The sequence below is a fragment of the Arvicanthis niloticus genome, chromosome 7 (assembly GCF_011762505.2).
Source record: "Arvicanthis niloticus isolate mArvNil1 chromosome 7, mArvNil1.pat.X, whole genome shotgun sequence".
Taxonomy (NCBI): Eukaryota; Metazoa; Chordata; class Mammalia; order Rodentia; family Muridae; genus Arvicanthis; species Arvicanthis niloticus.
Genome location: NC_047664.1, coordinates 5624356 through 5768534, shown reverse-complemented (window position 1 = coordinate 5768534; position 144179 = coordinate 5624356). Strand labels below are relative to the sequence as shown.

The following is a 144179-nucleotide window of genomic DNA, read 5'->3' as shown; positions in this document are numbered from 1 at the left end:
GCCTGGAAGTCAGTATTCTGCTAGCAGCCTTCAGATGAAGATGTAGAACTCTCAGCTCCTCCTCCACCATGCCTGCCTGGATGCTGCCATGCTCCTGCCTTGATAATAATGGACTGAACCTCTGAACCTGTAAGCCAGCCCCAAATATATGTTGTCCTTTAAGACTTGCCTTGGTCATGGTATCTGTTCACAGCAGTAAAACCCTAAGACAGCCAGGAAGTACAGTCTATGAAATACTGAAAGGTTCCTAAAGGAGACTGTGAGCCTACAGCACCCACAGAAGTGATGTTGGGCCATTGGTTTCATTACATGAAAGGGTTTTACGGGGTTTGCTATGGACTTTGGTTTTGTTTGGGCAGAACAAATATCAGCTTAGAAGTTGGCCTCTTGGGGAAATGGCTCTTGATACTTCCAGTTTCTGTCTGAGCTGGATTTGCATGCTCTTTCATTTCAGGCACCGTCATATTTTAACACTGAAAATCAGCAGAATCCACTGAAGATAAAACAGGAAATCTGGAGTAACTGTGCCAGAGAAAATGAATGTAGATTCAGCCATTCAAGACCCTTAGTAGCACATACGTAAGACTTAGCTCTGTTGTGTCTATATATATGATCCTAAAGGTGACTGTGTGCACACCAAGCATTGTTTGACATGGGTAGTTTTCGCTGCCACTGAAATTTGGCTTGACCTCAGAAGTATTGAGCTGAGTTTTTGGTACAGTCATTATGAAGAAACTCAATGGTTTGTGACCAAGCCAGCTCAGTCAGTCAACAGGGTCTCAAGCAAGGGAGTGAGGATTGAAGATGAAAAACAAACAAAATTATAACATTACTCCAGCCAGTGGTGGGGCTGAAGCAGCTTTATTTCTCTTCAGCCTGCTTTTATATCATTCTAGGTATATCCAACAAACATGGTCAGTTCTTAGATCAAAGACAAAGTGATTAAGTGAATTAGTAAACAAGGAGATCACACAAGAAAGTAATCAAGCAGAGTAGTAAGCAAAATGATCGTACAAGGTAATAATTAAGTAGTGAGCAAAGCCCGTGGTCACTGTTTCTAATATTCTTATCTGAGCCTGCTTCCTTGTCTAAGCCCAGTGACAAATGCCAAATTCCTAGATGTGGTAACAAAAGTTCTCAACAGGTTTGAAATATAATTGAAGTCATGTGCTATTACTAATGACCTGAGAACTTGCCCATTCTTGTTTTTAAGACATTACTGATTTATCTTGAAGATAACCCACTTTATTCAAAACTTCAGTCCAAGGGATGTCAGCATAGCTGTTAAACACCATCAAGTAAGGGAGAAAGATATAATGGGGTTAGGCCATACTTAGATCACTGAGTCATGCTATTAAAAAAAGTGTCACATAGTTTGGTATCTCTAGCAAGCTACTTCACAGTTCCTCAGAAATTTGCAAGAAATGACTAGAAGTAGTTTCCATAGCTACTTGACAGGATGTCTTTCTCTGAAGACATGTATGCATGTGCATGTGAACTACCAAGCCTATTTAGTATTGCTGTATGTATATGTACTTAGGGCTGACCACTTCTGATTGGATAATCGAACAGGGGGCTCCTACTTGGAGAAAATTGAATATCTCTCTCTCTCTCTCTATCTCTCTCTCTCTCTCTCTCTCTCTCTCTCTCTCTCTCTCTCAGCAGCATTGATTAACTATAGTTCTTCATCTAGGCGGAGGCCTTGTGAAATTCCCCTAACATGGCAGCCTCCCCCCTGAGGATTTCCTCCCATACTGCTATGTACACTGCCAGGAATAAAAGCAGTCTGTAGTCCTACCCAGATCTTTCTAATGCCTTTCCGACAGCCGGAAGGCAGGCAGGAGCTCTTCAAGTCAACCACAGAGCATCACTTTTACGGTAGCAGCAGCCACAGCAGAAAAAAAACAAAAGCCCAGGCCAAGCAAAATCTTGCACTACGGAAGGAAGCAGCAGGCAGCAGGCTGCAAAGACCACAGCAGCGCCCAGAACTGCTGGAAAGTGTTGACAAGTATCTGCAGAGGGCTTAGGCTTTAACAGTCTTGCCTGCTTGGTCTTACTTTCTTTATATGTTCACATTCAAACAATCTGAACCCAACTGGTCCTGAAAGCTGGCTTCTGACTGACACATCAGACACCGTGGCATATGTATATACATGCATGCCCATAAATGAATGAATACATAGATTTTTTTCAGGGAAGAAAGACTGACCAGGCATAGACTAACCCTGAGAAAAAGCTCCCGTGAGCCTAAGGCTTCTGGCTCTAGCTAGAGCTCACTGGAGCCAACATTCAGGACTTGTCCTATAATTGCAGGCCAGGGGATAGGCTCCTGCCTCAGCCTCTGCCGCTACTCCTGTTGTCTGCAGACAAAAACTCATTTAAAGATCCAGCTCTCCTGTGTCAGAGGCCAGGGATGCCATCACACTTCTCAGTGGTACTGGATCTCTGCTAACAGCCACGCTCCCAAGAGTTTAAATCCACTCCATATGAATTGTTGAATCTCTGAGACAATCAGTTTTATCCCATTTAAAGTTATTAAACCTGAGTTGGTAATCAAACACTTTTGTTAGACTGTCTATGAGTCTTGAAGTGGGGGCATTATCATCCTGTGTAGCATAATTCAGTTTAATCTATACATACATCCCATGGTCATGGTAATGACTGGCCAGGTAGGATATCCTCAACTGTAATATGTAGCATTTACACCTTGAGGTGACAAAAGATGTTTAATTAGACTTAATGTCCACTGAATAGCAACAAAATAAAGTAAAATTTGCTTTGCTATCTGCCTACCTCATTCTTAGAGGGGGCTGCTCTATGTGCACCACCCCAGCAGGTCAGGAAAGGTGTGTGTGTGTGTGTGTGTGTGTGTGTGTGTGTGTGTCTGAGATGTAGAGAGTATATTTTAAAGAACTGGTGGCATCTCAGTGGATACACTCGGGCTCACAATGTGTCCACCTCCTGAGTTTTTAATGACTGACATGTTTGAAGTTAGGATAGGTCTTTCACCATTGCCTTCTCTGTGCCTTTGGAAAAATACCCATCACTAGCACACTTCTTTCTTGTAGACTTGGGCACAATAGAAACTTCTTGGTTCTTTAATGGTCTTGATTTCTGAAAATTATCTAAAACAGACCCTGGAAAGTCTACCTTCCTTCCATCTAAACATGTGGAAGGAGCCCCCTGTTCTGCTTTCTTAGTTCACAGCTCGTCTCCTGTCCCTCTTGAAGTGTCTCAGTCATTGCAGGTATTCATTTTCCTTCCTCATGTTATCCTCAGTAAAGACACCATTCTTCCATTCCTCACTGGTGATTGACGTTAGACCTGTCCCATTTTTCTTCCCATAACTATTATTGTCATCCACAGTGACTTCAAGATCCACATATTGACCAACTCAGCACACTAACATCCATTTTTTGCAACATATACTAGAATATTTATTGACTTTCTGAAACTGCCAGAAGTTAAGAAGCACCAAAACTTTCTCCATTGAGCCATCCTTTGACCTTCAGGTGTGATATTAGAGGTGAAACAAAGACTCCTCATAGCTTCCTCATTTTCTGCAAGGATGAGCCCCTCACCCTTCCTTTCACCCTGCCCAGCATTAACTCTGTTGATAAATCCTTCAGGGTTACTGCTACCTTATTGAGACAGTCTTCTCTGCCTAGGACATGCTTGCTTGCTACATCAAGAGCTCAGACCCTAGTCCTACCATATATGAATATGAAGATGTTCTCTTATCAAATAATTGCTTCAGTTGTATTTATTAATGTCTGATGTCAGAAATGGGAGAACTGGATGTGTGACACAGTTTTGAAGAAATACCTAAGCAGAATCCTATGAAGAAAGTTAAAGGCCTTAGCATCAGAAAGATATGATACAAATCTAATCTAAATCCTGTTTCCATTCCCATTGTCAATTAAAATTAAAAAATACTAAAAAGTAATATTTCTGGTTTCTCCCTTGATTATTCATTTATTTTTTAAAATTATTTTTTATTGGATGTTTTATTTACATTTCAGATGTTATCCCCTTCCCCCATTTCCCCACCCACCCAGAAACCCCCTATCCCATCCCCGCTCCTCCTGCTTCTATGAAGATGTGCCCCCACTCATCCACCCATCCCTACCTCCCCGCCCTCAGATTCCCCCATTTTTAGGCACCAGACTAAAATCCCAAATATTAACAAGGCCTGATGTTTAATTTTATACATTAAATTGTCAGGATCACATCTGACATTATACTGGTCAAACTTTTTTTTCTTTTTCTAAATGTTCCTGTGTCTGCAACACTCATTCTTTATCAAGGCTTCTAGTTCTGAAAAGACATGTTTCTAGCCACCTCAGTGAATAGTGTGTACCCATCCACCTATTAAAGAATGTGCTGGTCCCGCAGGCACAAAGTCGAGCAGCCTCTGAAGTGGGAGTGAGGATGATTATAGGAAAGACAGAAAGAAGACTCAGACACAAGAGTTAGAATTGGGAGGGCTGCGGGTCAATACCACATCAGCCTCAAGTTTATTTTTCTTAGCCTTCTTACATCCCACCGCACTGTGGGAAACAAAGTCACAAGGTAGCAAAAACAATGGCTGATATACACACAGGATATCTGTTCTCATCCAGAGACTTCCTTGTTCCTTCCACCAAGATTAATAGAACGTTCAACCCCTTGCCTTGAGCCTCAAGTGTATCTCCTCTTATTGTTCTATGAGTCAGCAGGCCAGGAAATCTGCCAGCAGACCCTGACCTGCCTTCACTGTGCCTGGCAGGCATGCAGACTTTCACAGAAGCAAACAAAATGGCTCCCACTGAAACAACACCAAGATCTCTCCTTTACACAGTTCATTCTTTTGAACATGACATCTTACAAGGTATGAACTGAGAGGAAGTAAGCTTCCCCTAGATTCCACAAATCATAAGAATGTCTACACTTTAATTTTGAAATAATAAATGTAAGTATTTTAAAAATAAGATCATATTGTTCTAAAATAATGTTTTATGGATATGATGGGGCTGTGGCAGTAGGTATGGTTGTTGGCACAAGATATACATATTATCAAACCAGTCAACATCCAGCACAGAGAGGCAATGAGCTCATGAGACCCCACCCCTCACTAAGAAACTACTAGCAGTTGATATCTGGTCACTGGGAGAGGGAGAGTATGTTTTCCATGGGGTGTGGGTCATGATAAATTGTCCATGGTCTGGTAGATGGTGTCTAATACCCAGGGACGTGAGGCCAGCATTAATTTATTCAGAGTAAGAAGAAAGAAGAAGAGGTGGAGGAGGCAAGGAAGACATGAAGGTGGGAGGGGAATTTGAGGACGTCTTAGAGGATCTGGGGGTGAATATACTCTAAATATATTATATTCATAAATGCACTAATAAGAGTCCTTGAGTCTCTTCACTCATATGGCCCATTATCAATGTTAACAGTATATTCCTTTAAAAACTTCTTTGTAAGGATGCGTATGTGTAAGTTGGGGATATATGATGGAAGTACCAGTGTCCCTTGGGGATCCAAAAAGGAAGTCAAATCCCTTGGAGTTGTATTTACAGGTCGTTGTTACCTGCCCCATGTGGATGCTGTGAACCAAGCTTCCCTGGATGAGCACTGTGCATTCTTGACCACTGAGCCATCTCCCAGCTGTCCACCTCCAATTTGCCCCATGGATTCTCTTATACTCTACACTGTCATTTCTCTTTTATTACAGTTTCCCTATGACTTTGCAAATAAATAAATATGATGTAAAAACGGCATGCATAAATTGTATTGACTGTCCGTGGAAATATTTTGATACATTGCTATATATAAAATGCATTATTTAAATTACTTTCAAAAGAGCAAAGCATTAAGCAGCAGATGTTATGCTTCCTGGTACTCAAGTCATGGTCTTGGGTGCCTTCTTGTGGCTTTTGCCATTTCTACAAGCAGAAAATTCATCAGGCAGTGGTGAGTTTCAATGTATTGTCACTATCTTAAAATGTAAATATGCTTTCCCAGTACCCTTCATGAAACATGAAAGACTGAGTACATCATGGAATATATGCATCCCTTCAACTTTTGATTCTAACTTGTTCTCCCTAGATGAAGTCAATAGATCAGGCTTTTTCATTAATCTTCCAGAGGGTACTTCATTTGTGTTCTTGTATGTGTACATGGGATAGTAGCATTTCTAATAATCACATGGTTGTATGGTGCTATTACTTTATTTTTTAAGATATATTTTAACTCGATTTAAATCATTATACAGATAGCTTGACTGACATTTGTTTCTTGACTATATAGTACTCCAGGATCAAGTCATATTAAAATTTGTTGTCAATCTAACTCAGTGATGTTTAAGTAGTTTCCAGGCTTATCACTGTTACGACATCAATGACATTTCCTCTTGCTGTGACAAAATACCCTCATAAAAGCACCTTCATAAAGGGTTTGTTGTGGCCCACGTATCACAATGATACATTCTGTCAAGGCTAGAGAATGCATTGTGAGAGAAGTGGAGGCTGGCTGGTTGCATGGCACCCACAGTCAGGAAGCCACAAGTTTGCTTTCTACTATGTCTTCAGGAACGGTGCTGTCCACACTTAGAATATGTTTCCTACCATATTAACCTGAGATAATTCCCCACAAGCTAACCTGGGCTACATGATCCTCATAGGAGTGTAAAAAACCTTGTGTCCTAGCTGATTCTATATCCGGTCAAATTGGCTAACAGTAATCACATGTAATGACTAATGGCATAGCTTCCATAGGTATGGTTTCAAAAATGTGTTCTCTAAAGACAAGTGTTGTCTGTGCAAACATGTATGAGTATGTTCTACCTCCGGTGGACAGGACACAGATGTCCTATAATCAGCACTTTTTATGTTTAAACTGCTCTGCAGAGTCAAAATGGAAAACACCCAGCTTCAGAATAAAACAAAGTGTATATCACAGTCTGTCATTCCCTCATAAGAAGAGCCGATCCTATTTAAAAAATGAAGCAATGCCTCTTACTGCCTCTGCAACCAGTACAACAGGGCCAAAAGTCACTGTAGCAAATCCTGTTACAAGAAGGTCCACAATGGAACCAATGTTTTGTTGCATATCCTCGATGTTATGTTGCAGTCTCTGTATCTCTCCCCTCATTTCCTTGGCTTTCTTCTCAAATCCTTCCTCAAGGAAAGCCTTTTGATCCTGAAACAGTGAACATGACAGAGAAGTAAATATTGTCAAGTCCCAACCTTGTATGACTTATAGTTTTAAAACTTTAGCAAGCAGTCCTTAGCATATTCCTGAAAACTTTCCCTTGCTGTGAAGCAGATGCATCAAAGTTAGAACTACACATTATGAGGAAGCAGAGCTGAAACTTTACTAACCTTGATCCACCATGTTTGTTTTGGCTGGTATGCTGGCACACTCATGCCCACAAAGATATCACTGGCCTGACTGCACAGAGCTCAACCCATGGAGACACTGTGACAATCATACCATGCAGACAGTGGCAACTCATTGGATGATTAAGAGGCCAATTACCATTTCACTTGCAGATGGACAATGGGAATCACCTCAATGTCATGTGCTTCTTCAAGCAGGCTGTCTACCCTGGGACAGCTAAAGAACCTGCAGAAGCTGCCAGTTCACTGTGCCTTTCAGACTGGACATTTTCTTAAGTTTAATGTCAGCATAGATCATCCTGGGGAGGTTGGGGTGGGGCGGGCAGAATTGTGGGAGGACAGTCAGGTGTCGGATGATCTGGACAACCCAGACCAGTTGCTGCCATTATTATTACACTGCCTTGCTGGGGAGTTTGTTTAGTAAACCCTCATAAGATCATTTTTAAATATCCCAAGTCTGTAAGCCAAAGCACTGTAGTTATTAAAACCCTGAAGGAGCCAACAGAAGACATGATGTCTCTAGAGTCTACATAAAGAGCAAAATTCAAAGACTACATGAAAAATAACACATGAGGGAGGGAAGACTCCTTAGCTATTATGAAGACTCCTTAGCTATTATGAAGACTCCCTAATCTATTATGATGGTGTTTCTCCCATGACCTGGCTGCCAACTTTCTCCTGTTGCCTGGGATACAACGACCACCAGGGGGATGAGGAGTCCCACCTTCAGTTGCTTCTCCAGCATCATGTAATGGTTTTTGATGAGCTGCTCTCTCTCCTGCATCAGCTTTGTTCTCAGTTGCTCTAGGTTTTCCTTGTGACTTTTCTCTTGAGCCTCCAACAGCTGCTGCTGCTCCTTCTGCTTCTGTCTTAGCAGCTCCTGTTCCTTCTCAGCTTCCTCCTTCTGAGCGCGCTCCTCTGCCCCAGGAAGATTCAGGGAGAGAAGCAAGTGATGGGTCAAGTAAAATGTCAACAGTGCAGAACTCAGAGAGCAATTCAAATCTGAAAGGGAGCATAGGAAACCAGACTCCACCCTGGTCCACACCATGGAGAGCGTGTTTCTGAGGGTGATGGAGGAGACCCTGCCCATGTGACTGAAACACAGCCAGGACTGCCTGTGGCTTCCAGAGTGGCATCCACAGAAATATAGAAAGCTGGGGATCTTGGCATGGGTTTACTGTGGCTTCTATCAGGAAGCCATGGTAGGAATCTGACCTCTCCTGAGAGCCAAGAGACTATTCCTGTACCTGCAATGGCCTTTTCCCCAGCAGTGAGGGCTGTATCTGCCTGCAAGATGGAACTCTCGATGACGGCCTGTGACTGCAGAAATCTCTGGAAGACTTCACTTGCCTGCAGGACCAAGAGGGAGCAAAGAACCCTGATAAATCCTGAGAGAGTACCCATGAGACTCAACAGAGTCTTCATTGTGCCTCATTGTTAAATGCCATAGTGAAGCCTGCAGATGTCCCAGGCTCTTCAGTGGTGCTGGAAACTTCCTGCTCTGTGGCTCTCTCCAGTAACCTCTGCTAGAGATGCATGCCTCCACTCAGATGCAGCCTGTCATGTACAGCTGTGCATGCTGCAATGTATGATGCCTTCAGATATTATATTCCAGTGTAAAATACTGCATGATTGCATGGGAGTCACTTCCTTCTTGCTGGATGTATTCACATTCACTTTAGCTGTCCGGGCCTTGTGGTACATATGTATGACTGTCCACAGTCGTGAGGGCATTGCTCAGAGTATTTAAATGACTAAAGAAAGGTCTAAAGAAAGTACTTACAATGGTACCACTGGCAATAACAGAGTAATATTTTAGCTGTGTTATTACACTTACTACTCCATAGGTAGACCATCCTGACAGACTTATAAAGTTATCACTCAAATGCTTTATGTGAATAATTCTAAGAATTTGTACTGAATAGCAGCCATTTTGCACCAAGCATAGTTCTGGTAAAGGAGCTTGAAGGTAAAGCACTCGCCTTGCATTGCAAATCCCTGGTCTTGGTCACCAACACTAACATAAAGCTAAAGGTACCAGGCTATCTTCCTATTTCCTTATTCCTCTTAAGCAATGTTGTATGTTCATGTTTTATGATGTACCATTCCCTCTGAGATAAGCTCCCGAGCTCACTGCTTCTCAAGTTTCACCCTATCCCCATGCTCCCTGCTCCTCACCTTCACCCCTTTCCTTGGAACCTGCCAGTAGTCATGCTCAATCTTCTTCCTCATGTCCATGTAGAGCCTGTGTCCCCCAGGAACAGAAAATGTTGAGATATTTTCCATAAAATCCTTTGAAAGTCGATCCAGTTCTTCCCAGCAGTATTTATTCGATGCCTCTTCATTCTTCAACAGGAAAAGCCCTTTCTTCTCACCTATTAATTCCTACAAGGGAAGTGTACAGAGATCTGACACAATTGAAGCAATAGAGGGGATAAAGTTCCAAGAAACATTATAGAAGAGCCAACCTATTTCCCGTGAGAAAGCATTCCAGTGTAATAAGACCTCAAGGGAATGTGAAGTGCTAAAACCTGAATTCAAATGTTCAAAACGCTGTGGGAGACCACACTAACTGTTCTTAAGGTTCCTGGTCCTCAGGACCTTCTGTAAAGTGGTGGGGCTGCATCCTACAATCCCTGGTTCCTTGTGGGTGTCACATCCTGGAATTCTATCTTTAAGGACACAATGGTATAGTAATAGAACAGTAGGCTGTAGTGAGATTCCAGTGAGAAATAGTTGTTGGGAGCTGACTTTTAGCAGAAAGCGGCTAGATCAACTTTGCAGCCATCTGGAACCATATATACCCTGATGAAAGACTTGGTTTTCAAAAGCCTATAACAGCTGAAGCACACTCTGATAAGTATATTGTTTATCCCACATAGCTTGTTTTGCTGTTTAGTGACCTCAGCTGTATGGTGCACGTGGTAAAGTGTTTTCACCTGTGTTCTCCTGCTTGTGTTTATAAATACCCCAGATTTCCTTTCAATAAGAGAGACAGGAATAAAGGAGACAGGACGAAGGAGAGACTGGACGAGAATTAAGACCTGAATCACACCCTGTCCTGTCTCCATTCTTTGCGTCTCCTGCCCCTGCAGCCCCACTCTCTCTCTTGACCAGAGCACATAGCCACAAAGTGTTGAGGCAGAGTGCGGGCCTCAACAAATAGTGTCTTAGGAACAGAAGAATATAGCAAGTTAAAGGATGCACTATAGATGTCCTGGGCAGGATCACAATCCACAAACCTTAACTGGGTAAAGGATTTAGGACACTATATACTCATTATTCCATCTGTTAGACATTACTAGACTAAAAGAGCCTAAAATTTTGGGAAGGGGACATACACTCTTTCATAACTATATCCATCATGATACTCTGAAGCACATATCTTTGAATAATAAATGCACCTATGGCCAATGAAGTCTCATCAACACTACAGTTTTGAAGGGGTATAGCCATGACAGTTAGTGACATCCACAGATTACCACCAGCTTCTTCAGGAATTGCTGATTTTCATCCTTGAAGGAGTGTTCCATGAAGACAGCAATGGCTTCCTTCTCACAGGCTGTGTGTACATCCAGCAGCTCCTGGAGCGTGTCTGTGGGAAATCTCAGTCGCTGGGCCATCTGCTCACTGTAGTGGTCGGCTGCCTGCTGCACAGCTGCTGAGTTCTCACGCTGGGCCAGAGTTGTCACTGCATCATCCAGACAAGGTACAGCTCCACTGTTGATGGCATCCACGTAGGTTATCACCAGAGTCCCCAGTTCTTTGTGAACCAGGAGTTTTAAGGGGTAAATAAGAGGTTATAAGTGAATGGGATGCAAGATTTTAAGACTGTATTTCTAAATCTCTCACAACTACACATGAGCATTCATAAACACTACACACACACACATAAACACACATGTATGCACATGTGCACACACACAACCTTTCAGTAAGCTATCAGTTTCTTTTTCCCATTGGCACTTTATTTCTTTGGTTTTCTAGTTCAGAATGTTAAAAAAAAATCAATATCCATCTTCACCAAATAAATTCAACTGTCTATGAAAATACAATTTTGCATTTAAAACTTTGAAGGAAAAAATGCATGAACTAACAAGGAAAGGTATAGCACATTATTTCTATGGCTAATTCTAAAAAGTATAGGTTTGTTTAAATACTAGTATTTATATTGAAATTTCCAAATTACATTTCACATTGTCATTCTAAAATATAACATACAAGACATCCCCTATGAAAATAGAAGGTATCAGCTTTAGTGGTTTAAACACTAATTCTATAATAGATTAAGCACCTTTTCACTGGTGATTTTATTATCAGTTGAGAATTTTATACAGGTATGTTACAGCCATAGATACTAATAATGTGCTGTGCATTTTTAAAGAAGAATTTCTAATCTACAGTTATGAAATATATACATTTTAGAGTAGGGATACATGCATACTACCATTGTATATATAATTTAAAAAACATACATGCTAATAAGTTCAACATATACTATTCTATACAGAAGTGTGATTTAAAAACAAAAAACAAAAAAACTCACGATTCCCAGTGACCTTAATTCCTTCTCTGAGGGTCTTGATCTTGGCATAAGTGAAGATGTAAGAAACAAAAGCCTTTGTTCCTTCCCGGAACTTAGGATCCAGTTGGTCTTCTGAGACAGTATCAAGTTTTTTTAAGAGTTCTATGTCATACGTTGGGCGGTCAAAGACAAAACACTTCCGGTTAGGAAAGAAACATTTAATGCATTCCCTGGGCAAATTGGATGCTTTGATTCTGGGATGGTTGCCTAGTGTCAGAGGAAACACAAAATAACAGAAGTCTTAGCTCTGAGGACAGAGGAAGGAGGCCCTGGTCTATGTGAAATGTTCTGAACTTACAGGGCTCTTTTCCATAGCATGCAACACTTCTTTGCATGTCAAAAGTATACCAAGTCTGTACTTGGTAGAAGTCTGATGAAATATTTCAGGAGTTATTTGACTTCAGTGGAGAAGCATATGGCTGAAATCCACAGACTTGAACATGGTGTCAAGCATACTATAGTTGTGTATCCTGTTGACTGAATAACAAGAGGCTAAAGGTGATGTCTGGCCCAGTCACTCTTTGTAGAGCAGCAACATTGGCAAATCTAAGATCAATGCCATGATTACTGAAGGAGAACTACTTTGAGGCTAAACAGAACTCATTTTTGTAAAAGTCAAATATACACTCATAGAAAGTAAAAGTGAGGAGGGAAGAAGGGGCTATGAACACATGTAGAATACATAAATCTAGAGAGCTAATGAGTAGCATTAAGACAGAACTTCATGAAGCTGTCCGTGTATATGTTGTGTGTGTGTGTGTGTGTGTGTTGTATATGTATGCATGTCTGCTTGTGTGTGGGTGCATGTGGAAAGAGTACTCTTCAGTCACTCTCCACCTTATTGATGAAGAGCCTCTCAGGTGAAGCGAAACTCTCCAATACAGCCAGTCTGGCTACCCAGCATGCTCCAGGGCTTTCCTGTGTCCTCAGCCTGTGCACTATCATACACACCCGGCACTGAAGTAATTCTGGAGATCTCACCTCCAGTTCTCACACTTGGGTGACAGTGCTTTAAGCACCAAGTCACCTCCTGGCCCATTTGGGATTTTTCCTGAATCAACTTTAGCTGTTTACAAAAGCTAGCAATGTGAGGTGATAGATGTACCATATGCTCCACTGAGCAACCATTGCCTTCGTACCTACATGTGTTCTATAGGATCCAGTTACAAAGCTCAAGTTCAACAAGGAAATGTTTTCTGAAAATTGTATACAGTGCTGTTAACCTTTTTCATCAAAAATTATTAGAGGATCTTCATGACTTTGAGGCTACCCTGGTCTACATAAGTTATCCCAAGCTAGCACAGTCTATACTGTGAGACCTTGTCTTCCGAAAAAGAAAAGAAAAGAAAGAGATAGGGAAGGAAGGAGGGAGGGAGGGAGGGAGAGAGAGAGAGAGGGAAAGAGGGAAGGAGGGAGAGAGAGAGGGAGGGAAGGAGGGAAGGAGGGAGGGAGAGAGGGAGGGAGGGAAGAAGGGAAAGCTAGTAGGTTGTGGCACACATCTTTAATCTGGATATATAGGAGGCAGAGGCAGGAGATATGCTATGAGCTCCAGGCCAGCCCATCTGGTCTATACAGCAATTACCGACCAGCTAGGGCTACACAGTTGAAGAGCATATGTAAGTTGTAAGACTGTGGCTACTCCAGAAATGCTCTGAGATGAATGACTGCACTGGCTTCACGGGCTGCTCTCTACCAACTACATGTCTAGTGCTTAGAGAGAACAGACAGAAACTGAGAAGAGTCCGCATTTCAGACTTGGTGTGACTCACAAGGCTCCATCAACTTCACACTCAGGCTGACAATGCCCATGCAAATGGTTTCTGGAGCATGAATATAACTGATCCTGACACTGTAGCATGAATAAAAATGGGTAGCTCTGACAGTCAAATAGACTTGGAAAAAACTATAATGACTATGGAGAAGGAAGGTATAACCTGAGAAGACACATCTGTCACAGCTGCTTTTGCAGACAACATAATCAAGCCAGCATTTAAAAACCTATGTTCCTCCATAAAAAGAATGACATATAACTCCGTGAAATATTTTTTAAGATGGGCTACATACAATAAATTCATGAATAAGGATTAGGTGGCCAATGGTTTCTTAAAGGAAGGCAGACACAAAAACAGGCAATACAAACATCTGGACTTCAGAAAGTTTAGATGCATTGACTCTAGATGCTAAAGTACAAACTGAAGAGAATGTCACCTTGAATAACTTTGCTGTGCTCTAGGCTTTACTCTTCCCAAATGAAATTAAACACCACTTCCCAGACATTATCAGCCAATGACCTATCAGCACTTCTGCAGACCTCCGTCTCATTGGGAATACAGAAGGACTCCACAGAGGATGGGAGTCACTCAGCAGATGACACCCCTCCCCAACCTTCCCACCCCAGCCTCCCTGTACCTGGGATCAGCTTCAGGGCATTCTCCAAGTACTCATCACTTGTGATTTCTTCCCCATTTAACTTCAGCTCCAGCGTGAAATCCCGAACAGTCCAGACAAAGTCTGGAAAGAAACTCACAAACTCTGTGGAATTCTTTATTTCAGTGGGATTTGGGGAAGACTTTGCCCTGATCAGCTCAGTGAGTTTTGTGACATAACTGGTACTTGGCTAAGGAATAGGGACTTTATGATTCTCTTATTAAAATAAATCATACTAAACACTCTTCCCTGTCCCAACAAAAGCCACATAGTGACAAGGCAGGGCAGGGACTCCATATTCATTCCAGAGCACTCAATGAAACATGGTGGCTCAGTTCCCGTTCCCAGAAGGATACTCCAGCTGCTCCAGAGCCTGGTGGTTGATGGAGTTCATGCTGTTGTAGATGAAGGTGCTGCTCAGAAGCACAGCGAGGGCGAAGATCCACGAGTCACTCTTAGAATCACCCTGGAAGATACGTGAAGGCAGAGGGCTGAGGAGAGCACTCCTCAGAAGGGATTTGGGCTGGTCCTACGGCCTTGTTACTCCAGGAACTCTGGGGGGCCAAAGCATTAGAAGCACAAGCCCTTTACCTGGTTAAAGAAAGAATTTAAGGTCAGTCTGAGAAACTTAGTGGAATCTCTATCACCCTGCACAGAACAAAACCTTCAACTGGAGCAAAGAACTCAATGTAAGGTCAGGCACCCTGAATTTCATAGGCAAGGGGAGGGGAGAATAAACTTGAACTCATTTGCACAGATAGACTTTCTTAACAGGACACAGACCACACGGACTCTAAGAACAACAATTAATAAATAGTGCTTCATAAATAGGAAAAAGTCTTTAACAATTATATGTCTGATAGATGGTTAGTATCCAGAATATATACAGAACTTTAAAAACCTAAATATCAAGAAAACAAATGAAAATAAATGGCCCAATTTAAAATTTGGGATAGAACTAAACATAGGAAAGTTCTCAAATGATGAGACACAAGTGGCCAAGGAACACATAAAAGGTGTGCCACTGTTGTGTCCACCTGTGGCACAGACAGCAGAGATGAGCTGCATGCTGTTCCCTGAGCTCCACTGTCAGGACAAAGGCTCTGCCTGCATCCCTGAGGAGTCCTGTCAGCATCAGGAATATCCAGCTAACACCAGGAACAACCAGATGGCTAAAGGACAGCATAAGAACACAACCACAAAGAGCCAGAGCAATATGGTACCACCAGAGCCCAGCTGTCCTACCAGAGCAAGCCCTGGATAGCCTAACACAGCCAAAGCACAAGAAGATGGCTGTAAACCCAATCTTGTAAAGATGGTAGAGAGCCTTTAAAGAGGAAATGAATAAACCCCTTAAAGAAATGCAGGGAAATATGATCAAACAGGAAATCAACAAAACTGTTCAAAACCTGGAAATAGAAATACAAGTAATAAAGGAAACACAGGGCTGGAGAGATGGCGCAGCCGTTAAAGACTCACAACCAAAAATATAAGGAAACACAAACTGAGGGAATTCTGTAGACAAAAAAACCTAGGGAGAACAAGAACAACAGATGTAAACATCACCAACAGAATACAAGAGATGGAAGACGAAATCTCAGGTATAGAAGATACAATAGAAAAAAATGATATATCAAAGGGCCAGAAGGTTTTAATGCAAAATTCTACCAAACTTCAAAGATGAGTTAATATCAACACTCTTCAAATTATTCCACAAAAGGAAAACAGAAGGAACATTGCCAAACTCATTCTATGAAGTCACCATCATCCTGATACCTTAACCACACAAAGACTCAACAAAGTAAGAATTTCAGACCAATTTCCCTTAGTAACATTGATGCAAAAATAATCAATAAAATACTCACAAACCTAATCCAAGAACATATCAAAAACATTATCCACCATGATGAAGTAGACTTCATCCCAGAGATGCAGGGATGGTTCAACACACAAAAAAAATCCATCAATGTAATACATCATATAAATAAACTGAAAGAAAAAAACATATCACATCATTAGATGCTGGAAAAAGCCTTTGACAAAATCCAACATCACTTCATGATAAAAGTCTTGGAGATATCAAGGGTACAAGGCTGTACTGGCTTGTTTTAGGTCAACTTGACACAACCTGGAATTATCACAGAGAAAGGAGCTTCGGTTGAGAAAAAGCCTCCATGAGATCCAGCTGTAAGGCATTTTCTCAATTAGTGATCAAGAGGGGAGAGCCTCTTGTGGGTGGTACAATCTCTGGTCTGGTAGTCTTGGGTTCTATAAGAAAGCAAGCTAAGCAAGCCAGGGGAAGCAAGCCAGTAAGTAACATCCCTCCATGGCCTCTGTATCAGCTCCTGCTTCCAGACCTGCTTAAGTTCCAGTCCTGACTTCCTTTGGTGATGAACAGCAACATGGAAGTGTAAGCTGAATAAACCCTTTTCTCCACAACTTGCTTCTTGGTCATGATGTTTGTGCAGGAATAGAAACCATGACTTAGACAAAGGCCTATACCTAAACACAATAAAGACAGTATACAGCAAGCCAATGGCCAACATCAAATTAAATGGAGACAAACTTAAAACAATTCTAGTAAATGAGGAACAAGACAAGGCTGTCCACTCTCTCCATATCTATTCAGTATAGTGCCTAAAGTTCTACCTAAAGCAATAAGAAAACTAAAGGAGATCAAGGGATACAAATTGAAAAGGAAGATGTCAAAACACCATTATCTGTAGATGATAATGGTAGTATATATAAGTGGCCCTAAAAATTCTACTAGGGAACTTATACAGGTGATAAACACGTTCAGTGAAGTGCATGGGAACAAGCTTAACTTAAACAAATCAGTAGCCCTTCTATATACAAATGACAGACTGAGGAAAGAAACAGGAAAACACTACCTTTCACAATAGCCTTACATAATATAGAATATCTTGGTGTAACTCTAACCAAGCAAGTGAAAGACCTGTATGACAAAAATGTCAAGTCTTTGAAGAAAGAAACTGAAGAAGGTATCAGAAGATAGAAAGATCTCCCGTGCTCATGGATTGGTAGGATTAACATAGTGAAAATGGCCATCTTGCCAAAAGGAATCTACAAACTCAATGCAGTTGCCATCAAAATTACAACACAGCTCTTTCCAAAACTTTAAAGAGAAATTCTCAAATTCATATGGAAAAAAAAAAACAAGATAGTGGAAACAGTTCTGTACAATCAAAGAACTTGTGGAGGTATCACCATTCCTGATTTCAAGCTGTACTACAGAGCAATAGTAATAAAAACCATATGGTATTTCCATAAAAACAGACTGATCGGTGGAATAGAATTGAAGATCCAGAAATAAATCTACACACCTATAGACACTTGGTTTTTAACAAGGAAACCAAAACCATAAAACGGGAAAAAAAAAAGAAAGCGTCTACAACAAATGGTGCATTTGGAAGAATGAAAATAGTGCACAAAACTCAAGTCCAAGTGAATCAAAGACCTCAACATAAAACTGGAAACACTAAATCTCATAGAAGAGAAAGTGGGCAATATCCTTGAACAAGTTGGTTCAGAAGACAACTTCCTAAACAGAACACCAACAGCTCAGGCACTAAGACCAATAATCAATAAATGTGACCTCATGAAACTCAAAACCTTCTGTAAGACAAAGGACACCATCAATAGGACAAAATGAGCCTACAGAATGAGCAAGGATCTTCACAAGCCCTACATCTGACAGAGGGATAATATTTAAAATATATAAAGAACTCAAGAAATTAAACATGAACAAACCAAATAACATAACTTAAAAATGGGGTACAGACCTAAACAGATAACTCTCAACAGAGGGATCTCTAATGGCCAATAAGCATTTAAAGAAATGTTCAATGCCCTTAGTCAAGAAATGCAAATCAAAATGACTCTGAAATTCCATCTTACACCTGTCAGAATGGCTAAGATCAAAAACTCAAGAGACAGCACATGCTGGTGAGGACATGGAGCAAGGGAAACACTCCTTCATTGCTGGTGGGAGTATAAACATGCACAACCTCTTCAGAAATCAATATGGTTACTCAGAAAACTGGGAATAGTTCTACACCAAGACTCAGCTATCCCACTCCTAAGCATATAACCAAAAGATGCTCCACCATACCACAAGAACCTTCACTCAGTGATGTTCAAAGCAGATTCACTGGTAATAGCCAGATACTGGAAAACACCTAGATGTCCCTCAAACAAAGAATGATAAAAAAAAAAAAATGTGTTTGTTTTTTTTTTTAATACAATGGAATACTATTCAGCTTTAAGAACAAGGGCATCATGAAATTTGCAGTCAAATGGATGGAGCTAGAAAATGTTGAGGTCCATGAAATCATCTCACAAACCACACAAACACTGGTCTCAGTCAGACAGGGATAGTTTATTGAGCATATGCCCCAGGACTGATCGACCAGGGCCTTGGTCCAGATTCAGGAACTGAACCATGACCCCAAGTTAAGATCCTACAAGGCTTTTTAAGCCCAAGACCTATGAACATCTGTGACAAGTTATTCCACCAATCAGGGTTTAGAAACAGGGGGATTTCCTTAGACACATGTCTTTATTGTATACTTATCCTGCTCCCATTGGATTGGGATTCGGCTGTGCCAGGGGACTTGCCTTGTCTAATATTACTTTCCTAACTTGTCTACCAGGATGGGACTAGTCTTGTCTAACATTCATGTCTTAACTCGCCAACCAGGATGCCAGTTACCCACATACATGTCTCTTGTTCTCAGAGAGGTCTTGGGAACCTAAACTTTACTAAGCCATTACTCAAAATGGAAGTCTTATTCCAAATAGTTTCTTATATTGGTACAGGTGTCTCTCCTAGGCTGGTATCTAACCCAGGGGCAGCTTATATCATAAAAGCTTATACACCAGTGCAGGAAATGAAGCTGGGCCCAAGTTTATTGTGGGCAACTATACAAGGCAATTCCACTGACTTCTATCGTGATTGGTTTCCAAGGGTACAAAGCACAACAGAATATGTAATCAACTTGGCATTAGAAACTTTCCTGGTAACAGCAGAAACATATAAGAAAGTTTCCTTATAATGGCAGGCTAGCCAGGTTAAAGTTACCTAGACCTTAACATTTAACCTAGGCCTTAACATTACATTTGGGCCTTAATATTTGACCTAGGACTTAACAGAAAATATCATCCTGAGTGAAGTAACCCAGACCCAGAAAGACATGCATGATATGTACTCACTTATAAGTAGATATTAGGCATAAAGTACAGGATAACCATGCTATAATCCACAGACCCAAAGTAATAAGGAGGGCCCCAGGAAGGATGCTCAAAGCTCACTCAGAAGGAGGCATAAATTAGAAATAGATGGAGAGAGGGAACTGGGTGGGAGAGGGGATGGGAACAACAGGATTGGGGGCTCAGGTGTAGGAATCAGGTGTGGGGTGGGGTGTGGGGATCAGATGTGAGGGAATCTGGTGTGGGGAATCAGGTATGGGAGATGAGAGGGGTGGGAAAAAGAGAAGGTAAAACTTAGGGGATGGCATCTCCTGGACAAGCTATAGACTTGGGATAGGGGAGACTCTTCTGAAGATACGGGGGGGGGGGGGGGGGGACCCTGTTTGAGACTCCTAGCAGGGAGGGATATGGAGCCTGAAATGATTACCTCCTGTAGCTAGGCAGGACTTCCAGTGGAGGAAAAGGACACCAACATACTGCCAAGACCTTCCACCCAAACTATGCCCTGCCTACAATATGCACAGGGGTAAAGATGGAGCAGAGATTGAGGGACTAGCCAACCAATGACTAGACAGACTTGAGACTCACCCTGTGGGAGAAAGGTAATCCCTGGTACTATGTTGTACTATGCTTGCAGACAGGAGCCTAGCCTAATTGTCATCTGAGAGGCTTCACCAAGCAGCTAATAAAAACAGATGCAGAGACCTACAGCCAAACATTAAGCAGAGCTTAGGGAGTTTTGCTGAAGAGTCCGGAGATAGGATTGAGGGAGCTAGAGGGGTCAAGAATATCACAAGAAGACCTACAGAGTCAACTAACCTAGGCCTATGGGGGCTCACAGAGACTGAGCCACCAACCAAAGAGCATGCAGGGACTAGACCTAGGCCCTCTACAAATATGTAGCAGATGTGCAGCTTGGTCTTCATGTGGGTTTCCTAACAACTGGAGCAGGTGCTGTTTCTAACTGTTGTCTTCCTTTGGATACTAGTCCCCTAGCTTGGCTGCCTGGCCACACCTCAGTGGGAAAGGATGTGCTTAGTCCTGATAAGATCTGATATGACAGGATGTGGTGGTGCCTGGGGAAGAGGGGGCTCCCTTTCTCTGGTGAGAAGAGGAGGGCAGAATGAGGAGAGGGTAGAAGGGAGGAACTGGGAGGAGAGGAGTGGGGAGGGGCTGCAATGGGGTGTAAAGTGAATAAATAAATGGGAGAGAACAAAGGAGAACCACCAGGGAACTGTGAGTTAGGAGTGCTTTGGAACTTCATCCTATGACAGTTAGAATGTCAACATCCAACAAAGGGAACAATAGGACATGCTTTTAAGTACTGAGATGCATGGAAGCTCCCAGAGACTGACAGCAAGCACAGGACCTGCAAAGATTCAAACTAGACACTGAGCAGGGAAGTAGGCATGAAGTCTAATGGAACTTTAATGTTAAAAATATGATTGTTGCTCAACAAATGGTTTCAAAGTACTTATAAATATGCCAGTGGCGTTCTTTATAACAAAAAATAAAATACTAAAATTCACATGAAATCTCAAAGCACCTCTTTCACTGTGAGGAAAGCCTGCTAATTAAAATCAAAGTCTACCATGATCAGTGGAGCTGGGTGCAAAATGGAGGACTCCTTTTACCAGCAAGGCTTCTCCTTCTCTGACATTGTCTGTGGGTCCCTACTCTCCATACCTTCTACCTGGGGGAGGTTGAGTAGTCCTTGGCAGACCTACAAACTTCTTCCCACAGCAAGAATTAAAACCTACCCAACAAGTACCTGGGATTCCTGAAATGCCTCTCCATGCAAATGGGGTACTCACAGAACTTTAAAACCCTAGCCAATAATTTTCATTTGCCTTGAAACTGCCTTCCCACACTCCAAGGTCCATAGATACCCCCGGTTCACCAGGAATAAAGTGTACGATTTCTAGCCCATCCCCCACCCCTAATAAAGGTATGTGTACAAGCTAAAATTGCCTAAGAGGTGTTTCATCAAAGATCTCAGAGAAGGCCTTCACCTATAAGAACTGTAACACTAAGATCCTTGGAGAAGATCTTCTCTTCCCACCCCCTCAGTGCCAGCCAGACAGGGATCCTGCAGGACTCCACCCCTTCTGGACTCCCCTTGATTTTTTTTTTCCCAGCCCAGTGTGCAGGCCTGGACACCCTGAGGAGGAGGAAGAGGAGGAGGAGGAGGAGGAGGAGGAGGAGGAGGAGGAGGAGGAGGAGGAGGAATTAAAGGACATGGAACCACAGCTGGCCCCCTAAAACACACACCACATTTAACAAAATTAAGCTTTAGCAAGAACAGCAACATATATCCTGATTTAAAATGAATCATCAGGCTACAGTAATCAGAACAGTACAGTTTATATGAAAACCTTTCTCAAAAAGTGCTGTTAATAGAAAATACAAGAGGAGCAAAAGGAGATGGCAGTGGACACTGTAATGGTGAATTTCATTCATTTGCCCAATTAACAAGTATCAGTGAGTATTCTTAAAGTATGATAATAACAATAACAAGGATATACACCAATGGGACAGAACAAGAGGCCCCAGTGTAAATCCATGAGTTAACTGTCAACTGATCTTTGCCAGGGGTGTCAAGAATACACAAAGCAAGAAGACAGTGTCTTTAACAAAGAGTGCTGGGGAAAGAGGGCCTCCACATGCAGAAGGCAAAATTAGATCCTATGCACACTATACCTAAGTCAGCAAAAACAGAGAGTTAAAAGGCACGATATGAAACTAAGTACAGCAACCCCACAGTGTGTAGATGCAAAGGCAGTGAGAACAGCATCCAACAGAACATCTGCAGCCTTCAACAGTCAAAGCATGGATTCGTCATGAAGTAGATGTGGCGAAAGAAAACATAGCACACATGTGCAATGGACTCTGACACAGACATAGGAAGGAAGGAAGGAAGGAAGGAAGGGAGGGAGGGAGGGAGGGAGGGAGGGAGGGAGGGAAGGAGGGAGAAGGAAGGGCAAGCAGACAGAAAAGACAGAAAGAAGAAAGAAAGGAAGGAAGAAAGGGAGAAAGAAAGATAGATGTAAGGAAGGAAAGACAGAAGGAAGGAAGGAAGGAAGGAAGGAAGGAAGGAAGGAAAAAAGGAAGGAAGGAAAAAAGGAAGGAAGGAAGGAAGGAAGGAAGGAAGGAAGGAAGGAAGGAAAGACAGACAAGAATGAAGGACGGACAGACAAGAATGAAGGAAAGACATACAGACAGGAAGAAAGGAAGGAATCCTGTGATGGAAATGTATGAATGAGTATAGCATGCATCTAGGAAAATAGAATAACCGGGCACAGAAAGACAAATGCCACAAGATCCAACTCACACTAAATCTTTAAAAGTAGAATTGAAATAACACAATGCTAATTACCAGTGTCCCGAGGAGGGCAGCACTTCAGAAGATACTGGACAAAATATAAAAATTTTCAGTTACATAATAAAGTTAACAGAAAGCATGAAACACTGAGAAGAAAAAATTTGGTTTCTAGTCATTAATATGGATAGTGGCACTGTCAGCTATGACACAAAAGGTACGAGAAACAAAATCGAAATTAGACAAGTAGGGCAGAATCTGACTAAAAAGCTTCTTGCTGGAAAACAAAATAACCAATCAAAAAATACAAAACAGAGTGAGAGAGGAGTGTTTGCAAATCACATGTCTTCCAGAGGCTATTCAAAACATACAAAGCTAGCATGCAACCCTACAGCAAAACAATCCAATACCCCAGTAAATGTGAGAAAGAACCTGAACATATGTTTCCAAAATGAAAGCACACACGTGATTTATCAGTTTACAAACAGACGGTGAACAGCATTGACCATCAGGGAACCCAAGTCAAACGGAGATGAAATGTCATCACCATCTTAGGGCGGCTGCCACTAAAAAGACAATAGGTAACAACTTTTGATGAAGGTAGTTTAAAAACAGACCCTGTGTGCTATTGGACAGAACACGAACTGGTATAAACACTCTGGGTTGCTTTAGAATGTTTCCTAAAATAATAAAAGTAAAAGTCTGTATGATCCAGAGATCCTATTTCTATGCATAACTAATGGTTAATCTTCATTGTTGACTTGATGGAATTTTACATCAAATCTCTGGGCTTTTCTATGAGGGGATATCTAGATGACATAACATGGGGAAACCCATCCTAAAGATGAATAGTACTATCCCATTGGCTGGGTCTCAAGCTGAAGGGAAAGGAGGAAGACAACTAAACACAGTGCTTCATTCCTCTACTTCACAGTTGTAGAGATGTGACCAACTGCCTCATGATCCTGCTGCTTGTCTCGATGTGCTGTTGTAGAATCTCTTATAAGCATCACCTGTCAGTATTAAAAGCCTGTGGCCGATGAGCTGAGGCAGGAAATAGGAGACAGGGCATCTGGCAGTGAGGGAGAGAGAATTCTGGGGAGTAGTCAAGGGATTCGTCTGGAAAACTGAGAAGGAGAGGTACCTAAACCAGCCACTTAGCTGAACTCAAGTTAGAATAAGGGGAGCTTTGTCCCGGAATGCTAAGGAGAGGAATGGAGACAAGAAGAGGTAAGACCAGCCCTGTAGCTGAATGCAAGTTAGAATAAAAGGGATAATAAATTAACAGCAAGTTGGAGAACTAGCCAAAGCTTGTGACCTAAGCATTTATTAATAAACAATTAGTCTCATACTTGTTATTTCTGGGAATTAAGTGACCAGGAGGAAAAAAAAAAAAAAACTTGGATTATTTTATTTAGGCTGTATCTCTGGAACAACGCAAGCCCTTTCCCCTGTAGATTGTTTTGTTTTTGTTGTTGTTGTTGTTGTTGTTGTTGTTGTTGTTGTTTGTGGTGTCGGTGGTTCTTTTTCAGCTCTCAAGGACTAAACCATAAACCAAAGAGTACACATGGAGGGGCCTGTGGCTGAAGCCGCATATGTAGCAGAGGATGGCCTTATCTGACATCAGTGGGAGGGGAGGCCCTTGGTCCTTGGCCCTTGGTCCTGCTCAATGCCTCAGTGTAGAGGAATGCCACGGCAGTGAGGTGGGAGTGGGTGGGTGGGAAGCACCTCATAGAAGCAGGGGGGAAGGGAATGGGATAGGGGGGCTGCGGAGGGGAAACCAGGAAGGGGGATAACATTTGAAATGTAAATAAATAAAATAACCAATAAAAAATTTTAAACAAATAAATAAGTAAAAAAAAATTTCCAGCATGCCCTCCCTATGGACTGTTAAGTTTTACGTTAAAAAGAATGTAAATCTGAGGGTTGTTCAGATGTCTCAGTGGTAAGAATACTTGCTGCTCTTCCCAAGGACTGGAGTTTGGTTCCCAGCATCCATGTCAGGCAGCTTCTAATTTTGTGTAACTCTAGCTCTGACCTCTGACCCCCAAGGATGCCTCTACTCACATGCATAAACTACAGGTAGAAACACATACTACACATAATAAAAATAACGAAAATACATCTTTTAAAAATATAAACATAACTCCTTAACATAACTCCCAACCCCCAAATGTACCCTTGATATCTCAGAAGACAGGTCAGAAGCCATTCTTCAGCCACTGAGATGGGCAGATGCCACCCACCTTCTCAGCAAAGCATCTTTACACCTAACTGCTCCTGGTAGAAGTGGCACTGTGCTGCCTGGGTCACCTTTCAAACCAGAAGACCTTGTTCCCCTAGCCATGAATACTGGTGGGTAACAGCATTCACATGCCAGCACTTTGAATGACAAAAGCTTCCAGGGCAGACTTCCAGGAATAGACAAGCACCAGGGATGGAGATCCAGCATCCTTAACCCAACACAGGCTAGCTCAGAAGTTCCAGCTCCAGCTCTCCTTCTGGAGATTGACCAATCAGGGGCTAGCCCATGATAGCCCTTGCCTCTCTTCATACTGATTCTTTCCAGTTACTGGACTATATCAGAGCACACACAGGAGGGATTCTCAGTAAAACGAAGAAGGTTCTTGGAAGGAAGAACCTTTATTTTGTTAATTAAAATCTAACTACTATGCCTGTAACCCAGGAATTTTTAATTCTATCAAACTGAATCAAATCATTCTCCCAAATGGCAAGAAATAAAAGCATGTTTTGCCTATTAGGATACGCCTAACCTTATCTGAGATTGAAATCTAAATAGAGCACCGTTTATCTCACCTACTGCGGTTCAGTCAGAATTCACGGATAGATCATAGATAACAAGGAGTCAGAAGGGCCAGCTCGAGCCTCATCCTACCTTTTCCACATCCCCCAGGCCCTCGGTGTCCAGGAAGACCAGGGTGTGCTTCGGTTTGGTGGGGTGTGGCACGCACCACATCCAGATGCCCTTGGTTTCAGACTGAATAGTGGAGCCCAGAGGGAAGCCTGGAGGGAGGAGAAGAAGATGAAAGTCAGGATGTGAATGTCCTGCACAGGTAGCCTTGTGTACTAAAACGTCAGCGCCCAGCCACCAGTATTACTGTGATTCTGACGGTATTAGGAGTTGAAGCCTAGTGGAGGATGCAGGTAACAAGAGAAGCGGTTTTGAAGGTTATAACTCCCTTTCATCGGATTCTGCCTCCCTCTTCCACGCAGCTGGTCCTAAGATCAATGAACCAAGAACTGTGGAGTGAAATCTAAATCAAGATAATTTCTTCCTCACTGAGGGTTCTTCTCGGGTGTTTTGGTCACAGCTTCGAAGAAGCACAAAGAGGGGGGATGTGCCCACGAAGAGCGGAAGTCAGCAGCGGAATGGACGGAGTGTTGTACCTCAGCACTTGAAATGGTGCCCCTTCTTGCCTCAAGAATGTCTTCCTTTATAAGTCATACATGTCAAGCTATTGGGAACACGTAATACGAGAACGAAGCCACACAAGCGCTCCAGATGGAAACAAAGAGGCATCCACAAGGCACAAAACATGGATTTCTCTGGCACCGCCCTGAGAGTATTTGGAGCAGCCATGGCTGTACACGCCTCCACACCTTGTAGGCAGGAGACACACACAGGACGATTGCCGGTAATTTGAGAACCACTAGGACCTTATAGCTAGAGCCAGGCCAACCAACAAGACTTCTCAAACAAAACAAAAAAGAAAACAAACAACAACAAACTAAAACAAACAAACAACAACAACGAAACCCACAAAGATAATTTTTACAAATGGTGGGGAAATGGCAAGACAGAAACATGAAAAAAATAGAAAAAGGAAATAGTTACGATAGTTTTTGCATTCAGAATGATTAAAGACAGAAGTGTGCAGCTAAAAAAGAATTTAAAGTCCTTTTTAAAGTTTTTCCAAGACTTATTTATTTCTAAATAAACAATTCTGAAGATTTACATATTTCATTTTATGAGTATGAGAATTCTGCCTGCATGTATTTAAGTGTACCGTGTGCATGCCTGGTGCCCATTGAAGCCAAAAAAAAGAGCATCAAATCCTCTCGGGCTGGAGTTACTAAACAATTTAAGTCACTATGTGGGTGCACGGACCCAAACCTTGCCCCGCATGAACAACCAGAAGTCTCAGCCACTGGACCATCTCTCCAGCTCTACCTTTGAGATTTTTAAAATCTTAAGTATTCAAAGACTTTTATATCCTGATGGAAATATTTTATTGGGAAAGGAAAACCTGCCGTACGAGACAGAAGACTGAGGCGCAGGATCCCATTGTTTAGGGCATGAGAAAAGACCCCATCTTGAGGACTCACAGGGGAGATTTTCTTTAACAGAATAGAAGGAAAGAGCGCAGGAAAGATTATTGTGGAGCAGTAATTAAGGGATACAAATTAGCATGAGAGGGCAGTTTTGCTGTCCTTTGTTATACTTGGGAATAAGAATTAAGGAAATGCGACAGAGAGACAGTCAAGCCTTTGGCTGGTACCCAGCGTGCCACTCACCATGATTCTGTCCCGCCAGACAGTTCATCAAATAGGACTTCCCTGTACGGTACACTCCAACAATAGCCACGACTACCACTGGCTGAGAAATCTTGTCCAGAATCTCTATGGCTTTCCGGTTCACCGACAGTTGTCCATTGTGGTTTTCCACCAGACATATGGGAGCTGTTTGTAGTTGGGTCATAGTAACCTGCCAACCTAGACAAATCTAGATAGGAGAAAGAGTGTGGTCATTCTCTGCCTCAATAGCCATCCAACCGCTCAGAGGCCAGGGCCGGTGGTGACCTTTGTAGGTTTCCTGTTGGCAGCTTGTAGCCTCATGTGGCAGCGTGTAACCTTACATCTGCAAGTAAGAGGCCCTCCTTCTCTTTCTTCATTATTCTTCAAAGTTCTAAAGAAGCTTTGGTAACACATGGGCTGCTCTCGTCTATAAAGTTTTAATTCAATGGAATAAAATCCAAACAACAGTGGCCTCCATCAAGGTCACTACATGCTATATGCTAAGCCTTGTAATGAACACCTTTAGCATATGACCTTGAAAAATCAGGAAGTACTTACAAGTTATGGATTATTGCACCCATGCTGCAAATGAGAAAAGCAAGTTTCCAAAACCATAACAACCCAGCAAAATAGCAGACTAGTGGTCTCTATAAGCCCTTGGTCTCTCTTTAGATTTTAAAATGGTTGAAAATATGAAGAAACTTTGAAAGACACTCATGAATTACGCAAACACTGAGGTGCACAGCTGAATAAAGGGTAGGAATTACACATGTATTTGTTTGACTTTTTACTGTCTACCTGCACCCCATCTGACACAGGTTCTGTCTGAGGGAAACAAAGCAGAGCTTAATTGCAACAGGCTAACCTGTGGTTAACCTGGTCTCAGTTTTACATAACTTGGATTTCAAGTAGGGATTATTTTTTGAACCTGAAAACAAAATCTTAACATGAGCAAATACATAGAAAAAATCCACTTTGTAAAATTAAGAACTTTTGTGCACCAAAGGATTCTATAAAGAGTATGAAAAGGCAACCCAGGAATGAGTGAAGACTACCTGTAAATCACAAATGTGATAAAAACTTACTATCTTAAGCAAAGTAGCTTTACAGTTCATCACAGACAACTCAGTTTTAAACTGAGAAAAGACTGGGTTATATATTTGTGCAAAAGAGGGTTTACAAACTTCCGTAAGTACACAAGATAATATTCGATATTGCTAATCACCTTGTAAAAGAAAACTCTAAAAAAAAATTTTTTTTAATTATTTGAAAAAGATGCAATGTATAAATTGGGAAGTACCAGAGTGAAAGGTGAAGTGTGGAAACATGGAAGCAAAATGCAGAAACTTTTCTTTACACGATTTCCGTCTTAGCCAGGCTTGGGGACCTGGTGTAAACAAGTCTATAGTAACATGATCACTGTGATTTGGCTTCTCATAGCTCACTGAGGCTGAGGCTTGCTTTAAGCTAACATACATATTTATTTGAAATTGTCTGCTTAGTTTTGCTTATGTTTGCAGTTTAAGCACGAATGCGGCTATTTTAATGAGGTTGGTTTTGTTGCTCAGTAATTCTTCAGACCCAGTGTACATTCTAATGTGGCTTTGACAAACATTGAGGAAGTGCCAATCAAACCACAAGGCATCACTTCATACCCAGGACAGCTACTGTAGAAAGCAAAAAACAAATCAATGTAACCCAGGATTTAAACAACTCAGGTGTCTGTACTTTGCAGCTAAGAGCACAGAATATTACCTCGTGGAAACAGTCCTGGCTTCTGATAAAATGAATAGTTATGTTTGATCTAACAGCTCTTCTTTGATTGCATACAACACACAAAATTGCAAACAAGGATTGAGTGAACCTTTGAGCTGTAATGATCATGGCAGCTGTACTCACAATAACCACAATATAGAAACAGCCCAGTCTCCCACCAACAGATCATCAACAGATATATACATTAACACAGTCTAATAGAGTCAGACAGAGAAAGAAATAAAATTCTACTGCACACTACTTCATAGACCTTCATAGACTTAAGCCAGCCACAGACCCCTGCAGACCAGACAACACATAAGCTGCCTCCCCTGCCCTTCCCTCAGTCCCAGATGAGCACAAGGACATTATGGCAAGGAAGGAGAATGTGCAGAATCCCGAGATGTTAGATACATGTGACATCACTAGATTCCAGAAACCAGGCTCTCTGCAGCTTAGTCCCATGAATGAGTTAAGATGAGCAACCCAAACAAAATGCACATAGCCCTAGGTGATCTTTGTATCACAACACAACCTAAAGATCAAAAGAGAACTTGGCTACCTACTTACCCTTAAAAAATGTCAGTGAGGTAGAGACTAAGCTTGTTTCCAAATAGATATCTGCCAAGCTTTTGTGCTGAATGTTCTTTATAAGGTTCCTCCACAGAAAGACATTCCTCTGATACAACTGCCTGTGAACCAGGGCAAGGAGCTGTTGCTGTGGTCCCAGCTGAGTGGGGACCAGGGCGCTTCCCACAGTGCATCTAACAGAGCAGGACAGCCAGGAGTGTCAGGATGCCACTTTGTTTGTCTTTCATCAGAGGGAGGAAGAAACCCCTCCTTCCTAGACCTAAAGCCAGCCACAGACCCCTGCAGACCAGAGAGCACATAGCCTGCCTCCCTTCCCCTTCCCTCAGTTGCCACTTTGAATTGGAAATCAAGTCGAGGTCCAGACTAAGTTGCTTCTTGAAGAAAGGAAAAGTAAATATACCTGGTCCCCACTGCACAGGTCCAAGTGCAATTCTCCACTGCTGCTGCCTGCTCAGGCTCACCTCTGCACTCCTCCTTCCCGCTCTCTTTGCTCCTCTTTTATGTGAGCTGACCACAGACACACACACACACACACACACACATACACTGAAAAAAAAAAAAAAGTGCTGCGGCAAAAACAGAACAGAAAGTAAAGTAAACCAAAGCCTTGTTAACTTGGCCAAGGCTGGAGGTGGGGTCAGAGGATGCTGGCTGTCAGAAAAGCCAGTGAGATACTCTGTTGCAGCCAAGGGACAGCAGGCCTCCACAGTGGAAAGCATTTACATCCCCTTTCCTTGACTCCTGTCTCCAACTTCCTCCAGCCTTCTTGGCGCATAAGAAGCACAGTAAACCCAGGTACCCATCAGTGGAAATTACATAATCCAGGACACAATCTGGGACTGTTGCAAGTGTGCTTCTCTCAGGGGAAATTCCCAGTGCTTCCTAAGCAAAGAGCTTTTTTTTTTCAGTGTGTGCGTGTGTGTGTGTGTGTGTGTGTGTGTGTGTGTGTGTGGTCAGCTCACATAAAAGAGGAGCAAAGAGAGTGGGAAGGAGAAGTGCAAAGGTGAGCCTGAGCAGGCAGCACGCACCCTTTTCCTAAAACAGGAACCAGCAACCAGCAATGTTGGCATTTCTTCTAGGCTCTGCTCCACAGTTACTCGTCAACAGCCAGGTGTTGCAGACTCACTATAAAAGGGGCTGCTTGCCCCCCTCCCCACTCTCTCTTGCTCAGATCTTCCTCTCTTCCTTTCTTACCCTTTCTTCTCCATCCCTCCTTCCTCCTCCTCCTCCTCCTCCTCCTCCTTCTTCTTCTTCTTCTTCTTCTCTCTCTCTCTCTCTCTCTCTCTCTCTCTCTCTCTCTCTCTCTCTCTCTCTCCTCTTCTCTGTCCCTCCTTCCTCCTCCTCCTCCTCATCCCCCCCACTCACTCTCTCCCCTTCTCTGTCTCTACTACCCTCTCAACTCCCTCTCTCCATGTTGATGTGTTTATAAAAAGATAAAGAGATAAAGAGACTATGTTCTGTGGGTGTGTGGAGAGGTATGGGGGAAGGGGATGTCTCAGCGTGCCTATGCATCTCTTCCCCCTGAGGGACCAGTCACACACTAGAATAGTATAGAATAGAGTTTATTTAGGGCTTGGGGAGGGAAGCCAGGAGGGTAGTAGAGGCAGAAAGAGAGAGAGAGAGAGAGAGAGAGAGAGAGAGAGAGACAGAGACAGAGAGAGAGACAGAGAGAGAGACAGAGAGACAGAGACAGAGAGACAGAGACAGAGAGAGAGACAGAGACAGAGAGAGAGACAGAGACAGAGAGACAGAGACAGAGACAGAGAAGAGAAGTAGAGGCTGGCCATGAGCACATGGAGAGAGTGGGGGAAAGAAGAAGGGGTGGGGACAAGGAGAAGCAAGAGGCAAGAGAAAGCAAGAGATCAAGAGAGAGAGGACTGGGTATAATGGGCCAGGCCTACCTGGCTGTTGCCAGGTAACTGTGGAGGTAGAATTTAGACAGAATGCTAACACATGTCCTAAATAAACTCTATTCTATACTATTCAATCGTGTGGCTGGTCCCTCAGGAGGACGGGATGCCTCAACATGGGCCCACAGAGGTGCCCCTTCCACCTCACCTTATCACGCCTCCACCAAACATATTCCTGGCTTCTTTTTCTTTTTTTATAAAACGGTCAATCTAAAAACTGTTTTTAAAAGAAGTAATAAGAATAATAAGTAAGAGTTGTGTTCAGGGGCGGTGGGAGAGCTAAGAAAACTCACTTCAGATATGGAAGCTTAAAAATGAGAGCTTTATTTTCTGCGCACTTAGGGAGGCAGCCAGTCTGGGATCTGAACTTTGTCCTCCATGGGAGACTGATGTGTTTTGACATGAAGGATTAAACAAGGGAGTATCCATTGGAAGCTGGGCCATATCCAGGCACCTGTCTTCAAGGTCCTTAATTCATTCTCCTAGACATTAATTGCAGAGCTCAGATTGATAAGGGAACAAAGGATCGGATCAGCTGCATGGAGGTATTAGGGCATAGCAGGCAATTGGTTATATATTTTTATAACTTATGTACATTGGCTTAGATAACAGAAATTTCTATATTCTTTACAAGTTAACAGACAATTAAGAAAATGTTTGGAGAAGTGGGAGAAGGGTTCCCTTCTAGGCCTGGGGACATGGACTTGTTAGACACTGCCAGTAAGATGAAGAAGCTGTCCCCAAAATGGCTGGACTCAGACAACTGTTTACAACAGAAGCTGTTTAGCTAAAGGGAAATCCCCAGCTAACCCTAGGACCTGGGACAATCACACACACACACACACACACACACACACCTCAAAAAACAGAAACAGAGACACACAGACAGAAACAGACAGGCACACACAGTGATAGAAACAGGGACAAACAGATTCACAAGACAGCTTCAGGCAAGCACAAATTCAGACTCATACAACAGACAACCAAAGGACAGATGGGATAGTCAGGAAACACCTTGAATCATTTCTAATTCATTCCACATGTAGTTAGCTTTACAAACAACAGAGTAATCCGATATAAATTGTCTTCCTGCACAAAAGTTTCATTTCCTGTTGTGGTTAGGATAAAGTCCTTATCGTATCTGCAAGATCTGCAAGGCTAGCTCCTGAAAGCCTGTCTTCTCATCTCCCTTTACCTCAGCTTCAACACTTGATCTCTCCCAATAAACAGCAAAAACATCACACTCACCTCCAAATGAAAGTACCACATAGGGGCTGGTGGGATGGTTCAGTGGGTAAAGTCACTTGCCACCAAGCCTGACGACCTGAGTTCTATGCTTGGGACCCACATGGTAGAAGGAAAGAGCCAGTTCCCAAATGTTTCCTCTATCCTCCAGATGTGTGGAGGATGAAAATAACCATAAAAAAAATTAATGCTACATACTGTGGGGAGTGAAGTGTGTGTGTGTGAAGTCGTGAGTGGATACATATTGTTGGCATGAACCACCCATGTCTTGGACTAAAGTCTCAGACCCATGAGAAAAGCTTTCCTCTAGTTTGACTGCTGTTGATCATGTGTTTAGAAAATGCCCACCATGACTTTGTCCCTTACCCTCCCCTGGATGCTTACCACCTGGAGAATCCTCCCTGCAGAGAGTGTTCCTACATAGATGACCTAAACCTCCCTCTATGCTCAACCACTTATAATAACCCCAACCCCATGATCAGCTGTATATAATAACCCAACTCCTTGCTTATCTGTATGTAATAATCCTGTCTCCTTGTTTATATGTATCTAATAACCCTGCCTCCTTGTGCAGCTGTATACAGTAAGCCTGCCTCTTCTGTATAGCTGCTTATATTACAAATGCTAATTATATTCCCCAAAAAACTATTTGCATGAGAGTGTCTGCACATAGCTCCTGGGAACCTGTCCCCAGTTGGTTCTGATTGGTGAATAAAGATGCCAATAACCAATAGCTGGGGTGGACAGACAGAGGCTGGATTTTAGCATCCACGTTACTGTTGCTATAGTACACAGACATCACCATCTGTGTGATTGGCCAACCAGCATGCTGATCTCTCAGCTCTAACAACTGTACTCTTCCAGAAACACTTCAAACAGCCAAACAGAAATCCCAAATGTTTACAAAGCCTGGTAATTAATTTTACATGTTAAATTTCCAACCGAAGTCAATGTATTTAGTGACACACTACTCCTGTGATGGCTGTCTGGTTCCCCATCAAGAGGTCCAGTTATAAAAAGGCATATTTCTCCTCTCTCCTCTCCCCTGTCCCCTCTTTCCCCCTCCCCTCTCTTCCCTCCTCCCCTCCTCCCCCTCTCCCCTCTCCCTTCTCTCCCCTCTCCCCTCTCTCCTCCCTCTTCCCTCCCCTTTCTCCCTCTCCCCTGTCTTCCCTCTCCCTTTATCCCCTCTCTCCCTTCTTCCTTCTCTCCCCTTCTCCCCTCTTCCCTCTTCTCTCTCTCCTCCTTTCTCCCCTTCCTCCTCCTCCTCCCTCTCTCTCTCTCTCTCTCTCTCTCTCTCTCTCTCTCTCTCTCTCCTTCCTTCTCCTCTCTCTTTCTCTCCCACCACAGAGAAATCACCACTTTAATTACAACAATGTCAGGAGCCTTCACACAGTTCATATTCCTGATGTGTGATGATTGTGCTTTTGACGCCTTCATGGGCATTTGGAGACAGAAAGTAGAGGTTCCCCTTGCTGAGATTTCAAAACTCACCATAAAGTTGAGCCCTCAGTTTTGAAACACATATAGGGATTTGTTTTTAAAGGCTATTAGGATGGAAAAAAACACCACATAGAGTATAAATTGTGTGCTTTCTGGTACTCAAATCTTGGGATTAGTATGGCAGGCTTCTGCCATTTTTAGAAACAGTGATATATGTTGACATGACATCAGGAATATTGCCATCACTATCATTATCAATATCAAGCTGTGATGGCTTTTATTTCAAGCATTGTTTGTAAAATAGATTTAAATGACTGAATCAGAGAAATACATTCATCACTGTAAGCCCATTGCATCTTGATCTCTCCAGGCGAAGCCACAGTCTGGATTCTCATGAGCCTCTCAGAAGCCATTTCATTCATGCACTGATGAGTTTCTTTGTGATTGTTGCATGTTGTTTTGACATACTTCATCTGCTAAAGTCTCCTTGAGCCCACTTAATATGAGAGCACAAGAAACTCTACTGAGACTGTGTTTTCTGACTACATAGTATTCAAGTGTTGGCATATATTAAAGTTTTAGATTATCCATATTAATCAATGACATTCAAGTCATTATAAATTTGTCACCATGACAAGTAATAACTCAGTGGAGCTTTTCCATATGATGTTGCAAACGTCATCTGCCGAGACATACGTGCATTTGTTCAAGCTCCTTGGCAAGGATGATGTTCTTCTGTAGGCTAGAGCTACAGAAGGGCCTGGCAAGGCAGGAAGGCTCCCACCCACCCAGGGCTCTCCTACTACAAGCATCATATCCAGAGACCTCAGTGTGCCTGGCTGCCACTTTGCACCTGTCACTGGCCGAAGGGTTCAGACAGCTTCCCCAGAATTACAGCCAGCCAGAGTCTCCTGTAGACCGGATGACAGGCAACCTTCCTGCTATGAGCAAGAAGATGGATGCATGTAGTTAGTATAAAAAATGCTATCTTTTATTATACTGAGGGTATTACACAACGTTTACACTCGAAATTCCTAACAGCAATCCTAAGCTGTAGTCATGATGCCTACTGAACAGTAATTAAACAGAGTCTAAAAGTAATGCTTTGCTTTGCACATTTGAAAAGATGCCACCTTGATTTGCCCTGCAACTGGGAAGGGTTTTGTTATTTTATTTTATTTTGCTTTTGGTTATTGGTTTGTTTTTTGTTTGTTTGTTTGTTTGTGTTTGTTTGTTTTTGTTTTCTGGTTTTTTAATTTTTTGATTTTTAGGATTTTAACCCTTAAAGACTTTCGTTAAAAACTAGATTTGACCTTTAGATAAGATGTATTGCTAGGATATACTGAGTGCCTGTGCTACTCAAGGTTACTCACCTGCATGGTGTATTTTAGCTGAAGGCTGGGTCCAGTATTTAAGAGAAGTCTCTGATTTGAGGGTTAGGATCCTGGGGGAAACTCTCCAGCTGCAGGGCAGATCGAGGTGAGGTCTCTCCAGATGTGCAGAGATGTGTCATGAGGTTCTAGATGGAACAGTTCTGTGTGATGTCACTGAGTTCTGGCTATCAGATACAGCCTTGAGTGTAGTAAGGGTCCTGTCTAAGCTATTTTTACATATCTAAAAGGCGAGTTTTTCTAAATTCATTGCAAGAAGATAAATACATGTAGTTAGTATAACTAAAGTTACATTTCATTATGCTAAGAATTATTACACAATGTTTACACTTAAAATTTTTAACTACAGTGCTAAGTCTATCACTCGAAGGCTGCTCACTTACCTATGCAATACATCTTAGCTAAAGGTCAAATCCAGTTTTTAACAAGAGTCTTTAATTTAAGGGCTAAAAGCCAAAAACAAAAACAAACAAAACAAAAAGAAAGAAAAAAAAAAAAAAAAAAAAGAAAACCTACCCACTTGCAGGGTAAATCAAGGTGGCATCTTTTCAAACGTGCAAAGCAAAGCATTGCTTTTAGTCTATTTATATACTGACCAGTAGGTGTCATGGGGTTCTGTCTGTTTATCTTCAGTAAGACATGTGTTTTAATTTCCTCTTGGTCATAAGTTTAGTCTTCATTGACAAACCATAACATAACAGATTTATCCTTTACAATCATTTTCCCTCATCCACCCCATAACCCAACATTTAAGAATTTTGCACTTCCAAGGGCACCAGACTGAAAGAAATTCTCCAAGCCAGCCTTGGCAGATTTCCAAGTATCACAGTGCATTAACTCTTAATGGTCAGAGCCTTAATTGTCATTAGACTCAAGAAAAAATTTCAGGCTAAAGATGCTGCAGTTCTTATTTAATTTCTGCCATAATAAAATGTTTATATCTTTGTAGAATTTATTTATATGTCTAAACTTGATATTCTTTTGATCCTTGGTCATATGTCATGACACTGGGCCTGCACAAGCTAACTTTTCTAAGAAGGGGAGGTCTTAATACTTCATTCTTTTATCATTTATCCAAAGCATTTCTTCTCTATCAATATAAGCCCCTGGTAGGGCAGCGATAACTACCGTCAATCTAACTTTGTTGCTGTACATTTTCCTTGAGGGGCATACCATAAGAGCCCCAATCTTATATACCAGGTAATCACCCAAGCCTATAGTAGGAAGAGACTTTTAATTTGATCTGCTCCCAAGTCCTCTAGCCCACTGAATCTTGTTTACCTTTGTAAGTTTACTTTGTTCTGATTATCTTGTTCCTGAGTAAGTACAGGGGCAGATGTTCCAAGATTATCGTGGACTCAGACCCTCATAAGGAGATCTCTGGCGTCTTTGAGTCACAACCTCCAGGGCATAAGGAAGAGCTTCAAGTAGAACCAGAGAAGGATTATTTCCCTAAAAGTGGGAGTGGTGATATACTCAGGACTTTCCAGGAAAAGCTTAGAAGGCATAAATGATTCATAATAAATTTCCCATCAGCCCAGTGTCCCCAGGTTATATGAATATTGTCCCCCAAACATGCAACACATGGAGATCAAAACCAGCATCCCTTGTCTCAGCTTTGCTGGATCTTGTCAAGCATCTGTGCTGGCTTTATGACTTTTACTGTTCCCATTAGATACAGCTAGGCCAAGTAAACTAAGTTCTGGTTATCAGGTGCAGCTGTGGGTGTGAAAGTCCTAACTAAGCTATTGTTACATGCCTAAAAGGCATTTTTAAACCAAGCTCATCACCCTGTGTTTGCAGCTCTTCCCTCTGTCACCACAGTGAGTCAGATCAAATCAAGATCAACAGGAAATTGCATGTAAAATAAACTCAGTGATTCCCGCAGGTCCAAATGCAGTTCTCACCTGCCTGGTTCTCATCCCCTGTTCTTGTCCATTCACTTCCCTATGCTCTCTGCCCCCTTTTATATAAACTGACTGGACCCCAAAATTATGCACTGCAGCAAACTTGAAAATAAAGTTATCTAGATGCTGTTAGCAATGAAATGTGATGGTTCCATAACCTTTGAGGCAGAGACAGGATGAGATCCCAACAGACCTCCATTTCTGTCTCACAGCTGCAAATGCGGTCCCAGCAACAACTGTCCTGCCCATCAGTTTTTGAAGATTCTTCCACACACATCCGCACATCAGGCTAGAGTTTCCTAGACATACAAGACAAACAGAAATCCATGTACAGACCTAGGCAGAATTATGTGTCTCAACGCTGTAGTAAGGATTTTTTCCTGAGTGGAAATGCCTGAGTGTTTTCTTTGTGAAGAGCTTTGAGTATTTTGAATGTGTGTTCTCTAAAACATGGTGTGGGAGGGTATTCATCAAGAAAACATTTTTAGATAAAATAATCAGAGCTGGGAGTGGGTGCATACACCTTTAGTCCAAGCACTCTGGAGGCAGAGGCAGGAAGACAGCCAAAGGTGTCCCTGTCTAAATAAAACAAACCATCAACAGGGTATTGCCCCGATACCCTATAGATCCCTGGACTGAGAACTGCCTCAGGGGTCTGTAAACTTTCCTGCTTTCAGGCTGGGGATGTGAAAATGGGCATGCTGTCACCCCTTGCAGAAAAGCCTAACCAAGAAAAGGAGAGTACTCTAGGCAGACATGGTGAGTCTTGAAACCCATCATCAACTTGACAACTCTGCACAGTGGTTAAAGAACAGAGACAGTTCTGCATAGTGGTTAGAGACTGTGACATCTCTTCACAGTGGTTAGAGACTGTGACATCTCTTCACAGTGGTTAGAGACTGTGACATCTCTTCACAGTGGTTAGAGACTGTGACATCTCTTCACAGTGGTTAGAGACTGTGACATCTCTGCACAGTGGTTAGAGAACAGAAACAGTTCTGCACAGTGGTTAGAGAACAGAGACAGTTTCTAACAGTGGTTAGAGAACAGCGGAGAGAGGTGGGGCTAGGAACAGGGTGTGAGCAAGAAGCTGGGGACCAGGAAGTGGACCCAAAGAATCTGTTCTGACAAGGACAGATGTGCAGCCATTCTGAGTGACTGGTATGCCCTACAGGCTCACTTGGAGCCAGCCCCACTGGGTACAAGATGTATTAACTACACTGAGCTACCCCTGGTATGCAGAGTGTGGCTTTGCTTAGGAGACATTGATTCTGAGGCTTTCCTGGTTGAAGTTCTAGGCATCTTAACATCTTTCTTTTTAAACAGTTCAGCAAAGAAAGAATACAGAAAGTGTCAAGTACAAAAGACATTCACTGGGACAATTGGCTGACTGCAATGCCTATCAGCATACCAAAGTGTCCCCTGGCCTCCAGGCCATGCAGCCTTGTGAGTCTTCTCACCTCACACCCTCAAACTTCTCTGGTTTCCTTATCCTGGTTTCTCACTCCTATGTAACCCGCCAGGTCAGCCATGTGCCTCCCCTCTTGTCTTCCCCTTCTCTCTTCCTCTCTTCTCTCATGGCCCAGTTCAGTCTGGCCATGATCAGTACACTGCTTTCTCTCCCTCCTCTGGACTCTTCCAGATGCTTCTGACTATGCACTCCCTCATATCTACAATAAAACCCTTCTCAACCACACCTGGAACAGTCATGTCCTCACTTCATACAGAAAGTAAGCATTCAACACACAAGATATAGATATAGAATTAGATATAAACATGTACATGTATATATATACATACACATATATAGACATATATATCATATTTTATTTTCTCTACATTTCTGTATAATAAAAAAGTTGGATTTAAGGTGTAGAGAGGAGGAAAAGAGTTCTTCAAATACACAAAGACCTTTTATGTAATGCTGTTAAAAATAGGAAATGGCCAGGCCTCATCAGGCTTACCTTTATTCCCAGCACTGGGAATACAGAGGCCAATTTTATGAGTTTGAGGTCAACCTGGTCTACATAGTGAGATCTAGGCATGTCTACATAGTGAAACAGTCTTGAAAGAAAAGAAAAGAAAGCATGAAGTCAGCTGCTGGTATAGGGAGTTCCAGCTCTTCAGTGTGGTCATGGTAGGCTGCTCCTGCCCTAGTGGATGGCTCCCATACCGTGCACATAAGGGCAGCATTCAATGGATTTAAAGGGTTATGAAGGAAGAAAAGTCTGGAGAGATGGGTCTGTGTTTAAGACTGAATATCACCCACATGATGGGGCCCAACCATTCATAACTCCAGGTCCAGGGAATCCAATGTCCTCTCCTGACCTCTGTAGGACCAGGCATGCACATGGTACACAGACATGCATGCAGGGAAAACATACACATAAAGTAAAAATAAATATATAGCCAGGTGGTGGTGGCACATGCCTTAATCCCACCGTGACTCAGGAAGCAAAAGGCAGACAGATTTCTGTGAGTTTAAGGCCAGCCTGGTCTACAGAGAGAGTTCCAAGACAGCCAGAACAACACAGTGAAATCCTGTCTAGAAAAACAAAAGTAAATAAATAAATAAATCTTCAATATATGTGTATACACACACACACTATATATATATATATTTTTGTCTCAACAGACCTGAGATGGAGACACTGTGAGGAACCTGTTGGGACACCAATAACAAAGGTGATTATATTTAGATTCTTCAGTTCTTTTATACATATATACATACATATATACATATGTCACAAATAAACTTTAATATATAATCATTTGAACTTAAGCTAAGTCATGAATTTATTCAGTCAACAACCAAGCAACTTTTACAAATTCTATTCCAAACTTCTGAGGGTAGAGCAGCAAAGATGAGAAGCACCAACGTTTTGGGCCCTGGAACTCTTTCTGGAGAGGAGCCAAAAGCAAACCAAAAAAAAAAAAAAAGAAGATTAATTTAAGAGAGTCACTTGAGGCATGGAAGAAATGACAAACACCAGTATCCTTTGGATTGAGGGGTGGTGGACGCCAATCCCAAATTGATGTTGTGTGAGAGACATGGCTGACAACAGGAGTTGCTGGGGAAAGGACTCTCAAATGCTGTTCTCAGAGGAACATCAGAGGGCAAAGGTCCTAAGAGATCCACACAGCAAAAAAGGGATAATGTAAGTTAAACATCGTAGACAGAGAAAGCTTCCACGTGTGCTGGTTTGTGAAGGATGGTACCCAACTCCTTCTCTTCTATAAGAGGAAGCTCTTCCAGGGATGCAGATCCAGATAAAATGACGTCATTGATGTCATGGAAACCACTAACCATGTGACTTCATGCGGAGGTGCCCACATGGCTTCCTTTGTCCTTCACCACTTGCTTCTCTGGCAGTGTCAGCAAAGAAGCTTTTTATAAATTTTAAGAAGTGTATGCTTCGTTGTGGGGATGGGCAGAAGCACCCTGCAGCAATTGCCAGGACAGTGTGCACAGGCAAGGAGAGCCTCTCGGATCCAACGCACGGCATCAAGCACACACAGCAAGGCCCACAGTGAGAGTCAGCCCTCCGCGGGGAGCAGCTTCATAGTGGAGAGTAAAGAAAATTCTCACTTTCTGCCTTGACTCCAAGCTTTGAGACTAGGATATGAAAATTCCGAGGACCATGACTGTTGTAGCCATGGGAGAAAGCAAAATTGAGGAGGAACGTTAGGGCTGTGAAGACATTTAGTATGATTCTGCTGTGTCGTCAGTCATTTGTTCCATAAAAGCTCTACCAAGAGGGACTCCTAAGGTTGTGTGTAGAGGCGTAACAAACCAGAGAATAGTCTGAATGGGCTAAAGAAGTTATGAGCTTAGGAATGAGCTATAAGCCCCGGCATTTAATGTTAACTAATTGGTCTCATAGCCATCATTCCGGGAGCAGGGGCTAGAAAGAAGAAAAACTGATTAGATTTTTTTTATTTTTTTATTTTTTAAATTTTTTATGTTTTCTACCGATGGCACCCAACTGGCATACAATCCAAGCTTAGTAAAGTCCTGGGTTAGAAGCAGTGCTGTTATGTTTGGCACTGAGCATCAGATAAGAACTTAGTCAGAAATCCAAACTTGAAAAAGGCAAACAATTCTTCTAAGTTTCAGGTAAGAACTTACTCAGAAATCGAAACCTGAAGTGAACAAACAACGCTTCTAAGTTTCGGACTGGCTCAGTTAAACAGTTGCTTAGCAACCGAGGCCTGGTGCAGGAACAGCTGCAGAGGTAGAGAAAAAAAAATGGCGCTCTTAAAAAAGAATAGAAAAACCGTGCTTTTAAGAAGCCTTTACTGAGTAGAAAGAACCAGTAGGCACTTTGCAAAGCTGTTTCCTCATCCAGTGGGAGGCTAAGAGAGAGGGAGGGGAGCCCGAGCTGACCTGGCTGGTGCTGGCCTGAAGCCTCCTGGCCTCACATGCAAGAGGCCTGGGAGCCACCTGGTGGACCCATGACAACTTCCCAGGGGGAGAGGAGGAGGGACTGAAGACAGAGGGGCAGGCAAGCGACCTCAGGAGGTGTGAGCTAAACAAAGAGACACTGAGAGAAGACAAGAAAAATCCAAAGCAATGAAGCTTATGGTCAACTAAGAAATGTTTGAGGTTATGTTTAAATGTTAAGAAAGAAGGAAGGAAGAAGGAAGGAAGGAAGGAAGGAAGGAAGAAAGGAAGGAAGGAAGGAAGGAAGGAAGGAAGGAAGGAAGGAAGGAAGGAAGGAGGAGACTGGAAGTTGAAAAATTATAAATAGGTAAAAAGAATTTAAAACTAATAAAATTAAAGGGAATAAGATAAATAAGATGGAAAAATCGGTAGCACAGAGTTTTTGGATGTCATATAATGCCATCTTATAGGGCTTAAAGATAGAGACAGAAAAGGACAGATGACAACTGAGATTGGCACGTTACCAATTATGATAGTAATATTGCTATCATTATTATCATTATTATGCTGGTATTTATTATCCTAATCTTAATCATCATAGTAGCTTTTTATACCTTCTTTAAATATAGGGCTTTCAAGATACAGGCCTTAGAAGAAAAATTAGAACAAGAAAAGGAGAAATTTAAAATACAGAGACAGGCCATAGAAGAAAAATTAGAAATGATTATAAATAAAATTGAGTAAGATGATAAGATCGAGACAAAAGAAATAAAGTTAAATCCTACTGCACCACTATGTAATGAGAGTCACAGTAAGCCAAAGGCAGTTAGAAACCAACTTCCTGAGAAAACAACAGGTGACAAGAGACAGTAGTTACCCTCAGGAAGAATTTAGACAGTATCCCACAGAAAAGCAAGATTTAAAAAAAAAATTATAAGGATACAACTATTATAGGAAAAATAATCCTTAAAGGTTTTAAGAAAAGTCAAACTGTCAAATGTTTTAATTGTGGCAAGCAACTGTAGTTAACAGTTTCTTATACAGTTATAATCCTCTATCACATCAGATGTACTGATACAGTCATAATCCTCTATCATATCAGATGTACTGATACAGTCATAATCTATCATATCAGATGTACTGATACAGTCATAATCTTCTATCATATCAGATGTACTGATACAGTCATAATCCTCTATCATATCAGATGTACTGATACAGTCATAATCCTCTATCACATCAGATGTACTGATAAGCACTGACAGAGAACACGTTCCTAGGTATTAATATCAATGCTTATCAGTGGTTAAGAGTATATGTTGCTTTTGCAGAGAACCCAAGTTCAATTCCCAGCACCAGTATTAGGCAACTCACAAGGGCCTGGGACTGCAGCTCTAGGGCATCAGACAGGAAACACAAGTCTGGCCACCTAGGCAGCTAGGAGATTTACACAGCAAGGATATTGCCAGAGTTGTTTCAAACACACCAGCACTGCTCTTTTCCAGATAGTTGTGACTCTGGGTCATCTTGTCCATGTGGCATAACTATGCTTTTCTGACTTAATGCACAGGGGACTTAATGCCAGACTAAGACTTTACAAATGTTTGTGACCCTGTGCTGCCCCCTGGAGCTGCCAGTTAGAAATAAGGCTCAGGTAGGAGAATCTTATGGCAATGGCATCTCCTTTGACATGGGAATACTGTCTAATGGTGGGTCAGTCCTAGTGAATAAACAGTTACATCCCAGCATTCTGAATCCTGCTTACCTCTAACAAGCCTGGTTATTATGAAGTCAGCGCTTCTTGTGAGACTTTATATCCTAAGCAATTAAGTGCTTTATAACATCAATTTTATTCTTTTTTCTTCTACATCAATAGGATCAGGCAAGACATACAAGTAAGAAAATAAGTGGTCAACAAGATGGCTCAGTGGGTAGAGGTGCCTGCTGACTCTACTCAATAAATAGATCAGTTTTATGTGTCAGGAATACTAATAAAGCCGCTTCTCAGCCTTTTGGCTAAGATCAAGTGTAGGAATACTAATAAAATATTCTTTTGGTTAATGTTGACTATTCCAATTATAATCAGTCAATGTATATATATTAAGGAAAGCTAAAATAAACTTTCTTCTATCCCCAGTTATTTAGATGAACCCTGATTCCTAGTATAAAATGTATGACAAGAGAATTTTTTTTCTAGAACTATTCCGACATATTGTAATCATTTTCTACTACCTACACTTATGAGATAATGCATTATGATAAATCCATTATATACAACAAAATAAATTAAATCTTTAGACTTGTTAAGTGAAGATTATGCCTGGCAAGTGTCTTAATCAGGGTTTCAATTGCTGTGACGAAATGCCATGACCAAAAGCAGTGAGGGGAGGAAGGGGTTTATTTGGTTTATGTTTTCCTGGCACTGTCTATCATGGAAGGTCAGGACAGGAACTCAAACACAGCAGGAACCTGGAGGCAGGAGCTGAGGCAGAGGCCATGGAGGGTGCTGCTTAGTGGCTTGCTCTCATGACTTTCTCAGCCTGCTTTCTTATAGACCCCAGGACCACAGCCTAGGGATGGCACCGCCCACAGTGGGCTGGGCCCTCGCTCTCCCATCAATCACTAATTAAGAAAATGCTCTACACGGTTGCCTATGGCCCAGTGTTACAGAGGCACTGTTTTCAAATGGGGCTCCCTCCTCTCCAATGACTCTAGCCTGTGTCGAGTTGACACAGAATTAGCCAGCATATTAAAGCTTTAAAATAATTATGTATACTGTGTACAGGTAATTATTTCTAATTGTGGACTTTATGTCATTTTGTATCTTCCCTTTAGAACTCATACATTTTCTCTAGGAAAGAGTTGGTTTTAAATACGTTGGACTGCTCACAAGTAACAGAAGCCAGAACGGAGGAAGTATTTGTAATAACAAGGTATGTGATGAAAACCCGGTGACCACATATTATTTGACCACAAATGTGAAAAAGCCACGAGGTGAAGCATCTATAGAGATGTCTATCTTTCCCATTAACACATAGGCAAGCTCACTGCTGTCAACCACTTGTAACATAGCTACAGATGCAAGGTTTCCTCTTCCCTCTCTGCTCACCCAGGTCACATTGTAAATGTAGTTAATGTTACCTAAGCCTTCCCTTGTGGGAGGCCAGAGCTACTTTATCTATATGTATAGCATACAGTCTACAACTTATTTGTAATAATACTTATATTCCTTCAAGTTGCACAGCTGGAAAGCAAACTGTCTTCCACGGGCGGCATGTTACCTGTAGTGTGTCTGAAAGAATGTTCACATATTCTTTGCCTTTTCCTCCCTCAGAAAAAAAAAAAAAAAGCTTAGTTCCTCCCCTGGTAAGTATAGGTTTTTAACAATCTATTTTAATGATTTGGGTACAATAGGTGCAAGAAAATTCACCTCTGAGGCGAAAAAGTACATCAGTCTTCTGCCCGGAGAACATGCCGGCTTCATCTTGGATCCCTGCTCTGGAGAAAGCAGCATCCTCAGCAGCCTGCAGAGGTGTCCTAAAGAGGGGACAGAGTCTCCTGTCTGCAGCCTTGCCGCCCAGCTCTGGAGACTCCAGCCCTCGCCAGACTTCTCTCAACTGAAGCCGCAAGAGCAAGCTTGAGCCACAGCCAACCAGCTAAGCAACTACTAGATTCCTAGCCCACAGACTGTGAAACAATAAAAGCTTGTAAGTCTTAAGATGCTTGTACACAGCCTCGGGTGAGCGGAACACTGATGTAGGCTCGCCCACCAACCTCGGGTGAGCAGTATGCTCTTGGGTGCTCACACACAGTCATGGATGAGCAGTACACTGATGTGTGTGGAAGTAATGTTTATAGGTGCATGAAGGAACAACAGATTGGGCCACTCTCTCCATCGGCTGTTTAACAGAACGCTATCAACAAAAGAGACCAGACTACAGGCTTTTTCCAACACTGTTGCTGTCGCACTATGATTTTTTAAGCTAACAAAGCAAAAGAGGTAATTCAAAAGTTCTCTTAGTGGGCTGGAGAGATGGCTTAGTGGATAAGAGCACTGACTGCTCTTCTAGAGGTCCTGAGTTCAATTCCCAGCAACCACGTGGTGGCTCACAACCATCTGTAATGGGATCTGATACCCTCTTCTGGTGTGTCTGAAGAGAGCAATGGTGTACTCATATACATAAAAATAAATAAATTTTTTTTAAAAGTTCTCTTAGTACATACTAAAGACAGGTTCAGCAGTTGAGAGCTCTGGCTGTCTTCAACAAATCCTGGTTCAATTCCCAGCACCCACACAGTGGTTTACAACCATTTATAACTCAAGTTCCAGGGGATTCAAAACCCTCCTCTGGCTTCCATGAACATCAGGCATACATGTGGTGGACATGGAGCCAAAACACCCATATACATAAGAAAATAATGTCTAAAGATTGTTGAGTTCCTCCTTGGCCTGACATTTTTCTTTGTTATTTTTGACTCCAAATCCCACTATGTAACCCAGACTGGCAATGAGCTGATAATCCTCCTGCCTCCACCTCCAAATTCTGGGATGAAGGGCAGACATATAAATCACGTCCAACAGTGTTTTACTTTGTATATGCGCATATTAAATAAAGACCTTTGAAGAGATGCAATGTGGGCAAATCCTACCTGGAGCACAGCTGTCAGTCCTTGAGCACTATGGGGACAATGCGTCCCTAGATCACTCTGATTTCCTCAGACCGTATTTCCAGAGACTGGTGTGACAAGATAAAGAACTCGTGCCACATTTCTGAGTGGTTCTTAAATCACAGTCACTAGTTTTTGGCTTTAAAAATAGTTACAATAACATTTTATCACTTAGTGATAACAAGCCAGGAAGAAGGACCGTTGTCCTAAGCCCTTACAGAGTCTAAGAACTCTGTATATCTGTATTAGTTCAGTTTGGCAAACATTTGTTCAACTGCCTCAGAATTCAACACACTAAGTTAGTTAGACACAGGAAATATGAAGAAAATCGTGTATGTGTGGACTTATTCTCCAAAACTAAAGATCCAGTAGGCGTTTTACTCTCTTATGTGCATCTGTGTGCACACAAGAGAACAGTGTGGCAAAGCTGGTTCTCTCCACCCACTGTGTTATCGCTCTCTTCCTCCACTTGTGGGTCCCATGGATTCAACTCAGGTTGTCAGGCTTGGCAGCAAGGGCCTTTACCCACTGAGCTATCACACCAGCTCCAGATTCAGTAATTCTAAAAGTGAAGTGGTAGCCAAGCACAGTGGTGCGCACCAGTGATCCCAGCACCCAGGAAGATGAGTCAGGAGGATCGCAAGTCTGAGGCTAGCCTGGACTACATAAAGACACCATGCCAATAGATAGATAGATAGATAGATAGATAGATAGATAGACAGATAGATGATTGATAGATGATTGATAGATGATGGATAAATAGATGATTGATAAATAGATAGATACATATATACACAGATGATACATAGATAGATATACATAGGTAGATAGATATATAGACGATAGATAGATAGATGATTGATAAATAGATAGATACATATATACACAGATGATATAGATAGATAATACATAGGTAGATAGATATATAGATGATAGATAGATAGATAGATAGAATCATAGATAAATAGAATCATAGATAGATTGACATATAGATGATACATAGATAGGTAGGTAGATACATCTGTGCCTGGGATGATATTCAGAGATCCTTTAAGATAAACTAAGGCTTTGGGTAAGAGGGCAGGAAGATTCCAACAGAGTCCAGAAATATAGATGCCAAGAGGAAGTGGCAGCAGTCAAGAGTAAGGAACATGTGCATATTACAGGAGAAGAGGTAAAAAGGACTAGCCAGGGAGCCTCCATAGTCTGGGATAGCCCAAACCTCTCAGCCTGGGACATCAGCCAGCCCAGCAGGAACATGAAGTGCCAGTCACTTATAAACTTTGGAGAGAGGTGAACTGTGAGGCATAAGAAGTAGCCCACAGACCTTCCCTCCTGGCACACTAAGGGCAGCTAGGAAAGGAAAGGACAGGAGAGGAAGAGAAAGCCCTACCTTTAGGAAAAATAAAAACTAATCCCTGAATCAGCTCTGCTTTGCAACTTAAAACAACCACAGGCTCTTGTCTGGTCAAGTTCCCTTGGGTTTTAATCCCACAGAGTAACGTCCATCCTTCTAAATGCAGTTTACACTATAGCAAGATGCAAAACTTAAAACTGTCTTTTTTTTCCCTATCATTACTCCAGCCATGCATACTTAATACACCATACATATTTACATTAATGAAAGCATTATTCAGGCTAACCATGTGAATAAAAACAAGATTGTAAATGAAACATTCTATCACAAATGAAAATGACTATGAATTATAGCCACAAGCCTTTCCTTTAAAAATCGAGTCAGATCTATTTCTCGTTATCTGTGCCACGCTGACAGCATTAGCAGAATGTAATTTGCATTAGGCAGCCCCTCAAGAGATCTGATTACACTCGGCTAAGTTCTCATTGATTATTAAATCTAATGCAGACAAAAGATTCAACTTATTTTTTAAGTATTTATTTATTTACATTTCATATGTTATTCCCTTTCCCCATCCCCCCCATAAGCCCCCATCCCATCCCTCCTCCTCCTTTTTGCTTTTATACCATTTTAATTTCATGCAAATATTAAGGTCAGTTCTAGGTTGAAGTACTAGCAACACATTATATGCAAATAGTCAAGGAACAAGCAAGACAATAAACACAAATAGTCAAAGAATAAGCAAGGCAGTAAACAGAGACTATTTATATATATTGGATGTCAGATATAAACTCACCTAAGCCTGTGTCCTTCATCCCCTTTCATCTCTCTCCTGGGGGTCATAACAGGACCTACCACCTCTTACAAACACATGCTGATGGAAGTTACTAACATACTCTACCAACCCAGGAATAATAAGCCAACCGTTATTAATGTCTTACCATGTTCTAGTCCCTGTGAGAAGTATTGTATTATTTTATTCAGTTCTTTCAGCAACCCCAAAAGAGAGGTATTTTGCCTTTTAGAGTTAGGAACTTGAGGTGTACATACAGCTGATACAACCATCCCAACATTAACTGCCTGTTCATGATAGAGAAGACGCTTGACAAAGCTGAGTAGCCGCTTTGGGTACACAGCTGATTAAACTGTTGATTTAATGCGTGCACATTCAAGAGGGGGAAAAGCATCACGCTTATCCAGAAGTGACACTGAAAAACTTAAACCATTGAGTGGAGAAGGGAAGATGGAGACTCCATCAGAGGCTTCACATCTGCAGACACACCAGCCGGGAGAGCTACAGTGAGGACTGTAAAGGGAACATGCTGACTTGTCAAGAGACACAGAGACAAAGACCTCTAACTGCCAAAACACTGGGGAGAAGGAAGAGGCTGGACTTGCTTGTGTCCTAGATGGGCAAGAGCTAAAACTGTCCCAGAGGATCCAGATCTGCCTGCTGAGCACCTTAACCCTCTGCAGGAGTGTTCTCCATTACCTCCTTAGAAACCAGAGTGTAGCCTACTAAGTCCAACCAGAGGTCCACAGAAGCTTGGCTCTGCATTTACTTTGAGAAATTCAACCATTTTATCAGAGGAACCAGGCTAAGCCACACCAAGGCAAGGCCCTTTTGAAACTTAAAATGAAACTTAAACTTATTAAGCTGTATTAGATTTGTAAACAATGAGAGTTAGCTAGCTATATGTGGGCAGATCTCTTAATGGGTGCTTAGTTACCAGTGCCTTCGTGCACAAGTGGGATCTTGAAAACTACGTAATTGAATAATGATCAGTATCTCAGTGCCTAGAACTATGCAAAGGCTTGGCAAATATTTCACGGTGGTACCACTATGATGGGGGCATGAAGACGCCATGGTGTGACCCCAAGGAAAACGAATATGTGCTTTCTATAGGTCATTTAAATTTATCTGCCCTGTGCCTAGCTCCTGAAAGACCCTTACAGATGGCAGGCCATCAACAGACATCTGTTGGATAAAAAGGGAAGGAAGAAATGGGACTCAAAAATGGCTGCTCTTGCAGAGGACCTACCTAGGTCCCAGCATCTACATGGTAGTTCACAACCATCTGTAACTCCAGGTGCAGAGACTCTGACGCCCTCTTCTGGCAACTTCTGGTACTGCACACACATAGTACAACATAATGGATGCAAGCAAAACACAGGCAAAAAACTAAAAAAATTTTTTAAGGAAAGCAAGAAACAAATGAATCCTAGTGATGCTGTCTCAAGGCCCAGTATAAAGTTATTTGCGACCACCAACTGGAGACTAAGTAATCCAACACATATGCCTCGGCCATCCTCACTCAAACCACAAGAGGGTGCTTTATAAAAACAACTGAAACTCCCGGAGAAACAAGAGGAGTTCAGACCTTAGATCAAGAGAAGTTAGTGTACAACAAAATCATTTCAGAAAGAAATGTTCCCCAAAATCCCCTCACCCCATCCTGAGAGAATGGCTACATTCATTCATGCCGTATCAGAAAACCACATAAACACTGCGTCATAAAAGACCTCTGATTGCGAGCTCCGTGATCCGTTCATAAATAAGAGACAAAAGATTATTTACGCTGACGACATTTGGGGAGTATTTGAAAGCAGTCAACCATGCGAGCTCACATTGCAGTTCATAAAATGTCCAAGGGCGTGATGGGAAAGCCCATGCTTTCAGGGACCAGCCCTGTGTGCGTGCTTGGAGCAGACTTGAATGCTGATGAGCGCGAGGGAGGACCAAGTAGATGCCCGCATCCATCACAAGCTAGTTGGTCCAGATCCAACTCAAACATTAAACCAGGCTTTCTACAGGCTGGAACAGAGACACAAATAGCCCATCTGTAAGGCCGGGGTGGGGGTGGGGGTGGGGGTGGGGGTGGGGTGGGGGTGGGGGTGGGGTGGGGGTGGGGGTGGGGGTGGGGGTGGGGGTGGGGGTGGGGGTGGGGTGGGGGTGGGGTGGGGTGGGGTGGGGTGGGGTTGGGGAGCAGCACCAATGAAAGCAGACATCTATCTCTATAAAGATAGACTTCAATGGCTGAAATAACCAGATATTTGGCAGGGTTGACTCATAAAACGAGCATTTCATATGCCAGTAGGCTATAATTGATACAATAAATCATTTTCTTTGTGCCCAGTGAGTCTTTAGTTTTCCAAAAGACTAAGCCCGCAATTTAAAAGGGTCTGAATTGTTTTTGCCTTAAAGCCAGCTATCTGGAGAAATAACTTCATCGCAGCAGCTGCAGCATAACAAGCCTGCCTTTCTTCTCAAAATGATATGCATTGTTTTCTTCTAGAAGCATGTGCTTTTCTCATATCAGTTTTAAAGTTGCCAGAATCGGTTTTATTCTAAGAAGCACGGAGATGGCTCTGTGCAGAAAGGGCTTGCTGTGCTGGATCTCTCACAGAGAGATAAGAGGTGGAGACAGGAGACTGGCCTGGAAGGTCAGAGGCCGGCCAGCCTGGAATGAGCTGCACAGTGGGAAACAATTAAAAAAAAAAAAAAAAAAGACTACACTGGTTAGTTTTTATCAAGCTGACATAAACTAGAAATCGCCTGGGACAAGAGCACCTCGCCAGGAAATGCCACCGGCCTGGCTGGCCTCCAAGGACGCCTGTGAGGCGGTCTCTTGACTGTTGATGGGGGAGGGGCCAGAGCCAATGCTGCCACCTCGGGCGGTGGTCCAGGGTTTTATTAGAAAGCAGGCTGAGCAGGCCAGAAAGCAGCGCTCCTCTGTGGTTTCTGCCTCAGTTCCTCAGTTCCTGCCTCCAAGTTCCCGCCCTGACTTCCAAGATAATGAACCTGTGAACTAAAATAAACTTTCTCCCCATTTGCTTTTGCTCTTCCTGTTGATGACAGCAACAGAGAAGGAAACCGTAACATTCCTTTGCTGTGCCCCGAAGACCCAGAAGATCGCCAGCCATTCAACGCAGGTCAGATTAAGTGTCCTTTGTAAAAAAAAAAGAGCGGGATCGAGACAGACGGGACTCTCTGAGGCAGGGTAGGGTTTAAAAAGCCAAAGTCCACAATCACATCACCCAGGTGTGGGCTAGGGGTGGGGGCAGAAGTTTCAAAAGTTTCAGTTCGGCTGATTAAATCAGAGCGGTTTTGTGTTGTAAAACAATGGACCTCAGGAAGCTGCAGGTGTGACTGCATAAAAAAGTTCTGTCGTCAGGATGTGGTTAGTGGGGGTGGGGTGGGGGTGGGGTGGGGGTGGGCGGGCACTGGGAAGCTTCTGGGTGAAGCATGAGATGGAGTTAACTGAAACTAGAACAAAATGGAGTCTCTTTGTGCAGCTCAAACAAACAGAAGAGAAACAACTGAAAGTCCTCTGACCTCCACACAGGAATGTGTGCAAGCACACACACAGACGCACACCACACACATATACATACATGCAAACACATGCACACATACCACACACATACACACAAACACACATGCATGCACACATACCACACATATACATACACACACCACATACATATACATACACATAAATACATACCACACACATGCACACACACCACACATGCACACACACCACACATGCACACACCACGCATACACACATCACACACATATACACACATACACACAAACACACATGCACACACACCACACACATACACACATACCACAAACATACATATACACAAACACACATGTACACACACCATACATATACACACACCACACACATACACACACCACACACATATACATACACATACATACACACCACATACATATACACAAACACACATGAATACACACCATACACCACACATATATATACACATACACACACATACACACACACATGAAAATTGCTTCTACATCAGGAAGGAGAGAACAGATAAAAAGTGAAACTCTGCTGTCTACTAAAGAACAATGGCCAACCTGCCTGAGTCACCGTTTCCTAAAGGTTCCATAACCATCGAAACCAGTGCCACCACGGGAGGAACAAGTATTCAAACACATGAGCCCACAGGGGACATTTCATACCCAAACAATAACAATACCAAGAAGGAAAAAAAAAAATCACCCAAATTTAGCACTCAGTCAAAATAGATGGTCCCTGAAGTGGCCCAGTTAGATGACTCTTGGTCGATGTGAGAGTGGTGGCTAACATAGCTCCAAAGTTAATGCACAGATTCAATTTTAGATCTATTTATTAGGCCAGTGAGATGGCTCAGTGGGTGACGGCACCTGCTGCTAAGCCGCATGATCTGAATTTGGTCCCTGTGACCCACATGAAGGAGTTATCCACTGACATCCACATGAGCACACTGGCACCTCCCCCCCCCAACACACACAATTATTTATTTATATTTAAATAGTTCATAATTTGAAAGCATTCTATAAATTGCCCTTGCATGAAGTAAATAATCAGTACTGACTCTATTCTATAACTCTTGGTTTCTAACTCTCATATAAATGACTCCCTAAAGGGGGAAGAGGGTATCTTCGCTTCTTTGTAAGCCAATGATTATATATCTATTCATCAATGCCAATGGGCTTTTTTGGGGGAGGGGAGGGGATTTGAGACAGGGTTTCTCTGTGTAGCCCTGGCTGTCCTGGAACTCACTCTGTAGACCAGGCTGGCCTCGAACTCAGAGATCCGCCTGCCTCTGCCTCCCAAGTGCTGGGATTAAAGGCATGTGCCACCACTGCCCAGCTGCTAATGGGCTTTAATAAGAAGTGTTTCATATCCATTTATCATATTTCATTTGAAAGACAACTACTAACAAAAATAAAATGAATTTCACTTATTCAGAGCCATAGGCCATTACATTTTCACTTTTAAGGGACAGCCTTCCTAGGGCATACAATGATTTGTGTGTGTGCACCTATGTATGCATGTATACATACACATGTATATGCATGTATGTGTAAGTACATGTATATATGTATGCATGGCATGCATGAGTGTGCATCTGTGTGTGTATACTTGTATGCATTTATGTGTATATATGTGTCATGTCCCTATATGTGTGTATGTTTGTGTGTGTGCACACTTGTTTATATGAATATGTGTGTACATGTGTTTCTGTGCATATGTTTGTAGGAGTGTGCTTGTGTGGACATGTACACCTGTGTGTGTGTGTATGTATTTGTATGCACATGTGTATGTGGGGGTTGGAATGTATGTGCTACAACATGGGATATAAGCTTATACTCCACCTAGGAGACATAAATGTTTACTGGATTTTTAAGGCTATTTGTTGACTTTATCAACTATTGAGTGATTTTTGGTGATACTTTATGAAGTGAGGAAACTGAGTTAGAACCCCAGTGGATAGCAAACGGAAGAATAAGATTTTAAAAAGCACAGAGAGTCTGTTCATTCTTCTGAGAGTTGACTATCTGGAGTTCTGAGGGCAGTGAAGAGCAAAAAGACACTGAGGATAAAACCTACTGTCAATGGAATACCTTAAAAAAAAAAAAACCATACACAAATACTCAAAGCTGGTATGCACAAAGTGTAGGCGATACTCTACTTAACAACCTCAGACAATAATGACAACAGTGAGCAACAAGGCTAGTGTGCTGTGCTGTACACTGGACATCCTCAGGGCCAACCAGGACTGTGTACCAGCTCCTAGGACCACAGCTTCACAAGCTGTCCTCAGCCGGCTGTCCTCAGCCAGCTGTGGTTTCTGAATATATTTTACTGATACAGTCACTTCCCATGCAGCCCTAGAAACAAAGATTGAAATGTTATCTGACAAAATACATTGTAACAGGACAAAGCTACTCAGTGTGAACCCCAAGCAATCAACTGTGCCTCCAACCACACCACACGGCCATCCTTTGTTTCTCACTGAGAAAGCAGAGGAAACCTTAGAAAGCATGCCACTGGAGAACCAGAGATCCAAGCCCCTCCAGACGGCTTAGGTACAATTCTCACAGTATTCACAGGCTTCGTGACTTTGTAGCTGGAGTTACCAACCTGCCAGCTTACTTAGCTTCCTGGGTCTGAGTATCATAACTTTTGCTTTTGAGTAGTGGGGTTCTGGTTAATGATTCAAACCAATACCTTCCAATGCCTCTGTGGCATAGAAATGCCACACCACTTGGATTTTGTGTGTGTGTGTGTGTGTGTGTGTGTGTGTGTGTGTGTGTGTGTGTGTGTTTTCATGGGGAGGTCAGAGTTCAGCTTTCAGTAGTCAGTTTTCTCCTAGTATATAGCTTCCAGGGATTGGACTCAGGTTGTCAGACTTGACAGACTTTTCGGGCTGGAGCATCTCCCTTCCCCCAACCCTTTTACATTCTAGATACAACTCCTCAGGAGAGGATCTGCAGTGTTTCCTACTGTCTTATTTTGAGCCTAGTCTTTTTAGCCTTGCCACTCGCATCTAAGTACTGTCCTCCTGTATTTATTTACAAAGACTAATGAAGGAACCCACTGTACAAATTTTTAGAAGCAAACATTTTGAACAAAGGACAGTAGTATGAAACAAAGCAATTACCCCTGGAATATAAGTCATTTTCTGTCATGACAAGGAACCACATCTGCACTGGCAACATAATGCAATGTGTCTATTTGACATAACTCATTCCTAAAATACTGAACACACATCAGAACCGAGTCTGAAAAGCAAACCCAAGGACTCCTGCGATATAATTTGCTCCACCAGAGGGCACTAAAACCTCACACATATTTCTGTGTTGAGCACTTCAAAGCTAAAAAAGGTTAAGAAAGCAGTTGAGGGCCAGATACCACACAACTGGTAGAATGGCGTTTTTACTACTTTCTTTAACAGTTTACTGGCCATCCACTGCTCCCAGATACCAAATTAGGAGACAAGGAAACACTTAAGAAGTTTGTAGTCTAACAAAGGTGCTTGCCTTGTCTCCTAATTGCCCTCCTCTTCACTGACAGAAGAAAGCACCCAGGAGCAAGACAGCTGTCTCCCTGTCTCATGCCTCACACATATGAAGAACCAGCCCTCCTTGTCTGATAGCAATGGGATCAGGGGGGCTTTGGAGATACCTAGCTACACCCTCTAATTGTATAAGGCCAGACTTAGTCAAGAATACAATTACAGTTAATGCTAACCACGGATTTAGCACAAACCCGGAATTTCCCTAACATCGAACATCCTTTGTTTCATCCTCCCCAAAATGTATTCTTTAAGAGGTAAACTTAGACACAGGACAGTAAGAAACTTAACAAGAACGAACAAGGTCATTAGGCAAAGCCCAGACAACTAACTTCGCTCTGGAGTCCAAGAGACTTTTTGAATTGTACCTAAACCTTCAGATTGGGATTCTAAATCCAATCCCATTGTCAATAAAGAAAGCTGAAGATTATACGGAGCTTCAGAGTCATATGACAGCCAGGTTGGAAAGAGATAAGGTTGCAGAATCATTCCATATACAGTAAACACTGTATATGGAATCATTCCATATACAGTAAACACTGCTGTAGTAAGAACAGTGTTTAGCTCACAGCGAATGTCTCTACTCTATCATCAGTAACTAGCCCCCAGACTCCTTTTCCCTTCAGACCCTTAGTCTTTGTTTTTAAGATCTATTTTTTGTTGCTGTTTTATTTATGTGTGTGTGTGTGTCAGGTCCTAGGGGACTAAAGTTGGGTATGGGTGGTTGTGAACCCCTCAGTGTGACTGCTGGGAGCTGAACCCAAGTCCTCTGGGAGACATGCTCTAACCACTGAACCATCTCTTCAGTCTGCAGACCCTGATCTTTTATGTGTGTTCATTCTTAACTCTCACAAGTTAAACTATGACAACTCATGGCGTTGGGGGGGGGGGGGAGACACAGAACTGGAGCTAAAGTCCTGGAGTGACCCCAGAATATACAAGACAGAAGTGGGGGTCCCCAGTCTCAAATCTCATTTCATTCATTCATTCATTCATTCACCCATTCATTCATTGCCTCCTGGGAACAAAACACTAGTTTTGAGACATACGTGCCCATGTATTGCTGCAGCTTTCAGCCTCCTGAAACACGCTGGCTCAGCATTCCTCCAGAGGATGGCAGCATCCGCAGTTAAGAAGCACTCTTGTCTGCCCACCTCACAGGCCTCTGACGGATTCCTGGGCTGCAGGAGGTTGAGGTGCTTCAGCTGCAGAGTGTTAATAGATCCCGTCACTCTTAGATACCCAAAGCAGAGAGGCGGCAACCGTCATTTATTTGAGTGGTTTGGGTGAGCTATAAGGTATTTTAGAACAGAAATTGCTTGCTTGTGGTCGTATTATTTTTTGTCCTCCCATAACCGGAAGAACAAACTGTTGTGTCTGCTTATTACATGGATAAGTAAATTAGATGCAAGACTTTCACATCTCATAATCAACTTCACCGGACAACAGATATAAAATGGTGAAATTTCTCCTACCTGTTTTCATCTCTCCCTATGGTCGCCCGGCATTTTGCTTTGTAATCAAGCTGCTTGTAACTTCTCCACCTACGCGGAGACCTCTGACAGCTCTCAAAAACCTGTCAGAAAATAAGCAAAGCAAAGCAAACAAACAAACAAACAAAAACAGGCTTCAGCAGGCTTCAGCTGGAATTCTAAATTCTTTAATGCACTATCAGAGTTCCATTTCTCTAACGGTTCTCTCTCTCTCTCTCTCTCTCTCTCTCTCTCTCTCTCTCTCTCTCTCTCTCACTCTCTCTCTCTCTCTCTCTTTCTCAGCTTATTTCATGCTTACAATAACTCTCAGAGCATTACATTACAACCATCTGTCCATCCTAAGTCCCAGCCTTCTAAGAGAACCACTCTCTTCTTGCTGATCCACCCGACTGGTGATTCTCAGAAGGCTGATGCCAAGGTGCAGTCTTAGATCAAACAAGAAGCGTTATGTCATTTAAGGTCCCAAGCCTCATCACTGGGCTCTAAAGCCCAGCTTCCCTAACTTTACCCTTCTTCAAGGTCTTCAAATGCTTGAGCATGCTCAAGGTGGGAGCACTCAACGCTTAAGATAGCAGCACTCCCAGGAGGATGCAAGTGTTGGGTGGGGTAAGAGTTGCTAGGTAGGAGGCTGAGGCAAGGACATTAGTAAGGTCCCTCAGCTACATCTGCTTACACCTTCAACTCTCTTCTGACTACATGTTTATCTCACTGTTTCTGATCCAGCCTTTCCCCCACCCACCCCACCCCACTCTCACCCACTGATGTGGAGTTCTGTTCCTACTCACAAATGTACCTGCCTACTGTTCAGCCACCCTCGCCACCCATCTTCACAGTCACCGCATCTAGGAAGCGCTGTGCTGGAAAACCTGGTCTCATGGCTTACGTGGCTCCTTAAGGTTTGAGGGGTTGTGTCAGAATAAGTCCCATCAGCCCCAGAGGCAAGGCCCTGAGGCTTTCCTTCCCATGCAGGCAAGGTCAGCAGAGCAAGGTTACTGGGACAGAGGTATAGAGCTCCCCAAGACAGTGCCTATGTCTCAGAACTCACAACCCAAACCATTCCCTAGCTCATTCTTTGCTGTCTCCGGACAAAGTTGCAAACATTCTACTATACTTTCTTTTTAATAGAAGTCTGAATCAGAGGGTCCAGGCCAGGGTAGATCCCATCCATGGCCCCATCATTTGTAGCTGTCACCTCAATTTCTCCCACACTGTCACCTTCATCAATATCTGTTTCTCTGGCGGTCCTCCGTATGGTACCTGTGACTTTAATTTTACTTATTTTATCTATTTATTTATTGGCTGATGTGAGAGGCCATCTTCCTCAGAGCAGCCCCGGCAGCCTTAGAACAGGGTCTGCAAGCTGCCTTTCCTGGGGCGCACTCCCAGCTTGCACAACTGAATCACTCAGTGGCCATTGTCTTCCAAGAGGTTGTCCATCTGTCCTAGCTGCAAGATCAAGCTCCAGCACTCTGTAGACACAAGCCCCGAGGAGCTTCTGCATCTGTCCCACCTGGCCTGCCATCATCCTTCCTCTCTTTAAAATCCCTTTTACACAGATCAGTCCAGCCTCCAGCTTGAATAAACCCTCTGCTTCTGTCTCCTGAGTGCCAGAAATTGGCATGGCCACCAAACCAGGCCATTTTTCCTCTTTCCAACCATTCTCTCCCCTAATGACGTAGGTCCAACTACCCCTCAATTTTATAATGGGGTAAAGGACATCTGTATTATTCCACCTTTGTCAAAAACCATACTGAGGTCACACTGAGTGCTCCTGTGACATGTTTTGTTGAATGATCCAACACTTGTAAGTAGCAGTGAGAGGACTCTACATCTTTTTTCCCCTTCCCTTCTCACTCTTGCCCCAGCTCTGCTTGCTCTTGCTCCGCTTGCTCTTGTCCCGCTTGCTCTGGCCCTGCTTGCTCTAGCCAGGCTCACTCTAGGCCCTCTCCAGGCCCTGCTCACTCAGCCCCAAAGGTTTTTAATTTAGATCTTATTAAGGATGGTTGTGAGCCACCATGTGGTTGCTGGGATTTGAACTCATGACCTCCGGAAGAGCATTCATTGTAGCCGCCTGCAGCTGGGTTCACCTGAAAGGAAGGCTGGGAATGAAAAGGTAATGCAGGGCAAGAGAAAACATGGGGCCAGACAACGTATTCTGATCAAAGCCCGAAGTTTAATATTCTGCTTTCCCCACCCCCACCACCAGAACGCCTTCTTGCTTCAGCCAGTGAAGGGATCACAACCAGAGATATGTCAAGGCAAGATCAGCAGGCAGTCTATTCTTCTTAGTTCCTGTAGCAGACTGCAGGCTGCCATGCCTCCTGGATCCTATGGTTTGGTCTACCTCGTTAAACAACTCCTTCAGGCCTGCTCAAGGCTAGGGGAAGGGCACAGTTGCCCCCCCTTAAGGTTTTAAGATGGCAGTGCCAATATCTGGACGGGGCACAAAATTTCATCCCATCTAGGGTCTCGAGTGGCCAGGCAACGGTGCATGGCTTAGGTTGGTGTCTATATTACTCCTATATTACCCGTCTTCAAGAAAAAACATACATAGCATATTGATGTATGCCTCTGTCTTAGCTCTATAGGAACTCAAGAACACTCTTACCCGTCTTTGACTAACAAGCCATCATTGGCACACTCTTTCCCATATAGACCAAAGCCACATTCAGACCAAAGGACCGGTGGGCATTCACTAGATGCAGTTCTTCACAATGATAGGTAACTGTCATGATGAATAGCTGAGCTTGCTGAGAGCAATCCTGTGTGAGGGCAATCAATCTGCTTAAAATTCAAGGTTCAAAGGTTAAAAACAACATGATTATCGAAGCAATGTAGAAAATAAGGTTGAAAGTGGAAATATTCCAGTATCTAACCCAACTGCTGGTTGACAGGGATCAGACACAAGGTTTTAGCCACCAGGTATATAGTGGGTGGCTTTAAGTATTGATGAAGACTACATGCCATGTTAAATCTGCTGGCTGATAAATATTTTGAGCCATCTTCACCATTAGAATCATAATTATTAGACTCAAGATCTGTGTGCACTTGACGAACCAGTCCTTCAGGCAGCCATCAGGCTCCATTTTCTTTTTCTGAGAAAATGCAGACTGACCCACAAGCCCAAATTAAAACAGGGTCAGGACCACACCAAGTATTAGTTAAGGGGTCTCTCCACAAGACCCTGGCAAATGAGTTGGAAGTAACTGGATGCCAGTGGCAATCCACTACAGACTGACCTTTAGCATCAGTTTGCAGAAAATTTAAAACAAATAAAACAAAAGCAAGGTGTGCTTTTGGTGACCTTGGAGGGTATAATTCCCCCTTTCTAGTTTAAAAAGCCAATTTTCAGAGTTCCTTGTAAAACCAGGGAAGAAGCACCAATAGCTGCTTTTCTCACACTCACAGAGTTATGAGATATTATTTTAAAGTTTCATAATCTCTCACAATTTCTTGTCCTTGAGAATAATAAGAAATCTCAGTAATATTAAATTGTCAACAAAACATCTCAAATATTTGACCGTAATCAAATAACTGTAATAGCCAGTTCCATTACCTATCTTAGTCTGGTATGGAACAACAACCACAGGAAAATAATATAGGCAGTAACTAATTACATTTTTAGTTGCTTCTCTTGTTAAAGCAGTTGCAACTAGAAAGTCTAAAAAGGTATCAATCCATATGTACATATTTTAATTTTTTAAATCAAAAATGAGTAACATCTACTTGCCAAAATGGATTATGTATAAGTCCTCAAGGCTTAACACCATTATGAAAAAATTGAGGATACTGAGAACAAGTTTTTGCAGTTTAACTTGCACACTTTCTAGAAATGCCAAATTATTGTCTCAAGCTATTACTATTTTGATGCTGTAAAGAATATGATTGTATGTCGAATTGTTTTGTAAGGCCTATAATCTGCCTAGTATACAAATCTGCTGTGGCATTGCCCTCAGATCCAGGCAATCTAATATGAGCTCTTAAATGTCTTATAAAGTTAAGAAACAATACATGCTTCTTAAATTAAGCTGTATTTCTATAAATAAAATTTGAAAATTAGCAATATCTAAAAAAGGAACAATTTTAAGCAATTATAAATCATGAGCCATATACTGGCTATGAGTATACAATTGAAAATCTGATTTTTCAGCATTTCAAACAGTGGCTACAACACATAATTTAATTATTTGTTCTGAAGCAGGGGAAACTCAAGAAAATGAACATGTGATCTAATTACATATACTGCCTTTTCAGTAGATGACCATCTGTAAATACAGTAAATACAGCAAACATCTTTTCTATGGGCTGCATGTTTAGTAAATTTACAGGAAATATAAAAGCATGCAGAGGAAAACTGTAACAACTTGTCTTTTGGATAATGATTATCAAATTTGCCTAAAAAGTTTGTCATGTAATAGGCCAAATATCATTATTTTCTATAACCAATTTAATTGCTATTTGGAATAAAAAAAATAAACCTTTTATCCAAAATGCTTTTAGGATTCTATCTTATACATAAGTCCCAGTACCTATTAATCCTTTAAAACTTTTTCCTTCAATTATTAACTTAAGATTAGGTCTCTTGCTAGTAATAGATTGAACCCTATATACATTAAAGGAACCAAAGCCATCTTGTCCTCTCTCATTCTTAACAAATTTGGAAGGAAGCAGATGCAAAAGGATTAAAACAAGTTGAACAATTCTTTTGTCAGCAAGTACAGTTATAACGCCATGGGGGGGAAGCAGCCAGAATTTTAATTTCTCCAGCATAATCATTATAACTCCTGGCCCATAAACTGTTTGTTGTGAATGTCTTTGGGTCTTTGATCCCTCCCCCACAAGAAACAAACAAGGCAATAAACAAATTCCAGAAAACACCTTTCTAGGAGCTGGTTATGAAAACCAAGGCAAAAGGAATGTTTGTCACCCAAGCTTCTGCTGAGTTCAGTCTGCATTAAAATGTAAATGTCCTTAATCTTGGCCTGGTTTCTGAGGCCTGACCCAAAGACTATCTTTTTTGTAGGCCTATACTGTGTCATAGTTGTTTTTAAAACTTTAATTTAACTCTACCTGCTGTATCTTTTTCTCTATAAACATGGCCGAGTCAAAAAATTCCAAACTCATGATTGAACTGCCAACTGCAGCCAATGGAATACTGGCAGTTTGACTATGTTTTTAAATTTCTTTTGCAACATTAGAGTATAACATAATTCTGGGAAACAAAACCAATTTTTAACACTGTAAACAATCCATTTTCTCTAAAATCAACACCAAGTAGATTACCTTTATGTTACAAAGTTTTGCTGCCAGTTCTTATATATGAATGCACAGTAGTGCAGCTTTTAATATCTCACTAAAGAGACATTGTTTTTAAATCTTATCTTTATATATCTGGTTTCTGAATGACTCCAACCCTGAGTTAATGATCTTAAGCCAACTTTTTGTTACCAAGGTTGCAAATTTTTAATCAAACCCAATAACTTATAGGCCAATAATCTATAACCAAGACATGTAGAACATATTTATACCTTTAAAACCAATCAGAAACAAAAATGAAGCGACAACACATCTTATATATTTAGACCAAACAAAATTTCTTGCTTTTTCTAGCTGTAATTTTAAGGTAAAAGCACCTTGTCACAGAGATTTTTCTAGGAAAAAAAACCTCTTAGCTTCTTTATAGAATCCAAAAGACTGCTGGTGTTAGTATTCTGTCTAAACTCCACATCCACAGTTACTTGGCAACCGCCAGCTAGGCCTGGCCCACTATAAAAGGGGCTTCTTGCCCCCTCCTCACTCTCTTAATCTCTTACTTTCTTACTTTCTTGCTTCTCTGCCCCCTTCTGCCTCTTCCTCTCTCTCCACGTGGTCATAGCCAGCCTCTACTTCTCTATTCCTCTGCTTCTCTGCTTCTCTGAGTCTCTCTCTCTCTCTCTCTCTCTCTCTCTCTCTCTCTCTCTCTCTCTCTCCCTCCCTCCCTCTACTACCCTCCTGTCTCCCCTCCCCATGCCCTCAATAAGCTCTATTCTATACTATACCAGTGTGTGGCTGGTCCCTTATGGGAAGAGATGCCTCTGCATGGGCCCGCTGAGAGACATCCCCTTCCCCATACCTCTCCACACACCCACAGAACATACTCTCTTTATCTCTTTATCTTTTTATAAACACTTCAGCTGGTACCTGTAAAAGCAGCTTACACCGACAATCAATTTCTGGAAAGATGTTTCTAGCTCAGCTCTGACTCTGAGCTACAGGTGTAAGGTAACTTACACTGTAACTTAACTTAACTGCTGTGCATGTTAAGACTGCCTTTAAAACCAAGTTAAACTAGATCAGGGGGGTGAATGCATAGCAGCTTTAACCTTTTTTTTTTTTTTTTTTTTTTGTCTTTTGAACATGAAACAACACCATTCATTCAAACAATGAAACAAAAAACAGATAATTGATACACGTGAACATTGGCATGCCAAAGACAGACAATAAACAAAGAAAGCAGAATTATGGATTTCTCCTGTAAAACCCAGAGAAAATTGCAAGACATCTCCTGAATTTTCTCCTGTTTTTAGGAGAGCTATGAAACAGCCTTTTCATTCTTTTTTCTGACACAGCCCAGAGAGGACAACTGCTTTTCTGAAGCCTTTTCTCTCACTCATATTCAAGATTTAACTCTTCATCTTTTTCTTTAGGAGATGTAGCGGTGGCTACTGATATTTACTACTCAGTGCCCTGCTTTTTTCAGTCTTTCAATTCCTTCTAACCCTGCTCCTCTTGTAGAGTGAAAAATTATAAAGACCATTTTATGAAATATATATAGGCTTTTTCTTTACCCTAAACCTGAGCAAGAGAATGCAGGTTCCAGAAGGCAGAACTGAATGTAAGATTTCAGGCCTTCACTGCCCTTGGGACACATTCCAGGTGGAGGGCATTATCCCTGAATCAGAGGATGCTTGCTGGATTAACATTCCTCGGGCCTGGGGGGTGGGGGGGAAGACCCAAAGCAAGAAGACATTCCTGACCACAGAGAAAGATGCAAGTCATATGGGTGGTTCCAAGAAGTAGCTAACTTTCCGCTGTTCGTGGTTAACCCCCCTTGAGGTTTTCCCAGTATTACAGCCTGCTTATGTTCAAAATTTGTAAAACAACCAATCATGTGTAACCACTTGAAAATTCCTTCCTTTCCCCACCCCATGAAAAAAAAAAAAAACAAAAAAAACCCTCAGCTTGCTGGCTTTTTGTCAAAATTCTGTTCCTACGTGGATGAGCAGTTTTGATCTTGGCTAGCCAACTCTCCCCAATAAACCTCTGCTGATTGCATCCAGGTATGGTTTCTTGTGATTTTTGGGTGGCCATGATTTCCCAAGACTTGAGGAAGGGTCTCCCGAGTTCAGGGGTCTTCATTTGGGGGCTCGTCCTGGATTTTGCAACCACCCTAATCCAAGAACCCCACTGGGAGGTGAGGGAACAACGTGGTTTTCTGTCTGGTTGTTGTGTGACCTTTTGTCTAAATTGCCTGGTTTCTGGTTTCTCATGTGCTGGGTTGTCTAAATTGTCTGATTTCTCATGTGCTGGTTTGTCTGAGTTATTTCGTTTCTAAGTTGTTTGTGCCCATCTGTCTGAATTATTTGGTTTCTGAAAAGTACACTTTTGTTTTGGACTGGCAGCTGTTTCTGTCTTGAGAGGAAATAAACGAGTGATTAGCAGATGTGCTGTGAGGTCACTAGCTGCTGCAGCCCCCAGCGACGTCTGGGGGTTCATCTAGGTGCCAGAGAGGATGTGGAATCCCTCTCGGCTGGCACTGGCAATTAAGATGGGTTTTTGTTAGTCTCTTTGTGTGTTAACAATGTGGCAGAGAGGAAAGGTCAGAAATGGCCACCACAGCCTAGGGCAGCAGTTGTTGTGCTTTCACTTGTTGTGCTTTCATGGCAGTGTGTCTATTTTAGAGTTGTTCATTGCTGGTATGTTAGAAATCTGTTAGACTTGGTCCTATGCTGGATCTGTTAATTCTGAATCTGTGAAGACTGACCGAGTTGTCTGGTTATTAGAGTCTTACTTGAGAGGCAGAGACAGGAGGATTTCTGGCTGTCTTTCTATGCCCTTATTGTGTAACTTGGTCTCTGCATCCATGGCAGGGGCGAGAACTGTCTGTATCACCTGGTTTATGTGCCTCCTGTGAGAGGGGTGAGTTATTTATGGTGTGTGTGTGTGTCTGTGTGTGTGTGTGCGTGCGTGTGTGTGCGTGCGTGCGTGCGTGTGTGTGTGTGTGTGTGTGTGTGTGTGTGTGTGTTCTTGGCAAATTGTCTGTGTGTTAGCCATTAATCTGTGTTAAACATCCTGAGTTAAAAAGAGATAATATGATCGCCAGCAGAGAAAGGGATGAAGCTGCCGCTGGTACAAGAGTGCTGCTGCAGAGCAGAGAGCCGGGCAGGTCCTTTAGTAAGGGGCACCAACTGCAGTTCGGGTTTGGACAGTCCGCCTACCACATGTAGGGTGCTCTCTAGATAACACCACATGGAGGGTGCCCTCGCCCAGCCCACACTTGGCGGGAGACAGCTCGTGGTTCCCCAGCACAGCCCCCTTGAACCACCCAGCCACGCAAGTTGGCTGCCACCTAATTTGGTTTGTGTGACTGTACTGGGGACCTCAGGGTCGCTGCTGTAACGAATTGGTGGCTTTCCACCTGCTGCCTATGAAGACAGATAGTGCCCAGGTGATAACAAAAAACCTGACAGTGGAGCCAGGGCAGCTAGACAAATAGCCCCAGCAAGATTATTCACCTGAGAGTTATAATTATATATTTTTATTAAAAATATAGTGAGTGAATAACACTGAGATTTCTAAAAAAAAAAAAAAAAAAAAAAAAAAAAAAAAAAAAAAAGGGAAAAGTAAGTAGCGCTGAGACAAGTCAAGTGACGTGACTACAGCTTAACGCTGAACCAACAAACCTGCCTGCAGACAAGTCAGACAGGTCAGGCAGGTTGCCTACTACAAAAAGTTACAGGCTGTCCTGAGTCAGAGAGCCAAAAGAATAGGCCTCCATTTTGGTACAGATATAAATTTATAATAAAAAATAAGTTAGTTTTCAAAGCAATAGATAGGCCAGGATCCCTCAGACACCTAGATCTAGTGCCCAATATAGTCACCTAGATAAATCTTGTAGAAGAATACCCTTCCCCCAGATAAAAGCCTTTCTTCTGCAAGACCCTTGTAGGCTCTGGTCTTCAGGAGTGAAGAACAAGAGAGGACACTGGAAAAAGAATGTTCCCTCAGACATGGGGACCCCATCAATTGATCAGGCTGTGGTCGACAGCGGGTTACAGAAGGTAAGGGAGACTTAAAAGCCCACACCAGATCGCATTGATAGATCCTGTGTAAGAACATGAGACCCCAATAATTTTGACCAAGGCACATGAGGTTAAACAGGGAGGCTAGAGAGACTACAAGATAAGTCATTAAAAGGTTTAGTGTAAGTTACTGAGAAAGTCTAGAATAAAGGAGTAGAAAAGAGGAGTGGAGAAGAGGAGTAGAGAAGGTTTAGTGGAAGTCTAGAGAAAAGGAGTAGAGAAGATAAAAGGTCTAGTGTAAGTTGCTGAGACTAGAGAGAGGTGAAGAAAAAGAAAAGTAACAGAAAAAGAATTTACAGAAAGCAGAGAAGAGGGACTCCAATCAAAGAGAGATAAGAAACTCCTTGAAAAAGACCAGTGTGCACATTGCAAGTAAAGGAGCCAGCTTCAGGGTCCAAGAGGGCCCTAACAAATAGAAGCCAGGGCCAAGAAATCCCAGGCCTTGAAAAACACCCCAAATGGCGAAGATATTAACTCTGTGTGAAGACAGCTATTGAGATAGATGGGGCGGCTTGGAGCCACCCAACTCTTGATAAACACAGGGTCCTCCTCCAGGCCAATGGGCCAAAATGTATTCATAGACTACCCGAAAAAATGGTGGACTAAGAGATGGGCTGAATATCCCAGTCATTTATGGTCATCCTAGACTGTTCCTACCCTCTGTCAGGTTGAAACTTACTCCCCAGGATGGGGGTCCAGATACACTTCCTACCCAACGGGCTGCAACTAACTGACAAAAACTCACAGGTAGAGGAAAGGCTTCTTCTACTGACTCCAGCTGGGAGCCAAGGTAACCTGCTTTACAAATGGGAGCAGTTCTCTCCATGCTGGTCAGAGACAAGCCAGCGCTACTGTGGTGGACACAAATGTCATCTGGGCTGACTCCCCACCCCTGGGATCATTGGTGCAGAGAGCAACCTTGGAACTTGGGCCCGACAAGAAAATCAACATCTGCATGGACAGCAGGTATGCTTTTGCCACAGATCATGTCCGCAGGGCTATATACCAAGAGAGGAAACCCTGATAAAGCAAGCAGCTGTAAATATTCATTGCCCAGGACACCAAAAGGGAGGAGACTCAGTGGCCTGAGGCAATAACCGGACAGATCAAGTGGCTTGATACAGGAACCTGTCCCAGTTTTGGGCCTAAGAGATGGCCTCACTTAAAACACAGAGTAAGAGAAAGAACTCAAATTGCTAGCCATCCTGCCAGCTACTATCTAGAGGAAAAGAGACAATGGTGCACACAAGAAGGGAGAACTATACTCCCCAGAAAACAAAAGACTTACCAGGCTAAATGCACAGATGGACTCTTAAGATATGAGTGCAACCAAGCAGTCAAGTGATTTAAACCATATAATGGACCTCAGGTTTTGGGCCAGGGAAATAATAAGACAGTATAAGATATGCCAGCAAGCAAAGACTTATGAGACTTAGAATAAATAGGAAAATACCTAGGAGAAAACAACCTAGAATAGAGACCTTCCCGAGGTTTCAGGTGTCCTAGGTAATTAGATCAGATAACAGTTTTACTTTTGTTTTTAAAATAAGTCAGGAATTGTCAGAGATATTAGAAACTAATTAGAGGCTCCCCTGTTTATACTGTCTCCAAAGCTCAGGACAGGTAGAGAGAATAAACAGAACCCTGAAACTAAATTGCCCTCGGGAACTGGCCCTGGCTAGAGTGTCCCTTGTTCCATACCCAGAATGTCCCTTTTGTGTGAGAAATGATTTTTCAGGCCACTAAGAGACTGTTCCTGGTGCTGTTGACCATCTGACCTCCTTGAAGTTCACCAACACCTATGCCTGATGCCAACTGGGGAACATCCAGAACAACCCCCTGCTGTTTAGCTCAAGGTCACCTGCTATTCTACAAGGCCAAAGAACAGCATGCCTTGACTCCTGAGACATCCTACCCTAGACGCACAGGGGTAATGCTGCCTTAGAGGGTGGGGCTTAGGGTGTGTACACCCAAAGTTAAATGACAGCTTGTGATTCCAAGATTGAAATCGAAATGTAAATCTCAAGTTATATAAATTTGTTCCTTTTGCAATTTTTCTTTATTATTTATGTGATTTCATGTGTATGTAAACAACTATGTGCCACAAAATATGTTGAAAGTCAGAGGACAACTTTGAAAGTATGTTTATTTAGCCAATAAAATAGAGCCCAAGGACCCCTGCTAACAGATACTCAGTGCCTAAAATTGATAAATGGTGAGCTTGCAGTTCAAGATTAACCCTTTATATATCTACTTCTGTCTTAGATGAGGCCAAAGATTATTATATACTTGTCCAGCTAGTTCCCCGGGTTTACTACCACCCTACAGGTACTCTTGAACTGAGTTTGAAATACACCCTAGATGCTTCCACAGAGAGCCTATTTTCCTTGACTCTAGCTGTTACATTGAGACTAGGAGTGGCCGCAGGTGTGGAGACAGGTGTTGCTAAGAGGACTAGACTTGCTGTTTCTTAAAGAAGGAGGTCTGTGTGCTGCTCTAAGAAAAAAATGTTAAGGTTAGACCAGAGACAGAAACATAGAGAGGCGCAGCAAAGTTGGTCCGAGAGTTGGTTCAATAAGTCCCCTTGGATAACTTTTGTTAGAAAAAGGATAAGTGCTGTTCAACTTTTTGTGTTGCACCATCAATATCGAGCTTTAGGTCAAGAAAATGAAAATTATGATGATACTGAGGTCTAAGTTTTTATGATTAAAAACTTTCATTAGAGGAAATGGGGGGATGTAGAGTGAAAAATTATAAAGACCATTTTATGAAATATATATAGGCTTTTTCTTTACCCTAAACCTGAGCAAGAGAATGCAGGTTCCAGAAGGCAGAACTGAATGTAAGATTTCAGGCCTTCACTGCCCTGGGACACATTCCAGGTGGAGGGCATTATCCCTGAATCAGAGGATGCTTGCTGGATTAACATTCCTTGGGCTTCAGGGTAGGGCAGGCCCAAAGCAAGAAGACATTCCTGACCACAGAGAAAGATGCAAGTCATCTGGGTAGTTCCAAGAAGTAGCTAACTTTCCACTGTTCTTGGTTACCCCCCTTTAAGGTTTTCCCAGTATTACAGCCTGCTTATGTTCAAAATTTGTAAAACAACCAATCATGTGTAAGTGAGCGAAAATACAACCAATCATGTGTAACTGCGCGAAAATTCCTTCCTTTCCCCACCCCATGCTATAAAAAAAAACCCTCAGCTTGCCGGCCTTTTGTCAAAATTCTGTTCCTGCGTGGACTAGCAGTTTTGACCTTGGCTAGCCAACTCTCCCCAATAAACCTCTGCTGATTGCATCCAGGTATGGTTTCTTGTGATTTTTGGGTGGCCGTGATTTCCCGAGGACTTGAGAAAGGGTCTCCCGAGTTCGGGTGTCTTCACTCTCACTTGAGGCAGCTCTTAGGCTGCACACCAATGCCTGTTTAGAATTCTCCTACCCCACAATTTGCTGTCACCTCCTAAGTCAGCTCAAGTCGGGTCAACACTTACTCAACCTAGACTGTACCCCCTTAAACACACTTCCTGCAAACACAGCCTTCAAAAAATAACCATAACTAGCACTAGTATCAATCCTTTTTGTTGCTTACCAAGTGCACAGGATATTCTCCTTCTTGTTCCATTTTCTGTAGAGCACTACCCAAGACAGTGTTCCTCAGCTAGTCTTCCTTTCTCAGGTCCCTCATTGCAGCACCATTCTGTAGCTGCCTGCAGCCACTAATAACTGGGTTCACCTGAAAGGAAGGCTGGAAATGAAAAGGGAATGGAGGGTGAGAGAAAACATGAGGCCAAGACAATGTATTCTGATCAAAGCCCGAAGTTTAATATTCTGCTTTTAAATATAAAGGGGAAGCCCCACCCCCACCACCAGAATGCCTTTTTGCTTCAGCCAGCATGGATGAGGGGATCACAACCAGAGATGTGTCAAGGCAAGCTCAGCAGGCAGTCTATTCTTCTTAGCTCTTGTAGCAGACTGCAGGATGCCACACCTCCTGGGTCCTATAGTTTGGTGTACCTTGGTAAACAACTCCTTCAGGCCTGCTCAAGGCTGGGGTAAGGGCACAATTCAATGCTCTTAACTGTTGAGTGGTCTCACCAGCCCAGGACTCCACATCATACATCTAATTCTCACACACTTGCATCTGCTTTTACGTTCTGAAAACTTTAAGATTTTTTAGAAGTTGATGATTAGTTTATTGATTCATTCATTTGTTTGTTTGTTACATGGTTTCAGTATATAGACAAGCTTGGCCCCAAACTCACAGAGATCTGCCTGCCTCTGCCCCTACAATGCCTGGCAACTTTAAGCCTCTACAGACCCAAGGCCCTACTCTCATACTCTCCAGACATAAAAACTCAGAGGGCATAGTGAGTAAACATAAAAAGCATATGGAAATAAATTAATGGAAAGATAGGCAGACAATTAAATTTGCAGGCTTAAGAAACCAAGGCCCAAGAGAATGGCATGTAGACGTGTCTAGAAGTTCAGTTAGTCAAAATGCTTATTGGTTATTGTTGTTTAATATGCTTGGCCCATGGGAAGTGTGACTATTAGGAGGTGTGGCCTTGTTGGAATAGGTGTGGCCTACTTGGAGGAAGTGTGTCACTGTGGGGGCTGGTTTGCACTAAAGCTCCACTCCCTCTGGGAAAGAGTCCTCTCCTAGCTTCTTGTGGATCAAGATGCAGAACTCTCAGCTCCTTCTAGAGAACCATACCTGCCTGGACTCTGCCATGCTTCCTGCCATGATGATAATGGACTGAACCTCTAAAACTATAAGTCAGCCCCAATTAAATGTTGTCCCTTATCATGGTGCCTTGGGCATGGTGTCTCTTCACAGCAATAAAACTGTAACTAAGACGTTGGTTTATTAAGTCTACCTAATACCATCTGGAACAATGCTAGGAAACTAAATTTCTGATGGGCAAAGGCTATCCCCACCTCATGGACTAGAACACCCAAGACAATCTGTGGTTTACAAAGGCTCTAGGTTCAGAGTAGCTGTTTGCTGTTGGTAAATTAGTGTGTCAATTGGTACAATGTCTAACACAATGATACAATGTCTAATAAAATGATACAATGTCTGACACAATGATACAGTGATACAATGATAAAATGTCTGACATAATGATACAATGTCTAAAATATGGAGTATGCTCAGGACAGATAAAACACAATGGAAAGAGAAAGGCCCACTTACAATGTCAGCAGTTGCTTGTCCAGAGTCTGGCAACCCAAAGAACCACCAGGGGAGGATAATGATGATGTTTTCTGGAAGCACACACCTCTTTCTCCTCTGGTTCCAGAAAGTTCTGACTAGAGCTCTTCTACAACTTTTCTGAAACTTTTTCCCAAGCCCTTAATAAACAATAGGATATATTGTTCCTGCTTTTAAAGACTCACCACAGTTAAGAATGAAGGCAAGTATTTGGCATGTAGTAAAATTAGTAGATAGGCTAGATGATAGAGACACAAACAAACCTTTAATCCCATCACTCAGGGAACAAAGGAAAATGGATCTCTGGTCTGAGTCTGAGGCCAGCCTGGTCTGCAAAGTGAGTTCCAGGACAGCTGGGGCTACACAGAGAAACCCTGTCTCAAAAAACCAAAAACCAAACCAAACAAAATAAACACACACACACCAAAAACAAAAAATTAGCAGATGGTTTTTTTCCCTGGGCCATAAAAACAAAACACAATTACTGAGTGGGGAAAATGGGGTCTACAAAGTCCAGCTGAGGAAGGGTTCAGGGTGAGGCCACTTTCCCAGCAGCAGGAAACCCGTTGCCTAGATTTCAACAATGCTGGGGGAAGAAGGATGACTCCTCACAGGGCTCCCAGCAGGAACCACTGTCTCCCATCTACTGAGGACCTATCAGAGTGGTTTGCAGCACACTCCATGACAGTGGGAGGGTGGGGGGTGCCACTACTTTACTCCTGGGCTTCCACCTGGTTCCACTCACCCGTATTTGCTTAGGAATCACCTCCCTTTTTATGGACAAGAGTCCACAACAGCCTGGCTGTTCGGATGGACTCAATGTGACCCAGATGACAGCATCTTTTCTTTAAATGGAATACATGGGAAATTTTCAAAGAAATATTTGGACAAATTCCCAGAAGACAGATCAAATGAGGATGTCTCCATGCTTCCTGCAGGAACTGTGTTTTCTCCCAGGGAGGACTCAATGGGGAGGACTCTGAGGAGAGCCACCTTCGAAGCACTGTTCTGATGAAGCCTGTGTTTGGCTAAGGCAGATGGAGGTGCATAGCACAGTGGTAAGAGCACTCTGTGGCCGGGACTATTTTAGGCTGAGAGGACACTAGGCGATGGACTCACACAGAAGCTCACAGCAGGCTTCCCACAATGGCAGCCTGGCTTTCTAGGTCAAGCTACCTTATTCCAAGCACATGTACAGTAACCCAGTCTCCTGCCTGCCTGGGAGTCCTCCCCACTGAGTCCACTCTCAAGACCATTCTCTGAATGTGCTCCAGGCTCCTGGAAAGTTTCTCTCTAAACCACAGTCGCCAAGAGCTTGTGGAGGTCAGAGCAACTCTGCAGCAGTGGCAACATGCTCAATCCCATGCAGTTAACCTGGTGGACACAGCAGATGTCTGACAGGACCCAGAAGACAGAGAGCTATCAACTGTGAGATTGAAGTTGCTGCCCTGTGGAGAGAATTATAAGTCTGCGTCTTCAGTCCTGACCCCGTTTTCCCACCCACCTTGGAGCTGCTGCAGGCAGCACAGGGAGGTCCTAGATAGATGCCCCCTCCAGGGGCAGCAGCTGTGACCTGGAAACAGACTTAACAACCTGAGCCAAGAAATGAAAGTAGAGTGCAGCCTCAGAGAACCATTTTACATTAGAACCCATAAGCTGGATGGACCATTTCAGGATTGTGTTCAGTACACTCCTTGCTATGACATTCTTTCCATGGTCAACTTGATTAGATTAAGAACACTGAGGGCATTTGGATGAGACACACCTTTGGGGGAAGGAGACCAGTCTTAAAAATGGGTTGGCTATACCAGCCCATGTGCTGGGGTCCTAGAATAAAATGAGGGAGGGAAAAAGCCAATGGAAAACTGTATTTCCCTTTCTCTTCCTCTACCTAGGTATGAGTGACTGCACACTGCTGCCACCACAGTCTGGTGAGCTGCTTTCAATCAAGTCTTGAGCTGCCAGGAGACAAAATAAACATATCCTTTCCTACATGACTTCTTGTCTGGTATTGGTTACATGGGTGAGTACAGCAAATGATACCCTGAGCCCCACAGTGCCAAGTGTGGCTATGACAGAAGGTATTGTGATAGACAGGTAGCTTCACTCACATGGATGTTCACAGAAAGCCTTGAACACTTCCAGCCAAATGTGTGAGCTGCAGCTCACATCCATTTTAGGAGGCAATATGCTAGCTGGGCGTGGTTATGTATGCTTTGGGTCCCAGCACTCTGGAGGTAAAGGTGGATCAAGGCCATCCTAGTGTACATAGTATATACAGGGCTGAGTAGTGAGAGCCTGTCTGGGAGAGGAGGAAGAGGAGGAGGAAGAAGAGGAGGAAAGAGAGAGATGCTGTGCCTTCTGAACATACCTTCTCTACAAGGAGAGAGTCTACATTTTTAAGAAAATTCATTACTATAGTTGTTTTGGTATTCAGATCTATATTTAATAATAAAAAAGGATTTCTCATTATCACAAAAACTTGAAAAATTACTGAAATGAAAAAAAGAACTATTTCAAGATTTACTTTTAACTTATGTGTATGTGTGCATGCCTGCATATGTGTTAGGGGTGCACATGAGTGAGAGTGTTTGAGGGGGCCAGAGGCATCAGATTCCCTGAAACTGATGTTGTAGGTGTTGTGAGTCATATGCTCTTAACCACCGAGCGGGCTCTCTAACCCCTGAGCCATCCCTCCAACCTCTGGAGAAAGAACTATAAATGATGGCTACTATTCTGTCTCTTATAGATCACAGAAAGTTCTTCCAAGAGCAGAGCAATCTCACCTCATCAAGGCAGCCACATGGCGTGGAGCTTAACATGTCACTCAAAGACCTTTCTGTTTCATTCCAGGAAATGAACACACGTGAACCCTGTCAATCCCACAAGTTAGGAAACTCCTTCCTGGGGTCATTGAGTTCACCAATATGATGACAAACTTGTATCAATTCCTTATTTTCTAATGTTTGTGACTTTAGTGACCATTATACAGAGGGACCAACCACATACACACCTCTGGTCTCATTCCCTTTGTCACATGAATGGAAAGATCGTACCACCAGCAGGAGTGAGGTGTGACAGAAAAATTAGTATCATTTTATTTTGGCTTCTCTAATCTACAGCTCATCAGAAGAGACTTAAAAATGAATGGCCATTTTAAGATGATGTTTGGAGCAGATAAGCAAGAGGAAGACACCCAATTTGTTCTTTTTAAGGACCCAGATGATGTTGATGTGCACGGTGTTTCAGATCTGAGAACAGCAGTTGAGGCCATTCATCTTTCTCTTCCCATGATGCACATATGAGGCATAAAGTAATGAGGAAAAACCTGAGTGACACTTCGGGAGTTTCCTGAGCGGTGCGAAGTCATCGATCTGGCTCCTCCAAGAACTGCCACCACAGGAGGTGACTTTGCTGATGAAAATTAGGAATGTATTAACAGTAATCACATTTAACAGCTACATCTACAGGGTTTGCCAGACGTAACACATTTTGAATGAACTTCATCACCATTACTTCATGTTAATAGGTTGAGCTACCAAACAATGAGGCCAATTTTCATACGTATCCCCATTGGGCTGGAATTTAAACTGACCACCAACTTTATAATTTCTGGTTGTAGAGACGAGGACAAGAAGGGCTAAGTAACTTCCCCAACTCACACAAGCAACCATGTTGCTGTTGACAGAAAACATGATGTCTTCATGGTCTTAGAGGAGGAAGCGTCACTTCTCAAACATTCAGCCAAAGCTGTGAAATCAGAAGCATCCAGCTTATAATGTTCGGATACTCTGATTCTATTACAGCACTTACTTTTTTTCCCCCTCGAAATGATACTTTTAAAAACCTCTTTGTCCAGGTGGTAAGCAGTTTGAGGGCCGTACTTAAGTCTAGAATGACAGATGCGTACAGGGTCTCACACACAATTTAATGACTATATGTTGTGTGTTCAAATGGAATTTTTTAAAAAAGATGTGCGTGTGTGTGCAGTGTGCTTGCCATGTGTGTGTGGGCACATGTATGTAGGTGCACATGTGTGTGAATGCCTTTGGAGGCCAGAAGAGGGTGTCAGAACACTTGAAGCCAGAGCTGTAGGCAGTTGTGAACCAGAGCAGATCTCTGGTCCTCTCAAGAGCAGTCTGTGCTCTTTACTATGGAGCAGTCAGCCCTCACAGCGTTTTCAATGTTTACTTCAAACTCAATGCAACTGCCACTCAGAATGAATTGGACAAGGACAGGGCATAACAGTGACTTCCAGGGCGGCTCGGGCTGGAGTTTCGATCTAACTGGTCTCTACTGGACACAGCACAGCCTTACACACCTTACTGGTGTGTGGAGGTATTGGGTGCCCAACAGATCAGCTGATCCAAATGCTGTCTTCATTTATTCCTCTGGGAGTGTTTTGTTACCTAGGGATGTGAACACCATAGCAACTAAGAGATACAAATCTTGAATTGAATCCTTGTGCTAGAAATAACCTGGGCAAAGACTGAATTTTAAAAAGAACAGGGAGGGTGTGGAGGAGTTAAAGATTCGAGGGGAATGATAGAACTATTAAATCACCCAAATTTCTGGATTTGGATTAAAATTTTGCTTAACTTGTAAGAGGCACTGTTACTCTTCAAATACAGGGCCATTAATTAACAGGAGAAGAAAGCGGGTGGGGGCAGGTGGCTATCCACAATGAAACACTACTAGTAAGAGGTGTAGTCCCTCTATCTTGTCCCTTATCTTGTGGAAGATAAAAGACACTGGAAAGAAAAACATCGTATTGGAGGCCCAGAAGGTGCTTAGTTTGGCACTACTGTAAACCTTTCTCCCAGGGGCCCTGCAGCCTTTCCAGTCACGCGACTTAAAGAGCGTTAAAGGGACTTCACTAAGGCCGGCCCTGCGCGGCGCACCCCACCCTTCCTGGTGGAGTAAGTTGTGTCAATAACAAGTTTCTCAGGGGTGCACACGTGAGAAGGCCGGGGTCCTCTGCTGGGGTGGCGCTACTGGGGAACAGCCATAAGCCCCGGTTCCTGGCTTTCTGGACTGCAGCCCCGGCTCCCGGCTAGGCGTGTGGCTACCATGCACCGCGGATGCCAGGCTGGGCGAGGGCATCCGGGCGGCCGCATGGCGCTGGCTCCGGGAGGTGGCAGCTGCGCTTTGTGTGCAGCGGGAGGGTGAGTCACCAGGTCCCGCGGTCCGTCCCAAGGCCGGGTGGACTCTCGGGCCGGGTGGCGGAGCGATCCGGCTAAGGGCGGCTCGGAGGCGGCGCTGCGCGTCCCCGGCTCCCGCCTGCGCAGCCGGCGCAGCCCGCGCGCTCCGCTCCTCCTCCGCGCGCGAACTTAGTCAGCGGTTCGCGCCGCCGCGCGCCCATTGGCCGGCCGCGCGCGCCGCGTCACAATGGAGCGGCTCCGGGGCGGCGAGCCCGGCAGCGCCGGGGCTTCCCGCTGAGCTGCAGCCGCCAGAGTGCGGGCGCCCGCCGCTCGGGTCGCCCCGGCCGGCCGGGCTGCGCGGGCCCCCGAAGCTCCTGCGCAAAGGTAGGCGGGGACGGCGGGGACGGCGGGGACGGCGGGGACGGCGGGGGAAGGGGGCACGCGACAGCAGGTGGGGGGCGGCAGGGCAGGTGCGGGTACCTGGTGGCGCCTCACCTGGGTCTCCCACTGCGGGCAGGTGGCACAGTCACCGGCTAAGCGGCGGCTGCGCGGCTCCCACGCCCCCGGGGGGAGGGAGGGCGCGGTCCCCTACCGGCACCTCTCCTGTATGTTGGGGTCATCCGAGGCGAGAGGAGTGGGCGGCCGCGCCCGGGCGGTGTCTTTGCTGTCCCCACGGCTGAGCGCGCACCTGTGTGTGTCCCCCCAGCCCCCCATCGCCCACCTCCACTGCAGGGAAAGGCCCCTCCCTCTCCATCGGAGTCTCCCCGTAGGTGAGGGCAGCTCGCTCAAAGGGGGTCCACATCAGGTCCTCGCCGTTTGCCCCCTGCCCTGGCGCCTCCTGGCGCCAGACATTTTATGCTCTTGGGTATTTACTGGCCAACAGCTGTGATTTTAGCGTTTGAGCTGAAGGGGTCAACTGATCTCCATTTAAAGACTCGGTGGTTCCTCCTCCTAGTCTGCAGGTGCTGACAGGTCAGAAGGGAAGAGGCTCAGTAATCCGTGTCCTCGACTGACTTCTCAAAGTCCGTAGGTTGCCTGTAGTCATGTGAAAGACTTTGATGTGTGGTTAGAAAAACTACCACTGGGACCCCTTTGCTCCCCCACCCCAGAGAACAAACCGAAATTTAAAAGTCAGTACCAGCGTGTGGGCTTCTTAAATATATTCTGCCTTGTCTGAAAACTTAACAGAAACAAACAAACAAACAAACCAAAAAACAAAACCTGCTATATAAAGATAAGAGAGAAGGTTTAAAATATCGTAAATGTGAAACCAATTTAGATAATTTGTTCAGTGTCTATTAAGAAATTAGAGACTGAGAGTGTAGCCCTGAGGGGCTTGGCAGAGGCAAGGCTGGGGGTTCAGTGCCCCTCCCCCCCAAGTATTACTACTGTTGTATATGACAATGGTAATGGTAACAGTAACTGTGTGACTTTCCAGGACAGCTTTTTTTTTTTTTTTTTTGTCTAAATGTAGAGCTGAAGCATGTATGGGAAAATGTATGTTAGAGTGTCAGAACACTCAACGTGCACAAATCCCGATTCCTAAGAAGGCACCGTGCTCTGAGCTTTGAGTGCCAAAGTCACTTTCTGTTGCCCCGAGCCATCCTAGTAATCATGTCTGCTCTTGACAAGAATAAGAAACTACAGTTGATCCCCCAGGTAATGGGGCCTGAGAGGTTTCAAACCTTAAGCCCTAACATGTCTGGTGCTGCTCTGAGCTAAAAACGGGGCTTGTCAGTGAGCACACCTTGAGTCATGTGATTTTCTTAGGCCTGGTTGAGGGAAATGTAATCTTCTAGTTAGAATTTGGTTGACTTCTTTGAAACTCCTGTATTCTCTGATCAGGAGGTTGTCACAACATGCACTCAGGTACACAGGTTCACATTGTGAGTGACTGTATTTGACATGTTGAGATTTGTCTTTAGGCCAGTTGGCCGTCCCCACCACTGGTCCCCACTGCTGTTGTAATTTTCAGAATCCTCAGGATGAAAACAGTAACTTGAATTAAGACATAGCTCTAAACAGTAATATTTGGAAAGGACACCAGGTGACCAGAAGTGTCTTTAGATGACCATGTGGGCATTTCCTCTCAGTGACCTATCATTTGTCTTTTTGCTCTCTCTTCTGAGTTTGAAAGGGGGAAAGGTTTTAAAACTTAAGATTCACTCTTCAAACACTTTCACCTTGTGAATTTTTTTTGAAATTTTCATGTTTGTGCTTACGTTCATTTTTAACTGCCCATGCAAGATCTGATGTCTGATCTTTTGTTTAGGGTCTCTCAAGTTGAGATTCCATTTTCTTTTTACTTCTCTCTCCCAGCATCCTTCTGTTGCCCTTGGGTGTGATCCCGCTGGGTTTCTCCACATTGGTGGATGGGTGCTTGGCTTGTCATATAACATGCTCCACTCTGCCCCGTGAGTCCCAGAGCACCAGTATACCAGCAGGCAGCTTGGCTCTGTGACTACCTGGAAGGAGCCCAGAAGCCCCGTGCTGTGTAGATTTCCCTAATGCAGTTGTGCTACCCCTATCCGTGAATCGCATCTGTCTTCATATTTGCTGCCTTCTTGCTGTTGCCTACTTTCTGTCTGTTTCAACTGTATTTTCTTTAAAAAAAAAAATGTATTATTATTGTTCATGTGTGGCATGCTACAGCACCACACATACAGAGGCCAGAAGGACCTCTACCTGTGTGTGAGTTCCAGGGCTGGAACTCTGCTGTTTCTGTTTTCCCTCAACTGTGTTATCTATGCTCCCCTCACACCTTCATTGATTTAGTTCTCTCTGCAAAACAGTTTCTTTAGCAGACGTAATAACCTGTTTTTCTCCTGGATCATTAGCACTGATCCTCAAAGCGACCGGACTCAGTCCACTGTCCCTCCACACTCCTGTCACTGCTATTCATTTAGAAATTGAGCAACAAGATACAGTAAACTCCCTCTCCTGTGATTTCACTTTCCTTTGACTTCTACCCAGTTGCAACACCATTTAAATTTACTCCTGCAGAGCTGTTGTGAAAGAGTGAAGGGACTAAAATGGGTGCCTGGCTTCAACCTTGACTTTTTCTCTTTGCTTGCTGACCTTCATGCTGCCTTTGATAAGGGTCACGTGATTCTCCTTGTCCCTTTCCAGACTCTGTATTTGAACTGCATCTATTGCTTCTTTGAATCCTGACCACTCTGTTGTGTTCTTTCCTCTCCATGTGCCTGGCATTTCCACAGTGCCTCTCCGCTGTGCCTTAGGCATGGGAGCTTCTCGAGCACCTCTGTTTTCCTTGTTTCCAGTGGACATCTGAGATTTTGCTTTTGTCTCTGGTGAAGACTGAATTCTTTGTGTTAGGAGTCATTGCTCTTTATTCTGGGGTGTAGAATTAAGAGCGCATCTGAACCTTCCTTATTTTCTCTCTTCAAGACTTTCTGCAGTCTCTTGAAACATTCCCCCATCACACACAAGATCTCTTCCAAATTACCCATCAAAGTTCTTCAGCCTTTGCCCAAGAGCATGTACCTTACATGCTGACAGACTTGGACATGAACTTTGCTGTCACTTTGGATAAGTTTCTCGGTTAGTTAAGATTAGCTCCTAGTCAAAACAATGACCTAAATAAAGTGACAGTTGTTTTCCTTTCACATTTAAGTAAAAGAGTTTGTGGTGGTTGGAATACACACACACACACACACACACACACACACACACACAGAGAGAGAGAGAGACAGCCATGGGAGTTGCACTATTAGGAGTCAGGAGGTGTGGTCTTGTTAGAGTGCGTGTGACCTTGTTAGAATGGGTGAGGCTTTGTTGGGAAAGTATGTCACTAGGGGATGGACTTGAGGTCTTAAATGTTCAACCCAGGTCTTGTGTTACATTCACTTCCTGCTGCCTGCCTAACTGGATCTAGAACTCTCAGTCACCTCCCAGCTCCAGGTCAGCCTGGATACTGCCATGCTTCCTGCTGTGATGATAATGGGCTAAATCTCTTGACACTTTAAGTCAGCCCCAATCAAGTGTTTTCCTTTATAAGAGTTTCCGTGGTCATAGTGTCTCTTCACAGCAATAGAAACCCTGACTAAGACAGAGTTAGCAGACAGCTAGGCATGATGGAAATACTTGTAATCCCTGTATTTGAAACACTAGCACAGAGGACTGCTGCAAATTTGAGACAGCCTGGGCTATATAATAAGACCTTGTCTCATCCCTGCCCCTACCCCCAAAGTTATGGTTGGTCAAGCCGGAAGTATTATGTATGGTTCTATAATCTGAGAAAACTGGTCCTATTTATTGGCTCTGTCATACAATGTGAGCCTTACATAATGTGTAGCTCTACCATACATAATAGGAGGCTCCAACTTCATGGTCCAAGGTGAAGCTCTGGTCACCACAGCTTGCTTCAGGTGGCAAAAAGAAAGGTTGGAAGAGGAGGGGACGGCATCAGCTTGCAGTCTCATGAGAAATTTTGTTGGGAGCTTTCAAATACTTACTACATCTCATTGCCTAGAACATAGTGCCCATCATCACTGCTTCCAACCATAGTCAGTCCCAGGCAGAGTGCAGGGTGGATCCATGCTTAGGAAGTAATGGGGATAGCAAGGATCTGAGCACGGACACCATAATCATCGAACGTCTCGCGCGTGTGCCCGTGTGCCCGTGCGTGGGTGCGTGCGTGTGTGTGTGTGTGTGTGTGTGTGTGTGTGTGTGTGACAACAGCTTCTGAACAGCAGTTTTCTTCTTTCATATTTCATATTGTTTAGAGGCAGTCTCATGCTCTTTCTGCTGCTGCCCAGGCCTGTGCTCTGGTCTTCACCTCCAGTCTTGCAGCAGGAGAGCTGGGGCAGGGAACACAGAGGCAGGGTGACTGTCGGGGGATCTAACTCGGGTTACCAGGATTGTTCGGCAAAGGCTTAACCACTGTCACCCTGCCTGTCTTCCTGATTCTTAATAAGAGATTCTTAGGGATCTTAGAAAAAAAATTTTAAAGATATCATCTCACTGTGTAACCCTGATTGGCTTGAAACTTACTCCGTAAACTAGGCCAGTCTCCAATTCACAGAGATAGGCCTGCCTCTGCTTCCCAAGACCTGGGATAAAAGGCATGTGCCACCACCATCCCTGGCCTGACATGGTTTAATATATACTTTAAACCTCCAAAGTTCTGTAAACATTATAAAGCCTGCTGGGTATGGTACCACATGCCTCTAATCCCAGCATTCTACATTAGACGTATCTGAGTTCCAGGCCTGGCAGGGATCGATGCACAGTCTCCAAACAAACAAACAAACAAAAAAAACCAAACACATTAACATAGTGTGTTTTCAATAATCGCCTTTCTAGCCCTCCATGCTTTCTTTCATGTGAACAAGTCTCAAGACGCCACATTATTGGTTTCAAATCCTATCTTAAGTATTTGAGCATTTATCCCAATTAGTAGTTGTCATACGGTTGGATTATGCCTTGTCACAGTGCGGAGATGAGCGTTTGAGTGCCAGAAACAATGTTTGTTGTTGTTTATCAAGACAGGGTCTCTGTGTATCTCTGGCTATCCTGGAACTCTTTGTAGACCAGGCTAGCCTCGAAATCACAGAGATCTGCCTCTGTCTTCTGAGTACTGGAATTAAAGGTGTACGGTACTACCCCAAGCATAGCAATGTTTTATTTCCTCAGTGACACCATGTATTTCATAGATTAAAAACACAGTATAGATTAAATGCTGGCTCATAAAATCAAGGGGACCTGACAGGAGTTCTGAATGCCACTCACTGAGTGTACACAGCCACTCACTCACTGGGAGTACACAGCCTTCACTCATTGGATGTATACCTGCAAACGGAGGTAGTAACATGGAGAATGCATAGCAAAGGAAGTGGTAACCTTCCCACTTTAATGTGGCCTTGCCTTTTCCATGAACCCTTCCTACAATGACCCATTTTAATCTATTTTAAACGTATTTTATACTGGTCATTGTTGTGGGTATCCAGGTAGGTCCCCTTAACTTCTAAATCAAACCTAACAAAATTTTCTCCAAATTCAGTTTATAACCCAAAGAACAACAAAATCATTCTGTATCTTTTGATCAAAAAAGCAGCCAAGCCTTTCTGTTCCTTCCCTTTGAAGTGAATAAGTTTTGGCTGATCAGTAATGAATCAGGGATGTTGCTAAACCTTTCCAGCCTCCATAAAGGTTCATGGTATTTTTGGCAACTATTAATCACTTACTTCATGCCAGTACTGTGCCAGGTCCTAGGGAAGCAACAGTAAGCAAAACCCAGTCTGGTGTTGGTGTTCACTGAGGTTGGGTTATTGAAGTCAGACAAGCGGCTGCTGAGAGCAAGTAAAATTTCCATGGTGATCGTTGCTGGGAAGGAGGCAGAAGAGGTCCATGAATGCACAGGCAGATGTGCTGCAGTTAGACTGAATGGTGACGGTGACGTTAGTGGCAAAGGGTGATGCGAAAGCTGCAGTAAGTAAAGGGGGACACAGAGTGGCTTCAAAGTAGCTCAGCTGTGAGCAGCTTAGGTATGGTCCTGTGGCTGCCCAGTACCGTCCATCGAAGGCTTTGCATACTGTTTGGAGCTGTCGTTCAAATAAGTATCTGTAGAGATGGAGACGTAGCTGAGTGATGATAGGGAACATAACTCTCAGGTACACACTCCTCGACCCTCTCCTTCACACTCAGAATGTAAAACAAATGCATATAATATGCAACTTCACTGTGTGCTTCTAGAAAGGGGGCCACAAAGCTCAGGAATTGTTCAAATATTTTTATTGCTTATCTGTGTTGCACTAACAAACTCTAAATAAATGTAGGGGTTTTTGTTTTGTTGTTGTTGTTGTTGTTGTTGTGTTTTGTTTTTGATGCACCAAGCAGATGCATCTGAAAACTCGCCTTAAACCATCCACTCCTAAAAAGACTGCAGTCAGGTGGCTGACAGGTCCCTGCAGGGCTCCTGACACAGTGGGAGACACATGGGAAGAGGACGTCTTCAAAGCCAGTTGCAAAGACTGGAAAGAATATATTTTTTCACATGTTTGTTCCCTTTTTGACTCTGCTGAAGGAAGACAAGAACAGTAAACTGAGACCTTCTCAGAGAGTCAGCTGGTCTGCATATCCTTAGCATAGAATTTAAAGGATATGGACCATTCTGAGATCTTTTGTAGAAGAGTCAGCTCCTGCAGCTGCACCGAACATGACCAGAGAGTGGGAAGCATGCAGTATTACAGGCTTGGCTGGACTCCTCTGCCTTTGATGGCGTATCTCAGGGCCAGGGGGCCATCCCAATGTCCAGTCCCTCTGTGTAGGCAGAAAGCAAGCTTGGCAGGGGTGGCATTGGCAGGGAATGTTTTTTGTCCTTGTCCTGTCTAGCAGAGCCAAGAAAGGAATGGACAGGGAAAAGCTGTTCCTCCTGAGTGTTAGTCACCAGCTTGCAGGAAACCTTCCTCGGTGTGTCTCCCACCACAGTGGGAGCATGTCAGAGACTGGACTGCTGCTTAATATTTTGTTTTTAGGAATGGATGCATCTAAGGTGATTTCTATGAATCTGGATTTCTGAAGTCCATCTCTCTAGGAGTAATTGGATGAGTTTGTTCCTGGCCCAGTTTCAGCACTGAGACTCTGTCCTCAGGCGAGCCGCTACTTGTCTCCTAGCTGTGTTTGTGAATCATGCATGATGCAGTTTCTCAAGGCACCAGATTTCAGGGAGTGTGAGGGAGTATGCATGTGTGTGAGAGGGTGTGTATGAGAGTGTGAATGTGTGAGAGGAGTGTGCATCTGAGTGTGTGTGAGTGTATGTGTGTGTATATATGAGTGTATGTTTGAGAGTATGTATACTGGGCCAGAAGGTTGAAGATCGGATGCTCCAACGTTCTGTAGTATAGGGACTGTCCAGGTGTTCAGCGGTCTCTATAAATTGGCTATGTTTTAGAAGCTATGCTTTGTGCTTCCCATAATTTCAGTTAACTCAGTCATTCTGGATTTCTGATGGAGTTGAAAACTTATAGTCTCATAGCCAATCCTTGCTATTTACTTTGAGAGAAAATATTTGAGAGGATGGTTTTCAGCTGACATTCATTCTAAAGTCAAGGAAAAAAAAAAAAAAAGCCAGCTTCAGAACTAAGTCTTTTATTTAAGAGAGATGACAGAGGTTCTGCTTAGTCAACAAAATGATGGACTGGGTATTAGGTCTATCTTGCACCTTACTGACATAAACTGGTATAGTTATGCTCTAACTGTATTTTGAGAGAAAAGTTTTATTTTAACAGGAAGGGTGATATGTAGGAGGAGCTACGGTGGGAGGAGTAAGGAGAGGAGGAGTAAAGAGAGGAGGAGGAGAAAGAGAGGAGGAGCTAGGTGATGAGAGAGAAAGAGAGAGGGGGCCAGACATGGAGGCAGATGTTCACATGTCTCCGCCAGTCAAAGATAGTTGATATATCTAGGTTGGGTATTAGGTTACACTTCTGATTGATATTGAGCATTACCAAATTTATAAAGCCATTGGTTAACATTAAAAAAATTGTATAAAAGCAAAAAGGAGAAGGGGGTATGGGATAGGGGTTTTCTAGGGAGGGGAAATGGGAAAAGGGGATGGCATCTGAAATGTAAATAAAATATCCAATAAAAATAAATAAATAAATAAATAAATAAACTTTAAATGTAAAAAAAGAGTATGTATACATGAAAGTGTGTATTTATGTGTGAATGTGTATGTGTGAGAAAGTGTGAGTGTATGTGAGTGTGTATGTGAGTATATGTGTGTGTTTGTGTGTATGAGTATGTGTGTGTGTGACTATGTGAGTGTGTGAGTATGAGTGTGTATGTGTGTGTGAATGTGTATGTGTGTTACTTAGGTTCCTAGGATTACCCCCCACCCCCAGGCAATTTGTGCTGTGCTTGCGCTATCTCCAGGAGCCAGAAGTCTCTGTCACCTTTCCCCACATAACCTTGTGACTGGGCTCTTTGCTTTGGGTTTCTCCTGGTACTGGGAATTCCTATTAGGGCCACTCAGAGCCCATCGCTGTAGAAGATGCCACTCCTCCCTGATGAATGTACCTGAGGTCTTCTCCTCAGTTGTGACCTTTGCCCTTCCCTGGTCACCTTAGGTGAGGCATCCAGGCCTTGCTCTCCCATTCCCCACTGGGCCTGGTTTATCTTGGTTTATGATGTTTGTATTCTGTCCCCCTTACCAACACCAGGGCGTGAGTTCTGTGAAAGCAGACTTTGCCTCTACTCTTGATTGGCTCTTAAGCATGCCAGTAGCGAGCTTCCCAGAACTGCCATGTGAAATAGCGGACAAATAATTTGACCCTGTTGGTCATTAAATTGGCCTGTGATGGCTGCTTCACAGAAAAAGCAGGGCCTGGGGTTGCTGTGCTAATGATTCTTCTTTTCCCTCACAAAATGTGCTTACTTTTAGATCCCCTCACCTTTTTTTTTCCCAAAATAGCCCAGCGTTTACCCGTTTCCTCTAGCCAGTGACCCCTAGGACTGAGTCTGTTCTCCCCTCTCTGCTCCTGCTTATGTTGTTGGCAGCTGGTATAGTTGATGCGGAGACCGCATCCTTCACCCCTCCCTCTGCATCCTTCCTCTGCACAGCTTCTTAGCTGTGTGAGTCTGTGCGGAGCATCAGTGGCTATCTTCTCCCTGATATCACTGAGTTTGTAATTGTGACCTTTTCTCCCGGATCCACCGTTGAGGAGGCCAATTGCTTATGTACACACTGCAGGGATCTTCCTGAGAGACAAATCTCACCATATCGGGGTGGCGTGGGTGCAAACGCCCAGGTGTGCAGAATCCTGATGTCTCCAGTTGTCTGGTCTTAGCGGCTGTTCAGCACCACCTGCTACCATTCAGTGGCTTCTGTATCCCCGGTGGTTTCACCATGGACACGGTGTGCACATTGATGCCTGTCTTAAGTTGTCTATAATGCAGGGGAGTGGGGTGGGGACAAGATAGCTGCCCTCTATGGCAATGTTTCCTCCTGCTACCTGGGTGCTCCTGATAAACTGGCACTCATCTTTCAAGCCTGGTTCTTCTGAAGACTTTGGCTGGCATCTTTCTTCCATCCCCATGCTCCTCCCCCTCCTCCATGCTACCTCTGAGAACAGCTTTGCCTCCTCTCTGGTATTCCTGGGAGATGACAGGTGTCTATTACTCATCTTTTGAGCTTCTCGGACCCTGACACACCGCAGACAGTCAACAAACATATGCAGGAAAGAACCAGGGAAGGACTTCAGTCCACACACCGTGATCCCAGAGATAGATTTTACTGACTTTTGACTGGTGTTTTGGAAGAAATCTCTTTAAAGATTAAGTTATAAGACACGCTATGAATGCTGTTACTATCCCAGTTAGGTTTCTGTTGCTGTGATAAAACACTGATCAAAAGCAGCTTAGGGGAGAGAAGGGTTTGTCTGGGTTACTGCGACAGCTGTTCATTGACAGAAGCCAAGGCAGGAACTCCAGGTAGGAACCTGGAGGCCGGAACCGATGCAGAGGCCATGGAGGGTACTGCTTCTTGCTTGCCTCCCTGTGGCTTGTTCCCCATGGCTTGCTCAGCCTGCTTTCTTATACAACCCTAGGGGTGGCTCCTCCCACAGTGGACTGGACCCTCCCACATCAATTGTTAATCAAGAAAATGTCCCTCAGATTTGCCCATAGTCCAGTGTGATGGTGATAGTTCCTCACGGTCCAGTCTGATGGTGGTAATGCTTCAGGTGAGAGCTTCCCCTCTTCTCTGGCAAAGTTAGTTTGTGTCAAGTCAGTAGAATCAAGCCAGTCTTGCTATCATTTGGAGAGTCAGAGCTCATGACGATTGAACATTAACCCGATTCTAGATTTGGTGGCTTACCATGGACACTGGAGACAGTACTTGTCTGGCATAATCCTGCTTTTTCTCTTTATCTGAAGTAATTTTTTAGGTGGTCCACATAGACCTGTGCCTCAGGTGTTCAGAGCCACTTGTTTAAAGACAGAGGCTAACATTTTTCATGGTTGCTTTATAAGTACAAAGCATGACATTTATCATGATATAAATACTGGTTTGTTTTTTTTTTTTTTTTAAACAATAATTTAAATGCACCCGATTGAAGCTAAATTAAATACCAAAATGGCTTGGTGCCCCATTGCTGCTTATTTAAAAAGTCTTTAAAAAATTTGCTACAGAAGTCAGGAAATTCACATAGTTTTGATAATGAATCTCCTTTTATTTTCTCTGAAGCTCGATCTGAGTGTGACATGCATATATTCTGAAGTCGTGCTCCTCGCCTGCCGCCTGACAGTATAGTGACTCATTTGAGTTTCACCTGGCTTGGGTCAGAAACAGCATAGATCTTAGTGAACACACCTCCTGGGTGTGTCTGTGAGGATATGTTTCTAGATAGGAATTACTGAGGGGTGAGAGGGGGGACCCACCCTGAGTGTGGGTGGGACCTTCCCCTTTTATCAGAGGCCCAGACTGAAGCTCTTGAGAGCCTTCCAGATATCAACCCTGAAGCTGCAATCTCCTGCAGCTATGCCTTCCCGCTTGGAAGGACTTCCGTCCCTGAACAGTGAGTCAGATCCTTCCTCTCCTAGCTTCTCCTCAGGGATCTGGTCACAGCTGTTGTGGAAACAGATCCATGGGGAATATGGGGCTGAGTTAAGTAAGTCCTCAAACCCTGATGGGTTTTTCTTCCAATGTATTGCTGGCTCCTTGTCAACGATGAGTTATCCTTATAAAAGGCCTCAAGGATTGGGAAACTTGACTTAAAAACACAGAACTGTGATGGATAACCTCTGGAGTCGGTGACTCGGGCAACCCCAGTTTTCTCAGGACTATATTTGATTTCTTGTTCATAGGCTTACCGTTTGCTATAGGCCTTTAAAACATCAATTCCTTAACAGACTTGAGCATTTAATATATGAGTCAGGCATCGCACTAGGTACTGGGAATAAGTCCAACGATGAAGCAAACAGAGGAGAAAATGCTTTATATAAGTGCATCCCAAAGCAGTAAAGGTGTGCAATGGGCAAACGCAAGTTGGGAGTTATATAACGGAGGCTATGATGAGGCAGATCAGTGAAGAGCCTGAGCATACTTAGGGCAGGGTGGCTAGGTGGCTAGGGCACTCATCCTGGAGTAGACAATTTGTTCAGAGAGAGGCTGGCCTCAGACTCCCCATGTACTGAAGAATGACTGTGAATCTGACCCTCCTGTCTCCTCGGCCTCTGAGTGCTGGGAGTTGTGTAGTACTGAGGACCGAAGCTGGGCTTTGTGTACAGCAGGCAAGCACCTGACTCTGATGGACACTTCTGAGAAGCCCAGACTTCAAGCCATTGAGTTTGTCTGATGAACTAGATCAAGATCGAGGGACCGCGTGACTGTGTGGAAGAGACATCATAATTTTTCTGTTTTTCACTTTTGAGTATTATGTTCTTGAGAACCTTTCCCAGGCTGTACACATACTGCTATGATGAAATGGTATTCAGCCTTGATCCTTACCGAGAACCGAATGTCCACACTCATGTCTGTATTTTATTCTGCCCTTCATTCTTTCCTAATAAGATGTTAAGGTTGAGAAAAGCAGAGTGAAACATTCCCTAAAGGGAGTATTATGGTCCCTCCTTTAATCCCAGCACTGAGGAGGCATAGGCTGGGCACCTTGGACTACTGGGATTCACTCCCTGGTCTCCAGGGTCTCACTGTACAGCCTTGGCTGTCCCAAAACTCAACTGTGGAGAATAATCTGGCCTTGAATTGGGTTAAAGGTATACACTACCACACCCAGCTTCATCTCCAAGCTTTTCCATGCTATGGTCTGAATGTCTTTGACTCCCAGCCTTTACAGGTAGTAACCCAACAATGAAGAGTAGGCCTCTGGGAAAAGATTGGCTCATGAGGAGTCCTCATGGATACGGTGAGATGAACATCCACACAGAGTGAGACCCAGACGAGTTTGTCTGCCCTTCTACTGTGTAAAGTTAACAGCAAAACACCAGTCTCAGACATTCAGTGTATCAGGGCTCTCTCAAAATATAAAAATCACAAATATGCACACATCCCAGAAAAAAATTGGCAAGAACTCAGGATGCAGGGGAGAGATGGATAGACAGACAGACAGATAGACACAGAAACCGGCAAATGGTTGATAGATAGATTGATAGATAGATATATAGATAGATAGATGCATACATACATACATACATGTATACATACATACATATATACATACATACAGAGACATGATAGATAGATAGATAGATAGATAGATAGATAGATAGATAGATAAGATACATACATACATGCATACATATATACATACAGAGACAGATGATAGATACATACATACATACATACATAGGCAGACAGATGATAGATACATACATAGATAGATGCATGTATACATACATACATACATACATACATACAGAGACAGATGATAGATACATACATACATAGGCAGACAGATGATAGATACATACATAGATAGATGCATGTATACATACATACATACATACATACATACAGAGACAGATGATAGATAGATAGATAGATAGATAGATAGATAGATAGATAGATACCTCAGAGAGCTGGGAATCTTGAGTGTTTCTTCAGTGACTTTGAAAAGACAGTGTTAGGGCTTAGAAGACCTGAAGGTGTAGACAGAAGAGGAGTGGTCAGTGGGAAAAGCCCTGTCCCTCTTACAGCCAACACAGTGACTTCCTTCCTCTCTGTGACACAAAAGTCACCCCCACCCAGGAATTTCCTCTGGGCACATTTTATAGAGGAGCTTGGAAGATAAGTTTGTCACTGTCTAGGGAGTCTCCTCAAGTGGCTTATCTCCTCGGCCACACTTCCTTAGCAGATGGCTCAGCTCTTTCAGCGTTACAAAGTAACGGATAGTTGAAAGTTGCCATTATCCACACAGTTAGATCAGTATATGGTTTCCAAAAGCAGGTAGCAGTTAAAGGTTTTAATTTGCATATTTGATTTTTTTTTTTTTTAGTAAAGTTTAGCTAGCTTTGTAATCTTAGGTGCTTATTAATTCTTTCTCCTATAAGAACTGGCATTTACTGAATCAATCAATCTCTCTCTCTCTCTCTCTGGCCATGGCTGTCCTGGAACTTAGAACTTGCAATATAGACCAGGATGGCTTCAGAGATCTGCCTATCTCTGCCTCCAGAGTGCCACCACACCTGGCCTGTGTTTACTGAATTTTAGAGTTTTCTATTGTTGATTTGATGGAGACAAAGCCTACTTTTCAGACTTGCCCTTTAAGGCATAGAACACTTTGACAGAAGAAACTCTAGCCTTTCTCTCTCAATTAGCCAAAGGCCACTCACTCTCTCCTTCACCTCCACCCCCAGAATTAGGAATTTCTAGCCTACGTTTTGTCGCTATGCCTTGTTGCTATAGTGATGGGCACCGCCACTATATTCGATACTTGTCTTCATGGGTAGCAGACCTGGAGCAGGGCAGTGGAAGAGATGCTGGGGTTATGGGCTAGTACTCTTGTCCTGTCCCTACCCAGGAGTTATGAGGGTGAAGAGTGATGGGGTTGGGGGCGGGTGCATCTAAGAAGAGTTTAGTGCATTTGTTAACTCTGCAGGGGAGAGTACTGTGTGGGTAATGCTTACGAGTCACAGGCTATATGGCTTAATTTTCCATTTTTCAGCCTTATCTTTGCATGGAGATGCCTGCTTAGGATTCCCCCTCTTATAAGGTACTTGCTTTTATTAAATGTTCTTCTGACTTCATAAGAAGCAACCCTGATGACCCCTGAAGTTTTTAAATGTGGTCAATTAATGCATACTTATTCTATGTTTGTCTTAAAAATGATGATGAAATAGTTTCCAGCTCTTGGAAATTTGCTATATCAGGAAGACCCCGAAGCTGTCCACATCTCCCTTTTAACTTACATGCATATTTATTCTTTCTGTAGCACAGCTTTAAGGATCATGTTCCCAGGACGCTCAGAAACTACCCAGACATCGAGCAACCTGACCCAGTTGCTCAATTCTAAACAACTGTTTTAAATTTATCTCTAAGTTGTTTTTAAATTTTACCTTGCTTATTCTTTTTGTGTAGGTAGCATGTACAATAAGACATAATTTAACACTGTGTTTAGATGATAAAGTTAGGGTTCATTCATCATAGACAAAAGCACTTACACGTTTTATCAGCTTGGTTCCAAATGAAGACGAAAGCATGGTGATAAATGACTCTATGTAACCAAAATTAATTACCAGCGACACTGCAGGAAGCAAGAATGTTGGAATGATAGAGTAGTGCAATCACTTCTGCGCCATACTTACACCAAGACCAGCACAGGAACAGCTCAGAGTAAATCAAGGGTTTGTCAAGGGTTCGGAGCTACATAAACAAACTGATATACAGGCCTGCTACTCTGGGGCATGAGAAATTGGATTATTTTTCCCATTCTTGCTCCTTTGCCCATAGGGCTTCTTCCTTTTCACCCAGTGAGCTTGTATTTGACAGTTTATGTTTGGAGCCAATAGCACACTACAATTTTTAATATACTGCACACGGTGTTTCCACTTGGCCAAGCCAGCTTTTCCCCTTTGTAGTTCAAAGGGAAGGTGGACTGGAGTGGATCTGCAATGTGCACACTGACTCTGGCTTGAAGGGAAGGGGGCATGCTGACCCTGGCCCAGGCTCCACCTGAGCTGTGCCTGGAAGCTCCTTTTTAACTCTGTGCCCAGCACACAGCTTTCCAGAGAGTGGTTCAAAGACAAAAAGAAGCAGAAGGTGATACTGGCTTTGTTTAGGCAAGCGGCACTGGCAGCCATGCGGCTGTACTGGAGGTAGAGGGAGATTATCTTGAGAGACCTGGATGTGATGGTGTAAAGAAAGGAACCTAATACCAAAACAGTCTGAGGGGGAAACTTGTAAGAGTGAATGTTCTCTTTTTATCAGAAGGATTCTATGGTGGTTTAAATAGATTTAGCCCCCACAAACTCATGTGTTTAAATGCTTCGCCAAAGGGAAGTGGCACTATTAGGAGGTGTGAACAACACCTACTCGTTGAAGTAGGTGTGGCCCTGTTGAAGTAGGTGTGGTCCTGTTGAAGTAGGTGTGGCCTTGTTGCAAGAAACATGTTACCATGGGCACAGGCTTTGAAGGTCACCTATGCTCAAGCTATGCCCAGTGTGTTACACAGTCTCCTCTAGCCTGGGGATCAAGATGTAGACCTCTCAGCTCTTTCTCCAGCACCATGTCTACCTAGGTGCTGCCATGTTCCCTGCCGTGATGATAATGGACTGAACCTCTGAACGAACCTGTAAGCCAGCCCCAATGAAATATTTTCCTTTGTAAGAGTTGCCTTGGTTGTGCTGTCTCTCCACAGTAATAAAACCTTAACTAAGAATGATCCTATTATAATTACTGGTCAACTATGCCTACAGACACTTATAATGGTTAGTATGACTCGCATGTTTTGTCACCTTACAGAGGTGGAATGGATTAAGTTCTCCACCAGATCCTCATGTTTTATGTAATTCTCCATGTGAGTGTCTTCTAACAGTCAATGAGAAGAGGTCTGAAGGAAATGAAGTTGGTTGTGCAGGGAGAATAAACTCCTTCCCCACAGGTGGGTGTAGTTTTGACCAGGTAGGATGGAGCTCGGACACCAGGACACCATGGGCGAGATTGGTCGAGTTTATGGCCTAGGAGAACAGAGGCTGCATTTGTGAGCAGTTTCCTCTTTCATGAGCCACTCTTCCCTGACACCTTGTGGGTGGAGGTAGATTTCACCGCTTTGATGTTTTCATCAGTGTGGAAGTGGAAACTAGGCCAGCAGAAATTATTTCTGTTTGGACTAATGATGAAGTTGGCATCTTGGATAATGTTAAGGTTGATGACAATAGGGATGCATGAAAGTTCCTTCTTGTGTGCATCTCCTGTACTGTGGGTCTAAAGCAGGTGATTCGGATACTGATTTGAACAAGGGTTAAACTTGGTTTAGTAGGAAGTGCCTGTGATTCCAACCCATGGGAGGTAGGGGCTGAAGGATTATGAGTTTAAGGTTTCATCCTCAGCTAAGTAAGTTCCAGGCCTGTCTGGGCTACATGAGGCCCTGTCTCAAACAAAAACGGGTCGGGAATACAGCTCAGTTTAATGGAGCCCTGGATCTCTCTCAGCTGGTAAGCTGTAGTGTAGTGTGTAGCCAGAACTCTTGGAAATAAAGATAGGAAAAGCAGAAATTCAGTATTGTCTTTAAGCAGGGCTAGGAAGGGCCTGAGATAGGTCCCTGAGTGACGGAGAGATGATGACTGGTAATTTCAGTAACTACTTTCTTGATATTAGTAACCATCTAAGTTTGTGGAATACGGTCATTGGTGATAGTCTTAGAAGAGGGTCAACATCCTAGGAGCCTTAGGTATAGAGCCAGCCACTGTCGTGTACTGGAAAGACAGGATTGAAGAAAGTCATGGGTCTTTAAGACTTGAAGTCAAGATATGAAGACATACCTTGCTTTCATGGCTTCCAGGTTGATTCTTATTTTTTGAACCCATGCCTACCTTTAGGCCAGGTTGTAGAGAGGAGAATCTTCTTTTTGGGCAAGCTTGTGAAGTCTGGGACATGTTCCTCACAATGGCCTTTCTTCAGTAGTTCCCATGACTCTCAGGATTACTGAGCAGTCCCTCTGCCAGCCCCCTCCATCAGGAACGTGTATGTGTGACCAGAATACAATCATTGAGTGACCATTTGCCCTCCACCCTGTCAACAGATTTGGTTCTATGAGGTGGGGGTGGCTCCTCTGTGTTGATGCCTCTGGTGTTGGCATTGTTGGTTTTCCAAAGCCACCCACTAGGCAGGGGCCACTCCCAGTTCACTGAGTGCATGTGCATGTTAGTTCATTCTATCCACTGTTCATTCCATCCACTTCACACGCACCTCCCTCTTTCTGGCAGAGCCCTGGAAAGTAATCATACAGATGCTAACTATACTGCCAAGTTTAAATAACTCACAGACTTGTCTCATTTCTTACCTGGTCAGTAAGAAAGCCCACAGGGCTGTTGTTGGTGTTACATCATTGATAGGAAGCACTGGGATACCCATGTTTGATCATCTTCTCATTAACTCTGATGCTTTGACTACACCGAGTTTATTCATTAAACTGAGCCTCACCTTGGCTGCTTCCTAGGGCCTGTGGGTCCTCACTCAGGGCTTCATTTGTCTTATCTGCCTGGGAGGGGCTAGTCGGGAAATCTACATCTTACTTATGATAAACATGTGTCAGTTCAGTTAGGGAGGGCTTTAATTGACTTTTTCCTCCATGTGAAAGTAGACACAAATCACTGCTGTGAAATTAGGCTTGGATTTAAAAGGAAGACTGCAGATAAATTGGACTTTTGGTTTTTTTTAATGGTTTTAGATTCACTTATTTTATGTGTGTGTTTTGCCTGCATTTGAATGTACTGAATATGTGTCTGATGCCTGCCAAGGTCAGAGTCAGCTGTTGGATGCCCTGAAAACAGAGTTATGGGTGGATGTAAGCCACCACATGGCTTCTGGGAATCAAACCTGGCTCACTAGTAAGAGCAACAAATGCTAAGCCATCTCTCCAATACTACCAAAAGAAAAAAGAAAATTATTATAGCGGTCCCAGGACCAGAGCAGAATAGCCTGTGAATCTCACCATTGTCCCACAGATGGGAAAACACAACCAGTCATTCTTCACATTGTCAGTGCATACACTGAGATACAGGATTAGAACCATGGAAGTGTTGGGCCCTAATTGGTCTTCAGTACTCAGAGTGCTCAAAGAAACATACATCTAGAACATAAAAAATAAAATACAAATTATTTTCTTTGTTAGGTGTCTGAAAGATCACAAAGTTACTGACCTTGCCAGTCTCATTATTGAGCAGTCTGTGCAAAGAGAGTTGATTCTATTATGACCTCATTTTTGAAAAAGCAAGCAAGTTGCGATGTTTGAAATTGCTGTGTATGCTTTTAGAGAATGCAGATGTGAGTCCATACGGCGACTGTGTGCAATCAAGTTTGACTGGAAACGTCAGATGGAAGGAAGTTAAGTTCTTGGTACATCTTGTGTGTCTTTCCTCTCCTGTAAATTCTCAGGGCTGTTGCACATGATGGTCAAGTCTTTAAAGAGTTCATTTTAAACAAAATGTTTCCTCCTCTCACACGGTTTTTTATCTTGGTGTTTATCATCCCAGTGCTGGGATCTGAAGTGTTCTCTGTGTATTTCTGGGACTCTGACCTGATAATCTCATTTGGATTTACCAGACGCAGCAGCTGCCGTTTTCACAGACTATTGCAAAGTCGCATTAAGGTCTCAGATTGATAAAAACCCTTCTTAGGGTTGGCCTAGATTATTCATAGATTTTTACAAAATACAAACCTTACCCCCAACCCTTGTAATTGCCATTTTCTTGTAAGAAAATTTACACTGGTGTTAATCATATCCTAGAACACGTGCTATCCAAGCCACACCTTTTTGCTGCTCTCCATTCGTTGAACATGAGTGTGGTTTGTAGAGTCAGATTCCCTTGGTAAATCCATCTCCCGTCCCCTCCCTCCCCCTCCCCCTCCCCCTCCCCCTCCCCCTCCCCCTCTCCCTCTCCCTCTCTTTCAGAGCACAACAAGATGTCAAGTCCCTTTGTGATTCAGTAGTGTCTGACAGTATTTGATAGACGTTTGCCAGCCAATTTTAAGGGATCCATTGGTTTTGGCAAAGCAGAATGTAACACTGAGAAGGCAAAGCCTCTGAGAATGTCTGATACAGAATGATAACCATTTCATTAGATCATTCTGCAGCTTTATTTGAAGAGGAAATCACATGTTGGATCTTGCATTTTCCTTTCATTATTTAACGCAACAGGAATACTTCGCTGCTCCTTGGCAATGCTAGCAATCCCCTGTGGACGGCTCTTCAGCTCACCCCGTTCTGACGTGATAGAGAACACGGCGTTACCCTTACATCCCCCTGGTTTGTTTGTTGACTATGAACAACATCCAGTCTGAGCCATTTCTCTTTACCCATTTATTTTCCCTTTTGAGAGTTTTAATTTGTTCTCTTCCTATATTCAGGACCAAAGCCATAGATTTCTTTGTTGTCTCCCTATACAACCAATTATTTCTGCATATACAGGGAACAGTGTACCTCACTTTCAGAGGTGTTATTAGAGACACGATCACAGTGGATTATGACAGTTTCCTGAAGGAGACTGGCAGCAGCTGTTTTGTTTTTATGGGTAGGCTCAGAGGACCCACCCAGTATATGCAGCGTAGCACAGAAGAGAGACACAGACATAGGTCCCTGAGCTCTGGTGTCCCTTTCCACCACACTATCCCGATTGCCTACCCAGATAGTGTTCAGTTTGCAAAGACACTTTTCACACAAGGAATTCAGTCAGTATACATACATACATACATACATACATGTATGTAAACTAATAATTAGGTCTTGCAATACATATATAATCAGAGAGGTTTCCTGCCTTTTAAGTCAGTGACAGTGTGAACATCCAGCTTGAGAACAGCAGGCCAGCGATCAGGTTGATGGTCCAAGGAACTCCCCTCACAAGGTCAGCGGAAATACTGAGGAAGGGATGCTGTGGGATCTGGAACGGGGTGTGTGCAGCGCTAGAATAATCGGGGGTGACATCATCTGCTCAGCATCTGCTGGAAAACGCATGGGTGTGGTCAGGCAGGTGCCGATCATTGTTAGACATTGTGAGAAAAGCACATGGGGGACCCTTGGGTGTCTTTCCTATTCCATCATGTTATATATCTTCCTAGTACAGTTTTTAAAAGAAAAAAAAAATAAAGTTTACAATAAAAATGTTGGTCAGTTGGACCTTGGAGCTTTGCTTAAATGTAGTAAGCTCAGGGTGTGGTCTCGGTCTAGCATGCACCATCCAGGCTGAAGGTCACTCAGCTGTATCATCTGCCCTTGCCTCACCATAGCCGATGTGATGCACCATGGTGGTCCCAAAAGACAAACATAATGGCTGGCTTTTGCAAACTCCCTCCGTAGCCCATCTCCTTCAGCTTAGAATTTGTTAGCAGCTTGTGCTCTGTGCTCTACATGGATGTAGTTTTCTTCTTCCAACTTCCTCCTCCTGCTCCTTTGCAAACTGTTTTTCCTCAAGATAAAAGCACAGCTATAATTCCCTGGTGAAGTGGAGGTGAACGTGAGAGCATCTCAGTTAGCCCCTCCTCCCCACCCCGCCCCCAGAAGCAGTGACAGCAGGCTGTTTATAACAGGAAGCAGCATGCAACCAGGTCCAGCCTCTCCCGCCTTGGTGTGGCTTCCCAAAATTTCCCTTTTCCTGCTTGACTCTTTTACCTCAGAGAGATAGGGTAGAGGGCAGAGAATCAGAGGAATCTAGACAGTTGGTGAGAGGCAAGAATTACTAGTCATTTTAGTCTGAGTTAGGGGTGTTAATGAACTGGTTTATCAAAATAATTTCCTACATTTTTGGGAAATTTGCAAGCCACTTGTTAAGCAGCTGTAAAGAAAAAATAAAGACAAACAAACAAAAAACTAAGTTATAGGGCTGGAGAGGCAGCTCATTGATTAAGAACCCCTGGCTGCTCTTCCAGAGGACCCAAGTTCAATTCCTACCACCCACATGGCAGCTCACAACCATCCCTAATTCCAGTACCAGGGAATACTTCTCTCTTTGGGCACAGGATGCAAAGACATATGCAGACAAAACAACCATATGCATAAAGTAAAAAACTATGCCCAGTGTTTCTGCAGAGTTGAGGCATTGGATAAGGCTGACACATTTGTTATACGTGCATCTCAGCTGCACTTGCATTTGTGGCTTGACATTATCCTTAGTGGGCATATTTATACCAGGGAATATAGCAAAGTCTCCGAAGCCAGCCCCCCACCCCCCACCCTGCAGCCACCACCTTTTTCCAGAAGATTGTTAAATAGCTATAGCAAACCATCAGGTGTGTTTATGATATTTTGGTTATATTTTTTAGGTATCTACTTAGAAGGCACTGAAATAAGATATAAGCCATGTCTAGATTGTGATTCAGATGACCCAGAGAGGGAGGGCATTGTGATTATGACGTCGTTGGTCAGCATGTGGGCTCTGGTCTACTCACTCTGCTTTTGTGTGTGGTTGGAATTTCCCATAATAAACGTTAAAACATTAATTAAGGTTGCTACACTGTAAACAAACAAGCTGTGTGTCCTCAGTGGTCAGGCACAGGATTCTGGTCCAGCACTTGGCTGCCCTTAATCTTACTAGCAAATCCCTTTAGTGTAAAACTCTTCTCAAGTTTTGGAGCCCTGATTCTGTAAGTGGCTCATGCACATCATTGACTTTAATGACCTTTTTCTCATTAAGTTACATCAAGAAGTCACTGTGCAGTTTATGGTACCCTTGAAAGCACAGGAGCCTGACACAGGTATTCCCACAGCTTTCCTGGGGGGGTGGAGGGGTGGCATGTGTGTGGGGGGAGACAAATGCTTGCTGGATGGCAAGTCCTGCTTGCAAAGCCATTTGTACAAATAGGTAAAATGAGTCACAATATTGCTCAGTAGGCTGCTGACAGCTGTCCGCCAGCTGTGCACCCTTCAGGTTTATTTTCAGTCTAGCTGATTTGAGTCATCACTCATGAAAGGAGAGCTGTCAGCTGCACCTCCCAGAGTGCTACCTTACTCACACGCTGAGGTGTTTGAAGTTACTGGCCTTTGAATTAAATTAGTTGTAGTTTCATGGCTTAAAAAGTCAAGGCCTCCCTCTGTGCTGTCCACATTTCACAAGGCAAACATCACAATCTTTTTTTCTGACCTGTATTGAGGTATCAAATGGAAGAGTTGCAGCATCAACTACTTAAATAAAATACATCTCTTGGTAAGGTTGGGATTTTCATGTCATTCTGGATATGAATTGGAATATAATAGTTTCTTCCTGGATTTGGTTATGTAGTAATTCATACACACTTAATCTAGTTGACCAGAAAAAGATTAAACTGAGTAATCTAGTTGACCAGAAAAAGATTAAACTGAGTAATCAATGCAGTCAGTCATCATGACTATCCCGGCAACCAGGGCAGTGGGAAAACCTGGGCTGTGTGATAGGGACAAGGAGGGGAAGTAGGCTAGAACCTCCACCTTAAATGTTAAGTTATGCAGCTGGCTGAGCAGTGGAGAAAGGTGAGCTTGGATCATTCACCAGGTTTAATCATCAAAAGCTTCCAACAGTGAAAGCAGCAGATGTCAAACTCAGATAAGATACTGAGATAAAATACCCAAAGGAAGTGTGAGCCAGAGCAGGGGCCACCAACCAGCAAGCAGGAGGGTGAACCAGAAAGCAGGATAGAGCAGGCGAGGAAGTGACCCCAGCATTTCCCTCAGACAGGCAGGCAGGCAGAGAAGTAGTCTGGAGAACCCAGAGACTTGGTCAGTTCCCAAGGGAGTTTCTTCAGGGTGTGTAGATAGAAGACATAGTTAAAAATTAGGTCGAACTGTGGAGATTGTGACATGATTGCTAAAGAAAAGCACAGATTTAGTTCTTACAGTGGAACAGGCACCGGCTGTGATTTATCCCACCACATATTTAGTCTGGACCTGGTGCTGGGAAACTCAGTGATTTCCACACAGAGAATCCATGCTGGGGGAGGGGGGACACTATCAGATGGAGACAGACAGTGGGCAGAGCAAATAACCTTCCAGTAGACAAACCACAGGCAAACTCTGTGCAGCAAAGGAAAGTGAGCACAATTCCTCAAAATTACTCTGCCCAAGGATACTGTCTCTGACTCTGGGGTGGTCAGGGGGAGGACCCTGATAACATAAAGACAGAACTCGTCTCCTAATGTGCTCCTAGCTCTCCATGCCGATGGACTAAGTATGTCTATGACCTGGAGTCAAGAACACAAGCTGGTCGGCGTGGTTAGAGAGAAGTCATTAAAACAAAAACAAAAACAAAAAAAACACTGAAGTAAATGAAAAGTGTACCCTTGCAGGGTTTGTGGGTAGTTCATAACCAGGAAGGCAGCAAGCACCTGTAGTGGGGCCTGTCATCAGATACAAGTCTTGATTACTTCCAGTCTTTCTGGGTGCCTCCAGTCAGGCAGCCAAGCAAGAGTTTAGGTACTTTGTTTCTCTCTCTCTCTCTCTCTCTCTCTCTCTCTCTCTCTCTCTCTCTCTCTGTGTGTGTGTGTGTGTGTGTGTGTGTGTGTGTGTACATTCTATAACATTTTTGTTTGGAGTGGGAATTGTTTGTTCTTTTAGGGGGTCTTACTATGTAGCCCAGGCTAGCCTGGAGCCCATACTTTCTCTGCATCTATCTCCTATCTGCTGGAATTACATACATGTACCACTCTATAGCAATATGCCAACTTTATGTCTTTTTCTACTAAGTTCTCATAAATAAAATTAAGTTGTCTGTCTTTATATGGAATTCTTTAGAGAGCAGTTTTGTACATAAATTGTTTATATAGGAGGCCACATTTGATTTTTTTTTTCCTTTTTTTAGTATATTTTTTCACATTACAAAGTTCAAGACTTTATGTCCAACATCCCAGAGCCTGTAGTAGAAGTGAGCAGCCTAAAAAACACCACACACAGACATACATGTACATGCACACGCATGCACACACACACACACACACACACCCTCTCCCTCCTGGGACTCTGATTGGCTTTTCTATCTGCTTGTTTATCCTCTGTATCTTTGAAGTCCACAAGCTCTGCAAAAGTCACCTTTCACAGCTCCTGCACCCGTAGCCCTCACTCTCCTGCACTACTGGCCCTGTGCTCTAAACCAGGCTTGTCATTTGTCCTTGAGTCCTGGCTCTCTTTACTGGTTAGTGTGATACCAAGACCTTCTGCTGGATGCCTGTAAAACTGGAGTCCATTCCTATTAGGGAACCATTGTAACACCTGCTGGGGATGTGTAAACGTGCAGATAGTAGGCTCACCCTAACCTCTATCTTAGCTCAGTGCAATCATCCTTTCTTAGTTGTCCCAGGGACCTCCAGCCTATCTGTTCCCTTTCCTATATGTTTCCCTCTTGAGGGCAATATTCTGTTAGCACTTTTCAGTTAAAAGCTATGCAAAGCAAATCCTAAGGAAAAAAAAAAAAAAAAACAAAAAACAAACCAACAACAAAACCCTTAGATCTGTCCATTACCGTTGATCTGACATGAAACAGTTAGCAGGCTGCTTGGAGACCCCCACTTTTGATAAAGCCTTTCCCAGCCCAGCTTCCCATGTCCTAATCCCCACCATGTTTCTTTCTCTCTTGCTACATTACATCCCCCCCCCCCCCCCACCGTACAGCTTCTCATACCATTTCAGGGGTATGAACCTTTACCTGTAACCCCTGACCCCTTGCTCTCCTCAACCTCTGGCCAAAGTATTTATTTGCAATATTTCTCAAAATACTGCTTCATTCTTTCAGATTCCATGACTCTTCTAAGTCAATCATGTACTTTATTCTGGAATCTGGAGCCCCAAACATCCTCACCACCTAATTTCTTGACAGAGATGCCACCCATAGACACATTAGCCTTGTCCAGGACCACACCCTCTCCTTCCCACCAGGAGGCATCTTTTCCACCACCCCTACCTCCACCCTCACCCCCACCCCATATACCCATAAAGACTAGGGTTGCATTAACCCCCAGGACTCTGGTAGCTTCAGGAGAAGCAGTGGTTGGTTGTGTTTGGAATTTGGCATGGTGGCTTAAACCTGTAATCCCACTCCTAGAGAGATGGAAGCAGGCCAGTGAGAAGTTCAAAGTCGGCTTTGGCTTCCTAGTTAGCTCTGGGCCAGGCTGGGCCACACAAAGCAAGGTATCAAAGCAAGGTCCAGTACAAAACTATATTCAGTACTTGGTGTTGGGTGGACTTGTGCTCTTCCCTAGCCACGTGTCCTTCCGTCTTCTTCCTTCCTAGTTGGGGATCAAACCCCAGAGCCTCAGGCATAGCAGGCAAGCACCCCACCACCTATCTCCAGCTGGAAAGTCAAGGACATGGCTTACCTATCTCCTTGAGAAAAGAACAACCCGCAGACTCAGAAGCACTCCATGTTCAGAATTGGTCATCTGGGCCTCACCTGTTTCCTTCCTCGTCTGTATTTCCCATCTTCCCTGACCTTACTGAGTGCCATAAAGGGAAACACAAACAAGATCCATCCACTTCCTTGTCCCCTTCAGCCCATAATTCAGCAAATGCTCAACAAATTCTCTGCCAAAAGAATTGAAACAACTGGAAAATATGAAGCTCAAAAAAAAAGTCTCTAAAATTAAACTGTAATATTTCATAGAAGGAGAAACAGAGATAGAGGAAGGAGCCTTAGAGGAAGGTAGTCTAAAGGGCTGGGCTGCTTCTCTTTTAAAAGTGAGTATGTTTGTGTCTGTGTGTGTCAGTGTACCTGTGTGCACACACACACATGTATACACATGTGCATGCACACATATATGTGCACATACATGCATGCACACCTGTACACACATGCACACACATGCGTATATGCACACATGTGCACACACACACATGCACCCCTTCCCCCCCTACACACACCATGGTATATATGTGGGGACAGAGAAAAACTTTCAGGAGTTGGTTTTCTCCTTCTGCTATTTGAGACCTAGGGATTGAACTCGGATTGTCAGGCACAGCAGCAAGCACCTTTACACACTGAGTCATCTCTCCCACCATTGGCCACTGGCCTGCTAAATACGCATCTTTCCATGTGTCTACAGATAAAACGTTTCCATTAGAACTGTACTCAGACTCTTCAATCTAGTTCAATGCAATGGCAGTAAAACTGACTCAGTTTATTAGGAGTGTCAGTGCCCTGGCAGAATAGGCCATTAGGTATTTATTGAACACATATAGGTACTTACTGAACACAATCAGGACATGTGATTGGCATATTTCATATGCGTTTGTACACATATGCATGCACACTCAAATTGATCTGTTGGTCACTTATTTTATTTGGGTGTCCCCCTCTTTTAAATTTTACTGATATTTGTGACAGCAGTGGAGTGGCACTTATGTGTCCTTTGCTTTTTGTGCAGTAACTGATGGGGGCCAAGGTCATACATAGGTCATTGAGGATCTAACTTACTTGGGTTGCTAAGGAATATTCAGAAAAGTGTTGCACTTTATGTGATTAAACTTACTAAACCCTGCTTAAAGCCAGAAGAAAATAAATCAGTGAGTGAGAATTCCTTTGATCTTTCTAGGCTCTCTTCTGCGCCCAGTCTCCGAGGAATAAGCAGCATGGTGGCAGAGCCCATAAACAGCATGGTGGCAGAGCCCAGAAGCAGCATGGTTGCAGAATGCATAAACAGCATAGTGACAGAGCCCATATGCAGCATGGTGGCAGAGCCCATAAACAGCATGGTTGCTGAGCCCATAAACAGCGTGGTGGCAGATCCCATATGCAGCATGGTGGCAGATCCCATAAACAGCATGGTGGCAGATCCCATATGCAGCATGGTGGCAGAGCCTATAAGCAGCATGGTGGCAGATCCCCTATGCAGCATAGTGGCAGAGCCCAGAAGCAGCATGGTTGCAGATCCCCTATGCAGCATGGTGGAAGAATGCATAAACAGCCTAGTGGCAGAGCCCATAAACAGCGTAGAGGCAGAGCCCAGAAGCAGCATGGTGGCAGATCCCATATGCAGCATGGTGGCAGATCCCATATGCAGCATGGTGGCAGATCCCATAAATAGCATGGTGGCAGATCCCATATGCAGCATGGTGGCAGAGCCTATAAGCAGCATGGTGGCAGAGCCCATAAACAGCATGGTGGCAGAGCCCAGAAGCAGCATGGTGGCAGAGCCCATAAACAGCATGGTGGCAGAGCCCGTAAATAGCATAGTGACAGAGCCCATATGCATCATAGTGACAGAGCCCATATGCAGTGTGGTGGCAGAGCCCATAAACAGCATGGTTGCTGAGCCCATAAACAGCATGGTGGCAGAGTCCATAAACAGCATGTTTGCAGAACACATAAGCAGCATGGTGGCAGAGCCCATATGCAGCATGGTCACAGAGCATATATGCAGCATGGTCACAGAGCACATAAGCAGCATGTTTACAGAGCACATAAACAGCATGTTTGCAGAACACATAAGCAGCATGGTGTCAGAGCACATATGCAGCACGGTCACGGAGCACATATGCAGCATGGTCACAGAGCCCATAAGCAGCATGTTTGCAGAGCACATAAACAGCATGGTCACAGAGCCCATAAACAGCATGTTTGCAGAACACATAAGAAGCATGTTTGCAGAGCGCATAAGCAGCATGATTGCAGAATGCATGAGCAGCATGGCTGCAGAGGACATAAGCAGCATCATTGTTGCAGAGCCCAAGAAATGATGATACGTTGTATTTATGTCAGAAGCAAAACCAACAAGAGTGAATTTTGTTTAACAATACCTTGCTCTACCAAGTCATCATACTTTTATTTTTACTGTGCTGAGTGATTGCATAGTAAGTTTATACTTCTTAGCAGACTAAAGATCTGATAGGATCCCCAACAGAACAGTTCAGAGAAACGGGATCTGTTATCTAAGATGCAAAGGCCACATTTCCCCCAAGCCAGTCATTACGGATTGCTACTGTTTTTATGAAGACATTTACTAGCACGGACAAAATAGCGTCACTCTGCTCTCCACTCAACAGGGCTGGGTGAGTTACTCATGTTTCAAATTGGCCAGTCCCACTACAGGAAAATACATTTGCATAAAAGATTAGATCAGTTGCCAGACAACAAAGTGAAGACTTGCCTCTTGAAATCCCTCTTAGTGTGGCTCTGATTAAGTTGATGTTGCCAAGGGAATGGACTTTTAAATGAAATTTTTAATAGCAGTCCTGCTAACTCCAAAGTGTGTCTCACTACCCCCCCCACCCCACACCCCCCCCCACCCCCCCGCTCTCAGTGGGATCAGATTTGGTTTCACTTCCTGGTTTGCCCATTCAGCCTGTTCCTGGGAAATATTTAAATAACATAGTTAGGAGAGAAAAAAGTTGCTGCCAAGTGGAGGGATGAGTTTTAGTTTGGTTTAGATTTAGTTCATGCTGTCATTCTTTTATTTAAAATAGCTTTCAAATTTTGCATATAAAGCAAAGGGTGTATTGTAAATAGCATTGCCATCCTTGGTTGCTATCATAGTTTGTTCTTGTTCTTTCCCTCTCTGTGACACCTCATCCTGATGGTCTTTCTGTCCCATTCAGTGACTTTTTAAAATTAATTATTTTATTTATTTACATCCCAAATACTGTCCTTCTTCCCAGCCCCTCCCTATCAGAGTTCCTTACCCTCTCCTGCTCCCCACTCTGCCAGCAGTTCACTGAGACAGATGCAGATACTTACAGCCAACCAATGGACTGAGGTCGGGGACCCCCATGCAGTGATTTTTATAGAAAGAAACTTCCTAATGCCTAAACTGGTAAGTCGTGTGTGTGTGTGTGTATGTGCACGCGTGTACTTGTGCAATGTCTGATGTTTTCTTCAATTGCTTATTTTCTTGAGATTGGTCCTTTCACTGAAACTAGAACAGACTGATTGGCTAGACTGGCCAGTCAGAAAACCCCAAGGATCCCCCTGTGTTTGTCTTCCCAGAACTGGGATTGCAGGCCACTCACTGTTTCTGGCCAAACTCAGAATTTCATGCTTGCCTGGTGGAGTCTTGACTGACAGAGCTATGTCCCAATCACAGTTGTTTAAACTGGAAAAAAAAAAAAAAAACAACCCAACTCACTAGCAATGAAAGTAACGTGGTTTCCTTGTGCTGACACATCTCTTCTACAGAACTGTTTGGTTAGGCACCAGTTGGGAAACACGTGAAGTGTATGCATAACTAGCATAATTGCAATTTGGTTTTCCACAGCTTTGATTGTAGGCTGAGTGACATAGTAACTAATTTTTCCAGTGATCAACAGCCCAGTTTACTAAGGTGGCACCTTGTTTATCAGACAGTTGACAAGGCTCTGCAGGTACTGGTGCCCTTTCATGTGTGATTTAAATGATTGTGCATGTTAAAGCCTTACATGAAATTTGCCTATTTGTTCTAGAGAGGTATTTGTGTGGTACAATATTTAATTCTACTAAAGTATTCGGATATCTTCTAGTCTAAAATACCACTTAGCAAATTTATTTTATTTCTTCAAAAAAAAAACAATGTTAAGACTTGAGGAAAATCCTGCTTCCTCAAAATCTAATTGCCTAGTTACACCATTTGCCAAGCTAATCTGGAAATTTGATTTTTTTTTCTACTTGGAATTTTAATTGTAAAATCCATTTGTATAGTACTTCTGGAGATTATCTAATACATACATACATACATACACATACATACATGTATGTATATATATATGTGTGTATATATATAAATATATATAAAAATATTATACATATACTAATATAAAATTAGGTCTCCTATTCTCTGTGTTGGGCTTTTACCAATGAATGTTTTCAAATTAATATCCCTGAATGTGTTCTCCAAGATAGTTTTTCATTATTCCATTGTTCAACGACTTTTTACTACATGTAATATCCAGTCTAAATTCTTTTCTGCTTGTGAAAAATCCTTGTTAATTCCCAAAGTGCTCCCCCAGATAATAATTACTCAGATATCTGTTATGCTCAGGGCTTGGATTGTATTCTCAAATGTTATTATCTTGACACTTAAGACTTTATTTAATATTTGATCCTAGTCTTCCTTCATCCTTTTTTCCTCATGCTTGTCTGAAAGACTCCAATGCACTCTGTTATCCTGAGTTCACCTTGACCCTCTATTCTGATTTTATTTGGGTCCTTCATGGTGTGCCCCCGTCAAGTCCTTCACGATTGTGCCCCCCAGTCTTTCATGAGAGTGCACTGATTCTCTGTTGCTTTTCCCTTCACCCCAAGCTGTGCACCCCTGTGCCCCTTGCAGTGACTGTTAGCCTCTACCCAATGTTACCTTGAGATACATTGTATCAATTTCTTCGTGTTTTGTTTGTTTGTTTGTTTTTTGTTTTTATATTGTGTCTTCTTTCACGAAAGCACAAATTCCTTCTGAGGCCTGGGTTTGAACTTAGGCTGTCTCACCCCCTTCCTCACCTGGGATAAGACATTATACTTAGAAGCTCTGTCCTGATTTGTTCTCAGGCAGTGTCAGAGTTTGTGTGAGATAGGACCTTCACCTTCTTTTTGGTGGCCGTTTGGGGGGCCATCAAGTTGATGGCAGATAATGACCCCCTATTTCTACCTGCCTGTCTTTCAGCCAGCAGTGACTCCATGGTGACATTTTCTGAATGGCTAAAGCTCCACAATAAAAATAGATTGTTTCAAATATAAATTTCTCAGGTCTTTCCACCTTTTGAATAAGGCTGCTAAGAAACAGCCCAAGAAAGAGCCATCTTTCTCAGCAGAGATTCCTCTGCTATACAGAGAGGAGAAACTTCAGTCACCAGCAGGAGACCAAGGGAGTCTAGATGTCCTACTTAGCCGGGAGAAAGCCACACACCCATTTAAAAGTCAAGAGTTAAACTTCCAGATAGGGAATGTGACTTCTGTCTCATGGAAAACCCTGAAAACTAAAATTCCCAGAGAGAACATGGTTTCTTCCCTAACGAAGCCATGGAGCCCTGACGAGCTCTGTAGCAGAAAGCAGACTTGTGCAGCAGGCTGTCTGTCACCATCTCTGCAGATTCCCTTTGTCTTTTCATGAGAAGCTTTCTGTGCTCCCACCTGCCCCAGAGTTGAGGCTGAGCCACCTCCCCGCCCACCCTCTTCCCTGTTGACAGGAGGTTCAGTGGGTCTCTGGTCCCTGTGGGTGGGGATCTTCAAATGTCAGAAGGAATGTGGGAGATTGAAGGTGACATGATAAAAAAGATAAGCTGTGGGGTTTTTGTCCAAGTCAGGGAATCAATCTACTTTTATCTACTCATTAATATGCAATGGTTACTTTTGCATAGTAAGCCCCGGGATACATTAAATCTGCATAATATATACTGACCAAACCCCCAGAGCTTATTGCTGGTGGGAGGAAAAATCCTTTAATGGAGTGACTACTTATAGGTAATAGGGGCTATGAAAGAAAAGGGCAGAGAGCTACAAGAGCCTGCAGTGATTAGTCGGGGGTATCAGAGGAAGCAGCCCCATGGAGAATACCCATAGGTAAGCACTGGGACTTATTGACAGCCTTGTTTACTCCCCCAAGGTGAGTTTGACCTTCCAAGGAACTTGTGGACACTACTTCAAGGGATAATTTTGAAAATAAACTAGCCCCCTATATCCCCTCACAGGAAGGAGGCTTCCTGTGCAGCCTGTGCTGTGTGTAGTACAGTAAATATCAATTTGGCCTTGGACCCAGTTGCATACACATACACGTGCCCCCCCCCACACACACAACACATATACACACACATAATACATACCCATGCATACACATACATATGTACACATGTGTGCTCACAGACATACATGCACACACGCATACGTACACACATGTGCAGCCTGGTACTTTGCCTGCTCCTAAGCTATATTCTCTTTAATGAACTGTTACTAATACCTGAATCGTCCTGAGTTTGGGGAGTCACATGACAGTTGCTGAACTTGAGGAGGGCGTCCGGCAAGGCAGACATGGGGGTAGCAGGGACACCATCAGAAGCAGAGCCCTTAAGGCTGTGAAGAAAGATGCCTACTCTGAGAAGACAGTGTAGAACTGGGCTGGATCATAGCATGGCCAGCTGATAGAGAACGCTCTCAGAGAAAGGCTGTCATGTTTACCCTAAATGTACATCAAATGTTCCTGCTGTGCCAGCGGAGAAATCAGTGACAGCAGGGTTTGGCCACTAGATACCCCACTCACCAGATTGGAAACATGACGCACTAAGGCAAATTCAAGACTCAAGTGGACATTGGCTCTGAAACGTGTGTGACACAGAGCTTGCTCTGAAACATACATGACATAAAACTTGCATGATATAAAGGCAGCTCTGAAACATGCGTGACAGAACAGCTTGCTCTGAAACATACATGACATAAAGCTTGTTCTTTCAAAGCTGACCTGTTTCCCCATTGTGGCTCTTGTTTAACGCTTTACTTCCTACACGTCTCAGGAAAGAGGAGCTGATGAATCAGTGTCTTGGCTCCTAGCAGTGTTGTGGAAAGTCTCCTCTGGCTTCAAAAGGTAGAAGCCAACCTGGACTACTAGCAAGGTATTGTGGATGTCCGCTCTCCTGGCCGGCTATGCACTCTCCTGTCTCTCCGTTCTCCTGGCCGGCTATGCACTCTCCTGTCTCTCCATTCTCCTGGCCGGCTATGCACTCTCCTGTCTCTCCGTTCTCCTGGCCGGCTATGTACTCTCCTGTCTCTTGGCATTGCTGCCCTGCCACTACAAGGTAGATTTGACAACGAACTTTTATTTAACCACACTGAATTTTTTTCCTCTTCTGCCTGGAATCCTGGGCCTCTGGGCCTTTTTCATAGGACATCCATGGCGACATTTGCTGTTCTGTTTCTTTGGAACCAAAGCCTTGTGAATAACTCTGTGGCCTGAGTTGTGTAGTTCCAATCAATCGCGCCCGGGGCCATCTTCTCTCAGCCAGGCACCTGCAGAGCTGCTTGGCCTCACAGGAGATCTCCCTGCATTTACCGATGGAGTGATTTCAGAGGTCTTTGTTTAACTGTTAGTGTTTGTTTAACCAATGAAACAGGATATGAGAGCTGAGATGGAGGACCACAGTGAGGCCCATGCAGATGGAGGAGTGGTGTAGGAGGCAGGTTCTGGATGTGCTCCAGGACACTGCTGCCATGGGAAGCTAGCCTCTAGTGAGGAGAGTGGACATGCAAAAGGAGGACCAAACTGAGCCAGTACATGGCCTCTAGGACTTGGGGGGGGGGAGGAATCAAAATTTATAAAGAGAAATTGAGCAGTTTGCTTTTGCCCTTAGAGGCTCTGGGATGTGTAGCAGGCAGGAGTCTTTGACCATCCTGTGTTGCCCAGAAATGGCTGTATAACTGTGACCCAGTGAAAGAGATGTGTGTAAGGGAGCCCTGTGCTTGTAGACTCAGCAGACAAGCAGGCAAATATTCTGGTCCAAAGTGTTTTACAGTATGTGTCCAGGCCACAATAAAGTGTGAGGCAACCATATCCCAACTGGTGAGAAGGACTGAGTAGCTCAGAGGCCCTATTCAGACTCTTCTTGAATGATCCGAGATCACTGTGATCAAAGAATACATAATCTAGTATGCCTAGGAAATCAATCCTACCAGATCTACTTTCGTGGAAAGCCGTAAAGCTAGAAAGGTGCTGTCTGGCTGCCTTGTCGAAGTCTCCTGATACTGGCTCTCAGTGTGGCCCATTAGCAGCTTGGGATTGACATGGCCATGACCATTCAGGACCCTAGTACAGGACTGGAGAGATGGTTCAGTGGTTAAGAGCATTGGGTACTCTTCGACATGGGTTCAATTCCTCAGCTCTGACAATGGTAGCTCATAACCATATGTAACTCCAGTACTGGACGATCTGATACTTCTGACCTCCACCCATATCTTACACAGACATACATGTAGGTAAAACACCTACACACACACACACACACACACACAAACACACAAACGAGGTCGGGGTAGAGGGAGAGAGGGAGAGGGAAAAACAGAAACACAGACAGAGGCAAGCATATGAACAAGAGAAAGAAATCTTATGTGTTTTCTGCATAAATTTGCAGAATCATGTTATCTTGCTTAACCAAATTCAAATTAAAGGCTACAAATAAATTGGTGATTGAAAATTCAGTGTTGCTCATAGTAACATATACACTATGGATGAAGCAAGTTTGGCATATTTAAAATAATATTTTCACATGTTATATTTTCTGGGACACTGAGGCTGATTGTATTTGATTTCTGTGATCCTTTTGTGCTTATTGCAATGAGAATGGTTTTCTTAACCTACATAACTGTTTCTGGTAAAATATACAAAATGTAAAACTTATTTTAGCTATTTGCAAATGTAACATTCAGTGACTTTAAGCACATCATATTGAGTCATCTTGGTGGGGTTTTCTTTTTTCTGTGTGGGGTGCCTGTAGATTTATAGATGTGTGTTAGAGACCAGAGGTTAATGTCCACTGGCTTCCTCTGTCCCTCTCATTTTATCTTTGGAGATAGAGTTTCTCCCTGAACCTGGAACTTTGCCACTCAGCTAGCCTGGCTGTTCATCGAGTTTCAAGGAGCCTCTGTGTTGCATGGTGCGGGGACTATGGGTGTGTGTTGGGGGTCTGAGCTCAGGCCTTGTCCCTGCATCTGTCAACTGAGCCAGCTCCCTGATGATATCAGGTTGTAGTTTGTTGTTTGGTTTGGCTTGGTTTTTTTTTTTTTTTTTTCATCGATGATAGACCTTTAATGCACTCCTTTGCCTAGGTGACTTTGGCCACATCTGGCTTGTCAGCAACAAGAATTTTGTCCCTTAAGACATTAAATGACTTGTATCTGCTACTGCTTCAAATGTTACAGCACAGTTTATTGTCTTTGTTTCTGCTCCACAACATCCTGGTCCATGTAATAAATAATTAAGAAAAGGTATATTTATACTTTACATTTTGGGATAACTGGGGTCAAATTGCAAGTCTGCTATTAAAGTCTCTAACTTGGGTGGAAAACCGGGCTCCCCAGTGTCAAGACTGCTTGGTTACAGGATGGTGAGGAGGCCATCCTTTTAACAGATTGGCCTGCATAAAGCTACCATTGTGTTAATAAATTACTATGTTGAATGTTACTTTGTATCCATCTCTGTGCTAAGCATTTGAGTGACAGTTTTTTTTCTTAACTGTTAAGACATTTCCATTATGTAAAAAGCCATCTTTATGTAATATAAACATTAATAAACTGTTTTGTAGAGAACTGACACTTTGCTTATGATCCAGCCAACAGAAATGGATGTCAGACCTCCACCTTAACCATTCTGCTACCTCCCTTCTGCTTTCTCTCCTAAGTGTTCTTCAAGGTTTTAGATGAAGACACGGGCATGTGATGCTCCTTTATCAGGCCATTCGGAAAATGTGTATTTAAATGCATGGTACTATGTTACTTTAATTGCATCTTAATAGATATACCAGGCATCAAAGCCCTGTATAAATTATCATTTCAATGACAGCTAAATGTGGGTTTTTCACCTTGTTATTAGAGAAGAGGATTTCTTGGTATGAGGTTGTGTAAGCAGGATGCATTCTTGCTCTGGCTATCTGTCATGTCAAACCTAATTACTTAATAGGCAGGCAGGAAGGGCGCAGAAGCTCCTACTGTTCAGTTTTATTAGATGAAATACTGAGCCATGGGCCAGGAAGAACCATGTAGATCTCATTTGTAAAGCATCTCCTGTTGTTTTCTAAAAGTTTTGTTGTAGAGTGCAGAGAGCGAGATGTCACATTCCATGTAGAACTCTCTGGCAGCACTGCCGGGAGGCCGGGAGGCAGATGTTCTCAGAGCTGGTGTGAATTCTGGGTTTGCTTTTGAACTTGATTGAACACATTTCTGGGTTTCTCCAATCTTTACTCTGGTGATTGAAATGAGAAATGTCCTCTATGGTCTCAAGCATTTGGATACTTGGGCCCCAGTAGATGATGCTGTCTGAGTTAGTCTAGGAGGTACAGGCTGGAGAAAATGTGTCACTGCGGATAGCTATGAGAACTTAAGGCCTCGCCTACTTGGAGTTTGCCCTCTCTGCTTCCTGCTAAGAAAGCACATAAGCTTCAGATCTTATTTTGCTGCCATGCCTGCCGCTTGCTGCTTCCCCACTGTGGTGGACTCCTAACTGCCCCATCAAGAACCATAAGCCCAAGTAAACTCTTTCTTCTTTAAGTTGCCTCTTAGTTAGGGTTTTACTGATGTGCACAGACACCATGACCAAGGCAACTCTTATAAGGACATTTGATTGGGGCTGGCTTACAGATTCAGAGGTTCAGTCCATTATCATCAAGGTGGGAGCATGGCAGCTTCCAGGCAGGCGTGGTGCAGGAGGAGCTGAGAGTTCTACATCTGAAGGCTGATAACAGAATACTGGCTGCCAGGCAGCTGAGATGAAGGTCTTAAAGCCCACACCCACAGTGACAAACCTCCAACTGGTTTGTTACTTCAACAAGGCTACACCTACTCCAACAGGGCCACACCTTCTAATTATGCCACTCCCCAGGGCTGAGCATATACAAACCATAACACCTCTGTTGTGGTATTTTATTATAGGAACAAGAAATAATAAACTTTGCTTTCTTACCTTGGAGTTGAGGTGAGCACACCGAGAGCACAGTGAATGGTTACCTGTGCCTCGGCATCTTCCAGCACCCCTTCCACACAGCTGCAGTTGAGTCTGCTGTAGTTAGGCCTTGTCCTACAACCTAAACTCTTAGTTCTCAAATTCAAAAGCAAACCCAGAATATACACCAGCTCTAAGAACAGTCCACACAGCCAAGTACATCACCAGACGTTTGTGATGCAGTTTAACAGCAGTTAAATGGCATAACTGCCGACTTGGAAAAGTTGGGTAATGGTGCTCATTTTGATACTTCTTGTGGGCTGGGAACAATAGCTAGTGGGTAGGATGCTTGGCTAGCATCCGTGATAACCCTGGGCTCAGTCCTCAGTACCACACACTGGGCTTGTTGATACATACCTATAATCCTAGCCCTCAGAGGTGGGGGTCAGGAAGGTCAGGAGTTCAAGGTCAGCCTTGGCTGTCTATTAAGGTTGAGGCCCTTTGAGGACTACATGAAACCCTGCCTTAAAACCAAAGAGAATTGTGTAATGTTGTGTTTTGTGGCCATTTACCCGGAAGTGAACACTGAGCCTTTGTATTATTGCCTTAGGCTTATTGCAGTTTATGACGTGATGGTTGTCATCCCTTTCAAGGGCATGCTGTAGCAGACACAGCCTTCCTCTCCATGATCATCACCAGGATTCTGCTCCCAGAGACTAAAACTATCTCGAGGACATGCGACATTGTCAGCTGAATCTTAGATCATAGGGTTGTAAAATTACAGTGTTTAGGAACAAAGAGTGTTTGCCAGCCCTGAGAAGACAAGGAAAGTTCCTTCCCTCCCAGAATGCAGGGTCTTGGAGGAAGAAGCCAGGCTAAGAATTGAGCCCAGCTTAGCATGACAGACAGGACTCTGGCCTGGGAGACAGCGTGCTCACACTTCAGCATTCCCTTTCTTACATCATAAGGCCCGTTCGTGCAAACGAATAATCATGAAATCCTAATTCACAAGATGTTAAGGTCACTTAGGAATGCTGTGGAATTCGTCCAGTGGCCCATCACTGATTGAAAACGACGTGCAGTCATCATCATGCAGCCAATCATGCTGAGCTTGACAGCTGCTCTGTGTTCAGATCCGTGAGATGTCATGTTTAGTGGGGGATTGGCAAGCATGCTTCCTGGAGGGTGAGCTTTTGCCTCTGCCTCTGGTGACTGCACTCACTGTGAAGGGATGAAGACACCTCGGGCCTGTCATAACCTCTCCCTTCCTTTCTCTGCTTCATGCAGTGTGTGCCTAGCCTCTGCTCATATATCTTTCTGAGAGCCCAGCCATCTCCATACCCTTGGCTCCTAACCAGGTAATGAAATCCAGTTACACACAGGTGACGGCACTCTAAATGCCCCTGTGCAGGAAGGCCAGCCTTGGTGCCACACAAGGCTGCCTAAGTACTTGTCTCTTAGGCAGACTAACTTCATTGCCACTTAAGACAATTCTTCACATTTAAAATTTTTATTTTATTGTTTGATATGTCTGAGTGTTTTGCCTGCATGTTTGTCTGTACACTACTTGTGTGCAGAGGCCAGAAAAGGATATCTGATCCCTTTGAAATGGAATTATAGTTATGAATCATGATGTGTGTGCTGGGAATTGAACCCAGGGCCTCTAGAGAAGCAGTTGGTGTTTTTAACCACTGAATGCTCTCTCAAGTCCATCACATTTTAAAAGGAGTAGCTGAGAGCTGAATAGGAACATGGCAAAGAAGCCCCTTTAACCCTGCCCCGTTAGTTCTCAGAGTCCCAATGGACCAGAGGGAAATCACAGCCATATTCCAAATCTTCCTTGCAGGTTTTACCAACACTCCTTCATCTAGCCATTGATAATAGTCTAGGAGAGATCCCTGGGATACAGGTAATTAAGAGACTTGGTCGCATTAGTTCATAAAGAACTGAAGCATTAGCTTAACATGTACACCATAAAGCAGTATGAGAGGAATATTTGCATGTCCCAGGAAGATACAACAGAGCCAGGAAGTTATCCAATGAGGTCAGTGCAGCTTCCAGAAGTGGTGTCATAGGGACCTCAAGCCAGGACAGGCGTGAGATTGTAGAAGAACATATAGCCTCTCACTCAAAGATCCAACTGCCTCTGCCTTCCCAGTGCTGAGAAATTGAAGTGTGCGTCACCATGCCCATCTGGAATGTCCCTTTTAAAGTCTTTGCTTTGGAGCCTTTCAAGTCAGTGATGTGGGAGTCTGAATTTACATAATCAGAACCTAATATAGATTGCACAAGGTAGAGTATGGTGGTATGATTCTTGCTGTTGCTGGGATGTGACATACATAGTAATGTCATAGGATTGTGTTTTAGATCCACAGAGATTGTGAGCTTTGGGCTGGGGATGTACCTCAGTGGTAGAGCATGGTCAAAGCCTTGGGTTTGACCCCCCACCATTACAAAACAACCATAAAAGAGGTTCCTGATCTATTTTTTGCTCCGCTTTTCATGTTTCCTTTTGCATCTGTCACGAGTGTGTCCTGCGTCTGTTGGGACTGGCATAGATGAAGCTAGTTTGGGAACCCACTCGCATAGCGAGTTGGATCACAGAGACACAGCTGCCTGTCTCTGCAGCTGGCCTGTCAGAATTACTGTGACGGTCTTTGTCCTGTTTTATCCTACCTAAAGTGTGTGATTTGTTCTATTCTGAGCAGCACTGCCATTTAGGATTTTCACAAATCGTTCTTCCAGCTTGGTACTTTTGTGTTCTGCTGAGGAGGAGAAAAGAGGATAACCTCGGCTACAGTTTCTAAAATCAGCCTGAATGTTCCTCTCGGCCTGGATAAGGAAACTGATCTACAACGTGCTGTTGCTTTTAGTTGACAGCAGTGTCTTCACCCTGAGATGACAAGTAGTCTTTCTGACAGCTTCCACTGAGTTCTAAATCTGTTTCTTCCAACGGGATACATCTCTGGTTTGGGTGAATTTGAATAGAGAAGAGTGAGGCTTGTTAAGTCACAGGATGGGTTTGTTCAACCCAATGTTAACAGTAAAGCATATGCATGGTAAAGCAACAGCAAGATATTTTTTCATGTGTGGAATTAGAGAAGGCTTTGGTTTTTAAATGTGGTTTCAATGATAATTCCTAATTTGTTCAGAAATCAATTGATATACTGCTTGCCAGAATGATTATTGGTGTAATTGAGGGGCGGGGGGTGGGAAGTATGTGCGTCTGTTGGCATTACATATAAGAAAGTAAACATTTCATTTTGGCCCAGGCCTCCACTTTGAATTTCTATACAGAAGAGTCATGTGGCCAGGGCTGAAGAAGAGGCTATGGCTCAATGGTAGAGTGCTTGCTTAGCATGCACAGGTTCTAGGTTCAATTCCCAAAGGGGAAGCGAGAAGGGGAGGGAGACCATATGAGCCTAGTTTAGAGATATTTGTAGCTTTATTGCTAATAGACAGAGAATGACTTTTAAACCTTGACACAGTTATAATGCTTTAATCAAAAATAATGCCTGGAGACTTTACAACACGAAAAATCCCATAAGATTCCAAAGGAAACCTTGAAATTAGGCCAGGGAATTTTATAGTGGCATCTCTGTCAGTTGCAAGCCAGGAGCAGCAAAATAACAAAACTCAACAGGGGAAAAATATCTCAAATAATTTACTTTTTCTCCATTTTCCCTCCTTAAGAAATATCAATATCTTTATTTGTAGAAGATGGAAAATATTAAAAAGACAGAGATATAGTATGGGTCTGTGCCTCTGATACAATGTTTTATTCTCTGTTAAAATGCCTTGGGAATTACTGCCGTGGTTAAACTGTGCTTTGATTGTCTCCCCCAGTTGTCAGCTAGCCCTTTGCTGAGAGGTCAGAGGACTATCTCTGACTCATGCTTTTTGAAAGTTGTATTTTGTGCTTTTCACAAAAATTTTAGGTATGTTGGGAGTTTGAAAACCATGTAAGGGGGAAATGATATTGTAGTCCTGGGATGCATAAAATATAACAATGTGCTTATGATTTCTCCTCAGGCATTCCTCAGATCAAAACTAATTACAGAGTTTCCGGTTGACCAGCATTCATAGGGTAAGATGAACATTTCCAGTGCTGAACACACGGCACAGATTATTATAATTTAGTTGGTAGCTTGGGGCAAAAAGGAATACAGAAAAAGATTGCCATGCTTACAGATGTTTTGAGTAAAATCTCTTTGATATTTTTAGACTGATGAGGCAGAAATTTAAATTTGTGTTATTTTAATTAAAATGTCATCTTCCCATCATCTTCCCACCCTCTGTGAGTTCTGTAAGCAGAAATGTGTGTGTTTAATTGATTCCTTTTTTTGTTTAATCACTAAAGACTTGTGGAATATAATAATCTATGAGAGATTTAGAGTCCACGCCTGCCTACTTGATCTGGGCATGTTATCCTTTTTGTTGTTCCGTTGGTTCATTGGTTATGAGACAGTGTCTCTTGGATGGCAGGCTGTTCTTAAACTCACTATGTAGCTAAGGAAGGCCTTGAACTTCTAACCCTTCTGACTCAACCTTCCAAGTACTGAGATTCCAGATATCACCATGCTTCTATGCCCTGTTGAAAATCAAACCTATCTCTATGCCTTCTGGGTACATGCCATACCAAGTGAGCTCCATTCTCAGCTCCCAAGGTTGATTCATGTAACTCATCTGCCATGTTTCTATTCGACAACCATACCTTTCTTGAGTGAGCAAGTCAGAAGTGTAAGCCTGTCCACACTTGCTTCCAGCAGACATGCGTCCTTTTCATAACTATGGAAGGTATGCCATGGCTCTGTGGCACGAGCGTTTGACTTATGGTGCTGGGGGCTGAAATCACTCACTGACTCCAGAGTGGTGAATACAATAACTGCCTTAAAAGTGTCGCCCATCTCTGAGCTCCTGGTTCAGGATACTCAATGGTAAGGCAGTGAGCATTCAGTGACAATTCACACCAGCCAATCACAAATCAACATTCTTGTCCAGTGAGAATTCAGTGACATTTCACACCAACCAATCACAAATCAGCATTTTTGTCCAGGCTACAATGCAGGTCTCAGAATTCCAGCCTGAGTTGTCCGTACATGGATGTTTGAAGCAATCTTGTAAAGATGGCCTGCTTATACTGCACTACTCTCTAATGTTTGCTAATCTCTGGCAAGTTACTTCCTTTCTTCCTTTCCTTCTTTCATATATATATATATATATATATATCCTTTTAAGTTTTTTTAAACTTATATTTATTTAATGTATGTGAATACACTGTAGCTGTCTTCAGACATACCAGAAGAGGGCATCGGATCCCATTACAGATGGTTGTGAGCCACCATGTGGTTGCTAGGAATTGAACTCAGGACTGGAAGAGCTTAACTGCTGAGCCATCTCTCTGTGGGACCATGATAGGATGGCTTGTTTTTTTGGTAGAAGCACTGGCTAGAAATAGCCCGGAGACCCAACAAGTTTTCATTCCCGTGAGGGACGGGCATCTGTTCCGCTGCGCTCCCAGAATCCAAGCTCCTGACACATGGTATAGACCTCCGTTTGATCTGTGTCATTCAGTCAGTTAGGGCAACACCCCTACCAGCCCCTCCACAGGTAGAGGGCTTCCACAGGCCTCAGCCTCAAGAGATCTCCATATTAATGAGTTACCTAAAGGCCAGAGGGTGTAGCCAATTACCTATTCTTTTCCTAGTCCCGCCTCCCTCCTCCCTCCCTATTTAAGTCAGGTCCGCCCTGACCTAAGGGGGGGGGAGGTGCATCCAGATCCATCTACCATCCACTATGAAAATAAAGCCTGAAAAACCCACAGACCCCTCTTGTCTTTTGGGGGCCTGCCGTGCTTCCCTGAGGAACTCTCTAAATTCCAATCAAGGAGGCCACCTCTTCAAACAAGCTAGTTGGGCCGCTGACCCTGCCAAGCAAATATTATAACTGAATCTCTTCCCATGGGGTTGTCCGGGGCTTCTTTGTTCTCTCTACCCCACCACCTCCTTGTTGCGTCTCCATTCTGCCACGGCCTCCCAGTGGCATCTGGGAGCCCCAGAGCTTGAGAACAGTCGGTTTCTGGCCAGGGCATCCTAAACTCCAGAGCCGCTGCCCGCCCCACTCGGAACTTCAGACTGAGTTTTCTCCCCACCCAGGGCATCCCTGTAGCTTCTCACAGCCCGGTGTCCCAGCTTTGCGGAACCAACTCAGTCAAAATCCTGTAGACTTCTGCTTCTTTCCGGAGGCAAAGAACAGAAGACTTTCAGGGATTCACAATTCAGCCCAACAGAACGAACCCAAGCCCACTCTCGAGCTATCACTCCCCTCATCTCTCCAGCCCTTTAAGTTTTATTTTATGTTTATTGGTGTTAGAACTCTTTCAGACAAAGATAAAAATCCACCAAAGTGGGTATGTGTTTCCATGCACTAATCTTTTGGGCCAAGCGAGTCTTAAAAGCTAACAGAGTCTGCACTCAGGTGCTCCTGACTCTGGTGGTCTCTCTTGTTTTTTCTGAGTTGTTTTGAAACTCTGTGCCTTGGCTGCAGGATCGCTGTCATTCTTTTTGCCCCAGTGCTCCTGGCTTTAGCCAGAGTACACCATTTCTGATCCTCAAACCTCCCAAGCTTCCAGCTCTCTCTGCCTGTAGTGATCTTCCTCAGCTGGGCTGGGTGACTGACCTCTGACTCTATTTTAATCTCATCTTGTAATGATTGTCCTCCAAACAAGCCATCCTTCTTAAGGCTTACAGTCTTCACAGTACTTTTGATCTTGCCATGGCTGTGTGCTTGGTGACTGTTTCTTCTCTTCATTCTCAGTAAAACACATAAGGGCAGAGACTCATCAACGAAGGGTTGAACCTGGGACCTTGAACATGCTGGGCATTCTTTCAGTGGGATTCTTTCACAGTTCCATGTCTGTCGTCGCATGCACCTCTGTTTCCCTAAGACTCAGATGTGTTGGCACATTGTAGGCATTGTAAGTATTTGGAGTGTGAGTAGGCCAAGCTCTGAGCTTTCTTTAGTGCTGCTGTGCAGGAATGTTCATCCACTCCCTTTAGGCCTAAGAACATGAAGAGCTTACACAAGAGGCACTCACAGAGTTTACTGGGTCTATCTCATCCTCCTACTCGTTTGGTCCAGACCACACAGTCTGGAGAAGAGGCATGCCACTTTCCACTCTGTGTTTAACAGGATCAAAGTCCTGGGAGAACATTGATAAGACCGTCCTTAGTATGGCTCTGGTATGCTTGCTCTCCATCACTGAATATGCAAATGTCAACATTAGAGGAAGGATTTAAATGAATGGCTATATTAAGATTTAAGGTATACTAATTGGTCTATCCCAGATGTAAAAATTTCTTATTTTTATACTTTAGAATTATAAATGTTTCCTTGAGTATATTTGCAGCTTTGGGTTTCTAAGGAAGACTGTTTTTCTTTTAAAGACTTATTTATTATGGATACAGCGTTCTGCTGCATGTATCTTGCCGACCAGAAGAGGGCACCAGATCTCATTATAGGTGGTTGTGAGCCAGCATATGGTTGCTGGGAATTGAACTTGGGGCCTCCAGAAGAGCAGACAGTGCTCTTAACCTCTGAGCCATCTCTCCAGCCCTCTAAGGAAGGCTATTAACAGTGTTTTCAAGCTTGTCCCTGAGCTATAACCCAGGTACTTCTGTCTGTGGAGAAGCAACTCAAATGCCCTGAATGGTTTTCTTACTTATTCTGTAAAGAGCGGGCTCTGGTTTCTATAGTCCCCGTGACTGCTCTGTGAAGAGTAGGCCACGGTAGAAGAACGAGGTTCCTACAGATGCTCACTGTCATCTGCGTGGGAACCTGAGGGGGGGTATGTGAGTCACAAGAGACTATGGAGGGCCCAGATGTGACCCCATTTATTATGGCTTTTTTTTTATTGTGGGGTTTGGGGGAGTCGGTCAGGAAAAATTTTTTTTAAATACTGAGAAGTGATGAAGGGTTTGAGCTTGGCTTCTTACTTACACCATCTCTGTAAAATTATCTACCCTCCAGTAACTTCCAACGATATAGCTCCACCTCCTGTCATTTAAAATGTGTTTTAGAATCCGTGTGGTTATACATAATTATCATCCCAGCATTCGGGAAATTGAGGCAGGAGGATCATGAGGCCTAGGTTAGCCTGGGCTATGTAACAAACTCCAAGGCCAAAAACCAATGTATTATTTTAGATTCAAAATGGATGGTATAGTAGCCTACCAAAAGCATTGGCAATCAATATTTCCAAAACAGATCATCATCATCTAAATTTAATATATGATGTATTCTGTGCTTGTAGAAACAGATTAAAACAACATACTTTAACCTTCAGAACAGCTTAGAGCTGGCCATGGTAGAACACAGTAATCTCAGCCCAGAGTTAGGCAGATTGAAGCCAACATAGTCTACACAATGAGTTCCAGGCTAGCCAAAGCTTTGTGAGATCCTGTCGCAAAAACAAACAAAAATGCCCCGTGTTCATTGAGATTTCAACTTAATTTATTTGTTCAGTACCTTTCTCCTGGGGCTTCCAATGAGTAAAGTGATTTTTATCTAAAACATTACTTATGATTGCTTTACAAACTCATTAGGGAATTGCCAGATGACCGTCTCCTGTCTCCATTTCTTTGTCTGTTCTTTGACTGATAACAGCTTCTGTCCCTGAAGTTCTGACTCCTGTGCTCATAGAATATTTTTTCCCTGCCTTTCCCGATCTGACCACCCCTCCACACCTAGACAACAGTTCTGTTCTGCACTTGCCAGAGTAAAATGATTCCTCTCAAAGAATTTGTGTCTGAGGCCCTGTTCCCTCCCTGAACAGTCATGGCATACCACAGTGGATTAAAACAATGTTACTGTTTGGGGCCTAATACCATTTCCAAGATGGATAAGTGACATAGAGCATAAGAATCTGACCCAAGGCATCTCCTCTCAGAGATCAGCCCCATTGACGGTCAGCTTAAAGTCTTGGTCACTGGAAGGCCTCAGTCAAACGCCCAGGTTGGCCCCTGGGTCAGCAGTGGCCCGGGCACTTGGTCTCAGCATCCCAATAGACACCATGTGGGGTAGAACTGCTCGTTGTTCAACAGACTCGTGTGGAACAATGAAATGTTTATTTTAGATACTGAGATTTGGAGGGGGGGGTTGTTTGTTTTGTTTTTTGGATAGACCAGTTAACAATGGCAGAAATTGGTATCTTGATGTGAGGTGCTTCCCTAATGAAATCCATGGAAGGGACACAACAGCTGGCAGAGAAGACCTTTAAGCTCAGTGAAGAGACAGTCTTCCTGGTAGTTGAGGCCCAGTGAGGAAGCTGTTACTGGGGTTGTAGATTGCTACCCTCTTTTGTATGGACAGAAAGTTCAACAAACCACACCAACATGGAGCACAAGAATCAGCAGATGAGCTGCAGATGGGAGCCTGCGGGCAGGTTTTCAGCAGAGTGTCAGAGGCTTCTTTTATAGCCACGACAATCCAGTGTTGGGAGATAGATGGGTAAAGGAATGTTCAGGTTTTAAGCAGGCTTTAGAAGAAACATTTCCAGTTTGTTTTTTTTTTTTAAATTCCTTGTTTCTGCACCTCACACACAAAGGTTTAAAAAAGAAATTATCTCAGGCCTGAACCTCAAAGGACACTACTGTTTAGCATTCAGTTTCACAGTAAAAGGGCACATGTATAAGACCATCAATCACAGTAACCTCAGAAGTACCCTTCTCTCTTTTCAGCCAGATGTGATGTCCCATAGTGTCTTAGACACGATTTAGATGACACAATCTTGGTCTCAAGCCTGAACTCGATGCCATGGTGGGTGAAACTTTTGTAGGAGGGTTAGTGTCTTAGTTAGGCTTCATTGCTGTGAGGAGACATCATGGCCACAGCAACTCTTATAAAGAACAACATTTAATTAGGACTGGCTTACAGTTTCGGAGGTCCAGTCCATTGTTAACACTGCAGGGAGCATGGCAGCATGCAGGCGGACATGGTGCTAGAGAAGGAGCTGAGAGTTCTAGATCTGGATCAGCAGGCAGCAGAAGGACACTGTCACACTGGGCATAGCTTGAATATAGGAGACCTCAAAGCCCACCTCCAGAGTGAGCTCTCAAGGCCACACCTTCTAATAGTGCTACTCCCTATGGCTAGGCATCCACACATGACTCTATAGAGGCCCTACCTAATGAAACCACCACAGTTAGTATGCTTTGCATGTAAAAAACACACTATGACCAGAAGACTGTTGGAACATAGCTTGGATGTATTGCTACAGAAATGTACAGCCAGCTTCCTCTCCCCTTCTGGGCTAGCCTTGAGACTTCCTCAGTAAGTGGTTTGTTTGTACAGAGAGCTGTATAGGTTCAAGTGTTAGAACTCAACTAGTGTATGAGGACATTTTGGGCTGGCCAAAACTGTGAAGGAAAAGGCTTATAAAATCTCAATAAATTGACCTTCCTAGGATTTGGGCCATGGAGATACAAAATAGAGAACAGTTAGCCAAGACACTTCTGTACCCGTATGCTGCTGATCCCTCACTCGGCATCCTGCTTGGGCCATCTCCCGACATCTATGTGAATGTGACACTACACACAAGCATCTGAATGTTTTCCCCACATTTGGCACCTGAGTATTAAGATATCTTAATGTGCTAAAACTGTAAGATCCTGTAGTGTCACAGGATCAAAATGTGAATTCATTTGACTCATTTCTTTCTGAACATCTGTCCAAGCTTACTAGGTCCTAATAAATTTTAACTCCGCTGATTGTGTTCATTGTCTTTCTGTTCCTCTGACAAAGTTCTTAGGATAATCAGTAACTAAACTGGGGTCATATTTCCGGAAGATTCAGTCCCTGGCTGGTGGCCCCACTCTTTGGGGCCTCTGGTGACCCGGCATGCCTGGTCATGCAGAGGAGACTGTTGTGGAGGAAACTCTTGCTTTCCATGGTTTGCCTGAGACCGGGAACCCAGACCTTGCTTTCTTTCTTGAGGCCTTTGAAGTAGCATCAAGTTCTCAGCATCTAACGACTCAGAATGCTTGTTTATTTTCAGTAGTTATTTTGGAAATGATTTCAAAGTAAAAGAAGGACTACTGGGAAATCAAGTCTCCTAACTTGAGTGTTGTTATTCCCGTCTTAGACACACTGGGATGAGGTTGTCAGATGAATTCATATCCTTTGAAGAGCTTTGATGACTTTTTAATGAGATTTAAAAGCTGAAGGAATGGGATTGGGACCATAAAATCCATTACTCTTCACATTATTTCTTTGAAGTGATTTAGTGCATTTGTGTGTTAGAAACTGAGATCTCATTTGGACCGAATCCTCCTCGTTGTTTGCTAATATGTGGTCTGGAGAAGGTCTGGAGTACAAACCATGTTCACTGGTAGAATGGCTCCCACTCTAAATACATCAATTAGAAAAATCAACATTAGATACAGGAAGGTTTCAGACCTTTCCTGCATCTGTAAACCCTGATGAAGGAATTAAAGATGAAGCCTTAGTTCAGTCGAAAACATTTAGCGGGAATCTTTAGCTAGGGACTCATATTACGAAGTGTGCGACTTTGTAACTGGAAAAGTCACAGAAAACACTTGAACCCTTGTTTCTGGTACTATAATAGAACTCAGTTCTGATGCAGATGCCAGGCAAAGAACTAAATAGCTTTTTCTCTAGCTCTTGAGAAAACTGAGACGTTGCATAGTTAGTTGGATTTACTGAGGTCATGTGATCTGGTGTAGACAAGGTTTACAGTCTGAGTTCCAGTTTTAATTATTTTTCCCTGACAGTTTTGTTATACTGGGTAAGGTGAGTACTTTGGGCCAGTCTTTCATGTTTATAACATGAAGAAGACCTGGTGTGTGTCTTTCTGCCTTGTTTAAGAATGAAAATGTTTGATATAAAATATACTTTGAATATAGATAATCAATTAAGATATTAATTGTAAAATCTTTTTTTCTTTCTTTCTTTTTGTTTGTTTGTTTGTTATGTTTTGTTTTTTTGGTTTTTTGAGACAGTGTGTCTCTGTGTAGTCCTGGCTGTCCTGGAACTCACTCTGTAGACCAGGCTGGCCTCGAACTCAGAAATCCGCCTGCCTCTGCCTCCCAAGTGCTGGGATTAAAGGCGTGCAGCACCACTGCTCGGCTAGGATGCTAACTGTAAAATATTTTTATTTGATCATATAAATAAGAACTTTATCAAAGGAGTCTGATGTTTTGGTGGGTTAGCTGATTTGAGGAAAGGCTTACTAGCCAGTGTCTGAGCTTGACATTGAGATTTGATATTACCTACATGTATGTTGGGCCACATTCATATATCAAACCTTTACATATCCTGGCATGTATGCAAAGCAGCGTAATCATGTCTGGTCATGTTTTACAAGCCAGATGGAGAAAGTTTACAGTTAATGTCCTGTTGGAATAGATACGGCAAAACCTTATGGGGTCTTCTCAACAGTTCATTCATCATAGTTTCTCTTTAAGATTATTGTACATGATTACCATCAGTTCCAGCTTTATATCTCTTTCCGTGATGGAGAAAACGTACCTGTAATATTTAAGAGAATCTGCTGTCTAAGAAATACCGTGATGCAGCATGCTGACCAAGCACAGTAGAATTTCCCAATCATTATCTGCAGTGCAGTAGAAAACTATGAAAATAATGTTTTAAGCACCAAGTACCATTTTTGTTTTTTGGTTTTGATTTTATTAAGACAGGGTCTCTATATAGAGCCCTCGCTGTCATGGAATTTGCTGGGTAGACCAGGCTGGCCTCAAACTCAGAGATCTATCTGCTTCTGCCTCCATACCCAGCTTCAGATATCCGTTTTTATTTCCAGTGCTGGGGGTTGAACAGGGGCCTCACACGTGCTAGCCCTGCATGCTCTACCACTGAGCCACACCCATTCCCCTGGTACCTGATTCTCCCTGCAGTTATGCAGTCACACATTCAAAGTGCTTTCTAGGCCTCAGAACAGCCTGGGTTTCTATGGTGATTTCTAACTAATGGTGCTATATACATGACTTTATAAGCCCAAAGGAAATTTGAGACATACACAATAATACCAGCCCACACAGGAGTAGTGCTAAAGATAGCATGAATGCAGTTTGAGATTCACATCCTTTGCTGGGCTCTAAGTACCTAACCATTTATTAAAGGATGATATCTTCTCAGCAAATAGAACCCTTTCCCAACCTTTCTCAAGAAGGTTCCATAGACTCTAAAATATAATTTCTATGCTCAGTTAAAATTATTGAACTCTGTGGAGGAAGCTCAATGTTAGTGTGTGTGCTCCACTTGTCCAGAGACTCAAGTCCTAGCACTGGAAAAAAATGCTAGCATTTCAAAAATGTTCTTACAGTTCAAGGTCATCAATACAGGTACAATTTAACTACCATATGTGATTAAAGTAGATGCCAAGGGTGGGCTTTTACCAACTGCAAGGTAAAATAATATTAACACAATGGCTGGCTATGCCTAATTATATCATTTCAGGGAAATAGAGCTGTATTTCTGAGCCCAGTGTGGAATAATGTTATTACCCTGGGACTTTTCTGATGAGCTTGGTCGGCTAAATTTTCCTAACACTGTGAATTATGATTTGAACAGATACATGATTTTAAGCTGGTATAGAAATTTCACAGTGCAATAAGCAGGGTTACAAGATACAGGGAAGACATGTTGCATATGAGGCTGGACAAGAGATTAACATATGTCAAATAGTCGGGAAGGGTTAAGTGATATAGAGAGTTTTTAAATACACTGAAATTTCAGCAAGAAACTTCTCAAAACTGAAAGGACGTCCAGGGAGAGGGTGTAGCTTGATGCATGTGGTTGGATCCCGTCTACGGAGGTTTACCAGGATGTGCCCTAGGTGACAACCCACCACAAAATATATCCCTGTGTGACATTTGATGGAGAGTGTCTCTGAAAACAGTATCTCCAAGATATCTTTGCTTTCTCATAGAATGAAGACAAAGTCAGAGATGGTGTGTCTGAGAAACTTCAAAAGGTGTAGACCTCCCGACTGAAGCATAACTGATTTGATTCGTTTTTATTCCTATAGTAAGTATGAATGCGTTCAGTGCTGAGTGGTCACTGTTGGCTTGAAGTCTTTGCTGAGCAATCTACTCCTGTCAAAACTTTTTATCATTGCTTGAGCTGTTATTTCTCCACGTATCAGTTTGAAATTTTAAATGACTATAACTTTCAAGAACTGTAGGGAATGAATAAGATCATAAACTCAGGCCGGAAATGCCCTTAGAGATATGATCCACTCTTATTTTCTATCACAAAAAGTCCCATCGTAGTGTTCCTGATGGACAGTCATTTTCTCCATGGAGACCCAGCTAGGACAGAGACCTGAAATTAGATGACTCTAGCCCTGCACAGTTGCACATTTACAATCCCACCAGGAATCCAAGGTCAACATTGGCTACATTATCAAATTTAGGCCAGCCTGGGCTACATGAGATCCTTTCCCCTCAAACATGTCCTTCTTTATAAACCTTCTACTCATCTACTTCTGCCGCTGAGACAAACCCACACGTTCCTTCATCCATGAGGTGCACGTTGCTACTTTTTATGAGGAGACACAAATATTCATTCACTCAGGTGAGGTACCTGTAAATAACCCTGCTTGGTAAGCCAGTGGGTTTGTTGGGGTTACTGACAGGAAGACAGGCAACAAACCACAGAAGCTGTGAGCTTACAATACTATAAAAGTCTCCTCTCCTCCAGCCCCCTGATTCTCCATTCTCCTCATTCCAACTCCCATTTCCTCCCATGCCTTGAACTAGCACACCCCAAAACTGTGTAGCTCCAGGGAAGGGCAAGATTGGGAGTGGGAGATAGAATCTCAGCTGAGGGTCTGGTGACACTCCTGATGCTTTCTGGAAGGAATGTTAACAGCCCCATTATCATTATCAGAGACCTAGTCACCTCTGTACCATGTGTCTTATTTCATTACCATGAAGACAGCCCTAGTGTCTGATTGATGGTGGCCAATGTCATATCAGGCTCCAGAGTGCACAGAAATGTAACCTTCTGTCCCTGATGACTGTCACCGCCTCCTCATGGTCCTCTACAGGGGATGGTTTGAGGTAACCACTCCTGATCATTTTTTTTTTTTTGACCCATTTCGTCTTGAACTGAATGTTATGTTCCAAGTAGAATCTAATTGAATAGGAACAGAACTACTGGCCCCAAATTATCTGGGATCAGAGTTAACATAGCCAAAGGTTGGGTCATTATTAGAGCATAACCATTATCACATGACTGATTCAAAGTGTGCACACTAGGCTGAAATGCATAAAGGCATTTTTATATGTTATTTCACCCAGTAATTTTTTTTTATGATTCCTCTCTATTGAGTTCACAGTATTTTGTGACCAAATAACCAATAGAACATTCTGTTAGCATGGTGTAATTCTCTCGGGACCAGGATGGAGAGCAAGATTAGCTGCAGTGAGAGGAAGACAGGATGAGAAGAGTTAGGGATCAGTCCTACTAAGCAAGAGGAAAGCACTGTCGAATTTTATAGACAAGCAGAGGAAGTTGAATGTGTAAGATACTATTTCCAGAGAGGTCCATTCTGGGATGTAAAATAAGGAATCGAGGGGTGTCTTAAGAAGTGGAAAAGCTGGCAAGAATATGTGGTCAGATGGGCAGGACATGACAAGGATGTCAAGGATGTTGACCTGTAACAGCCTCTGTAACAGACTCCAGGGACTTAGTTTGCAGCACTCCTTGGACTCAAAGTTGGGTACCAGTCTCTCCAGGAGAACCAAAAGGTTTCTCCAGGATGCTCCCAGTGAAATGGTACCTAGAGAGTGATTGAGGCCCTGGAAAGGTGATGACTTACCACTCAGGAAGGCAAGAAAAAGCCCTTGGACACAGGGTAGATGTGCCCTGCCAGTTACTGTGATTTTCTTGCTGTCATCCAGCCAAATGCCACACAAGATCCAAACAGTCCTTTGTAAGTAACACTCTGCTGTCTTATAGGTGATCTGGGGCTTAGTAATCAGTGTATCTAAACACAAATGACGTAAGCAATGCTGAGTTGGTGTTCTTGAGGACTCGATGCTGTAGGGATCTGACCCTTATTCTTCTCACTCTGGCTCAGCCTCACCGCAATCACATAATCTTGCAGGCTCACCTCAACCACGTAACCTTGCCTGTCATCCTAGTCCCTAATGGTTACGTGGGATAAACAGGAAATTCTCTTTAGACCCCCAAGTGTCATGAACACACTAGAAGGGGGTCACAGAAAACGTTATTGATGAGTTCATTTGTTTTAAAAGGTCTGAGTTCTTTTCAGTGTGAAAAAATAAAATACACCTTGTTTTCAAAGGTAAGAATAATCAACAGAGGGCACACATTGTGTGTCCCTTCACCTCTGTGCTGTCCTGTTAAACACGAAGCAGCCCCCTTGCTCTCTTCAGAGCTTCTGTTCAGCTTTATTTAAACTGTTGCTGTTGTTTCTGCCCTGGGGTTTCACAGTCAAGTACTTAAGTTACAGAGTGAAGGCCTGGAGAGAAGGGGAATTCTATATTCAGTGGCCATTGGCCTTATGAGGACCGGGTGGAGTCTTCCAAACCTGAGGGATACTTCTATGAAGCAGAGCTTGCAGACAGCGGCTCCTTTGCAGGGGGTCAAAACAACACTTAGATGGTAAACAACACTCCAGACACAGGCTCTGTCTAGAAAGGGGCTTCTTCCGGGCAGACAGACACATAGTGTAAGCACAGCTCAGAGGGAGGAACAGAAGGTTAACTGAAGAGCTGCCTCAGATCTGCCCCCAAAGCCCTTTATACATATGGTCCCCAAAATAAGGGGTTTTATAGTTCAGTGTGATTTAGGTTAGAGATAAAACCAGAAGCCTTACGAGCCCCGGCATCAGTCCGTGGATTTTTCCCATCTGCTGAGATCTTGCTAAGTAGGTAGAAAAAGTGTGTGCCAGGAGCATTGTCTTTAAATGCATGCACTCTTGGCCCCTTCTGGTGGGGCATACAGTGTGATCCCGGCAACTGGAAGGTGGAGACAGGAAGATGGGAGCTCCAGGGGAAGCATCAGCCTCACAGTGAGTCTGAAGCCAGGCTGAGCTACACGAGGCCCCATGTCTAAATACAATCACCAATGGCGCGATGAATGATTTCAGCAACCTCTCCTCTTTTTCCTCTTCCAGTTTCTCCTCTCTACAAGGGAGTCATGATTACACTAACGGAGTTAAAATGCTTAGCGGATGCCCAGTCATCCTACCACATACTGAAGCCATGGTGGGACGTCTTCTGGTATTACATCACCCTCATCATGCTGTTGGTGGCTGTGCTGGCTGGAGCCCTGCAGCTCACCCAGAGCAGGGTCCTGTGCTGTCTTCCCTGCAAGGTGGAATTCGACAATCAGTGCGCTGTGCCTTTGGACCTCCTGAAAGCCAGCGAGAACGCGTCTTCTAACTCAGGCCTGCTGTTCCCGCTGCCGCTCCGCATCCAGAACGACCTGCACCGGCAGCAGTACTCCTACATTGACGCCGTCTGCTATGAGAAACAGCTCCACTGGTTCGCCAAGTTCTTCCCCTATCTGGTGCTTCTGCACACCCTCATCTTCGCAGCCTGCAGCAACTTCTGGCTTCACTACCCCAGCACCAGCTCCAGGCTGGAGCACTTTGTGTCCATCCTCCACAAGTGCTTTGATTCTCCATGGACCACGCGAGCCCTGTCAGAAACAGTGGCCGAACAGTCAGTGAGGCCCCTGAAACTCTCCAAGTCCAAGACCTTGCTCTCCACCTCAGGGGGCTCTGCTGACACTGACACCAACAAGCAGTCATTGCCCTACCCACAGCCAGGCTTGGAGTCACCTGGCATAGAAAGCCCAACTTCTAGTGTCCTGGACAAGAAGGAGGGTGAACAAGCCAAAGCCATCTTTGAAAAAGTGAAGAGGTTTCGCCTGCACGTGGAGCAGAGGGACATCATCTACCGAGTGTACCTGAAACAGATAATTGTCAAAGTCATCCTGTTTGTCTTTATTATAACCTATGTCCCGTACTTTCTCAGCTACATAACTCTTGAAATCGACTGTTCAATCGATGTGCAGGCATTTACAGGCTATAAGCGCTACCAGTGTGTCTACTCCTTGGCAGAAATCTTTAAGGTCCTGGCTTCATTTTATGTCATTCTGGTGATGCTTTATGGTCTCACGTCGACCTACAGCTTGTGGTGGATGCTGAGGAGTTCCCTGAAGCAGTACTCCTTCGAGGCCCTCAGAGAGAAAAGCAATTACAGCGATATCCCTGACGTCAAGAACGACTTTGCCTTCATCCTCCATCTGGCCGACCAGTACGATCCCCTGTACTCCAAGCGCTTCTCCATCTTCCTGTCGGAGGTCAGCGAGAACAAACTGAAGCAGATCAACCTCAACAACGAGTGGACCGTGGAGAGACTGAAAAGCAAGCTTGTGAAAAACTCCCAGGACAAGATTGAGCTGCACCTCTTCATGCTCAACGGTCTTCCAGACAACGTCTTTGAGTTGACAGAGATGGAAGTGCTGAGCCTGGAGCTCATCCCTGAGGTCAAGCTGCCAGCTGCCGTCTCTCAGCTCACCAACCTCAGGGAGCTCCATGTGTACCATTCATCCCTGGTGGTCGACCATCCAGCCCTGGCCTTTCTAGAGGAGAACTTAAGAATCCTCCGCCTGAAATTTACCGAGATGGGGAAGATCCCACGCTGGGTGTTCCACCTGAAGAACCTCAAGGAACTGTACCTGTCGGGCTGCGTTCTCCCGGAGCAGCTAAGCTCTATGCACCTGGAGGGCTTCCAGGACTTGAAGAACCTGAGGACCCTCTACTTGAAGAGCAGCCTGTCCCGGATCCCTCAGGTGGTGACAGACCTGCTGCCCTCCCTGCAAAAGCTGTCCCTTGACAATGAGGGAAGCAAGCTGGTTGTCCTGAACAACCTGAAGAAGATGGTCAATCTGAAAAGCCTGGAGCTCCTCAGCTGTGACCTGGAGCGGATCCCCCACTCCATTTTCAGCCTGAACAACCTGCATGAGCTGGACCTGAAGGAGAACAACCTCAAGACAGTCGAGGAGATCATCAGCTTCCAGCACCTCCCGAGCCTCTCCTGCCTGAAGCTCTGGCACAATAACATCGCCTACATCCCCGCGCAGATCGGAGCGCTGTCCAACCTGGAGCAGCTCTTCCTGGGTCACAACAATATTGAGAGTCTGCCCTTGCAGCTTTTTCTATGCACCAAACTACACTACCTGGATCTAAGCTATAACCATCTGACCTTCATTCCGGAGGAAATCCAGTACCTGACCAACCTGCAGTACTTTGCTGTGACCAACAATAACGTGAGTAAATCTGTCCTTCCTTTCGTCAGCCACTATGAGGTTACACTGAGCTTGAGGTGTGTAACACAGGGAAATTGGTGGACAGGCGTCCGTGCTAAGCATTCTTCCAGCTGAGCCTCGTCCCCTGTGATCGTGATAAGTTACCAAAGCCCTGAGCATCAGATTCTCATCTCACAGGTGTCTGTGCACAAACAGCGTCTCAGTGAGTGTTCTGTTGATTCTCTTCTCCCATTTCCTGCACGAATATCACTGCTAAAGTATTGAAACTCATTTATTAGCGCTGGTAGAGCTGACTTTTGTTTGGGAAGATTTTGAGTATTTAGAAAGCTTTAGGTAAGTAGAAAATTACCAAATTTTAGAAAATTTGATAAATTAGAAAACTTTGGGTACATTTTTAATTTCACCAAAAATAACTTTTTAAACTGGTGGTGCTATGAGCTATGCACAAATTCTTTTTTTTTACAAAGCAAGAAAAAAAAATACTTGCAGTCTGCATGTGAATCTTAAAAAGGCAATTCAAAATGAAAGGCCTGGTTCCATAATTTGAAGCTATGGGCTTCCTGAGTCTTATTCCAGCATCCACATTTAAACATAAGCAGTTAAAGAAGGGGGCTCATGTTGCCCTTTTAGAACACAGAGACTCAGACATACAAGAAGTGTACCCAGCCTATGATAAGTGGGAAATCCCTCAGAGCTTGAGGGTTACGATTACAGTAGCAGCAATAAGGACTAGTGGCATACATGAGTTACCTGAAAAGCGTGTTAAATACACATTGCATGACAGCCCTCTGCTGATATGCACACACACACACACACACACACCATTTTTTTTTTTTTTATAAATTAGAACCATGGGTACTGAACAGCCATTATGCTTTGTAGGGCATGATTAGGCAAACTAAGACCACTAATGCTTTTGATGCCAAGTTTCTGGACTTCTTGGCCATGTCTGAAAGTGTTATCACATACAAAGGAGGATACATTACAGCATAGGAAAGTCTTAGCTTTCTAATAGGCCAAAGTAGAATGGTATAGCCTTGTGTGCCTCATCTCTGAAACCTGAGCAGGCCTATCGCTAAGCACCCCAGGGAGAACATGACACCTGTAAATGGGTGAGGAACACTTCTCTCAGGGTACAGAATAAAGAGCAAAGTGAGGGGGTGACCATCAAGGATGACACTTCAGGGAAGCGGTTCCCCTTGGTCCCCCACTATATCCCCATGTCTGTGCACACAGTAAACTCTAATCAAAGGCAGTGGGTGACAAAAGAAAGGTGTTAGGACAGCTCAGCCAGGAAGGGTGCTTTCCACCATACCTGGCAACCTGAGTGTGAGTCCCAGGACCTTCATAGGGGAAGAAGAGAAAGATGATACTAGTATGGCTCACATGCACCCACTCCCATAAAAACACACAGTAGACAGGCAGACAGAAGATAGATAGATAGATAGATAGATAGATAGATAGATAGATAGATAGATAGATAGATGAGAGATAAGTAGATAGATGAGAGATAGGTAAATAGATGATAGGTGATAGATGATAGATGGTAGAGAGATAGATGCACAATAGATAGAGATAGATAGATAGATAGATAGATAGATAGATAGATAGATAGATAGATAGATAGATATACAGACAGACAAGTAGGTAGACAGATGATATATCGATGGCAATTCAGAGGGAGGGAGAAGAGGTAGGAGATGAAGATAACGGGAGAGATTTTCATCAAAGAGCAGAGGGTATGCTAGGAATTGTGAAAGAATGAGTAACTTTAAAAAAAATTGTTGTTTAAAAAGAAACTAGTTTGTCCTGGCATTGGGGAGTTGGGCAGGGGGAGACAGGGAGAATATTCTTCAGTACTCGTGTTCAAATATTTGAACAAATCTTAGTGAATAGAACAGTCAAGTAAGCCTTCTCATCTGGCCATACCATCCCCAGGAAACTGAATGTGCATTTGACATGAAGAAGGCTCGGACTTGGGGCGGGACCCATCCAGACTGGTTTTCAGCCACTCAGTGGGATCATTAAGGAAAGGTGGGGCTCACGTTTCAGGTGGAGGTGCCAATATCAAAGTACCATCTAATCTTAAAATTCTCATGGTTCTGCATGGGAAACTGAAATATTCATGAAAATTATAAAGTAGACATTCACAATGGGTGCATAAATGTGTCCTGTAATATGAGTAAGATACTACTTACTAAGAGGACAATAAGCAGCACATAGCATCACTGGAAAACAAAGTCTGCAAAACCAAACTGGGAAATAATGAAGAAGAAAGAAAGGCAGGGAACGGACCAGAGCCGAGAACAAGCACAGCTGTACAATGCTAACAGCACTCATACGACTGTGCTGGGCCTGGACACCATTCTAGAAACTACTGTAGTCCTTGCCTCCCACAGGAGAGGTTCTGTGTTGTCATTTCTCTGCAACAGTGTCAGTCTCAAGTTGAAGTGTAAACATCAGATTCTCACTTCTTAAACACTGTTCTCTAGATGCAGGAGTCCTGGGGACCCAAGAATAGGATATTGTCTGTTTCTCAACTGATCTGCTTTCCACCATGAGTAGAGTCCCCAAGCCAGGAGAGTCCTCCAGGGGACAAATGTTCATGGCAGAGCCCCCAGGACCCCTGCACAAGAGGGTAAGAGGGTTTTGCATGGAAAATAGCCAGTGTGTCTTTTTGAATCAGTTTTCATCCCAGGATTCCTCAGTTCCTTTAACATGTGAATACACACTTTGCTTCTCCAAGAGGAGACTTGCTTTGCCACATGGATTTTTTTTTCCTTAGGAACTTGTGGGAAGATCGAGTATTCCACAGAACATACTTTAATGACTAATGTAAAAATACAGAGGTCATGTATGATGCAGGTGTGGAAGAGGCCTGCATCATACATAGGTAACATATTAGACATATGTTACATATGGTCTTATAGAACTTCTTTTGAAAATAGGATCTCAAGTACTCCAAATTTACACCATCAAGGGTGACCTCAAACTCTTGATCTTCCTGCCTCTGTGCAGTGCTAGGATTGCAGGCAGGTAGGCAGGCACCACCACACAACAGTTTACACACACCTAGAGATTGAACCCAGAGCTTCAAGCATGCTAGATGAACACTCTAACACCTGGAGGAATCCCAGACCATGAATCATGTTTATAAAACATACTGTTCCAAGCCAAGTGTGTTTGGTGCTATGAACTTCAAGGTAAACTATTTTTTTAAATGTAAATATCTTAGCGCAGGATAGAATCACTTAAATGGAGAGAAGGCTTGACTTCCCAACAGAGCTCCTTAACTTAGGGACTTCCAGTTAGAATAGGTAAGTCAGGGCCTCGAACCTCAGCTGGGCACTGACCTTGACTGAGTTCCTTAGATGACACCTCGGTGACCCAGGTGCAGAATCAGAGGGCCTGGTAGCCTCTGGCATTGTCCCATCTCTGACACTGTGCACTTCCTATTGCCATCCCTCTCCTCTCTTGAGGGCCTTCAGCAGTCACACACACCACAAATTCAGAGCTGTGGGAGAAGACTGGGAATCTAGCGGCACAGGCAGAGTGGTTCAGGCTTGTCGCTCAGGGGAGAAATAAGTCCTTACACATTTGGGGCCACAGGGAGTGGCAGGAAGAAGGGGACTGAGATTCCCAGATGCTGTGGGTACTGGTGCACTCTCCTTGCCACTGGGGACACATGCATCCTTGGTGTGAAGCGCTTCTCCAGACTGGAGGTGATTCTGCCCCCTCAACAGACATTGGCTGAAGGTAATCTGCAGTTGTTAAAACCAGGGAGAAGAGTGTTGTCGGCAGCTAGAGACAAGGAAAGCTGTTAAACATTACAGTGTACAGCCCCACAGCCAGAACTGCCCCCCCCCCCCCAATCAGAGGCTGTCTTCATGCAGGCTGCCTCAGACAAAAAGCTGAGAGACCCACGTGGTACTCAGCACTTTATCCCCCATGCCTGGGCAGCTGGCACCCACTGAAGCCATTCGGTACATGTTCTCGGAGTGCCAGGGAATCAAGCCTTCCCCATTGTTAACATGTCTCCCCATCCTGGCTGAGCGTGTCTAAGCAGGACCCAGCTCTGAGCTACAAGGAGCTCTGGCAGGAATAGCTTTCAAAGCAGATAGTCTGTGCCTTTCTACTCCACCTGCCTCTTTCAATACTGAATGCACACAGTTATAGCTGTGCCTAAAAAGAAATGCAGTTAGCATGCAGGTTTTCCTTGCTTGTGTCTTATCTCAGTGTGTATTGATGACCAATATGGATGTTAGGCATAGTGATGTGAACTTCACATGTGTCTTCAACAGTAAGCAGGGCTGAGGGGGGAAGGGAACATGTAGAAGAGGGGAGCTTTGAATGGAATGGGCATTTTAAATGCAGTTTTTGAGATTTTGAATTTACGCGAAAAGCATCCTTTTGAGGAGAACTCTCTCCCTCAGAGCTGGCTCCACGGTTTTGCATCTGGCCATCAGAGGATGCCAGATCCTGTAGGATCCCTTAGTGCCCCTCATCCATACACAACAACACTACTTTCTGAGCCAAAGGGCTAACAGTAGTCCCTCATTGTCACAAACTTGTATAGATGAGCTTTGTGGTCCATCCCAAGGCTGGAGCAGTGAGTTGATGGGATGGGATGTGCTCAGCATCATCCTTGGAGGTCTCTGAATGGTGAGCCCATTCCACTGCACACATAGATGTTCACCATGTAGGGGAGCATTCAGGGAGAGCTGCCGTCAAGTTGACCTAGTTTGCAGGTGAGTTACCATATTTGACATTGCCTCACAGTGCTACATGAATCCTGTCATGGATGTGAGGGATCAGGAAGACAGACGCTCAGAAGTGTGTGGAGGTGAGGTGTACATGTACATAGTACCTTTCTCTTCTTCATCTCTGCTTCTGTTGATTACTGAAAATAATTTTTTGAGTTTCATTCTCTAAATAAAAGCAGCTTAGGATGTAGCCTTGCCTGCCCTCAGGGGCTCTAAGCATTGCTCATTGATTATAAGTTCTTTATGAAGACTCTGGGGAGTAATTTATTTTGAATCCAGGACTCAGTAATTATGATTCTTTTGGTTATTGGCTTGTTTTCTTTAATCTATAAGTGCTTTCACTTTAAGAATCACATTAGGAGTGTTAGCAACCAAATTGTTTGTCCGCCCTCACTCAGAAGAGTGTGGATGTTCACAGAAGCATTGGTCATGGCTCCATTAAATTTACAAGCAATGTGGAGCTGCAGCCATGTTTTTGAAGAAAAGGAACAGGATTGTGAGTATTTGAATGTGCTACCAGAGCCAGTCAAAACTGGTTTCACCTACTTCCTTTCTCCTTGTAGATCGAGATGCTACCAGATGGGCTGTTCCAGTGCAAGAAGCTTCAGTGTTTACTCTTGGGAAGGAATAGCCTAACAGATTTGTCCCCTCTGGTGGGGGAGCTGTCAAACCTCACCCACCTGGAACTCATTGGTAACTACCTGGAGACACTGCCTGTGGAGCTGGAAGGGTGTCAGTCCCTGAAACGGAGCTGTCTGATTGTGGAGGACAGTCTGCTCAATTCTCTTCCACTTCCTGTGACAGAACGTTTGCAGACTTGCTTAGACAAATGTTAACCTAACGATCAGACTCGAGGCGAAAGCGGTTCTAAAGCAAGGCCCCAGGAAAGAAGAATGAACTTTCCTAAGTTATAAAGATGAGAGATGGTCTTGTTTATGATTATGAAACACCATAACCAAAAATCTTACCAAATAACCCAGTGTCTGAATCAAGCAGTAAAAAGATATCAACACCGGAGTTTTGTGAAAAACCGTTGTTTAAATTATTGAGATGTTAAAAAGTATACATTGAAGGTGGATTGAGAGGCATGCCATCATGGAAACCTTACCTTTCAAGTCTTATCTTCAGGACTCCATTTCCCCACCCCCTCAACTCATTACTTATGTGCATACATGTTTTCATATGACCTTGTAATCTGATATTTAACTCTGTAAAGACTCATCAGTATAAATCTCCTTGATGTATGCTCACCACTGGCTTAGATTTATATTGTTTTGTTTTTTTAAGCAGTGTGTATCACACTGGGCAGAATTCCACCTTGGCTCTTTTTCTCTGCTCTTTTCTCTTTTTGCTGGAGTCTTCATCTGGGTTTCTCTTATAGTCCTGGGATAGCGCTGACATTTGGCATTTGCCTAGAACAGGAGCCAGGGATTCCAGGACATGTGATCTGCTGAGCATCCTAAAAATTAATGCATTCTCAAAATGTCTTCTTGTCTATCATCAAAGCCTTTTTTAAATATGTTAAGAATTTTTATATGAAATATAAAATATTTTCTACTGTATGATCTCAGATGCTATATCTGCGAGAACACGGTTTTGTAAGCAGTGAACATGTGTATCTCTGTAAGAATTTTAATGATTCTTGGTTTGGGCTGACTATGATCCTCCTGTTTGTATGCATTCTGCTCCAAACACTTCTGTACTCTTGCACCTAATTACTGCAACCAATTTGGATGACAAAAGCCTTGTGTTTTGCTCCCAAATGTCTTTGTGGGTTTCCTCATGAGAGGACAGGAGGGCTGCTGAATCACCTACCTCTCCTTGCTGTTGTCCAAGAGTACGAGTACAACCCCTTGATTACTTAAAAACTGGGACCAAGGGGAGAGGGCAAGATCTAGATTGGAAAATTGATTGGAAATTTAGTAAGCATTAAATAAGATGTAGGTTTTTCCCCCATCTGCATGATCTCTCGATATGATTATGATGGAAGCTGTCTATTCAGAACCTAACTGAGCCCAGTAAACTGACATCCATCTCATAGCCTGCCTTGTGACCCCTGGGACACATCATGCTCCCCTTGACAGAGAGCTTTGTGTTTGCCCTTTGTTATCATGCATATTGCTGAATAAATAAAATGGACTGGCTCACACTGGGGAAGTGGACATTGTAGCGTGTTTTTCTCTCATGGGTCTAGGCATTATGAACCCACCTCTTTTTGGACATAGCTGTCAAATAATCCACTAACTGCATCTACAAAAAAACTGGACAACACTTCTAAAGAGTCTCCTAAACACAGAGCTGTGGCATGTTATTCTCTCCTGATTGTTCTAGAAAGATGAAAATATCTCTCTTCTTAGCTGCCATATATGCCTGACATTTAGAGAAGAGGATTACATGGAGGAAACCTGAGTGGAGTTAGTTACAAAGAATATACCGAAGGCCCTAAGCTGCCTAACACACTATGGATAGACTAAAAGAGACATCTTAGCAAAGCTTGCCTTGGTTAGAATGTGTAAGTTCTCAGGGACCCAGGCATAACTGGTTCTCACTGGGGCCTCATGGGCAGACCCTGGCTTATCCAGGCTTTTCTTATTTTTACTATTTTAATAATGTGAGTTGATAGTTGACATTTTCCAGTAAGATCATCACATGGACCAATTCCAAAGTTGACTGTCATTGTCTGAAGTTTTAAACACAAATGTAAGCGAGGTTTCAATACTATCAACCGTGCTTCATATCAACTAAAAGAAAAAAAAAATCCCATCCTAAGCAGTTCAGACTTTTTAAGCCTCCCCTGATAAAGCAGAAATTCCCCGTGCCTTGTTTTCCAGTGTATGCATCATTGGCTAACTGGTCTACCTCCTGGAAGCAGTTCCCTGGAAGGATCAATCTTAAGGTATGAGTCTCTTTCAACACACAAGGCTGTTGTTACTGGTGGAAACCATATTGCTCTTGATACATTTTAAAGTGTCTTTTGTATTTAACACTGATACATCATTGTTGAGGTAGCTTTTAAATCTAACAATAAGACAATGGACAGCACACTTACTACCTGACAGATGGAGATCTGTGTTAGCATTGGCTTTGGTAACCTAAGTGTTGGTAGTCATTTAACTGAAGAAAATGAAATCTTCCAAATTATCATAAGATTAAAGTCTCATGATAAGAATATATTTCCCAAAAACTAAGTGTAAAGGATCAAAAACAAAATTTTGGCCTATACTACAATAACATGGGTTCATTTGCATACACACACAAATACAGAGAGAGATGCACATGCCTCAGTTTTGCAAATTTCAGCTTCCAATATATTTTTTCCAAAAATTGCAAGAGTTATAGGTTAGCCTAAGAATAGCAATTTTTTAAATTCATTACTTTTAATCAAGTATTCAATTTCCATAAAATCAACTCTAGTTTGAGAAGGTACCATGTTTCCACAAAGGTAGACTTTTCCCATTATCTACATCAGGGTGGATTTCTGCAGCATATTGACACTGAATTTTCATTCTAACCTTCTGTGTATTACCATATTTCTCTGTTACTGATAAACAGATTGAATCAGGGTAAATGAAATCATTGGGCTCTCAGTGATAATGGCAAGCTCTAATTTGTGTGCTAAAGTGGTTTATGCACATAACATTATTCTTTGATCATGAGATGGTTCTGCTTGTATTTCATAATTCTGATATCATATTTAATTAAAACTGCATAATATTGATGGGTTCATTAAAATAGCCAACACTTACTCTGTGGACTTGACACTATTTCCTTACACTTTCAGTAAACCCTTCCATCTTTGTAGTCACACAGCACTGGTCCATCTGCACACTGTGTTCCTGCCCTCGCCCACCTCACTGGATCTGATGGACACTGTACAGCATAGCACAGCCATAGCATTGGCAGTGCCACCTGAGCTTGATCATTCCTGTTTATAAGAATCTAGCTTCTGGTCTCTGTTCTCATTAACTACATATTAGAATATGAAAAATAAAAGAGACTAATTAAAGGAAGAAAGACTTATTTTGCATCGTGAATGAAATATATATATATGTATATATACACATATATACATATATATGTATATATGTGTGTATATATATATATATTTTGACAATGTAAACAAGCAGCTGCTGCAGAATGTCCTGTGTAATAGTGTCTTATGTGTACCTGTGTATTGTGCTAAATCGGGAGGCTGCAGAACAGTTCCCTTCCTGTCTCTTGTCCATGGCTTCTATATCCAGTGACAAGTGTCTGCTATGTACCTTTTGCAATGGACTTCATAAACTGCATTCTCCAAACCTTTTGTTTTTTTTAAAGAAACTATGAACAATTTCATCAACACTGAAGTATTAACAGATTATATGAGTCAGAGTACTGAGTTGGGATGGCTTCTGGTTGAACTTAATTTCATATTTAAGTTTTGAATTTATCACAAAATACATCGTAGCTGAGAAGAACAATTAAAAATGCCTTCTGCATGTTCATTATTTCTAACTGACATGGTGCAATTTTTTTTTTAAATACAAAAGGGTATAGGGTTAAAATGGATGTGTCTGCACTCATATCTGTTGTGTGTTTGTCTTTCTTTATATTAACACTGTACAGTAAGACTTAAAACTCTAAGTTTCATTCTAAGTAAAATGATGGGCCAGTCTTGGATGGAGAAGCTTTATTTGGTTAGCTCCCAGTGGAGGCTGGCATTTGCTCTTATCTTTTACCATATACTCGGAAATGTGTATCTGGAATGAATTTCTAGAAAATGTATGATTATGTTCCATGTTTTTGGCCCCTGAATTCAAATCCCTACATTCGGTAGATTTGGGTAAACTTTGCTGTTTTTAAAGTATCTTTTTGTGTAAAAAGATTACATTTTTATAATAAATGGCAAATGAGATGAATCGCTAGAAACTGACTGGCCTTGTTTTTACCTTGTTCTTTCTGCTCAGCTTCCCATGCCAACTGTCACCTCTCAGTTCTCACACAGCTGTACTGTCATTTAATCACATGATGTAGTTTCATGCCTGCATGTAAATCTCAATCGTTGGGTTTTCTGAATATGCAGTAGTGGCCACAGAGTAGCAAGCCTCGGACTGAGGGTGGCTTGCATTGGCATATGCAAGGATTTGGTGAAGGAGCAGTCTGTGCCAAATCTCTGATGACGATTCAACCACATTTCCTCTTGGAGTCTTAGGTGTAGTCTGGTTTGAGTCTGCTCAAAACCGGCTCTGCTGCCCTCTCTTCTTGGCACCTGTCCATGTGCTGTTAATAGCAGCACTGAGCAGTGTGCCAGATAAATGAGATCTAAGGAACTCCAAAACAGACACCTCTCAGGCTTAGCAACAAGAGAGAAAACGGAGTTACTACACAGAATACACATGTGAGAATCTGATGTTTGGAATCAAAGACTTCCTAACTAAGCAGGTAAAGCACTTGCCTTGAATGCATGAGGACCCAAGTGTGGGTTCCCAACATCCAAGTAAAGCTGGATGTGGTACTCCACAACTGTAATCCCACACTCCTACAGCTAAATGGGAGGTGGAGGCAGGAGGATACCCAGAAGCTCAAAGGCCACCAACTCCTAAGGTCCTTTAATCTTCACACACAAGCTGTTGTGTGAGCACCTGCACTCACACACGTGAACACAAGCACACAAGCACAACCCTTTTCTCACTCTGTTA

General features: G+C 43.3%; 2 protein-coding genes and 1 long non-coding RNA gene across 14 annotated transcripts; 2 read left to right on the top strand and 1 right to left on the bottom strand.

The window, feature by feature from the left end:
- Nucleotides 1-4483: 4483 nt before the first annotated feature.
- On the bottom strand, nt 4484-30366 carry LOC117712787 (guanylate-binding protein 6-like). 3 transcript variants are annotated; one of them, XM_076937853.1, is made up of 12 exons: nt 30222-30265; nt 29801-29922; nt 27476-27683; nt 25836-25963; nt 14748-14857; nt 14374-14570; nt 11926-12171; nt 10862-11142; nt 9558-9764; nt 8627-8729; nt 8104-8297; nt 6827-7179 (listed from the first exon to the last, which is right to left on the bottom strand). In XM_076937853.1, exons 3-12 carry the CDS (start codon nt 27657-27659, stop codon nt 6970-6972), a joined length of 1860 nt encoding a protein of 619 aa, XP_076793968.1. In that variant the 5' UTR covers nt 27660-27683; nt 29801-29922; nt 30222-30265; the 3' UTR covers nt 6827-6969. The 3 variants fall into 3 exon arrangements, with proteins under 3 accessions (XP_034364822.1, XP_076793968.1, XP_076793969.1); XM_034508931.2 differs by lacking the exon at nt 29801-29922 and having other exon boundaries at nt 4484-7179; nt 30222-30366; XM_076937854.1 differs by lacking the exons at nt 27476-27683; nt 29801-29922; nt 30222-30265 and adding an exon at nt 26059-26196.
- Nucleotides 30367-41015: 10649 nt separating this feature from the next.
- Nucleotides 41016-46726, top strand: LOC143442937 (uncharacterized). Its single transcript, XR_013111559.1, has 3 exons — nt 41016-41831; nt 44934-45031; nt 45513-46726. It is a non-coding gene; the product is annotated as an uncharacterized LOC143442937 (long non-coding RNA).
- Nucleotides 46727-77397: 30671 nt separating this feature from the next.
- Nucleotides 77398-143399, top strand: Lrrc8b (leucine rich repeat containing 8 VRAC subunit B). Of its 10 annotated transcripts, XM_076937852.1 has the most exons (8): nt 77398-77586; nt 104384-105839; nt 106446-106600; nt 118424-118478; nt 128358-128455; nt 131577-133738; nt 138518-138581; nt 139065-143399. In XM_076937852.1, the coding sequence occupies exons 6-8, from the start codon at nt 131600-131602 to the stop codon at nt 139130-139132; spliced, it is 2271 nt and encodes a 756-aa protein (XP_076793967.1). In that variant the 5' UTR covers nt 77398-77586; nt 104384-105839; nt 106446-106600; nt 118424-118478; nt 128358-128455; nt 131577-131599; the 3' UTR covers nt 139133-143399. The 10 variants fall into 10 exon arrangements, with proteins under 10 accessions (XP_076793967.1, XP_076793966.1, XP_076793962.1 ...); XM_076937847.1 differs by lacking the exon at nt 138518-138581 and having other exon boundaries at nt 77402-77586; nt 106498-106600; XM_076937846.1 differs by lacking the exon at nt 138518-138581 and having other exon boundaries at nt 77402-77586; nt 106495-106600.
- The last annotated feature ends 780 nt before the right edge of the window (nt 143400-144179 follow it).

Coding starts and splice junctions, on each gene's coding strand:
- LOC117712787 (XM_034508931.2), bottom strand. CDS start 27,659: ATGACCCAACTACAAACAGCTCCCATATGTCTGGTGGAAAACCACAAT. Junction 14,571..14,747: donor CAGGCTCTGGAGCAGCTGGA/GTATCCTTCTGG, acceptor GCCAAGTACCAG/TTATGTCACAAAACTCACTG. Junction 8,730..9,557: donor TTCCAAGGAAAGGGGTGAAG/GTGAGGAGCAGG, acceptor TTGGTCCTGCAG/GCAAGTGAAGTCTTCCAGAG.
- Lrrc8b (XM_076937850.1), top strand. CDS start 131,600: ATGATTACACTAACGGAGTTAAAATGCTTAGCGGATGCCCAGTCATCC. Junction 133,739..139,064: donor TTGCTGTGACCAACAATAAC/GTGAGTAAATCT, acceptor TTCTCCTTGTAG/ATCGAGATGCTACCAGATGG.